General features: G+C 51.2%; 2 protein-coding genes and 1 long non-coding RNA gene across 4 annotated transcripts; 1 reads left to right on the plus strand and 2 right to left on the minus strand.

The window, feature by feature from the left end:
• Nucleotides 1-2,626: 2,626 nt before the first annotated feature.
• FGD1 (FYVE, RhoGEF and PH domain containing 1) lies at nt 2,627-107,589 on the plus strand. Of its 2 annotated transcripts, none has more exons than XM_029067889.2 (18): nt 2,627-3,398; nt 93,558-93,761; nt 95,522-95,705; nt 96,243-96,807; nt 98,850-98,939; nt 99,437-99,585; nt 101,005-101,161; nt 101,696-101,834; nt 102,968-103,026; nt 103,161-103,307; nt 103,446-103,538; nt 103,761-103,840; nt 104,040-104,070; nt 104,278-104,379; nt 105,909-106,034; nt 106,424-106,582; nt 106,760-106,903; nt 107,050-107,589. In XM_029067889.2, exons 1-18 carry the CDS (start codon nt 3,278-3,280, stop codon nt 107,320-107,322), a joined length of 2,823 nt encoding a protein of 940 aa, XP_028923722.1. In that variant the 5' UTR covers nt 2,627-3,277; the 3' UTR covers nt 107,323-107,589. The 2 variants fall into 2 exon arrangements, with proteins under 2 accessions (XP_028923722.1, XP_028923721.1); XM_029067888.2 differs by lacking the exon at nt 2,627-3,398 and adding an exon at nt 69,288-69,520.
• On the minus strand, nt 32,482-33,070 carry LOC114812917. Its single transcript, XR_003760530.2, has 2 exons — nt 32,847-33,070; nt 32,482-32,609 (listed from the first exon to the last, which is right to left on the minus strand). It is a non-coding gene; the product is annotated as an uncharacterized LOC114812917 (long non-coding RNA).
• On the minus strand, nt 107,511-114,573 carry TSR2 (TSR2 ribosome maturation factor). Its single transcript, XM_029067891.2, has 5 exons — nt 114,480-114,573; nt 111,402-111,492; nt 110,396-110,487; nt 109,043-109,210; nt 107,511-108,491 (listed from the first exon to the last, which is right to left on the minus strand). The coding sequence occupies exons 1-5, from the start codon at nt 114,558-114,560 to the stop codon at nt 108,354-108,356; spliced, it is 570 nt and encodes a 189-aa protein (XP_028923724.1). The 5' UTR covers nt 114,561-114,573; the 3' UTR covers nt 107,511-108,353.
• Nucleotides 114,574-127,734: the final 13,161 nt, after the last annotated feature.

Here is a 127,734-nt window from a genome sequence, read left to right on the forward strand (position 1 = left end):
GTCAGCAGAATCTTTTGCACTGGGGAGGCCATTCATCCAGTTTTGTATCAAACAGTCTGGCTTTCAGCCGGTCTGACCCCTGTCCAGTACGGATATGGCACTGGACACCTTTATGTCCGGTGTTTTTATTTTAAGCCCCTAGGCTTCTTCGGCCTCGGCTCCTGTCACCTGGTCCCAACAGCTCGGAAGAGGTGTCCATGCTCAGAGGGAGCTGGGTCATGAATACAAAAGATGTGGAGCAATTCACGGGGGACAGAGGCTAAGGGGTGTCCCCCCCAGCCAAGAGGAACACTGGAAGTTTGGTTTCCTTGGACGGACTTCTGCCAAATGGCACTTCTGATCTCACCATAAGCCTTGGTAATGCGTAATGCACATCGCATCACATATTTCTGTCTGTTCTTTGCTCACAAGTGTCATCAGTGACCCGACTTTGCAACAAGTCTCATAGGGATTTAGGGAAATTGCTGAAATGGGCTCTGCTGATATCCAGAGGAAAAATGTCAGTGAATTGGTGGCAGGGGGAGATAATAATAATAATAATAATAATGTTGGTATTTGTTAAGCGCTTACTAAGTGCAGAGCACTGTTCTTAGCGCTGGGGTAGACACAGAGGAATCAGGTTGTCCCACATGGGGCTCACAGTCTTAATCCCCATTTTACAGATGAGGTAACTGAGGCACAGAGAAGTTAAGTGACTTGCCCACAGTCACACAGCTGACAAGTGGCAGAGCCGGGATAGAAAAAGAGGGTGCACCTCATCTCCTGCCCAGGGCTAACTGATCTGCAAATTAATTGAGCAGTCCTCTCCCAGAGCTCCCTCTCTACAGAACACCCAAAGCCCAGCTCTCTCTCAGCCTTCTCTGATGACAAACTCTCCCAAAAGGAGCAACCGATGAGTCTCCTGATCCTGAGCCTTCAGAATCGAGAACTTGCACAAAGGGATTGAGTGGAACAAGTTTTCACTTTATTCTTGTTCTCCTTTAAACAGAGAGATAGACAGTGGGTAAAATACTAGCTGAAACCTGCACAGTACCCACAAGATGATTTCTTCTTCTTCCAACATTTGAGCAACCAGTGGGGTAAGAATCCTATAAGAGAGTCGAATGCAATCCACGAGTGTCTGGCCAGTAATTGTCCCTCAGAAGCAAACCTATCTCTCTGCTTCTCCATGATTCTCCTCTTGGAGTAAAAGGAGTATTCTCATTTCTCCATACCTCTTGAAGGTTTATTAAAAAACCCATTAGATTATGTATTTATTGGGGTGATGCCAGAACTTTGTATTTATAATCATCCTTTTGACTGCGAGCTCCTTGAAGACAGGAATCATGTCCATCATTTCTATTGTACTTACTCTCTCAAGTGCTGAGTTCACAGTTTTCATCCAAGTTGATCTGCTCCAGGCAGAGCCAGGACAAATAATGATAATGATGATATTTGTTAGGCGCTTACTATGTACCAGGCACTGTTTTAAGTGCTGGAGTAGATACAGGATAGTTGGGTTGGACACATTCCCCGTTCCGCAGAGGTTTCACAGTCTTAATCCCCATTTTACAGATGAGGGAACTGAAGCCCAGGAAAGTGAAGTGACTTGTCCAAGGTCACACAGCAGACAAGTGGCAGAGCTGGGTTTAGAACCCAGGTCCTTCTGACTCCCAGGCCCGTGCTCTATCCACTAGGCCATGCTGCTTCTAGAAACCAGGTATCCTGATTCCCAGAGCAGTACTCTTTCCTCTGGACCAACAACCGGGCTTCGCGTCTCACTGCTGTTTGTAGATCGCCACCCCTGCCCCCATTTAGAGGAGATCTGGGCCCAAGAGTGACCACCAGAGGATTCAAGAATGCTCGGGGGGCTGAGTGCGAGGCACACACATTCTCCTAACATCAGGCTGCCCAATCTTATGGGCGGGGGGTGGCTGAGGGGATTGTCTTGTTTTATGCCGTCGAGTTGTCTGACCCAGGGGACTGTAGGTGTGGGGAAACACCTCTGAGCCCAGAAAAAAAGAGAGAGAGAGAGAGCCCTGTATCTACCCCAGTGCTTAGAACAGTGCTCTGCACATAGTAAACGCTTAACAAATACCAACATTATTATTATTATAGAGGGTAATCAGGTTGTCCTTCGTGAGGCTCCCAGTTCATCCCCATTTTCCAGATGAGGTAACTGAGGCCCAGAGACGTGAAGCGACTCGGCCACCGTCACGCAGCTGACAAGCGGCTCCCAGTTCATCCCCACTTTCTAGATGAGGTAACTGAGGCCCAGAGAAGTGAAGGGACTCGCCCACCGTCACACAGCTGACAAGCGGCTCCCAGTTCATCCCCACTTTCCAGATGAGGTAACCGAGGCCCAGAGAAGTGAAGGGACTCGCCCACCGTCACACAGCTGACAAGCGGCTCCCAGTTCATCCCCACTTTCCAGATGAGGTAACCGGGGCCCAGAGAAGTGAAGCGGCTCGCCCACCGTCCCACAGCTGACAAGTGGCAGAGTCGGGATTCGAATCCATGACCTCTTTCCACTGAACCTCGCGGCTCCTCTTACACACTGGTTACACACAAGGGTACACACCGGAGGCCGGGCCGTTCTGCCGAGCAGGGGCTGCGCCTTTAAATCCTTGGGCTGGACGCCCCCCAGCTGTTGGGATCTGGAGGCAGACACACCGCATTCTCCGAGAGCGGCTGCCACCATGTGCACAACGAGCTGGGGGCTGCCGGAGCGGGCGGGGACGCCTCGACTCCGGCCCTGACGTGGAGGGGACCAGAAGGACCGGCCACCCGGGCCCACCGAGAGGCCACCCGGACCCTTCGGACCTGCTTTCAGTGGACGGAAACCGCCTTCGCCGAGCCGGCCCTTAAACTGGCCGTTGGAAAGGAGAAAAAAAAAACAACCCAAACCCCAAAACAACAACCCCCAAACAAAAGGGAATCCGTGGTTGGAGTTGTGCAACTTTTGGTAGGAAGCAACCTCTGCAAAGCCCGGCGAGGGAGGAGGCCGAAGCCGGGGCAGGGGGGAGCCTGGGACCGGTGGTCGGCTCCCTCCCGTCCTTCCTCCTCCTCCTCTGCCCCAGCCCCGCCGGGCTTGGGTTTGCCCGGGCCTCGGGGAGCGGGCCGCACCGCGCAGCACCGCACCGGCCCGATGGCCCCGGAGCCGATGCCCATCGCATGGAGCTTGTAGCCGGCCGCCCGGGGCTCCCGGGCTGGACACCGGAGAGACCTGGCCAGCGGAAAGGCGCCGGGCCTGCCGGGGCTTAGCCGCCCCGTGCCCCCCGTGCCCACCGGCGGGAACATGCAGAGGAGCCCCCTGCACGCCGCCGCCCCCGACCGATCCTACTCCCGCCAGTGCAAAGCCATGAGGTTCTCCTACCACATAGACGGGGTGCTGCCCCCTTCGCCGATGCACCGGCCCGGTAAGTGCCACCCCCTCCGGGCCCGTCCCCCCCCCGGCCGGAGCCCACCTGATGCCAACCTCGCCCCTGCCCCGGCTCGCCCCGAATCTGGGAAGCGGCGGCCCGCAGGAAAGACTGGCACTCGTGCATTCGTTCAGTCGTATTTAGTGAGCGCTTACTATGTGCGGAGCACTGGACTGAGCGCTTGGGATGGACAGTTCGGCAACAGAGATGACCCCTGCCCAATGACGGGCTGACAGTCTACACGGGGGCACGAAGCCGTAAGAGCTGAAAAGATAGTGACGTCTCCCCCACCGTCCCCAAGCCAGGCATAAATGTCTCTATATAAAAATAACAATGATCGGGCAATCCGTCCCCATTGTGCCGGGGCGATGAGCCCTGCCCTGCCTGAGGAAGGGTAATGAAAAGCCAGATGCCGATCAGGTATTTTGTCCGTCCGGGCTCTAACGTAGAAAGTGGTACTGTTTTAAGTTTTCATTTTCAAAAGCGTGGGCCACAGCCCCCACCAGCAGGGAGCCAAAAACAGCTCTTTGGATCCATATTGGCCGCATCTCAAGGACTGCAGGCTTTGGCATGCCTTTGGGTCTGTGTGTAGATTTTTTTTCCCCCCCTTTTGTCCTCCTTTGTTTTAAAATGCTCCTCCATCTTGTGACAGAGATTTGCAGAAACAGGAACGCGGTCCTGCTTCTATTGGACTTTTGCGGGGTGGAGTTGTGGCAAAAACGACCTCCTCCTCCCGCTCCCTCAACGGGGCCTTTACCTGTTAGTGAACCTCCCCAGTAAACACTGGCAGCGATCTCCAAACCGTCTCACCTTTCTGCCCAACTCGTAGCCACCCTGAGCTCTAGGAAGGCAATCAAAACCCATCTTATCTCTTGCTAGAGGAAATGAAGATTCAGATCTGGAGAAGGATATGTTGGGAGCCCAAAGGAAGCTGACTGAATACGTGTGTACACACCAAACTTGCCCAGGGCTTACAGTTTCTGTTCTCTGGGGTGTGTGCCGGCTCCTTTGTGGTTGCGTTGCTCTTTGGAAATATTCCCTACCGTGTATTGTGTTACCTGTAGAAGTTTTGCAGTTGGCTTGGCGATCGTGGGCTGGTGCCGGCGATCCAGGGAACTGAACTTGGTCCGTGACTTGTTCCCGTAACCATTTTGAAGTCCAAATTCCCGTCGGCCCCTCCGAAAAGGAAGAGTCTCATTGTGTCCGTTGGAGATCCGAATGTGTTCGGTCTCGTTGACCGATACCTGAATCAGTAACCCGGTTCAAGTACCTGCTGGTTCTCTTGAGTTTGCGAAGTCGGTGGGTTACCGTGAGATTCTTGGGTTACCGATGCCCAGGAAGAACAGCCTGGATCGGCAGTGTGGCAGGCTTTTCGAAATGGTATATAGTAATACTAATAATAATGGTATTTGTTAAGCGCTTACTATGTCAAATGCTCTATTAAGCACTGGGGTAGATGAAAGATAATCAGGTCCCATGTGGGGCTTACAGTCTTAAGTAGGAGGGAGAACAGACATTGAATCCCTGTTTTGAAGATGAGGGAACTGAGGCTCAGAGAGGTTAAGAGACTTGCCCAAGGTCACACAGCAGGGAGGTGGTGGAGCTGGGATTAGGACCCAGGTCCTCTGACTCCCAAGTCCATGTTCTCTCCACTAGGCCGTGCTGCTTCTCTGGTACTACGTAGTCAAGGGATTCATTGTCATCTAAGTAATTCTGTGATGTGTCCCCACCAGCATCTATTTCAGCTCCCTCCGGAACATCCCGACTGCAAAGTAATGTCGGCCTAGGTACCTGTGGCACCCGAGGATGTTTTCGAGAATGACGGAGAGGCTTCCCGAGTCTTTTCCTTGGTGCCGCCATCGATCGGGAGCCAGGGCTGCTTATCTGAATTAATGTTTATGGAGTCTTCTGAGTACCCCCAGCTTCTGTTAAGACCCATATTTTCGTTTCACAATTTGGATGGATGATGGGTGACTTAGGGAACGGTCTTCCCACAACATGAGTCTGCCTTGAATATACCATGCCTCGCGTTGGCATAAGTAGATTCAGTGTAGAAAGAAACGGTTGTACACAGTGCATGTGGCATTGGTTAAGTAAGGCATGATGCCTCTACACTTCACTGCCTCTGCCTCAGCCTTACTTTTCTGAACTGGAAAGTACATTGTGTTTTGGGTTTTTGCCACTTTTAAGTATTTACAGTACAATTGCAGTGAGTAGCAAGGGCGTAAAGCATTCTACTAGTAGTCGACGTAACAATACTACAGGAATTTGTATCAAAAAATAGTCGTGATCTTGTCTGAGAATAACCTTCCAACATTACCTAACCCATGAATTCCCACTGTTACCATGATTTCTATAATTCCATTTACCACCCCCATGATGTGGAACTCATTCATTCATTCAGTGGTATTTATTGAGTGCTTACTGTGTTCAGAGCACTGTTCTAAGCGCTTGAAAAGTACAATTCGGCAACAGAGACGACGGGCTCACAGTCTGAAATGAGTATAGTGCTTCACTTTGAATGGAGTGCTGAATAAATGTTATTAATTTTTTTTGTCCGTTGGGTGAGGCTGAATAAGGTGTTTTAACCTCTCTTTTGGTAACTATTTTTAATATTATTTTAAGCACTTCGTATGTGCCAGACACTTGTTCTAAGCGCTGGGATAGATATAAGGTAACCAGGTTGGACACAGTCCCGGTCCCTCATGGGGCTCACAGTCTTAATCCCCATTTTACAGCTGAGGTAACTGAGGCACAGCGAAATTAAGTGACTTGCCCAGCGTCACACGGTAGGCAAGTGGCAGAGCCCCGAATTAGAACCCAGGACCTGCGACTTAGGGGCCTGTTCTCTTTCCAATAGGCCAACCTTATGTGGTCTATACACCCACAGCCAAGATGACTAATTAATCACACTTTCTAGGGTGCTGTAGGTGCTGTTAAAATTTTTAGGGCACTTTGCTCTTCTGTATATCCTTGTTTTAAGGTTTTTTGGGTGTTGGATTGATTATAGGCACATGTGCACAAGAGCAAGGCACTGAAGGCCCAAGAGCTATAAAGAGAGGAATAGGACTCAATAATTTCTAACCTACCTTGTGAGTTTGACCAAAAATGTTAATATGTCAAGGAGATTCAAAGGTACTGTCCAATCACACCACAGTTGGTGACAGAATGAACTTCCAGGAGGAGTAACTGAAAAGAAAACTTGGTGGGGCAACAGTCGTCCAGTGTGGATACTTGGAAGCACATTGGGGTGATTAAGGGTGATTCAGAGTGATGTGGTTTGGTGTTTTTTTTGTGTGTGTATGTGTGCGTGTCTGTCTCTCTCTCTCCCCCCATACAGACTTCCAGCATTTTTTAAAATGCTGGGAATGCTGGGAATTTTTGAAAATGCCCCAGGACCTAGGGCAGAGCGGGGGACGACCAGTAATTTGATTTCCAGGGGAGGGAGAAAGATGATAGTTTTCCCCTTCACTTCTCATGCCATCAACTGCCTTTTTTCAAAAGGGCCTTAAGGGCCCTCTCTCTTCCTTTTAAGCTCTATTATGTACACCTCACCACTGTTTATTTGCTTACAAGTCAGTATGGAAAACATCTAATGTCATGCACACTGTTAGCTGGCTCCTTGAGCCCAGGGATCCAGTCTATTTATGTTATTCTACTCTCCCAAGTGTTTAGTGCAATGCTCAGCATACAGGAAGCACTCAATAAATTCCACTGATGATAAAGTGTTTGAGTTAGCACCTCTTTCTGCCTAGGCCCATCCAGAGGACATGGTATTAGTCTGGAATGTGATAGATATATATTCTTGACCTGCCTGAGTGCGGTTGTAGAAACCTATACTGCAGACTTTTACCATCATGGGTTGACTCCACTGGGGCTATATCTCCATACCCCCCCAATTTAGGACTTCTGCATCCTTCACGTACGTAGGTATTCCAACCCCCACCCTGTTCCCCCATAGCACTTATGGGGATATCTTATATACTCTGTTGCAGATAGGAGGAAGTAAATCTACCTTAGTGTCTGTCTTCCCAGCTAAATTGAAAGCTCCTTGAGGGCAGGGATCATGTCTACTAATTCTGTTATACTCTTCTTGGCACTATCTCACCACAAACCCCTCGCTCAAGTGCTGCCTGTAGCCTGGAATGCCCTCCCTCCTCAAATCCGACAGGCAGTTACTCTTCCCCCCGACCTTCAAAGTCTTATTGAAGGTACATCTTCTCCAGGTGGTCTTCCCTGACTAAGCCCTCCTTTCCTCTTCTCCCAGGCCTTTCTGCGACACTCTGACTTGCTCCTTTTATTCATCTCCCCCACCCTCCCGTCCCTGCCCCATAGCACTTATGTACATATCTGTAATGTCTGTCTCCCCCTCTGTATTGTAAGCTCATTGTGGGCAGGGAAAGTGTCGGTTTATTGTTATTTTGTACTCTCCCAAGCGTTTACTACAGTGCTCTGTACACAGTAAGCACTCAAAATATGATCGAATGAATGAATGAACTCCCCCCCCCCCACCCACCCCGCAGGAGATGCTCAGTAAATACTGTTCTTTAATTGGGTCCTCGTAGCAACTCAGAAGGCAGCGTTGGAGGGTCCAAGGGAGACAAGGAGAGGAGAGTGTGCGGTGGCTGGCAGGATGGCTAAAAGGAGAAGCCTTTAATGCATCCTTGACCATTGTGTGTGCACTTCACTTCAGGTTATGAACATGACTGGGGCAACTTTGCTGTCCTTAAAGCCTGGGATGCCTTGAAAGTTAGAGAAAGGAAAGGTTTGAAGATTATCTATTAGCACTTCCTACCTGCTCACTGCAGGATGCATCAGGGAAGGTGCAGGTTCGGCCATCTCCCAGACTTTGAGATTGGAAATGGATAGACGGGACCCTAACTAGGGAATTTCCCACTCGATATGTCGGGGAGCCCTATCCAGCGGCTTTTTAGGGTTCTTTGAACCTTTGAAGCCCTGATCAGAGGCTGGCCTGGCTGTGGCCCCGAGTGTCAGTAGGGTGAGCTCTGCAAGGGCCTGTCCTGTGGGGAAAGGGAACGCTGATGAAGTTCCTCCTCCCTCCTGCTGCGGCATTTACTGTCAACGCCAGCCCCTGCTCCGGCCGCCCTGGTTCTGGAGGGGTTGGATTTGCTGCCGTTGTCTGTGGTTTGGAGTCAGGATGTGGATTTGCTTTCATGTCGGGCAGCATTGGAGTCATGCAACGATCCAAAATTTAAACTGAGCGAGAAGGGGGAGGGCGTCGATGGGGGAAGGGAGGAGAGAGGTGGAGATTGCAAGTAGGAAAATCCAACTGCCTTCGCCCGCCGCACAGTGCTAAACAAGTTTGAACTGCATAGTGGTGCTGTGTTAAGCTGTTTTCACATCTGTCTGCAGGGCTTTGTGCTCCTCCTCCTTGGAGACTCTGTTTGGATGCGGCAGACGGAATTGTACGGCCAAGTCGAGATACATGATCCCTGAGGTTGCTCGTACCTTGTCCTACGTTGTGTTTAAGGCAGTGGTACTCAAACTTCCCCCTCGCCCCTCCTCCCCCTCCCCAGCGTAAGCCTGCCTGGGCACCCCGCCCAGCACCTTGAGTCTCTTACCCAACCATGCGTGTGTGTGCAGATTTGGGAGTGGGGACAGGGGGAGGCCCCAGGTGGAAGAAGATGGACTGGCTGGGTGGAGGAAAGGGGATGGCTAAGTAGAGCAATCTCCTCAGTTAAGGCAGCCTGAGGCTAAATGACTAGGGTCTCCACTAGCCTTGAAGCAAACAGTTTGAAAATCAGTCTCCTTGGCTCCCACCTCCTCCCTTCTCTCCAACTCAAAAGAAAAAAACGTACAGCCTTTGCACAATTTTCAGGGGACCATCATTGCTAGCATCCTCTTTCTCTCTTTCTCTCTCTCCTTGTTGCCCTTCTTGCTTTGGCTTTTCTTATTGGAGTAAGATTTGTTCTCTTGTAGATGGATATAGGTTGCAGCTTAGCTACTCTCATTGCTCATGCACATGATCTCTGTCCACACCTCCTCCCCATTCCGCCCTCTCCTGCCTTCCCTTCCCCACCCTATCCCTCCCTCCTTCATCATATCGATGGTATTCATTGTTTATTATGTGCAGAACATTGTACTAAGCACTTGGGAGAGTTTGACAGATGTGTTCCCCCTCAACCAGTTCCACCTCCCACTCCCAGAAGACTCCCAGTGCTGTTTTCTGGTTTTAAGAGGTAGGAGGGGCAATGAAAACGAGGGCTTCATGGTTCAACATCAACACCACCATCATTTCAGTAACATCACTATTGTTTTTCTTTCTTTGTGATTGCAGTGGTAGCATGAGGCTATAAGGGGCCGAGTGTTCAGGGATAAATTCAGGCAATAGCTTTTTTTAATTTGTATTCACATCTGCTACATCCTTGCATACTCCTATGTTCCTCTAACACCATTCTATTCTCTTTAACTCCATTGCATTTTTCTTGTCACTGACTCCATGCACACATTTTCTTCCTCGTGCCTGAAATTTGTTTCCACTTTCATGGAAAGGAGAAGCAGCGTAGCTCGGTGGAAAGAGCACGGGCTTGGGAGTCAGATGTTGTGGGTTCTAATCCCGACTCCACCACTTGTCAGCTGTGTGACCTTGGGCAAGTCACTTAACTTCTCTGTACCTCAGTGAAAAAGTACGTGAAAAAGTGAACGTAGATGCCAAAGGTAAACAAGAGTAAACAGTGAAAGAAAAATGTTAGTAAACAGCAAGGCACATGAGGGCCCAGGTGGCTGGCAGAGGTGTTATCAGGAAATGGGGGATTATTTACTTCCTCCTTGTTCCCCCTCTGAGAAGTCACTCTTGCAGACTGCTTTTCCCTTCCAATCAAGTGAGGCAGAAGAGCAGAGAGGCGGAGACTGGGACCACCATAAGCAGGACGTGGGAGACAGCTGTTACATTGTTTGAATGGTTGCTTGAAGGGGAAAGAGCCTCTCAGGCGAGTTGGTTGGGATGAGGTGTCTGGGACTGATCCTGGCCTGTGTCCTTGGGGAGAGAAGAAAAGGGGAGGGATTCTCCAGTCCGGTGGACGGTGGTGTCCGGGAGGTCTGTGAGACGCAGTGGTCGGCCACAGCCCTCGGTAAGCAGTACCCTGTCACCAGTCCCTCTTGTTAGGGCTGGAAAATTTTATCATCTGGCTCTGTGGAAAGACTAAAGCTTGGATGGTAACAGTTGGGGTGGGGGTATAGGTTAGAAATGAATTTTTCTCACCGCTCCATACATGTCACTCCTCTGGGCCCTTGAAATAAAACCGCTGTCTGGCCGGCAGCATTTTCCCATCGTCAGTCATTTCCCCCTCCCCATCCCGGGTTCCTTCTCCTCTTCCCCATCCCTCTTCCCCTGTTCATTTCCTCTTCCTCCCCCTCCTCCTCCCTGTCCTCCTTTTCTGCCCACTAGCTGTTAGCGGCTTCTGTGGGGCCGGGCGGTTTGCTCTGGGAGTGAGTGATCCCGACTCTCCCGGGCTGGGGGAAATGGAGGCAAGCCCAAGGCTGATGCTTTTTCCAGCCAGCAACGGAAGCAGGGCTGGCCTGGGAGGGCTGCTTCGTATTTTCCATCCCATTTCCCTGGGCCACGCGGGTGAGGGCTATCTTTAGAAAGGGGCTGAGTGAAGAATCTGGAACCAAAATCTACTGAGGCAGCAGCAGCAGCCACCGCTGCCGCCAGACTTGTAAGGATCTCATTTTGCTCTGGCTCACAGGGCCCTGGCTGTCTTAAGTTTTAATTAGTTTTAGAGGGGGCTGCTGGGCTCGGTAAAAGTAGTAATTGAGACCAGCATTGTGTTCCCCTGATGTGGCTATACCATCTTGGGATCGGGGGGAGGGGAACAAATAGCATTAAAAATTTAAAAAAAATTTAATTTTGGTATTTGTTAAGTGCTTACTATGTGCAAAGCACTGTTCTAAGCTCTGGGGGGATACAAGGCGATCGGGTTGTCCCATGTGGGACTCATGGTCTTAATCCCCATTTTACAGATGAGGTAACTGAGGCTCAGGGAAGTTAAGTAATTTGCCCAAAGTCACACAGCTGACAAGTGGCAGAGTCAGGTTTAGAACCCATGACCTCTGACTCCCAAGCCTGGGCTCTTTTCACTGAGCAACGTTGCTCACAGTGTGGCCTTGTGGAAAGAGCACCGGCCTGGGCGTCAGACCCTTAACTTGGCAAGTCACTTTACTTTTCTGTGCCTCATTTACCTCCTCTGTAAAATGGGGGTTAGCCCTATATGGGACATGGGCTGTGTTCAACCTGATTAGCTCTAATCTACCCCAGCACTTAGCTCCTGACACATAGTAAGCGCTTAACAAATACCACTGAAAGGAAAAGAAACAACTTGCAGGACCGATTCTTGAGGAAATGGGGGAAATGCCACTTCTCCTCTTGATGTGACTTATGGAATGAGGGTCTTTTGGAGTAGTGGGTTGAGGCTGAGCAAATGAAAGCATAAACTGAGTGGTGGGTTCTTTTCTTACAGAGAGTTTTGTTTCTCCGTGAGATAGGCTTCCCCGAGGAAGTTACGGCCTCTAAGAGAAACAAGCCCAGAGCTCCCTAGCGGGAGACCGCCCCGGATATGGGAAGAAGCGGAGAGATTTAAAGGTCTGCCAGGGCTTGGTTTGGTCTAGTTTCTGAAACGAAGTTAGACGTTTCTCCCCGATCGGCCATTCTCGCTAAGGAAATTGCTGTGGGTTCCTGCCCCTCCCTAACCCTCAGCCCCTTCATCATTAAGCCGACGCGGCATCTTTGATCAGAAGTGAGCGAGGACGAGTTACAGTCTTCAGCCGGATTCCCGAAGGCAGGGGGAAGTTGACTTGGGGTAATGGGACTGTTTGCAGTGATTTACTCAAGTCCCAGACAAGCGAGGAAGGAAAGCCAATTGATTTGTCGGTTGTTCTTGACTTGCAGTCTTTTTTTTAAAAAAAATAAAAGCTAATGAAGTGAGTTCAGCTGGGGTACTAAGAGGGCAACCCTTTATCCCCCAAACAGCTACACTGTAGACTTTCTTCCTCCCCTGTGTGCACATTAGCTCTCCAGGCAGTGCATTCTCTAATTCAGAGATGGGCACATCTAGGGGCAGAGGGCCGCTTCCGGGATTGATTGAAGTAGAACTGAGTTTTTCCTAAATTCTGGAGAATTCCAGAAAAGGTGAAAAGGAACAGAGCCATAAAGCAGGCCTGACACGGATGGTAAAAACTATACTTATCCCTTACCACTGCAATCCCTCTCCTCTGAACTTCCCGCAAACCAGATTATCGAGGGGGCATTCACTGTTGGGGGAAGGAGGTGGGCACCCATGGCAACAGGGCTACAGGTCCCTGCAGTTAACACACTTCCCCTTAACTTCTCTGTGTCTGTTTCCTCATCTGTAAAAGGAGATTCAGTGCTTTCTCACCCTACTACTTAGACTGTGTGCTTCACGTGAGGTGGGGACTGGGTCTGACCTGAGTGTCTTGTAAGTACCCCAGCTCTTAGTACAATGCTGGGCATATTGCACACATGTACCCTGATTATTAAAGAATATTATTGTAACTCATCTTACAGTCTCTCTTCTGGGCAGCTGCCTGCTCAACAGGGTTTGGGGACCATGCAGTGAAGGCTTAAGTTCTCCTTTCCTCCCTGTCTTCCTCCCAACTCTGCAGACTTGGCACTAAAAATATTGATCAATCGTATTTGTTGGGCATTTACTGTGTGCAGAACACTGTACTAAGAATTTTGGAGAGTACAATATAACAGATTCAATCCCTGCCCACAATGAGCTTACAATCTAGACAAGGAGACAGACGTTAATATAAATAAATTATGGATATCTGTGTAAGTGCTGTGGGACTGAGGGGGGGGGGGATGAATAAAGGGAACAAGTCAGGGTGATGCAGAAGAGAATGGAAGATAAGGAAAAGAGGGTTTAGTCAGAGAAGGCCTCTTGGAAGAGATGTGCCTCCAATAAGGCTTTGAAGACGGGGAGAATAATTGTCTGTCAGATATGAAGAAGGAGGGTGTTCCAGACCAGAGGCTGGATGTGGGTGAGAGGTCAGTGGCAAGATAGATGAGATCGAGGTACAGTAAGTAAATTGGCATTAGAGGAGTGAAGCATGTGGACCAGGCTGTAGTAGGAGACTAGTGAGGTGAGGTGAGGTAGGGGGCAAGGTGATTGAGTGCTTTAAAGCTGGTGGTAAAGAGTTTCTATTTGATGTGGAGATGGATGGGCAACCACTGGAGGTTCTTGAGGAGTGGGGAAACATGGACTGAATGTTTTTGTAGAAAAATGATCTGGGCAGCAGAGTAAAGTATGGACTAGAGTGGGGAGAGACAAGAGGCAGGGAGGTCAGCAATGAGGTGGAGGTCAGCAGGGAGTCTGATAGAGTAATTAAGGTGGGATAGGATAAGTTTTGGATTAACATGGTAGTTTGGATGGAGAGGAAAAGACAGATTTTAGCGATGTGGTGGTTGAACCAACAGGATTTAGTGATGGATTGAATATGTGGTTTGAATGAGAGAAAGGATTCAAGGGTAACACCAAGGTTATGGGCTTGTGAGGCAGAAAGGATGAAGCCAGAGAAAATAACACTGAGGAGAGATGATGCAGTCAGAGTTAGGCCACAGCACGGAAATACCTAGGCCTATGCTTAGAAAGGGGGGAGATGTGAGTGGTTATAGGAAGGGAAGGGGATAGCAAGGGAGAATTAGGAGAATTTAGGATTGTTCATTCATTCAATAGTATTTATTGAGCGCCTACTATGTGCAGAGCACTGTACTAAGCGCTTGGGATGAACAAGTCGGCAACAGATAGAGACAGTCCCTGCCGTTTGACGGGCTTACAGTCTAATCGGGGGAGACGGACAGACAAGAACAATGGCAATAAACAGCGTCAAGGGGAAGAACATCTCGTAAAAACAATGGCAACTAAATAGAATCGAGGCGATGTACAATTCATTAACAAAATAAATAGGGTAACGAAAATATATACAGTTGAGCGGATGGGTACAGTGCTGTGGGGATGGGAAGGGAGAGGTGGAGGAGCAGAGGGAAAAGGGGAAAATGAGGCTTTAGCTGCGGAGAGGTAAAGGGGGAATGGCAGAGGGAGTAGAGGGGGAAGAGGAGCTCAGTCTGGGAAGGCCTCTTGGAGGAGGTGATTTTTAAGTAAGGTTTTGAAGAGGGAAAGAGAATCAGTTTGGCGGAGGTGAGGAGGGAGGGCGTTCCAGGACCGCGGGAGGACGTGACCCAGGGGTCGACGGAGGCGAGAGGCGCGAGACCGAGGGACGGCGAGGAGGTGGGCGGCAGAGGAGCGGAGCGTGCGGGGTGGGCGGTAGAAAGAGAGAAGGGAGGAGAGGTAGGAAGGGGCAAGGTGATGGAGAGCCTTGAAGCCTAGAGTGAGGAGTTTTTGTTTGGAGCGGAGGTCGATAGGCAACCCCTGGAGTTGTTTAAGAAGGGGAGTGACATGCCCAGATCGTTTCTGCAGGAAGATGAGCCGGGCAGCGGAGTGAAGAATAGACCGGAGTGGGGCGAGAGAGGAGGAAGGGAGGTCAGAGAGAAGGCTGACACAGTAGTCTAGCCGGGATATAACGAGAGCCCGTAATAGTAAGGTAGCCGTTTGGGTGGAGAGGAAAGGGCGGATCTTGGCGATATTGTAGAGGTGAAACCGGCAGGTCTTGGTAACGGATAGGATGTGTGGGGTGAACGAGAGGGACGAGTCAAGGATGACACCGAGATTGCGGGCCTGCGGGACGGGAAGGATGGTCGTGCCATCCACGGTGATGGAGAAGTCTGGGAGCGGACCGGGCTTGGGAGGGAAGATGAGGAGCTCAGTCTTGCTCATGTTGAGTTTTAGGTGGCGGGCAGACATCCAGGTGGAGACGTCCCGGAGGCAGGAGGAGATGCGAGCCTGAAGGGAGGGGGAGAGGACAGGGGCGGAGATGTAGATCTGCGTGTCATCTGCGTAGAGATGGTAGTCAAAGCCGTGAGAGCGAATGAGTTCACCGAGGGAGTGAGTGTAAATGGAGATTGTGTAACTTGAAGAGAAGGGAGCCGAAAGGGCTTGATTCTGTTGGCTCGGGAGTGCAGCAGAGGAGTAGTGATGGAAACCTCTGAATTATCATCACTGCAGTTGCACCCTTGAAGTTTATGGAGGGGAGAGCTTAGAACACAAAACCTAGATTGACAGGAAACTGATAAACCAAACAAATGAAGCTCTGGTTAAGGTAACCAAACCTCTTTTTATCATCTTTGATGGATACTTGCCCGATTTTGTTTGCCCAATTTTGTTCATCTGAACTTCTTTCTCTTCTCCTTGACTCTCCAAACTAGCTGTGAGTCACATAACTAGTTATTTGAAAAACAGCTCTTTTATTATAGTGGAATGGCTCCTAAAAAAATAAGAGGGAGAGGGAAGCAAGGAACCCTCTAACAATTGTTACAAAACACTTTTCATCGTCAATGCCCTCTCCTCTCTTCGACTCAGCATGTCTCTTTTTATCTCTTTTGATCTCGTGGGTCCCATGTATGATGATAGGGTACCATGATATTTACCCAAGCCACCATCCAAGGGCCCAAAATCAGGCATTATTTTGGTTTAGATGTCTGGACAGGTTGTCGCTACCATCCTGAGAAGCAGGCCAATTGTCCCCTTTCCATTTTTAAATGGGGAAATGGAGGGTATGAATACGATTGAATGAGTGAAATGGGGTCTGGCCACCCTACTTTCCCAAATCCACACTTCTAGGCCAGTCCAGAGAATAAGAGCTTCTGCACCTCTGGGCTTTTTTTTTTTCTTTAAATGGTACTTGTTAAGCGCTTACTATATGCCAGGCACTGTTCTAAGCTCTGGGGTAGATACAAACTAATCAGGTTGGACACAGTCCATGTCCCACATAGGGTTCACAGTCGTAATCCCCATTTTACAGATGAGGTATCTGAGGCTCAGAGAAGTGAGGTGACTTACCCAAGGTCACACAGCAGACAAGTGGTGGAGCTGGCATTAGAACCCAGTTCTTTCTGACTCCCTGGCCAATGCTCTGTCCACTAGGCCATGCTGTTTTGTTAGTGCTTGGGAAGTACTGACATTTAAACTTACCCTGGGATGGCCAGGAACCTTGAACTAATAGAGTCTGTCTCCTCTCACTCATTCTCTGGGACATCCTGTGCTTGGTAGCTATTCTTTTTAAGATTAAGATCAGGGAAGAGGGGGAGGTTGCTGAGCTCCCCCAAATAAATTCCCTTGGTTTTCTTCCCACTTTTCAAACTGTTCCCTCCTAGATACTGTTGCTAGTCCCTGTTTCTCTTACCCTCTCGGGTTGGCTGCCTTCCAAGACATGTTCCGGTTCCTCTATCAATCAGCAACGCAATCATCAATCAGTGGCATTTGAGTGTGTACAGAACACTACTAAATGTTTGGGAGAATACAGGGTAACAGAGTTGATAGACCCATTCTAGTGTAGCCTAGTGAATAGAGCATGGGCTCGGGAGTCAGAAGGACCTGGGTCATAAACCACCTCCGCCACTTGTCTGCTGTGTGACCTCGGACGAGTCCCTTAACTTCTCTGGGCCTCAGTTCCCTCAGCTGTAAAATGTAAACTGTAAGACTGTGAGCCCCATGTGAGACAGGGACTGTGTTCAACCTGATTGGCTTGTATCTACCCCAGCGCTTAGAACAGTGCCTGACACATAGTAAGCGCTTACAAATTCCATCATTATTCGGGAGCTTACACAGTTACTTTACTCCTGTTGTGCAAAATTGTGAGAGTGCAGTCGAGTTAGTAGAACTGATCCCTGCCCTCAAAGAGCTTCCAGTGTGGTGGGGGAGATGAACATTTAAAAGAATTTACAGATGAGAGATTTTTATATAAATTAGTGCTAAAGTAGTGGGGTGTATCTGGTAAGAACTGAAGTGGAATTTAATGATTCTTCTCATGCCACACTTGCTCTCTCCTGGACCTCATCCCTTCTCATGACCTCAGCTACCATTTCTATTTGGGCGTCTCTCCCCAACCGGCCTCACCAATCCCAACCTTCTTCTTGCTTTATAATCTCACAATTTTTCCTGCATCGGGACCTTCCACATCGAAGACTCACCAACACCTTTAACTCAAAGTGACAGAGACTGAACTCATCTTTCTTCCTAAAACCTACTCCTCCCCTCTCTCCTATCACGATCAACATCTTTCATCCCTGCTCCTGAAGGGATGAACCTTGAGGTCATCTTTGACTCCACTCTGTCCCTTACCTCTCACATTGTTTGTCATTAAATTCTACTGAACCAGTGCTTCAGTTTCCTTTTGGGGCTCCCTACTTCCATCCTCTCTCCACGTCTGACAATTCTTCGCTCTCCTTCCCAGATCACTTTCAAAAAGCACTGCCCAGAATGCATTACCTCTCCCTCCATTAACTACCCATTACTCTCCACATCAAACAAACTTCTGACATTTGGAGTTCAGACTCTCCGTCAGCTGTTTCCTCCTTACTTGTCTGCTCTCTTCTCCTACTACACCCTAGCTTTCAGTCCTCCCAAGCCAAGCTCCTAACTGTACCTCACTACTGCCATTCCCGTCTGACTCATTTTGCATGCATTTCCCCCACTGCTTGGCACTCCCTCCTCAAATCTGCCCGAACATGTTTCTTCCCACCATCAAAGCCATCCTCAAAAGCCACCTCCTCCAGGAGGCTTTCACTGACTAATTCCCATGTCCCTAGTCACATCATCCCATCGGCCATTTTTAGCACTTTTTTGGATTGTGGTTTGTTTATTCATTTTTTGCTTACTTTGGTGATTACCAATTTGTTTATAAGCTCATTGTGGACAGGAAACATGTCTACCAACCTTGTTGTATTGTACTCTCCCAAGCAGTTGATACAACACTCTGCACCCAGTAAATGCTCAATACATACCACTGAGGACGATGATCTGCTGTTCCTCTTGCTCCCATTGTATTTGTACAGTCTGATCTACCTCTCTTCCCTATTAGATTATAAGCTCTTCAACCACAAGGACCATGTCTTTTGCCTTTATTGTAATCAATGAGTTGTATTTATTGAGCATTTATTATGTGCTGAGCACTGTACTAAGTGCTTGGGAGAGTACAATACAACAGAACTGTGTGCTCCCAAGCTCCCAGTATAGTGCTTTGCTCAGAGTAGGCTCAACAAATCCTGAAAACTGGTTGACTGTATTGCTCTTTCTTTTTCCCTCTATTGGGCTGCTGGGTGACTGGAAAATGATGAATGCTATCTGGTGTGAGAGATCCCAAGGCAGAGACTTTATTTTGGAGAAACCGTTGACCCTTCTCTAACCTTCCTGCTTTGCCTGGAAGAGCTTTAGGCTGTAAGTGCAGTGGGACTCTCAGTGTCTTTGCTCACATCCTCCCTCCAGCTTGGCGCTCCCACCCCCATCATTTCTGACAGACCACTACTCCCTCCATCTTCAAAGCCCTCTAAAATAATGTCTCCTCTACAACTAATACTAACTGTAGTATTTAAGTGCTTACTATATGCCAAGGACTGTACTAAGGTATGGGGTAGATACAAGATAATCAGGTCCCACTTGGGGTCCCCATTTTGCAGATGAGGAAACTGAGGCACAGAGAAGTTGTAACTGGCCCAAGGTAACTGGTGAAGCTGGGATTAGAACCTAGGGCCTCTGATTCCCAGGCCCGTGCTCTTACTTCTAGGCTTTCCCTGGCTAACCTCTCATTTTCTCATCTTTTTTGTCCTCCCTTCTGTGTTGCGTATCTACTTGGGTATGTACCCTTAAGCACTCTGATACTCATCCACCCACAGCACTGAAGTACATATACTTCTAATCTGCCACTTCCTTTATGGGTAATTTATTTTAATGCCTGTCTTCCCCCACTAGACTGTAATCTCCTTGAGGGCTGGGATAATGTCTGCCAGCTTGATCGTACTATAGTCATGGGTTCGAATCCCGGCTCTGCCACTTGTCAGTTGTGTGACTGTGGCCAGTCACTTAACTTCTCCGTGCTTCAGTTACCTCATCTGTAAAATGGGGATTAACTGTGAGCCTCACGTGGGACAACCTGATTACCCTGTATCTACCCCAGCGCTTAGTATAGTGCTCTGCACATAGTAAGCGCTTAAATACCAACATTATTATAGTCTCCCAAGAGTTTAGTACAGTGCTCTGCACACAGTACGCACTCAATAAATAATACTATTCCAACCCTGTCGCTGCAGAGCCGAGAAAGCCAACTTACTATTCACTGCTCTGGTTTGTAGTAGTGGTATTTGAGAAGTGCTTACTTTGTGCAGAGCACTGCACTGAGCGTTGGGAAAGAGTAGCCATTGGGAATGTATGTAGCTCTCCAGGGACCTGTCACTTGGTTGAGTTGTTCTGAAGGTATCAGATCGGCAGTCAATCAGTGGTAAGGTTAGTAGAATACAATATAAGTGAAGTTCTAGACATGTTCCTTGCCCATTAGGGGTTTTCAGTCTCGAGGAGGAAACAGACATTTAAGATAAATTATGGATACATACCTAAGTGCTGTGGGGCTGCAGGTGGGTTGAATAGGAGATGCTTAAAGGGTACAGATTCAAGCACGCTGGTGATGCAGAAGGGAGAGGGAGTAGAGGAAATGAGGGCTTAGCCAGGGAAGGCCTCTTGGAGGAGATGTGATTTTAGTAAGGCTTTGAAGGTGGGAAGCATGGTGGTTTATCATCTATGAAAGAGGAGGGAGTTCCAAGCCAGAGGAAGGATGCGGACAAGAGGTCAGTGGTGAGATTGAGGAGCAGTCAAGTACTTTGACATTTGAGGAGCGAAGTGCGTGGGCCGTGAGCAAGGTAAGCTGGGACGAGTTGACTTGATCCAGTGCTTTAAAGTCGATTGGTAAGGAGTTTTTCCTGGATGAGGGGGTGGATGGACAACCATTAGAGGTTTCTGAGGAGTGGGGAGACATGAACCGAACCTTTTTTTAGAAAAATGATCCAGGCAGCAGAGTGAAGTATGGACTGGAGGTGGGAAAGACAGGAGACAGAGAGGTGGGTCAGCAAGGAGACTGATGCAGTAATCAAGACAGGAAAGGATAAGTGCTTGGGTCAGCTTAGTCCTAGTTTGGGTGGAGAGGAAAGGGTGGATTTTAGTGATGTTGTGAAGGTAGGAACCAAGCGGATTTCGGGACGGATTGAATACGTGGGTCGAATGAGAGAGGTGAGTAGAGAATAATGCCGAGCAACTGGGTCAGGAATCCTTGCAATCAGCAGGAACTGTCTCTACTTCTGGAAGGACAGATGCAGAAGTCTCCTGCAAAGAAACCCTGGGCCTGAACTTCCTCTCCTTTGTTCATTCTTTTCCCTCTCCAGCCATGGACTTTGTCCGTTTCTCCTTAAGAAAAAGAAATGTAGTGCAGGAAACAAGGGAGCAGGCCAGGCTACACAGCAGTTCTTGGAAAGCTCCCCTCCTTGGGCTTAGCCAAATCCATCCTTATTTATCTAAATCACCTCCCTTTTCTTGTGAGGTCACTAGAAGTAATAACAATAATAACTGTGGTTTTTAAGTGCTTACTGTGGACCAAACATTGTACTAAGCACTGGGGTAAATAGTTACCAGATAATCAGATCAGTCACGGTCTGTGTCCCACATGGGGTTCGCAGTCTCCCTGCGTTCTCTCATAATTGTGCCTCTCCGTCCCCACTCTAGACTGTAAGGAATGAGCCTGTTTATCGTTATATTGTACTCTTCCAAGCGTTTAGTACAGTGTTCTGCACACAGCAAGCACTCAATAAATACAGTTGAATGAATGGATGAATGTAAGCTTGTTGCGGACAGGAAACATATCTATCAACTCTTTTATACTGTACTCTCCCAAGCACCAAGCTCAGTGATTTGTTCTCATTAAATTCTCGATAAATTCAAATCATTGATCATTTGCGTCATTCTAGTCATACCCTATTATTTCCTGTTTACATTTTATTCAGAGAGACTGATTATTCCGTTGAACTTTTTAGGATGTGGACTCTCAAAAGGAAACCCAAATCAAACATCTTTCCACTTGCAGCAGTCTTCCCACAGGATTACAGAAGCTCCTGAAGGTTGTTCGTAAAGGACCATAGTATCTGGAAACAGTTTTCAAACCATTATTTGACATAGTCCTTACTCTTAATACACCAAGTCCTACGGCAGGAGGAGAGACCTGGTATTAACCAAGTGCGGAAGAATGAATTCCTGTTCTCCCTCAGGGACTGTGTCCAACTTGATTAACTTGTATCTACCCTGGCGCTTAGAACAGGGCTTGACACATAGTAAGTGCTTAACAAAAATTAAGCTCTTCCTCTCCAGATTAGGTAGGCTTTTCCATCCAGTTCACCTTGTCACATGCTAATGAATAAACTCAGGAGTGCTCCGTCTTCATTCCTCCAACCTTCTCCATTGCAACAGGTGTGAAGTATGCGCAGTGAACATACCTGCTGGCTAACTCTGTTATACAGTACTCTTCCAAATGCTTGGTACAGTTTTTGCATATGATAAGCCCTCAAATACCTTTGATGATTTCTTATTGACTCTCTGTGCAGTGGTTTGCAGGCATTTTCAGGCCATCACTAGAGCAGTGCCCTTTTCTAGAAATAATTAGCCTGGGCATGCTGTCCAGTAAATCCTGGCAATTCTCATTTTTTCTACTCCTCAAATCCAATAATTCCATCCCCGGAGCTGGCAGGCTCATTGTACTTCTCGGCACAAATGTCTCTGTTCAGAGAGAGAGAGAGAGAGAGAATGAAAATATATGCAGTTTTGGGTTACCAAAATTCCACTACTAATACAAATTATACACCAGGATATTTAGAAGGGTCTTGTAAGGGATTATTCTGAATAATTAAAACTCAAGTATACTTTTCAAAGTCAGAGAACAAAGAATGCATTGTGAGAGCACAAACCCACCCTAATCTTTTGCCTCATAGGCTTTCTCATCATCTTCTTTCACCCATCTTCTAGTTGGAGTTACTTATTTAAGGATCTACTGTCCCTGATTTAAGGGAAACGATATATATCTACTTTCCAGGTGGTGTTTTCTGTACACTGGGCTTTTTGGACCCTTTGGCAGAATGGGAGGGTCTTAATCTTTTTGTTGACTGCTTCTGACCCAGTTACGGCTGACCATCCAGCCCCAGCAGCTGAGTTGGGTATGTCCCATCCTTGTGGGTCTTGGAGTTAAAAACAGTAAGTATTTCAGCTGATTTGAGATCTAGTGAGCAGTCAATTGTATTGAGTGCTAAGTTCCATGTCTGCACACAGTAAGTGCTCAATAAATATGATTGACTGCTTCCCCAAGGCACCCTGATGGCAGCGATTGCAGGAGCTGCTCTTTCATTCGTTCACTGCCTCGCCCGTCAACCTTATCTGCACCTCATTTGAACCGGCAACCTCCCACTAATTCAGTCAATCAGTGGTATTTATTGAGCGCTTATGTGTGCAGAGCACTGTAGTAAGTGCTCAGGGGAACACGGTACAATACAGAAGGTAGACATGATCCCACTTTTGCTCCCAGGCCTGCGGGCTGAGTTGTAAAGGGCAGAACCTGCAGGGTTCTGATCCCAGGGAAGCTATGACAGACTTACAGGAACCTCCAGTAACTATAGCTGAGGGTTTAAGAAGCGGTATTCAGGGAAAGAGCAATGAACTCCAGGCAATTCTGACAGTGAGCCAGCCTTTCCCACGTCCTGGCCTCTCTCCCTAGATAGTGTCTCTCCCAGTCTTTAGGTTCTGCTTCAGAGTAAGCAGGGAGACAGTACATGGGCTTTGTATGGGTGACCAGGAAGATCATGGAACAAAAAAGTGTGAGAATGACTACTCTAAAGCGGTGTCCAAGGCCTTTTGAGCAGGAAGATGTTTCACGCATCCATAGGTGAATTTCACAGCCCGTGGTGTGAAATATGAAAGATAATTAAACTGTGTGTTTTGAGACCACCACATGCAGTAGAGATTTGAGGTGAAATTGCAAAGAAAGAAGCATCCTCACTGCCCCAAGAAGCAGTGAAATGAGAGAGAAAAGGCAAGTATAATCGTTGAAAATTCACAGGAGACAAATTGCTCAGAGAAGTGTGTGGCATTATTGCTTGAGTGAGCAGGGGCAGGTTCTGGCCTGGGAAAACTTAGCAGAAGTGAGCTTTTAAGCATTTTGATGGAGGGCAGTGGGCATAGGTGATGAGGAGCGAGAAATCTGGATGGAGAGGTGACATACACAGGGACCCGGGGTGAAAAGATAATGTGTAAAGGATGGTCAGCAGGCTTTCCTGATGGGAACAGAGCCTCAGACAGGGTGAAGCAGAAAATGAAGGTTATTAAGCAAAGTAAAGTTAGCCAGATGGTGGACAGCCTTATAACCCACGGTTAGATGCTTTGATTTGATTGGAAGATCAATTGAAGACTTTTAGAGGACCCTGAAAAATTTGCGAGCAGGCCTATGACCAGAACGTCTCTGCCCTCTCTAGTACCACCTTATTCAATGGTCCCCGCACAACTGCTCATTGTCCCTGTATCTTTCTGCAAAAATGGAATCCCGATCCCAGAGCTTCAGAGACACGGGAATGTTCCAGAATACCCCTTCAAAACCTCATCTCCTCCAAGAGGCCTTTCCCAAGCCTTCTTTTCCCCAGTTCCCTTCCCTTCTGCGGTGTCTTCTGTGCACTTGGGCCTGTTCCCTTTGGGCATATGGTGTTCATCCTGCCCTCGTCCCCATAGCACTTATGTACCTATCTATAAATTATTTATGTTAATGTGTATTTCCCCTAGACTGTAAACTTGTTGTAGGATGGGGACATCTAATTAATGATGGTAGTTAACAGTGGCATTTAAGCATTTACTATTTGTCAAGCACTGTTCTAAGCACTGGGGAAGATCCAAGCTAATCAGGTGGGACATGGTCCCTGTCCCACAGTACACCCACATATCCCAATCCTCGTTTTATAGCTGAGGTAACTGAGGCACAGAGAAGTTCAGAGACTTGCCAGAGATCACACAACAGACAAGTGGCAGAGCTGGGATTAGAACCCAGATCCTTCTGACCCCCAAGCCCGTCCTCCTCTTTCAACTGCTTCTCACGGTATCTAAAAACCCTGCTGTGTATTGTACTCCCAAGCACCTAGTACAGTGCCTTGCACACAGAAAGCACTCAATAAATACCATTTATTGATTCACCCATCATAGCAACAAAGGGTCCCTCAAAGGGAGCCCTCTTCAGCAGCAGCCAAAGTCCTCAGTGGCTTCAAATCCTGAGGCCGTGTTCAGTTCAGACGGGGGCTTAGTAGTGATGTGGAGGGGAACTCAGGAAGTTCTAAAGATTCAAAGTTACAGCTTCTTGGACAGACCCACAGTTAAAAAGTGATGATGACGAGCATCTTGTCAGACTTTTTTTAGAGACCAAAGAGAAAACAAATGCCCCCAAAGTCTGACAAGATTTTATAGCGCTAATCACCTTAAAAGCTGAAATGGCATTTCTGGTTGTGCTTTTTTTAAGTTCACAGGCTGCACATTTGCTCCAACCCTCTCCCCTCCCCATCCTTCCCCCGTCTCTGAGCCATCTGGTTTTAATAAGGGAGCAGCCGTGGAAAGAAGTGTGTCAAAGAGCACACAGAGCCACCCTTGGTGGCTCCGAGCGGCCGTCTGCGTGCTCCCCCGGGGGCTCAGGGGGAAGGCCTGCCTCTCCTGGCACAGATCTTCATTGCGATTTCCCCTGGTTCGGGGCAGGCACCAGATGATGCTCCGATTCCCCGCTCGGTGTCCCCGGAAGTTGTCCTACTACTTAGCTGGACTCCGGGGAGGATGTCGGCATCTGGGCCGGAACCCCCGATTCTTCTGTTTTCCGGCCAAACATTGGTGTGACTGATTCAGATCTGGCGAGGCTGATTGGAGGCCACTTTGTTGGGTTCGGGCGGCCTCCAGAAGAAGTTGTACTGGATTTCCTCGTCCCCAAGATCATAATGTTCCTCTGAAGCCCAACCTGGCTCCGACAGGTGGCGCAGACCAGGGAGGTTGACTGGTTTGTGGTCATCGAGCAGAACTATTCAGGCAGCTGAATTAGGATGCCCTTTGCTATGTAGTTCCCTGACCCTGGCTGCCATCACTGAGTGGGAGAGAATTTTCTATGGAATGGAGTCAGAGAGGGAAAGGATATCCTTGATATAAATGGACACTACCTAAAAATGCCCCTGACAGAACAGGCTGTCATCAAGCAACTTGATTTCCCTATCCGCCTTTGCCTACAGCAACTTTTTTCTTTATCTTTTTTTTTTTTTGAGGGGAGTGGTGTGGGGGAAGCAGTTTTTCGGGGAGCATGAGGAGGAACCTAAAAATTTTGAGATTAATATCAGGAACCTCTATGTAACTTTCAGTTGAACTTTATGCCTACAAACTGAGCACATTATGACTCCATCATCAGTGTGGTGGGATTCCTCGTGTGACTTGAGAGGCTCAGAAGTATGCTCACCTCAGGGTTAGCAGTAAGCTTCGTGCCTCTGGGCATCAGAACGACCAATACTCTTCTCCAGCCAGTCAGATACCTTTCAGAGAGGCTTCGAAGAAGGTATGGATAGATGGGACCTGATTATATTGTGTCTACCATTCAGTTTAGTGCCTGGCACGGAGTAAGTGCTTACTGAATACCACTGTTATCAGTATTAATTAGGCAAGATGATCATAGCATCTGACAGGCCTGTGTGGAGCAACACATTTTTAAAGATAGCTATGAAGGGCATGAGAGGTGTAAACCTCCTCTCGAGACTATAAACTCCTTGTGGACAGGAAACGTGTTTATCAACTCTATTGTTTTGTACTCTCCCAAGCTCTTAATACATTGCTCTGCGCACAGTAAGCACTTAAATACCATTGGTTGAGCCAAAGTGTCCGCTCCTCTGTTCTCTAATGCAGCTTCAGGAGAGGAGAGGGAGGATGATGGGTTAATTCCCATTTGGATCTCCTCCACATGTAAGCACTGATTTGAAGCTAGGAAATGCCGGACAGAAAGCGGCAAAGCCCAGTTGTCTTGGAGTGACCCAGCAGTCTTGTACAGGGAATAAGAGGCCTCTGAAATACTCTTTCTGAGCCCAAACTTGTAAGATAAAAGTTCTATCCTTTTGTGATCAGGGTGCAGAGGCAGGGAGATCTGTTTTGTGGTGGGGGGGTTCCAGGCATAGCGGGCTGGAGTGTGGGGAAGGGCAGCATCCCCACCTCCTTCCTGGGGTGCTGTGAGCCTGACTCCCCGACACGCACACCTTCGGCTCCTGGCTATTACCTCCCGAGTTCACTGCAGCTTGGGGTTGGAGATCCCGCTGTGTGCTGGCAGTGGCCTCGGGCTGGAGACCGGCACAGCCCGCTGAGGTGTAGAGTCACCACCGCTGCCCACCGACCCTGGTTCTTCCCCTGGTTGGGGCTGTTTCCCAGCAGGCTTCCCGAACCCAGCACAGACTCCAGAAGTGACCGTGGTGGCCCGGAGCTAGCAACATCGGAGGCCTCCCATCATCCTGGGCTGGGGTTTCGTCCCCACTACCCTCTTTCCCCAGGGCGGTACTGCCATCTCAGCCAGAGTAGGCTGCTGGAGCTGCAGTGGCCCAGAGCCGGCGGCAGAAAGGCTTGGGGCGGGGAGGGGGTGGTCTGAGAGACCTCTGCGGGGCCTGTGTGTTGCAAGGCCCATGCCAGTGTCCTCGTGTCCCCCACCCACCTTCCTCCAGCCCGGCTTGCCAGGTTGCCTTTTGTAAGAACGTCCAGGAGCCAGTCCCAGAAATAGCCGGCTTCCCCGCAGAGCATCATTGTGGCAGTGTCCGGAGATCGGAGGCATGGGAAGACTGAAAGAGTGGCAGGCTCCTACCGGGCTGTGCCCCAGAGAGCGGGAGTCCCTCTGCGGCACGGAGCGATGCCCGCTTCTCTGCCTGGCATGGCAAAGGGCCCGATTGTTCTCCCACTCTGAATTGGGCTTTTGTCTGGCCGGGGCCGGAGGGCAGTGATCCTTCCACGATTTGCTGCCAGTCTCTCGGGAACCAGAACAAACTTTTGTTTAGATGCTTAATCATAGCCTTCTGGGACCATCCCAGTGGGAGCCAAGCGAGACTCCAAGCCTCGCGGCTCTCTGCGCTCCCAGCTGTGTCCAGATGGGTGACCTCTGGCCTAGAGCCGCCGTTCGGCCGTACAGCCCTTCAGGACCACTTCCCTCCTCACAAGTCAGGGTCCTTCCCAGTGTGGCCGGGTGGGGCAAGGGCTTTGAGTGAGATGTGTAACTGGGTCAGGCCTCTAGGTCAACTTTCCCTCACCATACCCTCCCCCCAAAAAAACTTTTCCTCTCATGCCACTCTGGTTTTTCCCTGGCAATTCTTGCAATTACTTCTATAATAATAATAATGGTATTTATCAAGTGCTTACTATGTGCCAAGCACTGTACTAAGCGCTGGGGTAGATACAAGGTAATCAGGTTGTCCCACGTGGGGCTCGCAGACTTAATCCCCATTTTTACAGATGAGGTAACTGAGGCACAGAAAAGTTAAGTAGCTTGCCCAAGGTCACACAGCAGAAAAGTGGCGGAGCCAGGATTAGAACCCATGATCTGTCTCCCAAGGCCTTACTCTTGCCACTAGGCTGTGCTGCCTCTGTCTCCCAACTGATTCCTCAGGGGCTCGGTGCATCTCTCTCGAAGTCCTTCAGCTACTCCAGGAAGAGGGCATTTGGCTCAGGGGAGCCAACTTTTCATGCAAGGATGGGGATAAATTTGGAATGGGGCATTAGGGGGGTGAGGAAGGTAAAGAGAGCCAAAAAATTGGGACAGAAGAAAAGAGAAGTTTAAAAAAAGGGGGGGGGGGAGAAGTGGTGGGTGAAGAAGAAAAGAGAGAGGAGGAGTAATGGACAAGGAAAAGAGATAGAGGAAGAGGAGGAATGGAAAATTGAGGGTGAGAGAGGGTGGTAACAGGATGTTTGAAATTGTTTCTGCTATAGTACTCTTCCAAGTAATAATTACGATAAAAATAACTGCATTTAGTGCTTACTTGGTGCCAAGCATCAGGTGAGAACAGTACCTTTCCCACACAAGGCTCACATTCAAGACCAGGTGTTTTATCACCATTATACAGATGAGGAAACTGAGGCACATGGAGGTTAAAAAATGACTTGCCTTGGGTCACACAGAAGGCCAGTGGCAGAGATGGGATGATATGACTCCTAAATCTATATACGTTTTACTAGGGCACGTGACTAGAACAGAGCTCTGTACATGTTAAGGGCTCAGTTAATCCATTTACTCTTCAGGCTGTGTTGTCACTGACTCCACCTCCTCCCAAGTGGCCGCTGCTGCTTAGATCGCATTTACTGGGCATCAAGGCCATGCTGGAAACTGTCCTTGCACTTGCCGGGGTGAGCTGCCCTGTGTTGCCAGTGCTCAGGGTGGGCTGGTTATGTTGGGGCTTGGCCTTGCAGTGCCCGGGGCGGGCTGCTTACACTGGGACTCGTGTTTGTCTACGACAGTGCTCTGGGCGGTCCAGTTACGTCAGAGCTCTTGTTTGCCTGCAGCAGTGCTCAGTCGGGAGCTGGGCACGTTGGAGCTCCCTCTTTGCCACGGTAGTGCTTGGGGCAGCCCGGTTACGTCAGAGCTCGTGCTTGGCCGCGGTAGTGCTCGGAGCGGGCCGGTGACGTCTAAGCTCGTGCTTGGCCACAGTAGTGCCGGGTCGGGCCGGTTACATCGGAGCTCATGCTTGACTGCGTCTCACATGTTGGCAGTGCCAGCACCCTCCACAGTGTGGGGGCGGCAGGCTGGGTTGGGAGGGCATTCGGCGGCCCTGGTTGGCCCACCTCACAGTTGCCAGGCCTGGGGATGAGGTGGCACTCTGGCCTGGCCCCACAACCAAGCGAGGATGACGGAAACCCCCACAGATCCTGGGACCAGGCTGGTGAGCCCTTCCTGTTGCCAGGGTCCAAGATGGGGAGCCGACATATTGATATCTGTGGCTGCCCAACATGGCCAATAACCTGCAGGAGTGAAGCTAGTGTCTCCATCCCTTCCATCCCAAGTCCGTGGGGACTATTGCCCAGTTGGCCCCCTTGGCTACCATGAAGGGGCTCCTATTAATCCCTGGGGTTTATTGAGTGTTTACTAAGTGCAGAGCACCGTACTAAGCTCTTGGGAGAGTATGGTACAAGGGAATTAGCATCTTATGAATTGGCTGTGCCAACTGGGTGATAAATGAGGCAGCGACAGCAGATGCCTACTTATTGAGAAGTAAAGCTCCTTATTTAAGGCTCCTACACTTCCTTCATTGAAAAGGTTAAATGCGTACAAGATGATATTGGGGTCATTGCCAATAACAGATCCCCCTCTTCTCCCAGTTGAGGCTACTGCAGAGAGAGACAGACAGACAGACACCATGGGTCTGGAGGCAAAAGTTGCAAAGTAATTTCTTCCATTGCCTCGACCTAAAAACCATCCGTTCCTGCACCTTTCCTCCAGCGTATGCTGCAGAATCAAAGGTACCCAGCAGGGAAGCCGAGCTCCAAACATTACCCCGGATGGGAAGGAAGTCTGCCTATCCCCACGGCCATGGAAGTATGCCTGGGCCTCATCATCGAACAGGGTTTTCTCTTTGTTAGATAACAGCTGCATTATCTCCAGATCTTGGCTTCTGCGCCCAGCCGAGGCCAGAGTGAAGTCAGCAGGCTCTCATAATCTTCTCGGTTCCCGTGTGAAGAGTTTTCACTGTCCCCCTGAATCCTTTCAACTTGACTGACCTCTCTGTTGCTCTTCCTTAAATATCTCCAAGGTGTCCAGACTGCGCTAGGTCCCGTTCCAAACAGACCCCTCTAAGGTTTCCTGCTCCCTAGAAGCTTGCACGTGGCTTATATCAGCATATGAAAACAGCATCAGCACAGGGAATATTGCTTAAGGTAGCCATACATTCCTGTTTGTTTTCTAGTTGTTAAAAGTTTGGCAGTCCTGCTGTGAACCCTGGGGAAAGGGCAGTTAAACAGATTTGTGAGAAATGAGCCCCCATTCCACCCATTTCATCTGGGGACTAAATCCTGCAGGAGTAGGCTCGTTATGGGTAGGGAATGTCTGCAAATTCTGTTGAATTGTACTCTTCCAAGCTCTTAGTACAATGTTCTGCACATAGTAAGCATGCAAAATACAATTGATTGATTTAAGAAACTTCTTCTGAGAGGTTCTTAGTGATCCTCTTTTTCTCCCATTAATTTTTCTTCCAAAAAAGTTACTGATCATGCCCCTTTCCCTGAGTTTGAAATACCTTATTTGTCCTCACAGGCTTTTTGATTGATTCGCTCCAGAAAAAAAGTAAGCAATCTTATTTCTTGAGCGCTTACTGTGTGCAGAGCACTATACTAAGCACTGGGGAGAATACAGTATAACAGAGTTGATAGGAATGTTTCCTGTCCACAAGGAGCTTACAGTTTAGAGGGGAATTCAACCTCATCAGTGATTAAGTGCTTCTGTACTTGTGGTTCTGTTGATTAGACTGTAAACTCCTCGAGGGCAGGAACCGTGTCTTTTTACTTCTATTGTACTCTCCCAGGTGCTTAGTACAGGGCCATGCCTGGTAGATGCTCAATAAATACTACTGATTGATTGATTCTAGGAGTTGTTCAAAGTGAGTTAAACATAATCCCTGTCCCAAGACTGGATCTAAGTGCTTAGTACAGTGCTCTGTACACAATAAATATGACTGACTGATCTAAAACAACTGAAAACACTTGTCCAAATACATAAAGAAGGATCATCTTTAATTCCATTTTGTGGGGTAGGGAGTGAAGCAGGGATGAGGTTTCACATTTAGACAAAAGGGGCTTGGGGACACTCACCATCTCTTTCAAAAATAGCCTGAGAAGACTTTCTGGATGAGGTGGATTTGCAAATATAAGAAATTCCTAAAAATAGTCCCAAATATTCAGAATATTCCTACATAGGTTCCTGAAATGTTCATAAGTATACAGAGGCTCGTTATGACATTTCTCTGCCATCAATGTTTAACATTTCCTTCTTACACCATCTCAGGCTGTTTATTCCCTTAAAAAATAAGCATCAGCTTGTGTCATAACAGAATAATTTGGCACCACATCTGTCTGAGAAGGGAAGGGGACAAGGGAGGTAAACAGTGTCGGAATGAATCCCGTGGTCTTTCCACCAGATGATGTGGCCTCATTTTGGAAATGAAGGCTTGCTTTCATCCGTTCTCCTTGTCCCAAGGTAGATTCCCTTCCCCCCCTTACACATTCCCAGTCCCCTTTCCAATCTGTTGTAGTGCTCAAGGCCTCTGGTGGACCTTCCATCTTGCCAGTTCTCTTCAGAGGGGAGGTGGGGTTGCCGGAGCTCTCTGTTAGTAGTTTGAAGAGGAAAAGGGGCAGGAGTAGCATGGGACCCAGCTTGGCTCTGCCAAGAAATGTAAATTGTTCTCTCAGGGAGGCTAGCTGGGGGTGTGCAGGGCTACCCCAAGACGATACTGGCCACTCGGCCCCAAATGTTCTCCGAGGGAAAACCGTAATTAACTCACATTTTCCTGGATCTGGGAACACTCCTGAACTCACACTTGCCCTTGCATGGTTTCTTATCTAGGAAGGTACTGTGCTGGTTTATCCTGCCCAGCTGTGCTAGCTCTTCACCCAGACTGCCAACTTCCCAGGTCATAGAAGGAGCTTGGAGTAGAACTCTCCTTCCTGGATTTGGAAATTGGACTAGACAGAGAAGCTTCCTTCCAGAATCTCCTCAGTGAGCAACTGGCCCAGAGGATGGAGATGGGAGAGGGGTTTTGGCTTTCAGGCAAAAGTAATCCTCCGGCAGGCAGCCTGCTGGAGAACTTTATTAATTTCAAATTTGGGGGTTCATTTTTGCCCCTGATGTCCCAGCAACCAATGGGAATTGATCACTAAGGAGGGGTGTTTGTGTTGGGTTGAAGGCGGTTGGGCAAACAGGCACCCATTTTGTATCAGTTCTTGAGCTGGGCTGGAGACTTTTTTACTGTATTTACTTACAGGATGTTTGTGTGATTGTGTCACTGTCTGGTAGAATAGGGGTCATATTCTCCCCCCACCCCCCTTCCTCCTCCTCCTCCCCCTATCCCCCACACAGTGCCCTTCTGGGGAAAAAACGAGCTTGCATCAACTTAGACTTCTCGCTCTCCGGGTTGTTCTGGAGGTTGCTGAATGTCTTTATTTCCAGGGCCTCGGGAAGCTTTCCGTTTGAGATTGATTCTTTTGCTTACTTTTCCATGCCCCTTTCTTGTGATTTCTCCTACAAAAAATAAACAACAAACCTGCCTTTCTCAGTTGACCTGGTTCTCTTGCTTAATCTCTGGCCAGACGTGAACTTTTCTGTAGAATCAGACACATGGTTTGTGAGTTATGGACCAGTAAACACCCAGTTTCATCCTTCCTCCTACACAATTTCTAAGAGCCATCCTTCCCTGCCCCAGCGACCTTGGAAAGCCCTGGTTTTCAGTTGGGTGGCTTTTGCCTTCTCAGAGATTACCTGACCTTCCCCCGTTCAAACTCCAGAAGGGGCCAGGTTGAGGTCCACACCGCCTGTTTTGGTTTTGAAACTTATTGTGGAGTCCAGCACCTCAGACCTTGTCCCTTCTCACTTGCGCCCACATTTTGGTGCCAGGTCGTAGGTGCAGACTGGCCACTATCCTTTGGCAGTTTGTGCCTTTTTGCCGGTTCTTCTAAGATGGCTGCCCAGTAGAGAGCTCTCAGGCAGTTAGAAGGGCAAGTGCTGCTGGGATTTTTAGGTTCTATTGGGTACAGATGGACTTCTGCTTGTAAGGGAGGCATCAGACAAGCATAAAGGTATAAAAGTGTCTGAGCCACTGCAGTCCCTAACCACTGGACTCTCTTTCAGGGGCCCCAGGGAGAGCTTCCTAGGAACCCTTGTTCAATCAGTGGTATTTTTTGAGTGCTTACTGTGTGCAGAGCACTGTACTAAGCACTTGGGAGACATGTTCAGTCTTCCCAGTCCTTAAACTCATGGCTTTCTATAGACCTGCTCTTCCCTACTGCTTCTTCAGAGGGTCCGATGGACCTGGCTTTGCAGTTTTCACTCACCCTGTCCACCTAACTTCAAAAGAGGTTACACACAGCTGTGTGACTGTGGGCAAGTCACTTAACTTCTCTGTGCCTCAGTTCCCTCATCTGTAAAATGGGGATTAAGACTGTGAGCCCCACGTGGGACAACCTGATTCCCCTATGTCTACCCCAGCGCTTAGAACAGTGCTCGGCACATAGTAAGCGCTTAACAAATACCAACATTAAAAGAGGTTTAGTGCCTAGAGCTCACTCCTCTTCAGGGAGGGACAGGATAATTTTCCCTGAGCAGAGAAGTAGAGCTCTGGGGAAAGAGGGCTGTACTCAGACCATTCTTCTCAGCGATTGACTTTCCTGACTGAAGATTTAATCGCGTCCTCCACAGGAAGCGACTGAGAGGGTGGAGGGAGCCGTTAAGAACTCCTTTCTGATGTCATGTCCCAGTTAGATTGGAAGTTCCTCGAGGACAGGGATGGTTGTCTGTTTTATTGAAATGTCCCATGGCCCCGGTGTCGTACCCTGCACATATAGACACTCAGTAAATACTGATGACCAGAGGAGAGCAGTTGATCACCACCCAGGGTTCTGCCGTAGCGCTGAAATTCAGTTTTATTTGGCTGCGGCCCAGTGAGCCTCTGTGTTTTGGGGTTTGGAGATAAGCTGGTGCTTCCTGAAGCCCCACAGACAGTATCACCAAGCTGTAGGCATCCCTGCCTCATGGAGCTGCCCAGAGGGTTGGGGTGGACTTGGCTTTTGCCACCCTGGTCTGGTAACAGCCATCTGTACTGAGCTCTTCCTGGTCTGAAGACCTCTTAAAGGGTTACTTATGGGACCAAAGAGACCTCAATGCTTGAAAGGGCCTCCTTAACCTTTCTTTCCTCTCTCACTGGAAGAATCAGGCTCTGGCTCTGACTCATCCTCCCCCTTTGGAAGGGAGCAGGTGGCAGAGGTCTGATGGAGCAGAGGCCCGATGAAGGGGTCATTGCCTTCCTTTCCGAGCAGACCTAGAAGGAGAACCCGGTCTTCCTGGCTGCTGACGCTCGGCTGCTGCCACGGCCGCCGCTCCCTATAGGTCAGACAGGTTTGGGCCCTTTCCCCGAGGATGGGGAGTGTTGGGAAACTTCTTTGGCTCTACATGTTTCTGCCTGGGAAAGGGCATCCTGGCAGTGAAGGGAAGGGCAGTGATTTACAACACTCGGGATTCCAGGCTGGGTTTGTATAAAAGCCTTTGCCTGCTGCCGGGTCTGGAGGCCCCGAACTTGTGTATGTCCCTCCCCCTTTTCGGCTAACTGATCTCCCCAACCCCATGGGACTAGGGACACGGGACCCGAGCCTGGAGTCAGAAAACAAGGCCTCAAACTCTTCCAGGGAGCTAATTGCAGGGGTGGAGGGAGCAGACAGTGTGGGAAGAGACTGTTAGGGAAAGTGGGAAATGGAGGACATTGGCAGTGTCTGCAGAAGGCTAAGGAGACTGTTTAGAGAGAGGCAAGACACTTTGACAGGCCAGACGGCTCCCCCTGCCTCCCTGCTCACCTCCCTCCTCTCCTCCATGTATAGAAACTCTGTGTGGTTAGCCGGGAATGCATTGTTCCAGCTCAACAGACACCAGTAGGAAATACCATTTGGGGTGGGAGGGCTGAAGAGGGAGGGAAGAAAGTGACTTAACTAAAACACTCCGAGGCAGGACGGAGTTTCTCCCCAGATACCCAAAGTAATTTTTTGTGTGTGTCTGTGTGCATGTGCGTGCGTTTAAAGCTGAAGCAACTAGTTTGGATTCTAGGAACCACCTTCCCCAAAAATGAATTATGAAAGCCTGAGGGTGAGGTGGAGTGAAGGGAGGGCAGTGATAGACATATATGGCACCCAAGAGAGTGGGATTGACTCTCACCAAAATTGGAAGCTGGAAATTTTGCCTTATGAAATGGGGAACTCCTCGAGGCCCAAGGTAAATAGGCAGCTTTTGGAGAAGTGCTGGTGCCATGAGCAATTAGTCAGGGTCTTACTTCACCAGAAGGTTAGCACAGTAAGCAGGGCTTTCCCTTGGCATAGTGCCATCATAATGACGAAACTTATTAAGCACCCACTATATGCCTCAGCACCGGGACAAGTACAAGAGGATCAGATCAAATACAGTTCTTTTCTCACAAAGGGGCTCGCTATCTAAGAGGAATGAAGAACTGGTATCTTAGCCCCATTTTACAGATGAGAAAATTGGAGTACAGTGAAATTAATTGACGTGCCCACGGTCACACACAGCAGGCTAGTGGCAGAGCTGAGCCTAGAAGCTGGCTCTCGTGATCCTTGGTTCCATATACTTATCCACAGGGCTGCCCTACCGTGGAAGCCTGTTCTTTTTCGATTTATACATCTTGACCCATCCAAACCCATTAAATCCATTGGATTTCCAGCCAACCCCCCAGGCGACAAACATCTCTGTTCTGAGACCTGCCTTCTGTCCCAGTTAGACGTTAGTAAACTGAGAAGCAGAAAGGGTTAAATCAAACCCATTCTGTCCAACCTTTACCCGGCAGAGAGGGAGGAGCTAGAAATGCCAGACTCTGTTTTTTGAGACACTTCTATGCATCGCCCACGCCTTGGGGTTTTTTTTTTCCTTTCCCCTCCTTTTTTCCCTTTTTTTCCTCCTGTGCTGTGGCCTCTCTCTGGTGCTTAATCCGTTCCATATGTCGCAGTATATACTCTCCCAACCTCCTCTGGGCCTGCTGAAAGAAACGTCCTTGGAGCAGCCAATGTAGTAGAACTATTTTTCTAATTTGAGCTGGCATCTGCCCAGTACCTGAGCTCCCCTAACACTGCCCTTTGACCCAGAGCCCACAGAATGCAGTTGAATCTACTGAAACCCCTCCCCACAGCCCAAAACGCCTCTTAACACAGTCAGAGACAAACTCTCCTCCTCAGGTTGTAAATGGCCTACCTTGCTGCAGCATCCTTTTCCAGTGGTAGGGATGGGAGTAGTCTGGACCTTTGAGATTTATGAAGGTAAGAACTGTGGTGTGAACACTTATCTGCACATAGTAAGCGCTTAACAAATACCAACATTATTATGATTGGCCAAACACTAGGGTTGATACAGGATAATCACATGGGACATAGTCCTCATTGCTCGTGGGACTCACAGGGGGAGATGGAACTCGTAGCTCGCCACATTTCACAGAACTTCTAGTCTGTAAATTCCTTGTGGGAAGGGATTGTCTATATCAACTGTGTAGTATTGTGCTCTCCCAAGCTAATAGTACAGTGCTCTGCGCATGGTAATCCCCACTGGTTGATTGATTGCACCTAGCAGGGCAGTGACAGAGCTGAAACTGGAATCTAGGTGGCCTGACTTGGAGTCCCCGGCTTTTCCCATGACTTGCTCACCTAAGAAGGGCCTTTCCCCTCTTTCATAGTACTGGTCAGCTCCCCAGAGTTGCCTGCTTTTCTCACTTTGTGCCAAAGGCACCATCAGGAAATGAGCAGCATGGCCTAGTGGAAAGAACACAGGCCTGGAAGTCAGAGGACCTGGGTTCTAATCCCAGATCTGCCACTAGCCTGCTGTGACTGTGGGAAAGTCACTGAACTTCTCTGTGCCTCAGTTTCTTCATCTTTAAAATGGAGATTCAATGCCTGTTCTCCCTCCTGTTTAGACTGTGACCCCTTGCGAGGCAGGGACTGTATCCGACTCGATTATCTTGTGTCTACCCCAGGGTTTAGTACAGTGCTTGGCACGTAGTGTGTGCTTAACTAATACTACTGCTGTAAATATGAATAATGATAGTGATAATAATAATCCATGGGGCCAGAAGGGAGGTGGCATCTCCAGGCCATTGCCCCCCTCTTCATTCTTTCCGTTATCAGCCACTCCAGGAAGGTGTCACATATTTCCCCCTGACCTTAGGTTGCCTCTGATGGCTTGGACAGGATCGGGCCCCTTATCTAATTTCTGACATGCATTCCTGGCCCGTCTGACTACATTGGTGTGAGGCAGGTCGTGTATCACTTCTCACTTCCCCGCCCCACCTGTGTCTTTCAGCTAAAGTACAAAAGGATGGGGGAGTGAGAAAGAAGAACCAAATAGAAGTGAAAGGTGTTTGCCAGATCTTTGCTAGGGAAAGAAATGTATTAATTCAGGTCACTCGGAAGGGAGATAAAACCACACCCACTGCCTGGACAACAGGCGGAGGTGTTGTTCACACGTTGTTAGTGAATAGCTTGTTTTGGGGTGGATAGATAAAATGGATGACTCAGGAGCCCAGGGATGTTATTGGGTGGATGAACGTAGGTCTGGCACTGGGTTTGGGACGTCATATGATAGATAGTCTAATTGGTATCGTGAGGGCTGTGAGTGATTGAACTGATGGTGCCACATTAGGCAGGGAGTTGGAGATCAGTCGTAGAATGTGGGCAGAGGGATGGGCCTGCAGTGACTTGCGCCCAGGTCTGGGAAGGGGTGTGAATGAGTGTATTCATCGGCTTGCCTGTCACTGAGCTTCAACCCTGACCTCCATTTAACCCTCTAGCCTTCTCTCCCCCTCGCCCCCATCCACCTGTAATTTTCCTTCCTATCTGTGATTTATTTTACAGTCTGTCTCTCCTGCTAGACTATAAGGTTCCTGAAGACAGGGATCATATCTACTGGCTCTAGTGGACCTTACCAAGCAGTTAGTACAGTGCTCTGTACACAGCAGGGGCTCAATATTTACCAGTGACAGATGGATTCTGGATGATGACTGGAAGCGATTGGCTGATCGGTCGAGACACCCTTCCCCTGCCGCTCCAGTTTTGACAGGATCCTGCCAGGCACCATCATATGGAGGTCCACTCCCACATGTGGGTACCATTGTCCACTTCTCCTAACATTAGAAGTGGTTGGATGTTAGGATGTCTAGCAGAAGGGAGACCAGAGGGAATAATTCCCTCTCCTAAAACTAATCTTCTAAGGGGTGGAGGGAGCTGGAACTTGCCTTACTCGAACCCAATTTACAGAAGCCGGTTGCAAAAGAAGTTAGGGGGCTGAATCAGTCAATCAGTTTTGACCTAATTTACTTGCATAATTGCATCTACCCCATAATTCTCCCCTACACATGGCTTTTGAGGAAGAAATTTCCTGTGTGATGATTTTGTATCTACCCCGGAGCTTAGTACAGTGCTTGGCACATAAAAAGTACTCGACAGATTCCACATTTATTATTATTATTATCATCAGTAAATAAATATTTTTTGTAAGCAGTGTGTACCGGGATAGGAAGGGGAAAGGGGGAAGAATGCACAAAAGCTACAAGAAAGCGGCTCGTGCCAGGGAATTTCGTCTTTGAAACATCAATCAGTTGATCAGTTGTATTTACTGAACACTTATTTTTTGCAGAGCACTGTACTAAGCACTTGGGAGAGTACAATATAACAGAGTTGGTTGACACATTCCCTGCCCACAAGGGCATACACGGTCTAGAAGGAGAGATAGACATTAATGTAAATTATGAATGGGTACAGAAGTGCTGTGGGGCTGAGGGAAGGGTGAATAAGGGGTGCAAATCCAAGTTCAAGGGCATAGCCGAAGGGAGTGGGAGAAGAGGAAATGAGAGCCTGGTCAAGGAAGCCTCTAAACATGCGCAAACATGTGCCCACATGCCAGAGTAGGAAGAAGGAAAGGGTCAGAAGGTGAGAGTTGCAGATACCAACTCAAGCAGGACAGTATCTTCACTGAGACATGAGAATTGAGGAGTAGGAAGAAGAGAAGGGAGGGGACATTAATTCATTGACTGCTTCTTGAATGCAGCACTTGGGAGAGCATAATAGAAGAGATGCAGTCTCAAGTGCCCTCTTACCTTTCTCTTCTTGTTTCCCTCCCTGTCAGCCTCCTTTTTTTTCCTCCTCCTTTTTATTTTGCTTCTTTTACTGCTAGATTTAATTCCACTTGAAATAGTCCCGCACCTGTTTGGAGATGCAAAAGCTGTGTAAAAAAGTGGTGGTATTTAAGTGCTTACAGGCACTGAAGTCAGGCACTGTTCTAAGAGCAAATCGGGTTGGACACAGCCCTTGTCCCATAAGGGGCTCACAGTTTTCCCCCCCATTTTACAGATGCACAGAGAAGCAACGTGACTTGCCCAAGGTCACACAACAGACAAGTGGCAGAACCGGGATTAGAAGTCAGTTCCTTTCGACTCCCAGGCCCGTGGTCCTAGGACCACTCTGGGGAATTATGAGAGTTAATATGGCATTCATTGAGCAACTACTGTGTGCTGGGAACACTTTAATAAGGGCTTGGACGAGCACGATAGAGTTAGGCACATTAGCTGCCCTCAGCGAGCTTCCAGCCTAGCGTGGGGAACAGACCCCAAGCACTTTATTAAATGTTATTTTTTGTGCACTTACTATGTGACCAAACACTGTACTAAGTGCTTGGGAGAGTGCAGTTTATAGAAGGAGAGGAAAAATGGGTTGAATTGAATGATGGTATTTGTTAAGCGCTTACCATGTGCCAAGCACTGTTCTAAATTCTGGGGTAAATATAAGGTAATCAGGTTGTCCCACACGGGTCTCACAGTCTTAATCCCCATTTTACAGATGAGGTAACTGAGGGACAGAGAAGTCAAGTGACTTGCCCAAGGTCACACAACTGACAAGTAGAGGAGCCGGGATTAGAACCCATGCCCTCTGACTCCCAAGCCCGTGCTCTTTCCACTAAGGCACGATGCTTCTCTATGTTTGGATGTGAAGACTAGTAAAGAATTTACTAAATACTAAATTCTTAAATATTAGGGTTTCAATTAATCAGTGGTATTTATTGAGTGCTTCCTGTGTGCAGAACATTATACTAAGCTCTGGGGAGAGTACAATACTTATGTACTTATACTTATGTACAGCACTTCTATATCTGTAATTTATTTATATTGATGTCTGTTTATTTGTATTGATGCCTATCTCCCCGCCTGCAGACTATGAGCTTGTTGTGGGCAGGGAGTGTCCCTCTTTGTTGCAATATTATGCTTATTACAGGGCTCTGCACACAGTAAGAGCTTAGTAAATATGATTGAATGAATGAGAGTTGGTAGACACAATCCCTGCCCACAAGGAATTTGCAATCAGGTATTCTAGGAAAAGGTATTCACTAATGATGTTCTTACTTCTCCTTCCTACTGTGTCTCCTACTCCACAACTGCCCTTCTGGTCCCCACCTGTTATCCAAAGCTTGAGATGAAGGCGCTGTTTGTCCACGTCAGGGGCAGCACGGGGACCCCAGGGTCACTTCGGTACAGGTGCCTCATGGAGTCGCAGAACTGCTGCCTTGTTGGGGCTGGATACCGCAGCTGTGCCAATGGGGCTGGGTTGGCACTGCAGCGCAGCAGCTCTAACCACGGCTCTAGCCCGAGAGTGGGCAGCTATAGCATTTGTCTAGTCTGGTGGGGTGCCCGTGCCCCCGCAGGTCTGGAGCCCCAACCTCTGTCCCGGGCCAGAGGACCTTTTAGTCTGCCAGGGCAGCCCAGGGAGGGCCAGGTGGGCAAATGGCTCTCACTCATGGGCTTTGGGACATGGGCAAGAGGAGCCACCCTTAGGCAGCCTGCTGCCCGCTGAAGTCCTAAAAAGTGAAGCCAAGTGATAGGGCAGAAGGCAATACCACCATATTGGCTTCACTTCTGGTCCTTCTCTGACTCCAAGGGACAGGGGTGGGCGGGACTAGCTACGCCTGCCCATCCTACCTTGCCCAGAGAACTCTGGGGGCAAAGTCCCCATCAGAGCAATGTCATTGGTGCCCAGCATCAGCCTGATCCTGGGGCATTTAAAATAGGCAGGCAGAAAACATCCTTCGCAGAACCTGTTGGCAGGAAGCAGACAATTCCCACCAACTCTCAGTCTCCTCTCCCAGATCTGCTCTTCACTTAGACCCTGGAGGGTGACCTGGACTTTGATAACTGCCACTCATTTGCATGCCCCAGATCAAGGGGCTCACTTGCTCTCTTTGCGCTGGCACTCTAGGGTGGCAGTTTGGGCCGTACAGCTCACACCAGGAAATGCCTGAAGCAGCTTCAGAGGAATCATCCACCTCAGAAGAGCCACCCTGTAATTTCCCAGCCAGCCCTCTAATTTGCCAAGTGCCAGCTCTTTGGGAAGGTGGAGGAAGGCTGAGCAGTGCCTAACAGAAGAATGGGACTGAAAAGAGAACTAGAAAGGAGGAACAGGGGAACAAAGGAAAGAAATAGTGCTGTAGGCTAAAGAAATGGATCCTAGAGCCTAACTTTGGCCTGCACATTGTCCAGAGTGATCCATCATTGAGAATCTCTTCAACTTGCCCAGGACCTGCTGCCAGGATCCAGCAGGGCATGAGCCAACGTCGGGAAGACCTCAGGTAGGCGAAAGGCTGGGGAAGTGACCCATTGCCTCTCCTTCCCTCAATCCCAAGACACAGATTTGGTTCTAGGGCTATCTCAGGTTCAGACCCCAGTCAGGTCCAAGTCCCCATTCCTCCTCTGGCCCGGGTACCGGTGGTCTGTTGGGGACCAGTAACCGGGGCTTTCCTAGGGTTTGCAGAAGGCTCTAGGGCCTCCCAGAGGGCCCCTGGGCTCTCCTAAGTCCCCCACAATGACTCTGGAACCATCCCGTCTTCTAGAAGTTCTTGGAAATGAGTTAACCCCCAGGGTCACTGCCTCTTTCTCCAGTGTGGACCTGCAGCCAAGAACCAAATGGACTCTGGGGATGGAGAGTGGTGAAGTCTACTTCACCTGCTTGCATTTTTGGCGATGCAAGAGCACTTCCACCTGGTGGGGGGACTCCAGTGTGTTACTCCCACCCGAGGGTCTGAAGCCCCAGAGAGCACTGACTTACTGAGACAGAAACCTGGCCAGTTCTGCAGAGCGATGCCTTCCTACTGGAGACACCAACTACTTGTACTACTGTGAGAGATTCTAGTCAGGAGAACTTGTGTTTTTTCAGTTTTGTTTTGTTTTCAATGGTATTTGTTAAGCACTTACTATGTGCTAGACACTGTCCTGAGCACTGGGATAGATACAGTTCAAATAGGTTGGGCACAGTCCATGTCCCACATGGGGCTCACAGTCTTAATCCCCATTTTGCGATTCAGGTAACTGAGGCACAGAGAAGTTAAGTGACTTACCCAGGGTCACACAGCAGACAAGTGGTAGAGTGGGGATTAGAACCCAGGTTCTGCGACTCCCAGGCCCATGCCCTTTCCATTAGGCTACACTGCTTCTCAACTTGTGGGCTTGATTCCAGTCCCCATCGCCTCCCTGTGGAACCTTGGAGCTAGTTGCTGTAGGGTTCTAGATAGGGCCAATAGTTACTGCCTCAAATCTCTTCGTTAAGACTGCTGGGAAAGTGGGAAATGCAATGTTTATAAAGTGCTTTGAGCTCTCCAGAGGAAACACCGGTTAGAAGTGTTATTGCTTTGTATTTCGTAGCCATGTGCTACTGCGTGTTGGTTGTAGGGTCGGAGGGGTGGGCGGGCAGGGGTTGGAAAGAATAGGAGAGGATGTGGAGGGGAGACGTTAGATGGTGCTTCTTCCCGTCTGACCTCGTGTCTGTTCTAAGAAGGATCTTTGAGCCACTCCCCTGCTCTTAGGGGGAAGGAAAGAGAGTGGATTCCTTTTTTTTTTTTGGTATGGTATTTGTTAAGCGCTAACTATGTGCCACTCACTGTATGCGGCACTAGGGTAGGTATTAAGATAATCAGTTTGGACATATAGTCCCTGTGTCCAATTACAGACAATTCCATTGATTGATAATGGTAATTACAATTACAATTCAAGTAATTACAGATGATTACTCTCCCCCCCTTTAAAGCCTTATTGAAAGCACATCTCCTTCAAGAAGCCTTCCCTGACTAAACCCTTCTTCCCTCTTCTCCCGCTCCCTCTGGGTCTCCCTGATATGCTCCCTTTATTCATCCCCTCCCAACCCCACAACACTTATGTACATATGTGTAGTTTATTTATGTTAATGTCTGTCTCCCCCACTAGACAGTAACTCATGTGGGCAGGGAATATGTCTGTTTATTGTAATGTTTTACTCTCCCAAGTGCTTAGTACAGTGCTCAGTACACAGTAAGCATTTAATAAATTAAAACAGTGCTTGACACATAGTAAGCGCTTAACAAATGCCATCATTATTATTAAATATGAATGCTTGAAATAATGAATGTCCCACAAAGGGCTTCCAGTCTTAATTCCCATTTTATGGTTAAGATAACTGAGGGAGGCACAGAGAAGTTAAGTGACTTGTCTGAGATCACAGAGCAGGCAAATGGCAAAGCAGGAATTAGAATGCATATACCTACTCTGTTATATTGTACTTAGACTACTTTTGTATACTACTTGTGTACACACTGCTTGCACTTGTGAAACACTTTGCCACTGATTTGATATGATCAAGGGATTTCTCCTCTCACAGAAAATTACCTTCTTAGCCCATCACAGGGCAAAAAAAAGAGGAATTTGCCATCCCGGGTCTTCCTGCCATCTCCTACGGAGATAACTGAGAGGGCTGGGGTTGGGAAATGACCCTCACTCCCAAAGTCATGGGATATCTTTTTGTGACCCCCTCCTTTTCCTCCACCATCATCATGAGTGCCCACTGGGGCTCTTCATATGCCAATATCTGCTGCTGGTGTCGTAAGGCTCAGCTACCCTAGAAACAGAGGTGGGAGTTAAAGGAGGCTTCTCAGTGTTGGGTTTAGAAGCAGGAAGTAGTTTGCTGTAGACTCCAGAAGGGGTTAGGCTTGACCAGATGCAGGCAGGCATCTCCTCCCTTTCAAGGGCTTCAGGCTGGTGGGGAGAGCGTGGATGGAAAGGAAAGAATGGCAGCTGAGTTGCTACTATTATTCCTTGACCAGCTAGGCTGCTTACTTCCCAGCAGCCTAGAAAAGTGTCTATATATGGTAGCACCACGTAAGTGGAAATTCAGGCTTGACCTAAGTTCAGTTCGATTCTGTTTGCTACTTACTGGGGAAGTGCTGGTCCTGGGTCGAGCTGGATGAGACTGAGACCAGGGTGGGATGGGCCTGGTCTGGGCCCCCCAGGCCCCCCGCCTCTGTAATCATCACCGCAACGTTCTCCCCTCCCAGATCTGGTCTCCCCTCCCAGATCTGGCGGTCACCTCGCTATAACTCCTCCTTCCTTGCCTCTCTCTTTTGAGGTGAGGTGTGGTCTCTTCTTTCCCTCTTCTCTTTAAACAAGGAAAGACTGTTCATCCTGGATTCTGGAAACTACCTATCTCCTAATTCCAGTTTTCTGAATCATCAGGATAAAAATGACTTAAACCCTTATTTTCCTTCAAGATTGGAGGCAGCAGCTGAGAAAACGTACAAGAATGCTTGCTTCAGTGGGACGGAGATGAGAAAGCGACCACCAGAGCTTGCTGCATTAAGCTCCCAGAAATCAATCAGTGGTATTTATTGAGTGCTTACTGTGTTGCAGAGCACTATTCTAAGTGCTTGGGAGAGGGCAATATAAGAGTAGACACATTCCCAGCCCCACCAAAATGGCAGATCCGTTCCCAGCTTCAGTGCTCATCTCTGTCCTGCCACTCTGAGAGGTAGGCACGATACCTAGTTACATTTCTATCCATTTGTCTCCTTTCCTATCATTCCTCCCAATAGAACTCAACTTGGTTCTTGAGGACCCTAGGAATGACAGTAGAGAGTGTAATCTTTGGGATGAAAATTCTTAGCTTCTGGATTGAAGATTGGATGACGACTCTAGTGTATGTCCCTGCTCATTTAACCCAAAGGAAAGACTTTTCCTGACAAGGTGGCAACCCAGAGCTTATATGTAATTACTGCCCCCGATCCACATCTGATTTCATGTCCTAGCAACAACCACCAGCCCTGCCAGCCCAGACGCTACTCCCGGCCACTGTTCTGGCACAAGAAGACCCGTCTGATCAAATAGCAGGGGCTGCTCCCTTCTCCCTTCCAGGAATCACCTTCTTTTTAGCAGTACTCAGGGCATTAGCATTGGGCGTGTTGAGCCCAAGGTCCAGTTGAAGACCCTACGGACCTTCAAATAAAAGTCCCCTTCCGGAATGGTGGAGAAAAATGGGAAAGATAGGTAAAATGCTGGGTGAGATTTCCTGATGTTCAATACGGGTGTGTGTCCCCTTCTTATTAGATGTGGGAACTGGGGCACTTGGTTGTTTCTTTCAACCCAAAGGAAAAGGCAGTGTCACCAGGGCACGCAGCAGGAGGAGGGTGGGAAACAGCTCAGGCCTCATTAGAAGTTCCAAGCATAATCGATGCTCAAAGCAAGAGGCACTGTTTGGCGGGCCTTGTCCTGGCATTGCACACAGGTGCATAAAACTGAGGAACAATGGGCAAGTTTTCTTTCCTCTTTAGTCTTTGACTTCTGTTCATTAGTTTTTTGGGTTTTTTTCCAGTTCTCTTTTTTGAGGCAAAGGAGCTCCTGGTCTGGGGAGGGCAGAGCTGCAGGCTGCATTACTCTGTGAAGTTGTGACTGAGAAGGGTGTTCATCTGCTAACCTAGCCAACTGACTGCTGCAGCCCACCCCTGCCCCAGCGCGTCCCCCCCAAAAGGCAGAAGTGCCTTTGGTTCCAGGACTCCTGGGCCCCACTCCAGAGGGACTTGCCTGCACCAACTTCCTAGAACTCTTTTAACCCACCCCTGACAGACATCTCCGCTGGCCCAGTATGCTAAAATCAACCAGTCAATTACTCATGGTATTTAATTGAGGCACTTACTAATGTGCAAAGCACTGTTCTAGCATTTGGGAGAGTACAATTTGAAAGAACTGGCAAAGGGCTCATCTCAGGAAGAGGGATGTGCTTGGGGTTGCCACCCATACTTAAATTCACAGGCAGCCCAAAAAAGCAGTCTGAAATCAATCATGTCCAGGAAGCCCAGAAAAGATTTTGGTGTCCATAAATTCAGCGTACCCTCCTTACCAGGATATTGGCAGGAGAAATCCCATTTGTTCCACATCGCAACCCAGAAGCTGGGCCTCTTGGACCCCTCTGCTGGCTTCTCTACCCCTGGGTTGCCCCGGTGGCTTGGTGGCTGGGTCTGTGGCAGAAAAGTAACAAGTTTCTTGGAAGAACTAAGGAGGAAGCCCCATTTCCTCCAGTCATCAGTTGGCAGCAGCAGCTCCGCCCCAGACTTGAGCACATGGACTCTTCCCCTCCCTGACTGAGCAGGGCAGAATTCATCTATGGCAATGGGTGGCCAATGGCTGCCTCCTCTTTTTCCTCTTCTTCCTCCTCCTCCTCCTGCCTCTACTCCTGTACCCTGGCCCAGCTGCCAGCTCCCATAGGCTGTGAGGTTCGCCCTCCCCCACTGTAATGGTCCTGACTTCCACCGACCCCACCCAGTTTTTTTGTGGGAGTTTTAAACGTATTATAGTGTTTTACTATGTACCAGGCACTGTACTAACCTCTGGGGTAGATACAAGATACTCGGATGGCACAGCCCTTAGCCACCTGGGGCTCACAGTCTTATTTCCCATTTTACAGGAGCAGGGAACTGGGGTACAGAGAAGTGAAATGATTTGCCCCAAAGGTCATACTACAGACAAGTGGAAAAGCTGGGATTGGGACCCAGGACCTCTGACTCCCAGGGCCTGTGCTCTTCCCCTAGGCCATACTGCTTCCAGTTTTCAAATGGTGCAACAGGGGCTTTATATTTGCACAGCTGCAAGGGTATAGTAATAATAATGATGGTATTTGTTAATCGCTTACTATGTGCCAAGCACTGTTCTAAGCACTGGGGTAGATACAAGGTAATCAGGTTGTCCCATGTGGGGCTCACAGTCTTAATCCCCATTTTACAGATGAGGTAACTGAGGCACAGAGAAGTTAAGTGACTTGCTCAGTCACACATCTGACAAGTGACGGAGCTGGGATTATCAACCCACGCCTCTGGCTCCCTAATCCGTGCTCGTTCCACTCAGCCACACTGCTTCTAAGTAGGGAGAGGAAGGAAAGGAAAGGGGAGAAGGAAAGCCTCGACATTCTATCTCTCCTAACCATTTAGTTGAGTGCTCTGCACACAGTAAAGCACTCCAATAAATACGACCGATTGATTCTTCCCTTCTTCTCATCTTTCCTCTCTTAAACTTGAACCCCTCTTTCTCACTTTTCTTTTTTCTTCATTTTCTTCCTTCTTCCTTCCCTCCTTCCTCTCCTCTTCCCTCCACCCTTTTCCCTTTTTCCTTCTTCCACTCTCCTCAGTACCTTTTCCTTCCATCCCTAGGACAGTTCACTTGGGGAGCAGGACCAGTGGCTGCAGTTTGAGAGGCCTGAGGCAGGAGGAGGCAGGCAGGGAACTGTGGCTTCTTGACAGTTTACTAGTTGCCCCCAGTGCTCCCCCACCCCTGGGTCTTTGTCTGCATGCCCCGCAGGTCTCCACCCCTGCTTGCTGGGTGCTTGGCAGCTCCTGGCTGAGGACCAAGTAAGAATGACAACTGGTGCCCGATCGCCAACTTACATTTTATAAAATCGTGTCAGGAGGAAAGCCAGAAAATTTCGACATAAGGTTGGTAAAATTCATCCTCAGCAGTTGGCAGTTGGGGATATGCTTATCTGTTCAGTCCTCCTTTTCTTCCTGGTTATGGGGGTGCTGGGGTTGAACCAGAGCCCCAGCACCTCTAGCGGGGAACCCACAGTGCTTCCTGGCCTAGTGGAACGAGGCCAGGGTGCTTCCTAATGGTCTTGGAAGTCAGAAGACCCGAGTTTCTCATCTGGGCTTCACCACTTGCCGGCTTTGTGAATATTGGGCAAGTCATTTTCTCTGTGCTTCAGTTTCCTCATCAGTAAAATGGAGTTCCTCAAGGGTCAGTTCTTGGCCCTCTTCTGTTCTCCATTTACACTCACTCCCTTGGTGAACTCATTCGCTCTCACGGCTTTGACTACCATCTCTACGCAGATGACACGCGGATCTACATCTCCACCCCGTCCTCTCCCCCTCCCTTCGGGCTCGCATCTCCTCCTGCCTCCGGGATGTCTCCACCTGGATGTCGGCCCACCACCTAAAACTCAACATGAGCAAGAGTGAGCTCCTCATCTTCCCTCCCAAGCCCGGTCCTCTCCCAGACTTCCCTATCACCGTGGATGGCACGACCATCCTTCCCGTCTCTCGGGCCCGCGATCTCGGTGTCATCCTTGACTCGTCTCTCTCGTTCACCCCACACATCCTATCCGTTACCGAGACCTGCCGGTCTCACCTCTACAATATCACCAAGATTCGCCCTTTCCTCTCCACCCAAACGGCTACCTTACTGCTACGGGCTCTCGTTATATCCCGGCTAGACTACTGGGTCAGCCTTCTCTCTGATCTCCCTTCCTCTTCTCTCACCCCGCTCCAGTCTATTCTTCACCCCGCTGCCCGGCTCATCTTCCCGCAGAAACGATCTGGGCATGTCACTCCCCTTCTTAAACACCTCCAGTGGTTGCCTATCAACCTCCGCTCCAAACAAAAACTCCTCACTCTAGGCTTCAAGGCTCTCCGTCACCTTGCCCCTTCCTACCTCTTCTCCCTTCTCTCTTTCTACCGCCCACCCCGCACGCTCCGCTCCTCCGCCGCCCACCTCCTCACCGTCCCTCGGTCTCGCCCATCCCGCCGTCGACCCCTGGGCCACGTCCTCCCGCGGTCTTGGAACGCCCTCCCTCCTCACCTCCGCCAAACTGATTCTCTTCCCCTCTTCAAAACCCTACTTAAAACTCACCTCCTCCAAGAGGCCTTCCCAGACTGAGCTCCCCTTCTCCCTCTACTCCCTACGCCCCCCTTCACCTCTCTGCAGCTTAACCCTCTTTTCCCCCCATTTCCCTCAGCTCCTCCCCTCTCCCTTCCCATCCCCTCAGCACTGTACTCGTCCGCTCAACTGTATATATTTTCATCACCCTATTTATTTTGTTAATGAAATGTACATCACCTCGATTCTATTTAGTTGCCATTGTTTTTACGAGATGTTCTTCCCCTCGACTCTATTTATTGCCATTGTTCTCGTCTGTCCGTCTCCCCCGATTAGACTGTAAGCCCGTCAAAGGGAAGGGACTGTCTCTATCTGTTGCCGACTTGTTCATTCCAAGCGCTTGGTACAGTGCTCTGCACATAGTAAGCGCTCAATAAATACTATTGAATGAATGAATGAATGAATGGAGGTAAAATACCCATTCGCCCTTACCTGTGAGCTTGAGCCCCATGTGGGACAACGACAGTGTCCAGTCTGATTATCTTGTATCTATCACAGCACTTGGGCCATAGTAAGCCCATAATGAATGCCATCCTTAAACATGCACCCTATGCACATAATGGATCACATCTACAGGTGAACCTCTCAGAGACCGATGGAGGAAAATAGAGCTTGTGAATCACCGTTTATCACTCAAGTTGGTATTTTGTTTTTCCTTTTCATTGGGAACCATTTCCCTTGTTTCTAGGGAAAGATAATTAAAGGTCAGAAGCCTGGGAGAGACCTCAAATGGGATTGGACTCCAGCCGCCCACTCCCATATTGACCGTTGAGCCGGGGGAGGGTCCCGAGGAGTGACCAGCCTTTGGAGAGGCTAGCTAAACTAAACTGGAAAACGGTTCCCACTGAAGCATGACCAGCTCCTGGTTTTTCTCTAGAGTAAAGCCCCTATCCCACAGCTCCATTCTGGGTCTGAGCCAAGGAAACAGTCAGGCATGAATGGTCCTGACTGAGTGTACTAGCGTTCTGTACCCTTTGGGCTTTTGGTATTCACCCCACCCTCAGCCCCGCAGCACTTAGGTAAATATCTATAAATTATTTTTATTAATGTCTGTCTCCCCTCTCGACTGTAAGCTCCACGTGGGCAGGGAATGTGTACCAACTCTGTTGTATTCTTTTGAGCACTTAATATAGTGCTCTGCACACAGTAAGTGCTCCACCGATACCATTGAGCAGAAATGGGCAGAAAAGCCCGGTAAGTAGAGGGGCTGCACATTCGCACTTTGTCCCCGCTTTGCCTGGTTCCAAAGAGATTTCTGATGCCCTCGTGGTCTCCTCTGTGCTTCTGGGCAGGGAAGAGCATAGGGAATACTTCAGATGTTGCAATGCACTTTGGATTGTTTGATCAGATTATTTAACTAGAACAGTCCGTAAACTTGGACTGATGTCAAGAGGAGGAAGTCCTCCTCTGCCCCCGACCCAACCTGAAGTGGGTCTACTCAACCCTGAACAACTTCCTAGCTGAAGGTTGCTGGTTTCCTTGAGGCTGGCTAACTGGGGCAAATTAAATCAATCTGGTATTTATTGAGTGCTTAATCCAGGCAGAGCCCTGCGCTACGCGTTTAGGAGACTCCAATAAAGGAGACACAATAAAGTCTGCCCTGAGGAAGCGTACAGTTTCATACTCCCACATTAGGAGGAACAATTCTTTCCAGTAGCCAGGGTCCCAGAATGTAGAGTCTGCCCGCCTCTCTCTAGAGTGTTGCAATAGGATCTACGTGGTGTGGGACATCATAGGTAAGACCATAAACAGGGCTCTAGAGGGGGAGGCCAATGACTCAGGATTCAGGCTCCCGCAGTAGCAACAAAGCAGCCTTGGAAAAGCAGTGTAATAGTTGTCCTCTTTGTTCACATTCATGGTTAGGCTATACCTCCTACCATCCCTCACTCTTCCATCTGAAAATCACACTAGTTGTTCATCTGTGAAATTATCCAAACCCTGTTTGAACCTTCTGCTGTTTTCTGCCCAGGCAACTTCCCGTGGTAATGGAGTTCCATGTTTTTAGATGACAGTGTGTGAAGGTTTTCTTTTTGTTAGTCTTGAACCTACTACCTTCCAAATTTGTTGGGCCATCCTAGTCCCGGTGAGGTGGAATTTTTGGTGTAGGACAACTTCCTCTTCTTTCTGTCCACATCCTTCCAGGCCCTGTAGACTGTGATCATTCCCACCCTCCCCCCAGTACGCTTTTTGCCTTTGCCTTAATAGAGGGGAGTATAGCCACCTCCCCACCAGGTGCCATCGTCCCAGCCTTTGGGAATTAGGTTTGGCAGTGAAGGAGTTAAATGGGGTTGGTATTTAAAAGGTAAGGGGAGGGGCCGGTCCTGTTTTAGGGCATATTTCTTTTGAGATGAAAAGTCCACCGGTTTGTAATGCTATTGTTTCGTCCAGTCCTAGCCACAACAGTCCTAGAGCTGCAATGTTCCACCTTCTGTGTTATCTTCACAGCCCAGAAGGACAAGAGGCTTGTGCTCATGCTCCGCTCTCTCTCTCTCTCTCTCTCCCCCTTCTCTTCCCTCTCCTCCCTCCTTCTGCCCTCCATTCCTCTCCTCACCCCCTCCTTCACCACCCGCCCTCTCCTCTCTTTCTTCCTTCTCTCTTACCATTCTCTCCTGCTTCCCTTCTCTCCTTTCCTTCTGTCCTTTCCTCCTCTCTCTTCCCTTCTCTCCCTTTCCTCCTCTCTCTTCTCCTCCTCTCTCTCTCTCTCTCTCTGTCTCTCTTCTTCCCCTCCCACCCGCACCCCCACCCATGTTAAAAGGAGAGCTTGGAACTCAAGTGCAAGCAGAGCTATGGAAAAGCTGGCCAAAGTTGAAGAGTTTTCACCACCTGCTGCTTCCATTTAAAAGGTGTTTTTTCTTTCTGTGGAGGTTTGAGCTGTCCCTGACCAAAATGAAGGCTATACCTAACTGAAGGCTAAAAGGATGTTGCTTTAAAAAAAATAAAGCAAATCACTTGTATTAGCTTGCATTTGCTCCCTTATTTTAGTATGTGACACCCCACCCCCACAACCTCCCCACCACTAGTGAGGGCTGTCACTGGGTCTTTTAATTGTACTCTTACAAGCACATAATACAGGGTTCAAATGAAGTGCTTAGCTCAAAAAATGCTACTGATTGATTGACTGGGGAAGCAGACTTGTTGGAAATAAAGGGTGGATTGCAGGAGTGGAAGCTGGCACAGTGTTTTTGGCCCCAGTAACATACCTGAATAGGGGAGGAGAATCTCCTCAAATACTGGTGGTACTGGGAGGTGTCTCCATCCCTGCAGCTGAGTATCCATTGCAATCAGTCAATGGTATTTATTGAGCACTTACTCTGTGCAGAGCACTGGATTAATTGCTTGGGAAAGCGCAATATAGTAGAGTTGGTAGGCACGATCCCTGTCCCCAAGGAGTTTATAGTCTAGAGGGCGTTAACAGGTTAGAGCAGCCTCAGGGCATGGAAGTAGGGGCAGGTCTCTGTACCCCCACCATGTTAGAGCACTCTCCAGTCCCCACCCACTCTGCCCTTCAGCCCCACATTGCAATCCCCTTTGACCCTCTCTGCTGCTAGGCTAGTTTCAACAGTCTCAGGCCAGTTCTGGCCTTGGACAACAATTGTGGGGGGAAAGAGGTTTGATTTTTCCAATTCAGCATCGCTGCCTGCCTTAAAATATCATCATCCCAAGGCCTTCAGCCCATCAATCAATTGACTGAAGCCCTGTACTAAATGCTTAGGAGAATACAGTCCAACAGAGTTGGTAGACATGTTCCCTCCCCACAGTGAGCTCACAGTCCAGGAGCAGTGGTGCAGCGTGCAGAGACGGAGGCTCCTGAAGTCACTCCCAGCCTACCTTCTGGGAGTTGGGGCTGTAAAATAAAACTGGCAGTTGGCACAGGATGGGGCTCCATGCCTCTGGCTGGGTTGGGCTGGTGGGAGCACTGCAGGAGCATGGCACGACAAGTGGTTGTTCTGGGTCCATCCTCCCCAATTCAAGCAGGGGACTCTTGGGACCCAAATGAAGGAAAAACATGCCAATGCAGAGGGCATGTAATAATAGTAAATTCATCCAGCTGCTTAAGTGGGTCCATTAATTGGGAGTCCCTGAAATCAGTACATCATGGAGGAGCAAATAATGATTTACTTAATTGTCTGGCCTAAGCAGGCTAGGGAGAAGGAAGGAAGGATGAATTGTAATTTCCCTGGATGTCCTTTGGGACTGGACTGACTGTCTTTAGTTGGTAAAGGGACCTTATTCACCCCTCTTATGTGGCTTCCCTCCCTTCTCCCCAGAAGTGTCCCACCTGATGAGTTCACACCCCCCCCCCCGGCATTCCTCTTTCAGATTTGGGACACATTAGGGATTTCCACTGTCTGGCTGCACGCTGAGGCTTTGGCAAAAATCAGTGACTATCAGTGGGGTGGGCTGGCAGGTGAGTTGCGAGACCTTGCTCATCTCCAGCACCGACTCTCTTTGGAAAGAGCACGAGGTAGCAGCTGGTGGGGGCAGAGGCACCCTGAGGTTCTAGTGCCTTGGGGAGTATTGGCAGAGTGAGCTGGTCAGCTGTGTATTCTCATAGCCCCTCCTTTCCCCCCAACCCCGTTTTTCAGTCGCGCTCCAACTCCCTGTCAGTCGGGTGCCTGCAGTTCCTATATTTATCTGCAGCTGTCTCGTAGGTCAGGTGGCAGCCAGGGAAGAGGGGGCCGTTGGGGGTGGTGGATAGCGGCAGCCTGTCTCTCCCGGCAGGGTCATGGAGGGGAAGGAGGAGAGTTTGTATATGCGCAGAAGAAGTGAGGTTCTTTCCGTTGGTCTGGTGCGTGGCCTCATGTTTAAGTGTCATCTGGTCTGTGGCAGGATGGTTGATTCTCCTTCCCCATGGCCTGGGGCCTCGGCAGAGGGAACGTTCGGAGTAGCAAGGACAGATAGCCATCCTGAGCGCTTAATCTTGCCCTTGGACTCCAGCCACTAGTGCCAGAAGAAGTTATTCCATCTGAAGCAGCACTGCAATCTTTTTTATAATAATAATTATGTTGTTTAAGTGCTTACGTTCAAGCACTGGGGTGTCACAGTACCCTCCTGCCTCACACAAGACTCAGAGTCAGGGGGAGAGGAAAGAGCGGGTATTTACTCCCCATTTTACAGCAGAAGAAACAGAGATCCCAGAGATGTGAAGCCACTTGGCCAAGATCACATAGCAAGTAAGTGGCTGAGCCGGGATTAGAACCCAGGTCTCCTGACTCCCACCCCTGTGTTCTTCCCGTTAGGCTGTACCCCAGCTCTCTTCTAACAGAAGAGTTCTACGGCTACTCTAATTTTGCATATTTGTTTGGTATGGTATTTCAGGGGGTGTCTGAGGGCCCTTTCTCTTTCTTTGATGCATAGCAAATTAGAAAGGAATTAATCAGTGCAAATTATAGCAACCCTCTAACCCAGTATGCAAAGTATGCCACATGTGAAATGCAGAACACATTTTACATCCAGTCCATCTTGTCACATCTTGGACCAGGACAGACACTAGATGGTGGGGAAGGGCCCGCCAGCCGACTGAGAATGTTCTGGGTGTTCCTTCACCCTCGGTCCAAAATAGACACGGGCACTTCACCCCAGGAAGGTGCTAGGCATTAAACCCTGGAGCCCCAACTAAAAATTGCTCTTTCTACATCCACCCCTGCAAGGGGTGGGGGGGTGCGATTGTCCTGGCCCGGCAGGACTGGGGGATTGACTGCTTATGTCGTGGGCAGGGAACATGTCTGAGTGGGAAAGGGCATGGCTTAGTGGAAGGAGCATGGACATGGGAGTCAGAGGAAGTGGGTTCTAATTCAGGCTTCGCCGCTTGCTTGCTGTGTGACTTTGGGCCAGCCACTTAAATTCTCTGTGCCTCAACTCCCTCACCTGCAAAATGAGGGTTAAGATTGTGAGCCCCACATGGGACAACCTGATTACCTTCTATCTATCCCAGCACTTAGAAGAGTGCTTAGCACATAGTAAGCACTTAACAAATACCATAATTATTATCAGGGCTTAATACGGTGCCTGGCAAACAGTAAGCGCTTAACAAATACTGCAGTTATTATTATTACCAACTCTGTTGTATTGTGCTCTCCCAAGCACTTGGCCCACAGTAACTCTCAATAAATATCATTGATTGATATGCCAACTTAGCCCTGGGATACCCCGAGAGACGATTCTAATCCACTGAAAAGGCTCCAGACCCAAGGCTCCCGGAGTGAGGAGGAGTTCCTTCTCTCTCTTGTTCCATGAGCAGAGCTCACATCCTGCTGGCCACAACAGCCTACAAAGTCCCCCCCGCTTCCCCGCTCAGATTCTGTGGCTGTAGTGGAGGCCGAGGGGGAAATGAAATTCCTTCCTCTTGAAACCCCGGTGGTTTAATTGTGTTGATGGTTTTTATTCCCTTTAGCAAAGTTCCCTGGGAAGTTAGCCCCCGCCTAAACTGCAGCTCTGCCCTGGGTGGGTCTCAGTGGGCCCCTGGACATAAAAACAAACTCTTTGGGGTGGCAAAGCAACACAAAAAGCGAAAGACTGATTGTTCCTCAAAGGTTAGAGGAACCTGCCTTTGATAGGAGGGTTTGTCTCTCTGTTTTCCTGAGCATTTTGATCAAAGGAACCTCTGCATCATGGGAAGTTTCCAGTCCGGAGTAGCCAAGCTAGCCCCACCCTCACACTCAGGAAGCTTGGATTTGGGGTTCCTAGGCTGGGGAGTGGGTTTGGGAGGTGGGGTTGGAGGAAATGAGAGTCTGTGGGCCCTGAAGCATAAGGAGGTCCGAAGACCCCATGGGGCGGCAAGCTAACTCTTCTGGTCTCTTGCTGAGCTCTCCTTGCCAGGCCTTCGTCTGCCACTGAGGTGTAAGGTATGAAGGACATATCTGAGCAGTATCCCTCGGGGGCACTCTGCAGTGTTTGGCTTTATATTTGCTAACTGGTGACCAATTACTGAAGGGTAGTGTATGTTTAAATAGCTTATTTTGAATTATTTATAATGGAAAAGAAGGGGTTGCACATTGGGTATATTTAATGGAAGCACAAGCAAACCTTTCCCTTTCTCCCTCTCTCCCTCCCCCTCCCTTTCTCCCTCTCTAGTTTGCTTGCTCTCTCCCTCTCTCCATCTCTCTCCCTCTCGCTCTTTCTTTCTCTTTCTCTCAAGTAACTGCATTAGTGGTGGAAATGGAAATGCTTTGCTCTGAGACACTTGACATTATTATTTGACAGCACAAAAATTAAGGGGTTCAGGACTGTAGGCCCCCCCCCACCTTCCCTTTGGCCAATTTTTAGCCAGTTACTTTCCCAAAGGAAGTGCCTAAACTCCTAGTGGGCAGGGATCACATCTACCAATTCTGTTATAGTATATGTTCCCAAGCACTTAGTACAGGGCTCTGTGAACAGTAAGCACTCAATAAAAACCTTAGTTGATCTCGTGACCGAAAAGGTGGCGAGAGGGAGAGAGAAGAGAGAGAGAGAGATCAGTTTGAACCCAGGAGTGAGGGTGGTGAGTAGTGCTGGAAGTAGTCTGGAAGTGTTCGAAACACTGCTCTGGGGTAAGAAAAGTTTTGGGGGCTGGGGGGCTGGGCAGGGCCAGGCCAGAGAGCGGCTGCGCCATCTTGCCTGGCCCCAGCCCTCGGGTCTGCAGCCTCCTTGGTCATCAGCAGCTGCCGCCCCAACCCTTCTAATGCATTCTACAGCCTCACCTCTCCCAGTTGACTCCTCCTCAAGGTCCTGGACCTTTGGGCCAAGCATCTTTTCCAGTGACTGGCCAGTTGGCCACCCCCAAACCTCCCCGAGCCCATTGGCTCACCACTGAGACCTTTGCTGACATCACCTTCTCCCTTGCCCCCAACACCCGTGCCTCTTGGAGCGGGATGGAGGGCAATGGGAACTGCCAGGGGTTGTGATGTATGTTAGGGGTTTTTTTTTGTTTGTTTTTTACTTTGAGCACTAGTGGTTAGGATACCATGCAGGTGAATCTGAGCTAGTCCGAGAATGGAAGGTGGGCGGGAAAGATGGGAGGAAAGGATTGGAGGAGGGATGGGGACTATCATGTGGGGGAAATAATTTATCCAGCCAAAGCTGAGAATTCAAGTAGGGTTTGGAGCAAGAGGCAGTGAGGTTAGGGTGGGTGAGGGCAAGAATTGTGACATATTTGTGTACTCTTGTAAAGGGAGATAGCAGAGTAAACGGGGGTTGGGTGGAACACCCGGATAGCCATCTGTCCAGAAGCGAACCTTTTACCCTGTTCTGGTCATGCAAATTTAATCATTTTTGGGATTTGGGCAGTTCAAGTCAGTATAACACTTCTTGGAATGCCCTCTCACCAAGTGGAAGGAAGGTTTGTAATTCAAAAGGTAGAGTCTGGCCCTTAAAGAGCATACCTTACCAATTGATCTAAGCAAGCTTCTTAACTCCTCCGTGACTTGGTTTCCCTAGCTGTAAGATGAACCAAATCACCTTTGCCCTTCCTGACTTCAAAGAGATGCTGAACTTGTTGTGTAGATTTTTTACATCATCATTATGTACTGATCAACAAGGCTGATCTAAACTCCAAACCCACGTGCCTAAAATAAGGAGTACCCTACTGTCCAAGAATGAGGGAGGAAAACAACCGGACCACCATCATTAGCGATATTCAGATATGAGAGTTTATCGTGTACAAAGCAAAGTTTTAGGAGCTCAGGGGACACTTAGCAGAAATATAGCCTCCTTATCCCTGAGAAGCTTATGTCTAATGGGAGAAGACAGGAAGATATAAGTTGATTAAAATATAGTAGTTAGGACACTGGGAGTAAGATAAATATGAGTACTTCAAGGTGGCTGGGGGAGTTATATGGCCGGAAGGTGGAGATCAGTTAGGAAATACCATTAATCCTTCCCGATCCAGGTGGATAGGGGAGAGAGGTTGGTTTTCTTTTACAGAAATCAGCAGAGTTTTGCAGTGAGAGTGCTCCTCTGAAGCTAAGGGAGAAAGAAAATGTCTCAAAGGAAACACAGACCTCTGGGTCTTGGCCCAACTTTTAGTTCAAGTTCTTTCCTTTCAGAAGAGCGAGGCCCGGTGGCCATGGCAGAGTCAGGGGATCGGCATAATGGCCAAACTGTGGGCAGTGGGTAGCTCTGCTCTGAATGAGAGCAGTGTCTCCCTGGTGCCGCCACAAGTTGAATTGGACTTAAGTTTTTTTAAGCTGAAGTGGCGTCTTTTTTGTTCCAACTGTATGCTGCGGAATTGGAGAACCTCTTGAATTCCTGCCAAGGACAACCGCCAATTTTCAGGATGTATCTTGCCTGAGTGATAGAAAGAGTAGCAAGAGCAGTATTCAAACAGATGGTTTTCCAGGGGGTTTGGTGAAGCCCCAACCTTTTCAAACTGGAAGCTTCTCAAAGAAAGGCTACTTGGCCCAAGAGAGACCAGTGAGAGAGAAAGCTGTACTGTAGAGATCGTCGGTGAGATGCCCACCAGTATCGGCGTCCTGGGAACAAAGTCGCAAACGTTAGGGTAGCTGGCAGGAACGGAGCTGGCTGAGAGCCAGGCATCGAGGGCAAATGCACAGCTGCCGCTGACCCCATGGGAACTTCCCCCGTCAAAGCCAAACCCGTCGGGAATGTGAATCCTCCTGGAACATTGGCCCTTTCTGATGGGTGTTTGGAGCTGTCTCCTGGGCCAGTGAGCTTCCCGTGAATTTGGTTCTCTCTAGCAGAATAAAAATCAGCCTCCCTAGAAAATTCCATTGGGTGATGGTTCATTTGGTTGCGTCGTGGACCATTTTGTCTCTTTTGCGCTAACCTGAACTGGAGATGAATTCATGGCAGATCAGGTATTCGACTTAGGCTCAGGTCTCTGTCATCCAGGAGCTGGAAGAGAAAAAGAACGGCTACCGACCTGTCCGGATTGACTTTCCTACCCCTCTATATTTCCCAGTTCTCAATCAATCAGTCATATTTATTGGGCTTTTACTACGTGTACTGAGTGCTTGGGAGAGTACAGTACAACAGAATTAGCAGACACATTCCCTGCCCTTTAGAGAGCATTCCCTGCCCTCTAGAGCTTTGAGTCTAGAGGACCTTTCTGCGCGGATTCTTGTCCGTTGCCCAGGAGGGCAACGGAAGCTAGCACCAGGAAAGGGACTGGCACTTGGGTGCCAGCGGGTGGGATAGAATTCTGAATCCTCCATTCAGGGCTCAGACCAGCTGACTTCTTTTTCTCTTGTTGGGAGAAGAAACATCCCTTGGAGGAAGATCCTCACATTTGACCCGAGGGATCTTTAGATTTTTCCAGTCATATTTTTCTTTCTTTTCTTTTTTTTTTTAATTTTGTTTGCTTTTATTTTGTTTTTGCTCTGGATGTGCACAGCTAATCTTCCCACGGTTTAATAAAACAAGGCCTCTGTTATCCTGTTAAAAAATCCTCCATTTCATATCCTGGTCTAATGGGAAAGGATCAGCTGAGTGAACAGATGTCTTAAAATTTGGAAACTCTATGTGCTGTGAAGCAGTAAAACAATGGGAAAGCTATTGGGGCAATTTTAGTGAAGATACTTTTTAAGCTGGAGCAAAGGGGACTGGGAGATGACTTAGTCACTGTCTTCACACATATAATGGATTTTTAGAAGGAAGAGGCTGACCAGTTGTTTTCTTCATACCCATGGAGGACCTGACAGGAGGAGAGAGGCTTCAATTAAGCCGAAGAGATTATGTTGGATGTAAGAGCTTTCCATCAGGGCAAAAAACGGAACTACCCAGAGGATGTGTTATTAAGCTCACTGGAGGTGGAGACTTTTAACAGCCTCCTTGAGTAGCTCAGTCCCGTGTTTTATCACTGTTTAATCATTGGAATGTAGTATCAAGGGAGTCTGCACCCCTGGAAGTCTTTTATAATAGACAACGGTGTCTCCCAGATGGCTTAATTTTTCTCATGCTTGGGGACAGGGGCTGGACTATGTGAATTGAATTCTCGAGGCATCTTCTAGCTCTCCTATTCCATGACTCTATGCCTGAGCCCCCCAGCAATTAAGCCTCAGTGCCTGGCGTATAGTAAACGCATAACAAGTACCATTAAAAAAAAGTATGAAGAGCTCACAGAAAAATTTTAAATAGGGCCTAGGATTTAAGTCATCTTTACCTAATGCTCCCAGGGAGAGCATTTTTTTTAATATGATTTGATGAATTAATATCCTCTCTTGGGTTTCAGCCAGGGAAAGGTGCTTAACAAAACCAGGGCCAAAACCAAGTCTTTGAAAGGTCAGAAATGACTTCCAGTCTTCACTGTCCAATACTGGCTAATACTGGCCAGTATTAAAAAAAAAAAAATTTCCGCCGCGGACAGGCTTTCGTAAATGCTGCCTGGGTGGGTTGCTGGGTTTTTGGCTTGTGTTATGATCTGTTTTGTTTAAAGACCACTGGATGATTTATGTTCCTACGTCTCTCAGTGACTTAGTGCATCATTTAATTTCTCAGCAGATCTAACTGCAAAATAGGGAGGAGACCCATGAGAGATCATTAATGACTAGTGAATGCTTTAAATATCTCAAGGAAAAAGGAAGTATCTGGGTACTCAGCAGTTTCAGCACCTTGCTAAGTTTTCAATTCTGTCAAGTGGCACTAGTGGAAAGTGCACAGGGTTGGGAGTCAGGGGACCTGGACTCTAAGCCTGCCTCTGCCGCTTGCCTGTTGTGTGACCTTGGGCAGGTCACTTAACTCTCGAGGCCTCAGTTTCCTCATTTGTAAAATGGAGAATAAATACCTGCTCTCCCTGTCCTTTAGGCTGTGAGTCTTATGTGAGAGAGGGTCTGTGTTTGATCCATTAGTAGTGCATTACCCCAGTTCTCAGCACTGTGCTGGGCACTTAAGTGCCTAACAGAAGAAGTGAGGCTCAGTGGAAAGAGCCCGGGCTTGGGAGTCAGAGGTCATGCGTTCTACTTCTGGCTCCGCCACTTGCCAGCTGTGTGACTTTGGGCAAGTCACTTAACTTCTCTGTGCCTCAGTTACCTCATCTGTAAAATGGGGATTAGAAATGTGAGCTCCACATGGGACAACCTGATCACCTTGTATCCTCCCAGCGCTAAGAACAGTGCTTTGCACGTAGTAAGCGCTTAACAAATACCACCAATATTATTATTATTATTATCATTAGGAACAATAAAGTTATCTCAGGGCAGTTGTAGACCTCCTATGGAATATTTATCAATTTTGTCTAGTAAGGGTTATCAGTAGAAATAATAATATTTATTGAGAGTTTCTGTGCCCAGAGCGTTAAACTAGGTGTTTGGGGAATATACAAATGAAATAAAAGACTCAATCTCTGCGTCATGGAACAGTCTTATGGGAGAGCATGAAGACCACTGAACTAAATGCTTAGAAGAGTATAAAATGGACATAATACTGTTACTCTGCCCCTCTCTCGTAGGGCTAGTGTGAAACCCCAAAAAGATAATTGATGTGAACTTGCCCTGATAAATGCCCTACAACAGTTCAAAATATTGTTATTCCATTGACTTCTCCCACAAACACTATCCAGCTCCAGTTTGCCACTCCTTAGCAATCTAAACCTGAGACTGTCTCCCTCCGGGGTGGGAGAGAAGCATGGAGCAGCCTTTGTAAATATTTAGACAGTAGAGGACTTTGCTGTTTCTACACTGGAGGCATAACAGGGAAGGGTTAGGGTTGGTTTTGATGTTGAAAAATTATTTTTGTGTGTTGTCTGCCCCTGCCCTCCTCCCCTCAGCCCCTAGATTGTAAACTCCTTGTGGTAGGCACTGTCTTCAGTTTGTATTTTGTGGCGTATATTCCCAAGCATCTCTTTGAATGTTAGGCCCAAAGTAGGCCTCGACCAGTAGTAATAGCAGTAATAATCAGAAAACAGAACTCCAGAACTTTCCAGCAACCCAAGTTTCTAGTCACCGGATGATTCTCTTCCCCAATTTTCCATTGAAGAAACCCAAGACCTGTTTTTGCCTCGTCACTGTCTCTGCCTCCTCCTCCAACCGTTACTCTCGTTTGCCCTTTTTTAATCCCACAGCCCTGCAGTTTTGTCTTCATTGTCCTCCCTGCCTATGGCATTACCTTCTTGCAATTAATTGTGTGTGTAACTATTAGTTAGCTGTCCCCCTTTAGAATTCCCCCTTCCCTAAATTCCTTACTCTCTGTCTGTAAGTCCCCCTCACTGGCAGGTCACCCTAGACTAGTCTGCAGTTCCAGTCTGCTCCAAGAGAAGAAACAGGCTTTCTTAGCAGAAAGAATCCAGGATTGAAAATCAGGAGAACTGTTAGACTGTATCCTCCCTGAGGGTAGAGATAGTGTATGGCGCTATCCCAAGCACTCAGTACAGCACTCTGCACAAAATTTATCCACTCTTAACTCTATCACTTACCTGTTGTATGACCTGGGGCAAGTCACTTAACTTCTCTGTTCCTCAGTTTCCTCATTTTAAAACTGTGGATCAGAGACCTATTTTTTCTTCCCCTTTTTACTGTGAGCTCCATGTTTGATACAGACCGCCTGATCTGATTATATCTACCCATGCTTGGCCTATAGACGGCACTTAACAAATGCCACGAATGATGATGTTATCATTATTCTCCAACTTCTGTTTCACCCCTGCCAAATCTGCGTGCTACTTCCTTCATTTAGTTCTCCCATTCCTTAATCCTTGTCTTTGGTACTTTGAAACGCTCCCTTGCACCCAGTTTTACCATGTGCTCCTTCAGGTTTTTGAAGAGCTCCCCTGACTCCCAACCCTGTTTACATTTTCAGTGTAATGGGGGAGACAGACATTGACAGGGGAGACAGGCATTGACAGGACTCATTAGACTGTGTGCTTTCTAAGAATAGGATCTGTGTAATTTCCCAATGCTCTTAATACAGTGATCCACAGTAGTGGGCAAGTTAGTTAACTATTAAGTTAGTTAATAAATATTGATGGATGAATGAATAAATGAATGTCACTACATAATTTAAATACAGACAACTCTACCATCTTCTGGGTTTTTGTGCCCTTTTACACATCTGTCCATATCAAACTTCCAGAGGACAACTTTAGAGGGTAAACTCTTTAAAAAGTAAATTTCTTTACTTCATTTCATACGTTACCCTGTGTATGTATGTACAGCACTCAGCAAATGTTGGCTTGGCTCACAAAGCAAACAAAATTTTCACTGTCAGAGGCTCTCTATCTCTGATAGATGTGTGTGTGTGATGTCCTTTGCAATATTTCTGCCTCTCTTCAGTGTTTGCTGATTGTCCCAAGGCTTGGTGGTCAAGCTTAATTTTTTCCACTCTTCACCGAGAGTAAAAAAAGTAGATTTTGAGCCTTGGGCACTTAGAGACCTAATAAGTGTTTGGATGATGGCTGGGCCAATGGGCAGATGCAGGTTACCAAATGAAAATTAAGCCAACAGATTTTCTTCTTGATGCACTGTAGACATACTACCTAGGGGGAAATTATCTTTTGTATATAGCATGGAAATGTTGCTTCTCCAGATTGGGGGAAAATGTTGGGGACTGGACAAAGAGGAGAAATTAAGGTCACCTGATTCTTGAGGAAGAAGCTGTTAAGCTTCCAGGATTTCTTCTGTCCTACCTCTGGGTAATTTCCACCCTGGTCCCTGTTCTCCCCCTCTCCTCCTCCTCCTCCCCCTCCTCCCAACAATCCCCAAGATCGGCTCTCTACCTTGAGAAGGGATAACCTTAGAGTCGGTGCTTGTTTTGAGGCATGCTGCATCAGTCTCCTTTCTGATCCCCCATCCTCCTGTCTCTCCCTGCTTCAGTCTATACTTCACTCTGCTGCCCGGATTATCTTTCTACAGAAATGCTCTGGGCATGTCACTTCCCCTCCTCCAAATCTCCAGTGGTTACCTATCAATTTTCACATCAAGCCCACACACTCCGCTCCTCTGCCGCTCACTTCCTCTACTGGACCTCGTTCTCGCCTGTCCCGCCGTCGACCCCTGGCCCACGTCCTACTTCAGGCCTGGAATACCCTTCCTCCTCACATCCGCCAAACCAGCCCTCTTCCCCTCTTCAAAGCCCTACTGAGAGCTCACCTCCTCCAGGAGGCCTTCCCAGAATGAGCCCCCCGCTCCTCCGCCCCTCCCCAAAGCACTTGTGTATATTTGTACATATTTATTACTCTTTTATTAATGATGTGCATATATCTATAATTCTATTTATCTATTTTGATGGTATTGATGCATGTCTACTTGTTTTGTTTTGTTGTCTGTCTACCTGTTCTAGACTGTGAGCCCGTTGTTGGGTAGGGATTATCTCTGTTGACGAAATGTACTTTCCAAGCACTTAGTACAATGCTCTGCACACAGTAAGTGCTCAATAAATAAGATGGAATGAACGAATGATTGCCTAAACAGGAATGGGCTGATGGTCTCCCAGAAAAGGGCTTTAGGTGGACCAGCATCTGTTCCTCCCCTCCCCTCTCGGTAACCGTATGGTCTGTGTGGCTAAAAGGAAGAAGAACGATCCCTCTTCCTCTGATCAGAGGGAGGTCCCTCCTCTCCAAGCCGGGCTGGGCGGCACGAGAGCAGCCGATAGAAAATCCAGCTGTTCTCTGCTGTGCTTTCGGGACCGGAGAAGATGGGAGGAGGTGTGGGGGGGTGGATGGAGGGGGGAGCGGGGACAGATGCACACATGATTATATGGTTGTGACCTGGACATCTCCACAGCTGAATTTTAATAAATTACAGGACGGAAAGAGGAGGCAGACAGCAGCAGTTGTAATCAGTCAAGCCCTCCCCTCCAATTTCAGCCAGTCCCTGGCAGGAGGAGAAAAGGAGCTGACAGGCTTCAGGGGAGGAGGGAGAAATGAGGATATTTAAGAGCGGGGAATGGAAGAGATCTGGGGGAGTGGGGACAGGAAGGCTATGGAGAAATTTTAATAGCGGAGAACGTGGAATTTTTTTTTCTCTCCTCCCTGCCCCCCTCCTTCCTTCCATGACTTCCAAGATCCAAAAGAAACAAGGAGTGGATCTGGCAAAGAGCATGACAAGGAGAGGGGGGTGGTTACAATGTCTCAAGCGGGTGATCATTTTCACCCTCTCTGAAATTACCAACACAAATCTAACAGGCAGTGAACCTTGTCTTCATTTTACATATGGGGAAAGGAAAGGCATAGAGGGGTGATGTGACAGTGGGAGGAGTTATGGGACTGTGGGGCTCCTAGAATTGTTGGAACTGGGACCCAGGAGTTTTCAAGCCCCTTGCCACTCTGATCAGAGGGAGCAGTTTGGATGCGTGTGAGGATCTCAAATGAATCTGTGTTCTTTCTGAAGAAGTTGTGCCTTCTCTCACCTTGTCTCCCGGACTTATTCGTGGAGAGCTCATAGAGGGTCATCCTGTGGAGCCCCTGCCACAGCTAGCAGGGCATTCTCGGTTTGAGGCCACATGACAATGGAGAAGAGACTATTGAGGCTAAGAATATGGAATGCAGGGGTGGAAGGGGACCTCTCTTCTTAGTTATCTACGTTAATGTCTGCCTCCCCCACCCCAGTAGGACCGTAAGCTCCTGTGGGCAGGGATTGAATCGCTGCTTTCCCAAGTGTTTAGTAAAGGCTCTGCCACACAGTCAGCCCTTAATAAATCCTACTGATCGATTGATTTGAGGCATTAGGAAAGGAAGGTCATCTTTAAAATCCCAAACCTCATAAAATAAGGATTCTGCCCACCTTAGGTGAGATGGGTTTAGGGCCAAAAAGTGGATATGTTTTGGGGGCGGAGGGTGGTAGAGAGGGGTGCAGAGAGAGGTGAAAGAGAAGACAGAGAGCACCACAGGGGAATGGATGTGGGTACTCGCTTCTTCCTCCCACCAGCCTCATCCTAACATTATGACCGCTCAAGCAGCACTAGCTTAGGGAGGGCTGGCCAGAGTCGGGTAGTTGAGCCATGGCAGCTGCTGTCAACTGCCATTTCCACCTGGATGGCCTAGGCATAGGTCCCAGTGTCCCCAGCCCAACTGTCTGACTTCGATTGGGAGCCCCATGTGGGACAGGGACTGTGTCCAGCCCAGATTATCTTGAATCTACCCCAGCGCTTAATAGGTACTTGACCAGTAATCACTTAAAGTACCATTATTATTATTATTTTAAATTATTAACTGACTAGCCCTTGCTGCTTTCTGAGGCCTGGTCCCTGGTCTGCAAGACGTCTTGTGCCCGGGCTCTGCTGGGGCTCTGTGTGAACTGCCAGGGCAGTCCCAAGAATCATGGTACCATAAAATGGATTGCTTCTCCTTTAGAGTTTAAAGTATTAGGATAAGGAGGAGGGGGCAACAGCCCTTTCCCTCAACTCTACTACACTTTTCTTTTGTTTCCATCAACTTTCACCAGGGCATTAGAGCCAGTGTTCAAGCTGGGATCGTTTCGTGTCTCAATTTTCAGCCCAAATAAAGGGTGCAGGCTGTATGGAGAGAGTTTTTTTAAAGCCGTTATGTGGGCTGCAAAATTATAGAAACGTTTTACATGATTTTGTTTAAACAAGAACAACTGAGGGAGATAATTAGAAGGAGAAAGGAAATGAGACTCTGGAGAGAAGAAAAGAGGAAATAAAAAGCTTCTGAAATGTATGTCTGATTGGCCTTGCCGAGTAGTGTTCCTGCCAGGTGGGATCCCTCTCCATTACGGCTGACTCCCCAGCTCTCAAATGGTATCACCTTCACCCTCCCCGCCTGCCACTTCTCTCTACACCTCCCTCGTCCCGTCTGGCAAAGAGGAACTCGGGTGTCGAAATCGTAGAGCCGTTTCCCGGCAGGCCCGTGAGACGAGAAGGCCTGAAAGCCAACTATGAGGGTACGAACCTGGGAGGGGAAGGAAAATTCAAGCTCAAGGATAAGCCTTTGGGCCGAGGCGAGGGGGAATAATGGTCTCTTTGCCCCAGTGGGAAAACTGTTTATTTGAGTCCCATGATACGGAACTTTTTTGGTTTGCAAAACTCCAGGAGAGGGAATACTGGGGTTCGCCCCACCCCAATTGCTGCTGGCAGTCTGAGCAAGGAAAGCCAGGAGAATTCTTCCATTTCTAGGTAGTGATCCGGAAGGGGACCGTGGTCTTCAGGAGGTGGTCCCCGCAGAGTCCAGCCAGTCATGTCCCCCCGGGGTCCAGTCCCCTTACTGTGATTCCTCCTCCCCGGTCGCCTTTGAAAGTCCAGCCAAGCCGGCCGTGAACCACCCTTGTGTCCCCCTCGGCCCCCTCCACGGGCGCCCATGCTTGCTCCAGAGTCACCTGCCACTGGCCCCGGCTTCCCTTGATGTTCCCCTCCCCTGGCAAACGCAATGACCAAACAATCAATGGTATGTATTGAGCACTTACTGTGTGCAGAGCACTGGTAGTAAGCACAATGGGAGACTACACTACAACAGAATTGGTAGGCCTGTTCCCTTGCCCTCAAAGAACTTACAATCTAGAAGGCAGATGGGTAGCAATGGCCCTGGGGAGCGGAACACTTGGCAGTTGAGCGGGTGGCCGCGATGGATGCAGCGGGAGCTCAGTAGAGCGGGCTGTTGGTCTTTGGGGGCGCCCCAGAAGTGAGGAGGGGGCCGGGCCCGCGGAGTGGGGTGCCGCAGGGGAGCACTTGCCCCGGGGCATCGTTCATCGCCTCTGTCCCACCTCCACCCCTTGCCCGCTGGCCATGGGCCTTTAAGGAGCAGAGGTCCGGCATTTGGATGGCCTTTAGAAAAGGCGTCACCATCCTAATTCCCTCCGACGGGGTTGGGGCTTTTATTAATAATAATAATGGTATGTGTTAAGCACTTACTAGGTGCCTGGCACTGTTCCAAGCGCTGGGGTAGATACTAGGTAAGCGGGTTGCCCACGTCCCAGTCTTAATGCCGAATTATACATTCCAACCGCTTAGTAGAGTGCTCTGCACACAGTAAGTTAGGGAAGCGTTGTGGCTTAGTGGAAAGAGCACGGGCTTGGGAGTCACAGGACGTGGGTTCTAATCCCGACTCCGCCATTTGTCTGCTGGGTGACCTGGATAAGTCACTTCACTGGGCCTCAGTTACCTCATCTGTAAAAATGGGGATAAAAAAATGTGAGCCCCACGTGTGACAATCTGATTACCCTGTATCCAGCCCAGCGCTTAGAACGGTGCTCTGCACATAGTAAGGGCTTAACAAATACCATAATAATTATTAGTAGTAGTAAGGGCTCAATAGGATTGAATGAATGAATCCCCATTTTAGGTAACCGAGGGCCCGAGAAGCGAAGCGACTTGCCCAGAGCCACCCAGCTGAGAAGCGGCGGGGGCGGGATTAGAACCCAAGAGCCCTTGACTCCGAACCGGCCTCTTTGCCAGTAAGCCACGATGCTTCTCAGAGGAGCACGGGGAGGGAGGGAGAGGAGGAGGGGACGGAGGGAGGAGAGAGGGAGGGAGCGGCTGCCGCTTCCCATTTGAAAGCGGAGCAGACTTGGGTTCGGCCCCCGTGGGTTGCCATGGAGACGCCTTCGGAGGGGCCGGGCGCCGGGGGGCTAAGATTAGGGGGGCAACCAAAATATGCAGCGTGCAGGCCGCCGCCGCCCCACCCACCTGCCCGGGCCACCGGGTGGGCCCGGATCGGGCCGGGGAGGGACCTTCTGCACCCAGCTTGCTGGGGCGCTGGACCCCGGGGCCGGAGCTCCTTCCTCCTCCCTTTCCCCTCCCCCCCTCCTCCTCCCTCTTCCTCCTCTTCTCTCCTCCTCCCCTCCACCTCTTTCCTCCTCCTGCTCTTCCCTTCTTCCTCTCCTTCTCTTCCTCCCTCCTCCTCCTCCCTCTTCCTCCGCCTCCCTCCTCCTTCCTCTCCTCCTCCTTCTCCCTTCCTCTTCCCTCCTCCTTCTCCCTTCCTCTTCCCTCCTCCTTCCTCTCCTCCCTCGTCCTCCTCCCTCCTTCTTCCTCCTTCCTCCTCCCTCCTTCTTCCTCCTCTTACTCTTCCCTCCTTCCTCTCCTCCTTCTCCTCCTCCCTCCTCCTCCGCCCCCCTCCGTCTTTCCTCCTCCTTCCTCCTCTTCCTCCTCCGGGCGGCCGGGCGCCTTCCCCCGCCGCCCTCCCCGGCCCCCTTTTCCTCCATGCTCCGCCGGAGGGCCGCGGGACCAGCCGTTGCCGAGCCGGCGGACGGACGCCCCTGGCCGGGAAGCCCACCCCATCATCCCCATCCCCGCCGCCTGCGCGGCGCCCTCCCGCCCTCCCGGATTCTGCCCTTCTCTTTGCGGCGGGGGCTCCGTTTGAAATGCCCGCACGGAGCCCCCCGGGGGGCGGGGGCCGGAGGCGGAGCCCCGGGGACCGCGCCTGAGCCGGCCCGGGGAGACACACGCAGAGACCCGCAGAGACACAGTGAGACCGAGACACAGAGAGGGGTGGGGGCGCCCGGGCCTGGCCCCCCGGGGGGGGGGAGCCGACAGCCGAGCCCCACCCCCCCGGCTGCACTGCGATCCCAGATGTACATGGACAAGAACGGCACTTGGGGTAAGGTCCCGGATCAGGGGAGACCCCCGGGGGCGACGGGGTGGGGGGGGCTCGGCCAGCTGCAGGTAGAGGAGGAGGAGGAGGAGGCCGCCTCTGCGGGGATATTGTTAGGCTTCCAAATTCCATTGTGCATGGGCCAACCCCGGCCTTATGCATCTGCAGGAATCCTTTTGGTGGGAGCCCCAGGGGTGTCAAGAGGGGCGACGGCAGACCCCATTTTCTCACTTGGGACACCGAGTGGGCCCGGGGCCGGTCACCCGTCTCTGACGGTGGGCAGCCCCTGGAGTGGAGCGGGGAGCCCAGGGTTGGGGGGCGGGAGGGATGCAAAAGCCGGAGAGGTGGGGAACCCTAAAAAGGGAGGGGGCCGTACTGGGGATTCGAGGGGGTACAGAAACCGAAGGGGATAGCTTAAGCCGTGAGAGGAGGGAAGGGGAGAAACGTGCAGAACTGATGTGTGGACCGTTCTGCCTAGTGGGAGTGATCGGGTCCTCCCTCCGGCCGGTCTGCAGCCCCGAGGAGCTGCCGTTGGGCTGTAGGGGAGCAGATGGACCAGCGAGTGGGTTGAGCTTCATCAGGATGTAGGAAGGACCTCCCTGATTGACAGTGCCCAGCCAGAGGTTGCTCAGATTTTGCCCTCGTTCAGAGTGGTCTGAGCCTGGGAGCATTGTAGCTTCTTTTATGCCTGATTCCGGCTCTGGTTTTTGGAGAGCTTCCCCATCTGAGGGCGAATGAATCAGTCTTTCGCCGCTGTGTCCACCCCCAGGGATGGTGTTGCAACACGAGGGAGCAGGCGGGGGTCTAGAACGGGGATGAGAAGATGACCTCCGGTGGAAGGGAGCCCCCACACTCTTCCCTTCCCTCACGGTCAAGGCCTCGGATGGGGAAGCGGGTTTCAGGTCTAACTCCTCAGCAGGAATCGCCGAAGGGCTTTCCTCCATACACACAGTACACCGTGCCTTTCTGAGCCACCAGCGGGGAGACGTCGGGGGCATCTCCCAGCAGAGGTTGGGTTTCGGGATGAGTGGATGCCCTCTGTGATCCTAAGGTTCCGGGCACCAAACTGGCCAAGGTCACCGAAAAGGCCCAGGAGACTGCACCTCAGTCCTTCATGAACTGTCCTCAGCCCGTAGCAGGGAAGGTGGGAAAACTGCTGCAGTCTAAGTGGGATATTGGCTTTGCCAGAGGATCAGGAGAAAGACTGTTGGCTAGGAAATCCTCTTCTTTTTCTTTCTTTTTTTTTTTGGTGGTGGTTTTAATGCTTTCCGTTTATAGCCTGAGAGATTCCTAGCTGGAGACTGTTCCCGCCCACTTAGGGAAAATTTTAAGGGACTGAGAAAGAAAAACGAGAGGGAGAGAAGTGAATGGCAGTAGACTCATCCTAGGCTGGAAGGGCATGAAAAACTTGTTTTCCTATAGGTGCCTGAAGTGGGGAACGTGGGGGGAAACGGCAATTCTGTTGAAGGAACAACGACCCCTGTTTGTAATGGCCAGGATAGAGGGCCATGGGGCTAAATTTATTAGTTGGGGAGAGGGGACCGTCTCTAGATAGCCCAGAGGTCAGCAAACCTGGTATCAGCATGTTGGCAGCCGAGGGGGAGTGCAAGGTTGGGGGCTGGGCCCCTTCCAAGGACTTACTCTTGGGTTGCAGAGTGTCAGCAGGGCTGCATGAGAGACTGTCCTGGAACCCCATCTGCTTCACACCCTGGGTTGGCAAGCTGGTCTGGAGCATCTTTGGGGCTGGTGCTTGGGGTTGGGGCATTTGCCACAGGCCAAGGCAGGACCCTGCTCCGTTAGAAATATGCTGCAGGCTCATTGTCCCTGTGGCCATCGTGTATTTCCCTCTTCCCTGCTCTGATGGCTAGCCGATTACCTTTCTTTTTCTTCTCATAAGTCATCCAGCCAACTGAATTTGGCCATCTGGCCCTCACTTGAATCAAACCTTGTTTATCTTGGCTTCTAAGTGGCTGCTTTGTTCTAGACACTTGGGTTTTCCCTCCGGTCCTTGCACACCTCAGTTGGGCACCAGCGTGGGGCAGAGGAGGAGAGAAAAGGCTGGGAAAGAGGGAGAACTGGATACCTGGTGGCAAGCGGCTCAGCCATAACATTCCAGTTTAGAGGAGCAGACTATTGGTGGGGACACCCCAAGGTCATCACGTTAACAAAGAGGAAACCACTTCTGTACCCTTGGGTCCGGTCCAGGGAACCTGGGAGCTGAACCAGCAGGATGTTGGGTTAGGCTGACCGTCATCCACCAACCTGGATGAAATAGGTTTTGTGACCTGGTGGGGAATCACCGGGTGTTGTTTGGCACAGGTTCCCAGGTGGGAGATGATGAAGAATTGGCATCACACGCCCTTTGTGTTAACAAACATACTAACACGTGAGCCTTTGTTTTCTAATTATCTTTTAAGTGCTTTCTGTGCACCAGACACTATACTAAGCACTGGGGTAGATCCAAGCGAATCAGGTCAGACCCAATCCATGTCCCACATGGGGCTCACAGTTCTAATCCCCATTCTGTAGATGAGGTAACTGAGGCACAGAGAAGTGACTTGCCCAAGGTCACACACAGCAGACAAGTGGCAGAGCTGGGATTAGAATTCAGTTACTTCTGACTCCTTTGAGCCCTGAGGAAACTGAGGGAGTCTTCAGGTATCCCTAGACTCATAAGGCCTTGGGGCAGTTGTGGAGGCCTCATTCTGAGCTGTAGGTGTTCTGGGGAGGTCTGGACTGGCTCACCCTGAGGTGAAGAGGTTATAATATAAATGTTTGTTTACCTCTCTAGACTGTAAGCTCCCTGTGGGCCAGGAATGTGTCTACCAACTCTGTACGCTTTCAAGTGCTTAGTACACTGCTCTGCAGATGGTAAGCGTTCAATAAAAACCATTGAGTGATTGACCCTCTTGGAGTTCGCTTGTTCTCCAGAAGTAAGTCCGAGAGAGAGGTCTTTGTTTGGCGGACCACTTTGGGGCGCCCCTCAAATCCACGCAAAGCCTGGTTTGGAGGGAGGGAGCCCCCAAACTGGGAGCTGGGCCCGGTGATGCATTACATGGTGCCTGCCGGACCTTGGTCCCGCTGAAGCCCAGGATAGGCCGCCAAGCCATCTAGGTTGGGGACCTGACTCTGGCTGAGCCAGAATTGGCAGAGAACAGTTGGCGCTTAGGGGAGGATCTCCCGGTGTGTCTCGTTGTACCAGAGTCTCAGCTGAGCACATCCCTGTGAGTGACCATCTCAGTGGTCCATCCGGCTCTGCCGTTGACCTAAGGTCGGGTCTTGGGCTAAATCCTCCTTCAGCTCACCCACCAGTTTCTTTCCATCCTTCCAACCCATTTCATTCCAATCCAGAGTGGAGTAGTTTGATAGCTGAGAAGGAGCATGGCCATATTGGATAGAGCACGGGCCAGCGATCAGAAGGACCTGGGCTCTAATCGGGGCTCTGCCACTTGTGTGCTCTGTGACCTTGGGCAGGTCACTTAACCTCTCTGGGCCTCAGTTAACTCATCTGTAAAATGGGGATTAAGAGCTTGAGCCCCTTGTGGGACATGGACTGTTTCAATCTGATAAACTTGTATCTACCCCGGTGCTTAGTCTAGTGCCTAGCACATAGTAAGCGCTCAACAAATGCCACTAAAAAAGATTGCTGAGCTGTGCCTGGAGCTCTGGGACACTGTTGCAGCCCTGAGGGTGGGCAAACGGCTGATTTAGAGGACTTGTTGAGGGTCCTTTGGTTATATGAAGAAGTCAGGAGCCACAAATAGGGTTTATTCCTCACAGGCTGCTACTCCAAAGCTGGGCGAGTTGCTGCCCCAGCGGGGGGACTCCCAAGGATATTTGGAGAGAGAGAGAGAGAGCAGAGTGTGACAGATGTTTTGAAACAAATTTTCCTCCTGGCAGAGGGGAATGGGACCCCCGGGGATTTCATCTTGTGTCTCCCCCGGCCCCTCCGCTGCCCCACGTGGGGGCCGGGTAAGTGCCAGTGACGAAGCGAGAGGATGCTGGATTTTCCGGGGGTAGGTTGAACCTTCCCTGAGGAATAAAGAGGCTCTGCCTTGATCTGTCAGCCATCAGCTCCTTTCCGGTCGTCAGTTCTCAGAGCTATTTTGGTCTTCCGCTGGGATCGACGGAGTCTGAATCAGCCTGAAAAGTAGCCAGTGGGAGAGCAGATGCTCTGGGACAACAGCGGCAGCAGCAGAAGGCCTCAAGGGGAAGACGTTAGAGGGTGTGACCCTGGGAGCCAGGGAGACCGTACTGAGGCCTGCCTGTTGTCCGTTGCATCCCGGGGGCTCAGGAAGTTTCGGGGGCCATCGTTTGCCTCGGCCCCTTCCCTCTTGTAGAGAAACACATAGAGAGTCAGTCAACCCAGTAAACGGCGACTCCGTGTGGGCACAGCACCTGTCCTCAGCGGTTCCTTGGGAATTACCGAAGTATATAGCGTGTGGTCCCTGCCCTTCAAGAGCTTACAGTTTACCGGAGCTATAGGTCTCCAAACACGAACGTGATCTTACCGAACCGATGACAGAGGACTGGAACAAAAAAAGATACAGCAGAATACAAATAGAAGCAAATCGACATAGATAGTAAAAGTTGACAGAAGTGCTCAGTGAAGCTGCTGTGAATGAGTGAGAAGAGGTTAATTAAAGAAAGCTTCATGGAGGAGGTCAGTTTCCTGTAGTTTGGGAGGAGAATAATAATAATGATGGCATTTGTTAAGCACAAATCACTGTTCTAAGCGCTGAGGGGATACAAGGTGACCAGGTCGTCCCACGTGGGGCTCACGGTTTTCAGCCCCATTTTCCAGATGAGGTAACTGAGGCACATGTAAGTGAAGTGACTTGCCCAAAGTCATACAGCTGACAAGCGGCGAGGCCAGGATTAGAACCCATGACCTCTGACTCCCAAGCCTAGGCTCTTGCCACTAGGCCACGCTGCTTCTCCCAAACCTGCTTCGGCAAACCAGAGGGAGAACAGTTTAAGCTAGGAATCCATCAATCAGTGGTATTTATTGAGCGCTTACTATGCGCCAAACACTGTATTAAGTGCTTGAGAGACTACAGTAGCCCAGATTTGGAAGATGTGTTCCCAGCCCACAAAGAAGGAGGAGATGCCTTTGTGAATTTCTGCAGCCACACCTCTGGGTTCTCAGCCCTCTCTGATGGTTAAGCAGGTGTTGAATGCACAATGTAATGTGACCCAGGTTAGGTGATGGGGTCCCCGGGGATTATGATAGGGAAAGAAATTCAGCTGTTTAATTCTCACCCCCTCAGATTTCTGACATGGTGCTTTAACTTACATAGAATCAATTCGTACATCTGTTCCTCAAAAAATAAACTCTGGAGTTAGAGGTTAGAAGGGTGATCAATTTTATTCATGTTCCTGGGGTACCTCTCATTAGCAGATCTGTTCAAGCATTTCTTAGTGGTCCAGCCTATTTTTATGTAGCCATACCAACGGGGACCAGGAATGGGAATGGATCGATGAAATCTCCCACAAAATCTTACTAGCCAAGCATTTCTTTCCCTTTCTCCACCAAATTATTTCCCAGAGCTACTGAAAAAGAATAGACAAGGGTGAGTTTTCCCCTTTCCTTTTCAGTCCTGCCCACCTGCCTGCATCTGCGGGTGATGCTAACTCACAAGCCGTGAAAGGAGTGGCGGAAAACAGGATGAAGAAAAAGAGAACTAAGGGTCTTGAAATAAGCCATAAACAACTCTATAATTAGCCCTAAATAGCCATGGGTCGACATTAGCTTTTCACCCCATTTTACAGAGTGAGAAACTGAGTCTCAGGGAGGGTTAGTGACTGGCTCTTAGTTCTCATCTCAAGTGTGTGGCAGTTGTAGATGGTATTGGCAAGAGCTTCAGGTGGCGTGTGGGAGGGATTTGGGTGTTCCATGCTATTCCCTTTCGCCACTCGGCTCCCTGAACCCGTTGAACCGCTCTCTCTAAAAGGGCCGGAAAAGGCCGAGAAGGGAATTAAAGCCTTGGGTCCTTTCCCTCAGCTTTCTATACCCTGCCTCTGCAGGGGTGTTGAGATTAGCAGATAAGTGGCCACTGCTTTAAGCTGCCTTCAGGCAGCTCATTCAGCCTCCATATTGTTTCTGGAGAGCTGGGTCCTCCTTCTTTGGCTTTTGGGGGAGCAGTAATCCTAAACCTCGTGGACTTTGGATCTAGGGAAAAACTTCCTCCTTGACCTCAAGTCCCCAGATACTTCCTTTTTCATCCTTCTCCTCCTTCTGGCTCCCCAGTGCTAGCAGAAGAAGCCCGAGATGCTGAAGGAGGGGGAAACTCCTATGGCCAGGATGGGGGCTGCCCCTGCAGTCCTCACTGCGTGGCCTGGTGGATAGAGCGCGGGTCTGGGAGTCAGACATGAGTGTGACCTTGGGCAAGTCGCTGTTATTTCATCTGTAAAATGGGGATTCATAATAATAATATAGGTATTTGTTAAGCACTTACTGTGTGCAGAGCACTGTTCTAAGCGCTGGGGTAGATACAGGATAATCAGGTTGTCCCACTTGAGGCTCACGGTCTTCATGCCCGTTTTACAGATGAGGGAACTGAGGCACAGAGCAGTTAAGTGACTTGCCCACTGTCACACAGCTGACAAGTGGCAGGGCCGGGATTTGAACCCATGACCTCTGACTCCCAAGCCCGGACTCTTTCCACCGAGCCACGGATTTAAGAGTTTGAGCCCCATGTGGGACAGGGACTATGTCGGACCTGAGTAACTTATATCTACACCAGTGTTTAGAAGAGTGCTTGGCGCATAGTAAGCGCTTAGCAAGTACCATTATTATTATCATCATCACTGAAACACTCTGTCGAAACAGGAGGAGCCGGCTGCTAGTTCTCCTTGGCCGATATCCCTGGTAGACTGTAAGTTTTTCAGTGAAGGGCAGGGACCGCGTGTTCAGGTTTTCCTTACGTGCTCTCCAACGCCTAGTACAGTATCCCGAGCACTGGAAGCACTCACCAAATACTGAGCACGAGGATGATGCTGGCGGCCCAGAGGGCTGGATCTCACCTTGGATGCTTCCCGGGACCAAAGACTTCCAGCAAAGCAGTGATCCCACTTCCCCTTCAAGACCGACGAAATCAGAACAGGCAGCACGCTCCAGAGCTGCAGGTGCATGGCTTGCGTTGTCGACTTTTGCTGCAGTCTCTTCAGCTCTGTGTGTGTGTGTGTATGTCAGAGAGAGAGAGAGTCTAATCTTTGCCTGGCTCCTTCTTCAGCATCCTGCTGACTAAGCTGTCTGCCACCCGCCCACCCGCTTCCCTGACGTTGGCCGGGCCTTATCGTTGAGCAGTCCTGGGGCCACGCCTCGCTCAAGGTGGCACCGGGACCTGGGAGAGGAGAGGGGGAGAGCGGAGCGGAGCCGGGATGACTCCTCTCTACTCCTATGGCAGGGCAGGGCAGGGCTTCCAGCGGGGGCCCGACCCGAATCAGGCTGTCTGTGAGCTCAGCAGGCAGTGGATGGAGACCCCTTGTCCCACGGAGGCTGAGCTCAGCACTCATAAGCCTGTTGTTGGGTAGGGATTTTCTCTATATGTTGCCGGATTGTATTTTCCAAGCGCTGAGCACAGTGCTCTGCACACAGTAAGCGCTCAGTAAATACGTTTGAATGAATGAATGAGTAAGCCAGAGCTGTCCATTTGGGTCTGCCTCATGCTCGGGTGTCGTAGCGAGGGGCTGAGGGAGGGGTGTGTGGTAAATGCCCCTCACAGGGACGACTTCTCCGCTGGCTCAGCAGCTCCCGGGTGGAAATCAGCCTGGCACACACACTCCCGGACTGCACCCGTCCCAGGCCGCCGTTTGGGAGGAGGATGCTTTGATGTGCCTGGGGTAGTGGGAGCCGTCAGCTTCTCGGGGCTGCCTGCCCCGGGCCTGCGGGAGCCTGGCCGCGGGGAGTCCCGAGGCATCACCCCTGGTCAAGAAGGGGCGGGAAGAGGCGGGTGCCGGGCCAGAGTCCGACCTCCACACCCAACTGACTTGCCCTCGTCGCTCTCCCCGAAGTTTTCATATTTGAGGCAAGGGTAGGAAGGGGAATGGGCAGTCTCTGACCACCTCGAGGATTAGCAGGAGAAGCCATCCCTCTTTCACCTCCCATAGGGTTTGCCTTTTCGGAAGAGGTGGTGTGGTCTAGTGGAAAGAACACCGGCTCTGTCACGAACCTGCTGGGTGGCCTCGGAGGAGTCACCTAGTCTCTCTGTGCCTCAGTTTTCTTGTCTATAAAATGGGTGTAAGGTACCCAGTCTCAATCAAGCAGTGGTATCTGAGTGCTTACCGTGTGCAGAGCACGGTACTGAAGGCTTGGGAAAGTACAATACAAATGAGTCGGTAGACCCGATCCCTTCCTCTTATTCATGATAGCCCTTCCTCTTATTCATTCATTCACTTGTATTTACTGAGCGCTTACTGCGTGCAGAGCGCTTCCTCTTACATTGTGAACCCACGTGGGACGGTCCGTGAAAATCTTGGGTCTCCCCCAGGGCCGAACGTGGTGCTTGGCACACAGGAAGCACTTACAGAATAGTAATAAGCAAATAAGACACAGGGTCAAGGAATCATAGCTCATGCCCTCTAGGCACAAAGCAAGTTGTCTGCCATGCTTTAATCCTTATTCTAGGCTCCCCCCCCTCCCCGCTATGAACCAAGCCCTTCTGATGCTGTAAGCCTCTAGACTGGTGAGCTCCATGTAAGTAGGGAACACGTCTGCCAACTCCATTGTATTGTGCTCTCCTAGTTTAATGCTCAGCACACAGTAGGCACTCATAACTACCTTTGATTTAGTGTGTTCTCTGCTCACCACAAGGAACTTTCACTTCTCCTCGATATGCTCAGGTCTCGTTCATTCAGGAGGGTTGGTTTGACGCCGTCCTGGCTTGAGAGGTGGGGTGAGGGATTCTTGAGCAAGGAGTGCGCTTGGTCTCAAGAGGTGACATGCAAGCTCGAATCCAACAGAGAAACAGTGTGGTGTAGTGGATAGAGCGTGGGCGTGGGAAGCAGAAGGTCATGGGTTCTAATCCTGGCTTCGCCACTTGTCTGCTGTGTGACCTTGGGCAAGTCACTTCACTTCCCTGGGCCTCAGGTACTTCATCTGTAAAATGGGGATTGAGACTGTGAGCTCCACATGGGACAGGGACAGTGTCCTACCTGATGTATCTACCCCAGTGCTTAGTACAGTGTCTGGCACATAGTAAGCATTTAACAAATACCATAATAATAATAATTATTGGAGGTAGCCAGTCGTCACTGTTTCCAGCATTTGGAGAGTTAACACGAGACCCCGCGGAGGGCCAGGAAGAATGATTAACCGTCCCTGGCTATTTCTGCCAAGCCAGGTTTTCCCTTCCACCCCAGTCCCACAGTTCTGCCTAGGCTACTGAGCAGGGGGGTCTGGCAGCTGTGTATGCCCCTCCCCCAAGTGGATGGATTTCAGCCATATATTACTGCCCGCTGCTGCCCAGTGAAGCATTTTCTGCTCCCGGTGATCCTGAAAGGTGGGAGATGACGGCAGGCAGAGAAGGTCGAGGGTTTTGCTGCTAGGGTTCAGAACAGAGGGCGGGAAGCCGAAATGGCCTCGAATCACACTCGGCCGTCCAGTCTCAGGGCCCAGGCCATTGCAGAGTGGGCGAGTGGGTACCTTCAGAGGTGCCAGTCTGAGACTGTGGGTTGAGTGGCCTAGGGCCAGGATCATGCCGTGAGATCAACTTGGGGAGTGGGGCCCAGTCTACTCAGGGGGCAATGTCTCCCTGCAAGGACCAGCTTTTTGGAGGACAGCTTTAGGGTTAGTAATCATCATATTTAAGCTCTTACTCTGTTCCAAGCACGGTACTAGGCGCTGGGGATGATACAAGTCAATCAGGTCAGACACTGTCCCACATGGGGATCACAGTCTAATAGGAACAACAAGTACTGAGCCCCCGTTTTACTGATGAGGAAACTGAGGCCCAGAGAAGTGAAGTGACTTGCCTGAGGTCATACAGCAGGCAAGTGGCAGAGCTGGGTTTAGTACCCAGATCCTCTGACTACCGGACCTGGGCTCTTCACTCTAGGGTGGGTTCTGGGACAAACAAATAGAACTGGGGGCAGGGGCATGGCCGAGGGGAGAGAGAATATGAATCCGTAGATTTAGTGGGAGAAGAAGCCTCAGGAAGTGGATGAATTTGAAAGAACTGTAGTAGCTGGTTAGGGGAGAATTAGGGGAAGGGTGAATTGGGGAGGGAAGAGGTGGAGTTAGTGAGGTTTGATGGACAAAAAGAAAGCTGAATGGGAAAGCTCTGACTCCTCCTAGAGGCGGTGATTTCCTGCCTAGTGACCGACAGAGTCACGGTGGATTCTTCCTGAGGGTTTTCTCTGTCATATAGGCAAACTAGGCTACTGCCTCCTACTTCCCCCATCGTCAATCAGTCCGTCGATTGTATTTTATTGAGCTCTTACTGTGTACAGAGTGCTGTACTAAGTGCTTGGGAGAGTACAGTGCCACAGATTTTATAAACACATTCCCTGCCCACAGCAAGCTTACAGTCTAGAGTGGGCTCCCAGCCATTCCTGAGAGCTGAGGGTAGGGTGCAGACCGGTTTGAAAACTTGAGATAGCAGTTGAAAGTGAGGGAAATCTCTCCCTGCCAAGTGAGCAGGTGTAGAGAGCCTGGAATTGCCCTCTGTTAGAGAATCGGAGAGCTCATCTGCCCTCTTCGTGCCCAGGCCTTCCCCGGTGACACACCCTATCCTCATCAGGGCTGCTGTACTGTTTGCTTGTCTCCCCCTCCACTCTACCAGCTCCTCCTCTCCCCTGTGGAGGAACTCGAGAGGATGGGTGGAAGACCCCTTCCCTCCAGTTTTGGTCATTTAGAGGGAGATGGCAGAGGGGGGAAAGGTGAGGGGCATCTTGAAATGGGATCCAGTGGGAGGGAAGTTTTGGCGGTAGTGTCGTCGTTAGGAACACCCTGGAATTATGTGGAGTGGCTGGGGAACAGCAAAGGGTCGCTTCTGCCCGTTGGCCACTGTGGAGCCAGATAAATGAGGAAGGAGCAAGATGAATGGGCCCAGCGGCTCTAGGATACCCAAAGAACCGGTGGGTTGTCCTCACTGTTCCTGCTCTGTCTCACATATGTGACCCTTTCCATCTGCACAGAAAGCAAGGAGTGTGCAAAAATATCCCCATTTTGCAGAAGGGGCAACTGAGGCAGGGGAAGCAATTTCTACAGAGGAGCAAAAAGAATGTATTCTGGCATCGCAAGGGGCAAACGGGAGTAGAAATTGAATATCTGAGAGGACACGCAGGTTCTTTTCTGGCTCTGGATCTGATAATAATAATAATAGTAGATTTTAGATTGGGCCTACTGAACCCCAAGATGTCCATGTTGGAGCCCTCCCCGTACACGCACTCTGCTGTATCCCCCTTTCCAGACATGTCACCTACCAGAACTTCCCCAGGAAAGGCAGAGGCTCTGACAGGGCACTCACCCAGCTCATTTTGCTGGTGGAAAGCTGAGAGGAAAAAACCCTCAGGGGAGAAGAATCAAATTCTAGAAAAAAGCTCGCACCCACCCCCCCCACCACACACCCACCCACCACATCCCCCCGCCTTCCCTCCCCGACAGCTGAGTGTGTGAGCTCCAGAACAGATGAATGAACTTGAGATTGAGTTCAGGCCGTGTGCCCGCTGCTCGGAGAGAAAAGCGTCAGGTGCCAGGCCTGCAGAGACTTCAGCCATGACTTCACCATTGAACCCATCCAGCTTCCTGGTGATTTTGTGGAATCCTGATGCCAGGCAACCCCCCAGGACGTCAGAGAGGGCTATGTGGCACGCCTGAAGGCAGACACACAATGGGTAGTGTCCTTGCTGGCTGGAGAAGAGCTATTAGTTTTGGGGTGGGTTTTTTTGGGTTGGGGGATTTGGTATTCTTTAAGCGCTTCCTATGTGTCAAACACTATTTAAGCGCTGGGATAGGTACAAGTTAATTAGATTGGGCACAGTTCCTGTTCCTCATGGGGCTCACAGTCTAAGTAGGAGAGGAATCAGGTATTAGTTTTCCTTAAGCCCTCTTTCTCAGCCTCCCAATGAGGCTCTTTGGGGACACAGAGAAGATTAAGCTTCAGTCTTTTTCAGTCAGTCAAGGGTATTTACTGTGGGCTTCTTATTTGGAGAGCACTGTACTATGTGCTTGGGAGAGTGCAATATCAACAGATTTGGTCAACAGGATCCCTGCCTGCCGGAGCTTACAGCCCAGTGAAGGAGACAAACAGTGGAGTAAACTACAGATGGATTTTTGCATAAGTGCAATGGGAGTAGGGTGAATATCGAGGTGCTTAAGGGGTCCAGACCCACGTGCTTAGGCAGAGCAGAAGGGAGGGTGAGAGGGGGAAATGAAGGCATAGTTGGGGAAGGCCTCTTGGAGGAGATGAGATTTGAAGAAGGCTTTGAAAGATGGGGGGGGGTGGTCTGTTGGATTGGAATGGGAGTTCCAGGCCAGAGGAAGGATGTGGCCAAGGCTTATTAGTCTGACTGGCAATTCCTGGGCCTCAGCACCCAAGCAGATGCCCTTAGCTGCCCCAGGAAGCAAAAGCCTGGGTTGGGGCAGTAAAATTGGGGTTAGGGAGCCGGGGTTGGGGGGGTGCTGCTGCTTCTCCAGCTCCCGGTGCTCCCCGGCCACTCCCCAGGCCCAGCCGTGACGGAGTCTGGCTCATCTGCTACTCACTGGGGCACTCCCTAACCCTCTGTGTGGGTCCGTCAATCTGTCGGTCCCCTGCAGAGGAGCTCCCAAAGGCGCTGTCAGTCAGAGCCCGGAGCCATCCTGGAGTTAAGGTGGAGTTGGGACGGCGGGCACTCTGGGTCTTAAAAACAGGTAACAGTCTGTGGGGTTTTGGAAGGCGGGTCAGATCTGGCATCTGCTGCTCTGTCTCTCTGCGTGGCCACTGCCTGAGTCGGCCGGGATGAGAGGAGGGAGACTGGACGCAGGGGGCGTGAGTGGAGTAAAGAAATGTCTCCCAGAAACGTTTAAAAATGGTACCTGGGGGCCCCCCTGGGAAAACTCAGGCAGAGTCCTGCCCTAGGGTGAGGAGGAGGGTGAGGGACTGATGGCCTGTCCAGGACAGTTGCTCTGGCCCACAGTAAGCGCTCAGTAAATAGCATCGATAGAGTGACTGATTGATCGTACTCTCCCTCTGCTTCTATCACCGAAGCACCTCCTGCCCTGTGTGTAGCTGATGTTCAGAGACTGTTGGCGATGAGAGGCTGGCCCAGGGGAGCACCACCCCAGCTCTGAGGTCTTGCAGTTGGGGGTTTGAACTTGGCAGGAAGATGGGGCAGGCAGCACCTCCCTGCCCTTCCCCCAGAGCGGGTTGCCACCCTGGCAGGAGCAGCACTCAGACCGTAGATGAAGGGGCAAGGCCAGGCCGGGCCGCCCAACTGCAAGGGGCTGGTGTTGGCATGTGTCTGCGGTTGAACAAAGCCGTTACAGCCCCCAGAGGACCTGGGGAACCAACACTTTGGAAATATCTGCATTTCTCTCAGTCAGGGGGCTGGCGTCACTCATTCTCCCCTCCCCTGTCTCTCTCTTTCTCTCATTCTTGTCTCTTTCTGTCTCTCTCTTTTCTCTCTCTCTCTTTCTCACTGACTTCCTCTATTGCACTCTGACACTTTTTCTGTCTGTCTCTTTGTCTCACTCTCTCTTTCTGTCTCTGACTCTTTCTGTCTCTCCCTGTCTCACTGTCTCTTTCCCTCTCTCTCTCTCCTCTCTCTCTCTCTCTCTCCGCTCTCGCTCTCTCTCAGACTCAGCTGTGATTCATCCACCTTAAGAGAACCGTGGCCTCATAGGTGTGTTCCTGCCTGCTTGCCCCCAGCCTGCTGTTCTGTTTGCAGTTGTTTGGAGGGAGGTTGCTAGCACGAGCCAGTGAGGGTGAGTTTTCTCTTCTTATTTAAAAAGCAGAGAGGAAAAAAAAAAATCCAAACCCCAACTAAACCCACAGGTCAGGAAGCTCGTAAACCAAATCTAGCTGAGCCTGGACAGATCCATTTGGGACCGGAGAGGAGCGCGTGTCTGCCTAAGCCGGGGACGCGGTAAGTGTTCCCCCTCAGGTTGGCGGGGGAGGGTCCTGGCCATCTGGGTAGCCATGGCAGGGGCTGGGCCCCAGTGGCAAGAAATGTGTCTAAACGGGGGGAGCGGAAGGAAGGAGTGAGAGTGTAAGTCATGGGGGGGAGCTCGGTCTCTGAGGGCTGGGACTTTCTCTGCCAGACCTCTCCCGTGGTTGCTGCGTTGAACGTGTAGGAGAAGCAGGGGAAGACTTGTGCTCTGATTGGGCTGCCAAGGAGGGATCTGCCTCTCGGTTTCATTCCTACATCTCCCCGTGGCCAGTTTCTTCAGTCAGACGGAGCTGGGGAGGGCCCGCGGGTCCAGCATACACAGGCTCTGAGCCGATTCTTTCCGGCTGGAAATCAGGCAAGAACAGACACCACATCTTGCCCTTAGCCGGAGGCAGTTGGCATCCTTTCCCAGGGGAGATGGAGCCTTGGCCTGGATAGAAGAGTGCGGGAACCATGACCAGGAAGTGAGGTCCTTTGGGGTTCCAGGAAGGTTTCAGTGCAGGTGTTGGAAGACTTAGTCAATCCTGATTCCTCATCCCCAGGCCCCTAGACTTTCCTGTCTTGGTGCTGGGCCCCTTCATGGACTCCAGGTGTATCCTGGGCTGCCAGAGAACAGCGGCAAATGGGCCTCTGAGAAACAGAAATAGGCTGCGAGTTTCTAGCAGGGGTAGGTTTATTCCTTTGGCTCGTTTCTCCCACTCCCAGTTTATTTTGCCTATTGATGGTCAGGTTCTGCATCACCCTGACTTGCTCCCTTTATTCATCCTTGCTCCCAGCCCCACATTTATGAATGTAACTCTGATTATTTATTTACATTCATATATGACTCTCCCTCTAGGCTGTATGCTTACTGTGGGCAGGAATGTGTCTGTTTTTGTTTATGGTAACAATAAGTTGCACACAGTAAGCACTCAAATATAATTGAATGAATATTAATAATGATGGTATTTGTTCAGCGCTTACTATGTGCCAAGCACTGTTCTAAGTGCTGAGAGAGATACAGGGTAATCAGGTTGTCCCACATGGGGCTCACAGTCTTAATTCCATTTTATAGATGAGGTAACTGAGGCCCAGAGAAGTTTAAGTGACTTGCCCAAAGTCACACAGAGACAAGTGGCGGAGCCGGGATCAGAACCCATGACTCCCAAGCCGTGCTCTTTCCACTGAGTCACGCTGCTTCTCACAGTGAATGGTATGCTTTGTGATATCCCATCTCCAAGCCTGGGCTGGAGGTCAGCACAAATGGGGAGCACTAAACACTTTCCAAAAAGTCTGTCTTTTTGTTTGTTTGTTTTGTGGTATTTAAGTGCTTACTATGTGCCAGTGCTAAGTGCTGGAGTAGATAAAAGGCTGGACACAGTCTTCATCCCCATTTTACCAATGAGGTAAGTGAGGCACAGAAAAGTTAAGTGACTTGGCCAAGGTCACATAGCAGACAAGTGGCGGATCTGGGAATATGACCCAGGTTCTCTGACTCCCAAGCCGTGGTCTTTCCACTGGGTCACGCGGCATCCCTTTCTGCCAACAGAGAACATATCTGCCATCTCTGTTGCATTGTACTCTCCCAAGAGCATAGTACAGTAGTGTGTATACGGTAAGTGTTCAACAAATACCATTCACTACTTTCTGGAATGAATCTTCTTAGGGTGCCCAAAGAGAGGGAAGAACCAGGGATTTGTTCACGCCGTGCTGTAGAGAGGGGAGCAAAAGCCCAGAGAGGGAGAGGGACAGGCCCCAGTCCAGAGAACAACCCAGAACCCAGGTGCTCTTGGACTCCGTCCTCTAGATCAGGCAGTCTCTCGGGCCTGGGAAAAGGCTCCACCCATGGCCTGGAATCTGTTTCATTTGTCGAAGGATTCGGCAGACACCACCTGGGCTTTGGGAGAAAGCTGCCGCCGACAGAGCGGTTTGAACGGCTTCCTGGTGCCTTCCCTTCCCCCCTCGCGGGCCCCAACAGCCATCTTTCCTGCGCCTTGGTTTGGGGAAGAGTTGCATGTCGAGAGTCTTGGGAGAGCCCTCCATTCCCGCAGCCGTGAGTCTCTTGAAGAATGCAGAGAGAGAGCTGTCGCACCGGGAGTAAGTCACATGGGGTTTTGGACCTTTTTGAACATGTTCGTGATCATGCCTCACTTCCTCACTCCACTGCTTCAACTCTTCAACTCCTGTAAGAGCCGTATGTGGGTCTGGGCTGGGTCTGTGCACTTGGAGCTGGCTGGTGAGCTCTCCCCAGAGCAGGGTGGTTTGCCCCCCTCAGCAAGAGTGGCAGCTATAAGGCTGTTTCACTCAAGCAAAAGTCCTGCTATAATGTTGGGGTTATGAGCCTCAGTAGCTCCCAGGGACGCTGGAGCAGCCAAAATGCCATGGGTCCTAAGCCCCCAGGGGCAGGTGTTTGTAAAGCCAGGATCGGGCCAGGCTTAGCCAGCCACTCCTATCCCCTGTTTGAGGAGGGGTTAGTGGGACGTGGGCGAGTTCCTGGGTGGGGAAGTGAGCCCAGCCCAAATGATTGTCCAGAAGCCTTCGGGCAACCGATGGGTATGATGGGGCAGCGCCTCCAGAGAAATGATTCCTTGGCCACTCCTGTTTCCTCCCAAACGCGTGTCCAGTCCAGCTTGGTGTCTGGTACGAGTTCAGAGTTGAGCCAGTAGAGGCAGGGATTGGGCTGGAACTCGGCCCTGGATTTCAGGTCTGTGTGTGTTTCTAGAAGGGAGGTTCAGTTTAGCCCCACATTCTTAAGACAGAGCTCTACTCTCCTGTTCCCTTTGTCCTCCAAAGCTTCCACCCCGGCCCCCAATCTTCTGTTCCCGAAGGAAAGGGGCAGTCCATGCCCTGGGAACTAACCGACTGGAGGTGTGGTAATGCTGGAGTATAGGGGAGGTGGGCTGAGAGAAAACAGATAGTGAAAGCTGAGCCTCATCCCCACCCTCAACTCCCCTCGGAACGAATTGCCACTCAGAAATGGTAACTTGAGCACCCCGGTCCCCGCGCTCCCCAGAGGCAGTAAATTTACTGACTTGTCCAAGTCGGGACAGGGAGAAAAAGCAGGCAGCCAAATCCCACCCTCCCATTGCCCCTGTCGGGAGGCAGGAGGGTCAGGAGAAGGGTAAAGGCCTTCAGGATGAGAGGGCCGTTAACGACGATTCTGGACACTTCTCTGGCAGTGTTTCACCGGCCACTTTAGGAGCAGAGAGCCGATTTCCCTGGGGAAGGAGCCCAGGCAGGCAGCTTGGGACTGGGGATGTCTTATGTGGCTGTTTACTATGTGCATAGCAATGTACTAAACGCTTGGGAAAGTACAGTACAGTAGAGGTGATGAGTTCAGTCTATGCCCCCAAGAAGCTTACAGTTTGGAGGGGGAGACGAGCATTGAAATGAACTCTCCCTTTTAACTCCCCTTAGAATCTCTTCCTCTAGACTGTATTTACTGAGGGCTTACTGTGTGCAGAGCACTATACTAAATACACTAGAGGCAGTAGGCCTGTTCTCTCCCCGCAGAGAGCCTATATTCTAGAGGGGACAGACATTAAAATAAATTACATATATATGTAATATATATACAGAAGTGCTCTGGGGCTGAGGGTGGATGAATATCAAGTGCTTAAAAGTGTAAAGATCCAAATTCATAGGTGACGAAGATGGGAGTAGTGGAAATCAGGGCTTAGTCTGGGAAGACCTTTTGCAGGAGATGTGAATTCAATAAGGCTTTGAAGGTAGGGAAAGTGGTGGCCTGTCCTATCGAAGGGGATGAAGTTTCAGGCAGGAGGGAGGATGTGGCCAAGGGGTCGGCAGTGAAATAGGTGAGATTGAGATATAGCAATTAAATTGATGTTAAAGGAATGAGGAGTGCAGGAGGAAATCAGTGAGATAAGATAGGAGGGGGTGAGCTGATCGAATGCTTTAAAGCCAACGGTAAGGAGTGTTTGTTTCATGCTGGAGGTTCTTGAAGAATGGGGAGATGAGGACTCAACATTTTTTTTGAAAAATGATCCAGGCAGCAGAGTGAAGTATGGACTGGATTGGGAAGAGACAGGAGGCAGGAAGGTCAGCGAGGAGATTGAAGCAGTAGTCGGGGGGGGGGGGGAGGGGGAATAGGATAAGTGCTTGGGTCAGCATAATAGCAATTTGAGTAGAGAGGAAAGGGCGAATCTAGTGGTATTGTAAAGGCAGAACTGACAGGATTTGGTGACGTTGAACATGTGGGTTGAATGAGAGAGATGAGTCAAGGATAATGCCACTGTTTCCGGGTTGGGGGCAGAGAGGACAGTGGTGTCATCTACACTGAGGGGGAAGGCAAGGGGAGGACAGGGTTTGGTTGGGAAGATAAGTTCTGTTTTGGACATGCGTAGTTTGAGGTAATGGCGGGACATCCGCCTAGAGATGCCCTGAAAGCAGGAGGGAATGTGAGACTGCAGAGAAGGAGCGGGATCGGGGCTGGAGAGAGAGAATCATCCACATAGGATAATCCAAGACTTGGGAGTGAATGAGTGCTCCATGGGAGTGGGTTTAAGTGGAAAATAGAAGGGGTCCCAGAACTGAGACTTGAGGGACTCCTACTGCTAGAGAGTGGGAGGCGGAGGAGGAGCCTGTGAAAAAGACTGTAAAGGAGCAGAGAGGAGGAGAACCAGGAGAGGACAATGTCAGCCCGAAGCCAAGGTTAGATAACGTTTCTGGGAGAAGGGGATAGTCCACAATATCAAAGGCAGCAGAGGGGGTGAGGAGGATTAGGGTGGAGTAGAGGCCATTGAATTTGGCAAGAAGATGGTCGTCGGTGACCTTAGAGAGGGCGGTTTCTATGGAGCAAAGTGGGAGGAAGCCCCATTCTGGGGGATCAAGGAGAGAATTGGAGGAGAGGAAGTGGAGGCAGCAGGTTAGACAACTTGCTCAAGGTGTTTGGAGAAGAATGGTAGGAAGAAGCAGGACTGCAAGGTATTGGGGTATTGAGGTGGAGATTTTCCCCTCCAAAGATATTGCTGGGATACGCCTGGGTCCTCCTTTTTCCCCCACCCACTTCTCAGTTATGCTTCCTCCTTTGTGACAATTATAATAATAATAATAATTGTGGTAGAAGTGCTTACTATGTGCCAAGCACTCTACTAAGCACTGCAGTAGAGAGAAAATGATCAGGTCGGACGCAGTCTCTGTCCCAAATGGGACTCCCGGTAAGACACTCCAAGTGACTGTGCTGACCGGCACCTCTGGCTTTACTCCTCCTCCTAGAAGAGAAGGCCCAAGTAAACCTGAACACAGTGAACACTGCTGCCTCCCAGGGTCCCCTCCCCCTGGAGATCTGCGTGGTCCCAGACCGGACCTGGGGGTGTAAGCCCCTGTTTAGACTCTGAGTCCATCACTGGGCGGGGATTGTCTCTATCTGTGGCTGAATTGTACATTCCCAGTGCTTAGTACAGTGCTCTGCACGTAGTAAGCGCTCAATAAATACTATTGATTGAATGAATGAAGCCTAAACTGGGCCAGACTGGCAGACTGCTTTGTTCTGATCCAGAGATACTCTGGGCCCACTCCAGAGAACTTGTGTGGTCTGAGAAAAGCTCACAGCTCCCCAGGAACACTGTGGGCTCCTGGGTGAGACATCTTTCTCCCTGACTCCCCGGGCTGGGCACCATACAACATCCCAGCTAAAGCCCGAGCACCCTCGACCTAACTCTCTGCCTCATTCAGTGCTACCGGTCTCCCACAGTTCTGTTTTCTCCAACATGAGCACTGCCTTCCCCAGACTCAGAAAATGTTTCCTATCCCCCAGTAAAGTTGGCTTTTGTCTTACAAGGAGAGGGGTCAACTGCTGTTCCCCAGAGTTACACAGAGGAAGCGCCTAGTATAACAGCAGCTTCCCTATCAAGTCACAAAGAAGGGAGGCTGTGTGTGAGAGAGAGAGAAAGGGTGAGAGAGAATTTCCAGATGTTGACATAAGATTTGGAAATGAAACAAATTGGACTAGAATGGCCAGGATTTGCAGTTCTGAGCTAAGATCTTATTTCCCCCAAGCCCACTGCCCTATTCCTGCTCCTGAGTCTCAGGGACAGATGAGCTATGCCTATCACCCCTGGCTACATCACTATTAGAGCAGGGCCTAGGACAGGGCAGGAGTCTCTGGTTGTCCCCGTCGACCTTCACCTTTCCAGAGTGAAGAGTCCCCATCTTGTTAATCGGTCCTCACCCAGTAGTGACCCAGCTCTCTCTGATCATTTGCCTTTCTTTCTACTTTCTTCACTTCTGCTATGTCCTCCTGAAGATGCAGCAGATCTGCCCACAATTTCCAGAAGTGGGGCATGTCATAGTTTAGTGGAAGGATGGAATATTGCTTTGTGTTTGGTTTTCGTTCCTCTTCCCCGAAGATGGGAACCAAGCATTGGTAGACGCTCGTTGATGATAGTTCCTCCATATTGTGTGGGCAGAGGAGTAGCTAGATTCAATACCAATGCACATCGGCTGGTGTGGAGCTCTCGGCGGCAGTGGGCGGGGCAGAGGGGGGCACTAATGTAAGGAGCTAAATGTAGACGGGCAACTCTTTAAGCCGCCTCCTCCCTATTCCAGGACCGGGTGCGTGAGTCACGGGTTATGGGAGCTGATTTGGTCCTGCCCCGGCCAATTTCTGCTGGACTCGGAGGCCCTGCCTCTTGTGTCTGGAGGAGAGGGGTAGGACTCCTGAAAGTGTGGGGCATGAAGCTATTATTATTATTAGCAATAATAATATAATATAATAATAGTATTTGTTAGGTGCTTACTATGGGCCAAGCACTGTTCTAAGCGCTGGGGTAGATATAAGGTAGTCAGGTTGTCCCACGTAGGGCTCACAGTCTTAATCCCCATTTTACAGATGAGGCACAGAGAACTTCAGTGACTTGCCCAAAGTCACACAGCAGATGAGTGGCTGAGCCGGGATCAGAACCCACGACCTCTGACTCCCAAGCCCTGCTCTTAATCAAATGATCCTTCAGTCAGTAGTACTTATTGAGAACTTTACTGTGTGTAGAGGTCTGTACTAAGCGCTTGGGAGGGTACAGAACAACAGAGTTGGTAGACAGGTCCCATGCCCACAAGGGGCTTACAGCCTAGAGGGGGAGACAGATATTCGTAAAAATCAATAAATTAGACCCTGATATGCATTTCCCTGGAGGCGGCCACACCTGGGGCTCACCAGCTGTTGGCAGAGCAAGGGTAGTCATGGAGTCTTGGGTGGAGTCCATCTCACCCAGTGGAATGGGAGGTGGCAAGTGGAGGACTGATGGGTGACAGATTCCCGCTGCAGGCCAGAAGGGAAAGGGGAAGGGGAGGACTCATCCAAGGTCTTGGCTTCAGTCTTGAAAGCATACAGTCTTTGCTGGAAAATTGGGAAGCAGAGAGCATTCCTAGAGGGATTTCTCCCATCTGTCTGTAGCAGCAGAGATTAGAGACCTGCAAGATCTGCATCTCCACCCCCCCCCCCCGCCCCAAAACTTTACCTGGTCAGCAAAGTGAAGGTCAAGTGGGATCGTCTGAGGCAAAGAGAGGATACCAGTCGGGTGTGGGTAAGGTGGGTCAGGATGAGTGTGCAAGCAAGCAGCCTCTGCCACCATCAAGAAGCCTTTGGCAAATTGTGGCCGAGATTGTGCCACAGCCTTTCCTGAGCCTGCCCCGCCTTGCCCCCTGCCATGTGCCCCCTGGGAAGACAGGCATCAGAAGGAACAGGTAGATGGGTGGTGACCCTGATGAGAGGGGCCTGACCCACTGGACTCACAGCAGAATTGTCAGCATTTTACGGCTTTAAGGCTTTAGGGGTGAGGCCAGAGCACTGTGTAGAAGGTTGTGAGGTGCTGCTTGAGCTTTATCTTTCCTCTCCGTTACACCTCATTCATTCGTTCAGTCGTATTTATTGAGTGCTTACTATGTGCAAAGTACTCTAGTAAGCCCTTGGGAGAGTACAAATGTAACAATAAATAGACACATTCCCCGCCCACAATGATCTTACAGTCTAGAGGGGAGATAGACATTAATATAAAGAAATTACAGATATATATATAGAAGTGCTGTGGGGCTGGAAGAGGGGATGAATAAATAATAGTCACAGACCTGACTAGCATCAGAGCTGATGGAACCTCCAGGCAACAGCCCTCAGTGGGAGCAGATTACAGACCCCCACAACCAAAACTACCAAATAGATGAGACCTCCAGTTTTCATCCCGATCCCAAAATATGATGACAGAATTCTCCCATTTGACCATTCCCTGGAGGTGGAGTGAAAAGAGAACTAGATCCTTGTTGTGCCCTGAAGAGGATTATTTTTTGGAAAGAGATTTTGTGTTTTGCCTTGTACTTAAATTGCTTGTGAAAGAAATTTTCCAACTTCTAGAAGTTAAAAACCAGGCTCACTGAAAAGTTTCCCGTTCAGTGACCTTGATTGTCACTCTTATGTTGGCATCGTTGAAGGCATCGCAGGAAGTCAGGAAGTGTCCATTATGATTTAGACCCTGGGTTATAGAACTGTGTTATTTCAAGTACAGTCTGTTCCACCCTAATGCGGGGGTTTGTGTACCTGCAGAAGCTTAAATTCACAAAAATGTGGAGAGTAGTACTCACTTTGAATTTCCTTAAAATTCTCATCTTGATTTGCCCTTGAGACCCAGGTTTTTCTGTCCTTCAGCTCAACCCTACATTTTTTGAACTCTGCCGGTGTTGTTTAATGTAACGTACCTGTAACATAGTGTAATGGCTTTCCAAACATCTCTGGGCCTGCAATCTAGCAGCGCGACTTGTCTGTGGGATTGAAGAAAGGGCACAGTGTGCAGATGGCTTGAAACCTACCCTGGGATTGTTTCAGTGTTCTAGCCTCAAAGGCGCTTTCTGAACCCATATCCCTGATGGAAAATATTCTGTTTGGTTTTAGCTATTGTGGATAGAAAATGAATTGGACAACTCAGTTTGGCCTCTGGGCCCCCCCCATCTTGTCTCTCCAGTTAGAGTATAAGGGGCAGGGTCCCCGAAAGTACAAGATTGCCCTGGTATGCTTAATATTCATATATACCTGCTTCTGGTCTGTCTCTGGACAACCCTAGAAGAACCCAATTCTGTGAAAAATTACGATGGCGAAGAGATCGTGTTCCGTCTTTATGTTGGAAATGCAGATTTCCCATTATCCTGGGGTGGAATAGGATTATATTTAAAGGCATGGAAAAGAGTCTTTTCCAGAACGTTCCTCGTGCCCAGAGGATTTTCACCTGATTTTAACTGGGCTACCTTTTCATTCACTTTCGGGCTGTCGCTTCTCGGGAGTTTTAAGGCCACATGAATGACTTGCAGGCGTATGGGATTTGGTGTTCCTGCTTCCTCTCAAGAGTGTGTTTCACTTGTATTAATACTGGGGACCGACAGCCTTGTGCTGGCCGACATGTCTTCAGTATCAGAAGTGTAATTGTCCTTTTTGGTTTCTCCACTTTACAGGGTGGCCTGACTTCCTTTCCCCACTCTCTGGCAGCTGATCTCTTCTTTGAAACCATTGTATGCCAGCCAGCAGTGCTCTTGCCCAGCCCCTTGGGCCACATGCCCGCATCCTCCGCCTTGCACACACCCTCCCGCCCCCACCACTGGGGTGGTGCTGCTAGGATCCAGTTGGCCCTTGCTCTGCCACTGGGTTTCTTTGGAGTTGGGATTGGGGGCGAGGTAATGGGCCTGGAGCTCAGGACCCCGGGCGTAGCAGCCCAGGTGCTGGGTTGCTCAATCCCCGGCCTGTGGTACCTATCTTGTCCTCCTGTCTGGCTGTCGGGGTGAGAAGAGTGGGCGTGGCTTGGGGGTGGCAAGGGCAGATGGTGGTCCTGCAGAATGGGACGTCCCTCCCCCCTTGGGACGAAGGTTGATATCTGGCCGCGATTGCCATATTACCTTCGTCTTGCCCTCCCCCCCGCTCCCGACCATATCTCTGTTGCCACCTCCCCCACCGTCACCCTCCTCTCCCTTTTCTCCACAGGGCCTCCCCAGGGACCCCGGCTACTGGTCAAGAGCCTCTCCCTGGAGCCGGGCCAGAGCTCCGAGTCCCACCCGGAGATCCCTCAGAGTCTGCGCTCGGACCCCGGGCCCCCAAGTAACCCTGACGGTGGCAACGGTGGTCTTGGGGAGCCCCCCGGTCTCAAGCCGTCGCCCCAGAAGCGGCTCCCGGGCCCCAAGCCTCAAGGTGACATATGTGGATGAGATCGGTGGGTGGGAAACTGAGATGGGGCTGGGGATTTTTACGCTTTCCCTCTCCTCATCGCCTCTAAGCATCGACTCTTTCCGTGTGATGAGGAGGGAGCTTAAGGCCTAGCTTCTGGCCAGTTGAGAGGATGAGGGAGAGCTTGGAGAGGGACTAGAAGGTGGGCTGTGGGAGGGGCAGGAGAGGGGTAGATGCCCAGGCTGAAACAACCAGTGTCCCACCTTGGCCTGGCCTGCCCCGGGCGTTCAGACCTGAATCCCCACCGGGCCAATGGAGCGTGACACACGTCAGACATCCGGGGTTGTCCCAGTGGACCGAGAGATCAGAGACTTTAGGCATGCTAGGCTGGGCAGTTCTGGCTCTTGCCGGGACTTGCTTCCCGCCTAGCCCCATCTCCCTAAAAGAGGCCCCTATCGGGGGGGAGAGTGTGGGTATGGGGCCTTGTTCTCTCTGCAAAGGAGCCTGCTCTGGCCTGTGCTCTAGTGCCAACGGTTACTGTGCTGGGCAGGGCCTGCGAGGCAGAGGCCTGGAATGCAGCTCGGAGCTGCCGTTAGCACCAGAAACCCAGATGTTGCCCCCGTGCATTGGGTCACATCCCCTCTCTTTGGGACCCGAGGTCTGGCAGTTCTCTTGTGCCCCCTCTGCCCGGGTGTGGCCTTCTCTCGGGAGGGGACATCTGTGCAGCTCCCCCAACAAACACCATCTCAGACATAGGCCCACAGCCTCCACGCTTGCAGAGACCACAGCTCTCCCCAACCCCCACGCTCCCTCCCCCCCCCCACGCCCCCGCATAGCCCCAACCCCCCCAAGCCTTCCCCAGGGCCTGGGCTCTGGTTCCCATAGCCCCCCGGGGCCATTCTGGGGACTACCACGTCTCTCCTCTAAGACCAGACAGGGCCTCCAGGCACTCCAGGGTCAGGAACGACAAAGGCGGCTCCGGCCCCGGGAGCAGGATGGCCCCACCCTGCGGGAGCTAAAGCGGGAGCCGCTGGGGGACTTGTGGCTTTTCTTTTTTAGACACTTTCCTTCCTTGGCTTTTTATCCTCTGTCACTGTCTTGGGAGGGTCAATCAGTGCAGCTCAGAGCCCAGGTTAGAACTGCTCGGAGCCCTGCGCTGGAAGGCTGGTGGGAAGCCTGTGGCAGAGGCTCACCGGAGGGAAGGAGGTAATCTGGGAAGGGATTGCGAGGGCCGCAAGCTGAGTCTCCTGGGCCAGGGGTCGAGGAATGGTGGCCGGCAAGGGGGAGAACTTGAGGCCAGGAGAGAGCAGTTCCGGAGGTGGTGGGGTGGTGGGGAGGGCTACTGAGGGACTGGAGGAGGCTGAGGCCATGTGGAGGGAAGCGGACCTGGTCACCCCTAGTGGGATGAACTAGGTTGGGTGGAACCCTTGGAGTGGGGCTGGATGGGAGTGGCTATTGTAATAGCAGTAGTAATTTTAGCAGTAATATTTATGAAGCCCTTACGATGTGCAGAGTCTTAAGCCCCGGGAAAGTATACCGAAGTGGGAATTAGTCTCCGGGGCAGGGATCTGTCCCGGGCTGGGGAGGAAACGTGCTCTCCGGGTGTTCTTTCCCTACCCCTGGAGGAAGCTGGGGCCGGTGGCAACTTGAAGGGCTCGGGATGCCACCCTTCAGTGCCCGGTCAGTCCTCCGTGCCACTAGTGAGCTGAGCTCCAGTCGATCCACGCTGCTGTCCTTTTCCTCTGTAACCACCCATCTCCCTCCCTCACTCCTGCCCCGTCCAGTGCCCCCGAAACCCGCCCATCTGCAGAGTGGCCGCCCGGCCCGGCTCCCCGAGTCGATCCCACCGCCACCTTCTCGTCCTCTTCCCGCGGACCCCCGGCTGGGCCGGAGCCCTCTCTCCCGCACCGACAGCAAGGATGGAGTAGGAGCCTCAGCTGTGTCTTCCCTCATTGAGAAGTTTGAGAGGTGAGGGGGAGTGGGCAGGCGTTCTGGGGCCACTTGGGCCGCCTCTGCTCGGGCTCCCTCCCCACGCTGCCGGGTCTGCCCGTCTGGGAGAGGAAGCCCCAGGCCTCTGCGGTGAACTACGGCGGGGGCAGAAGGGGGAAGCACGGTGGGGACGGAAGGGGGAAGCACGGTAGGGTTGGAAGGGTGTCCCCGGCACCGCGATTGGCAGGAGTGTCCGAGAGGGTGGGGAAAGGAGTGGCCAACGCCTCCAGAGCCGCATCCTGCCGAGGAGGGTGCATGGGGCCTGGGGGGGGGGCTAGGAGGTGGGACATGAGGAGGAGAAGACCCAGTGAATTGGCCTCCGTCTTCCCCTGTTCTAGCTGGGGCTTCTCCCTTGTTTGGGCCCAGGGGCCGCTTGGAGGTTTTGGGGTCTCCGTCCTCCATCGGGAATGGGGATGGGTGGGACTTCTGTCCTCTGGCCCCATTTACCGGACAGTGGACACGGAGAGACCAGGGGTGGCTTCACGCTTCTCTTTCTCTCCCGCCACCCCACGGCAGAGAACCCGTCATCCTGGCTCCAGACAGGAGCTCCCTGTGCCCCAGCCCGGGCCTGGACTCCACCCCGGACACGGGCTCGGCCAGCGACGTCTCCCAACCCGGCGGCCCCCCGGAGCAACGAGGCCCGCTGGAGTCGGGCTGCGGCATGGCCGAGCTGACCCACAAGCTGCTGGACATCTTGGACCTGCAGGACCGCGGGGGCGGGAGCGGCGGTGGAGGAGACCGTTCGGGCTACTCCACGGACAGCTCGGCAGAGAGCCGGCCCTGCCTGCGGGGGGAGGGCCCGCCCTGCCTGCTGGCCCACGACGGCAGCGGCAAGCTGGCCAACCGGGACAGCGGCATCGACAGCATCAGCTCGCCCTCCAACAGCGAGGAGATCTGTTTTGTCAGCGAGGAGCCCCCCGGGCCCGGCGGGGAGGCCGGGGAGCCGGTGGGACCCCCGCCCCTCCTGACCCGCAAGCGCCGCTCCACCCGGGACTCGGAGGTAGACAGCGACCTGGAGGAAGGAAGCGGGGACGAGGCGGAGTTGCCGCCCCCCAAACCCGAAAGGCAGGAGTCCGTGGAGGTAGGCCCTGCCGCCCTATCACGCCCGGCCCCCACGCACGTTTCCCCTCGGCTCCCCAAGCCCTTGGGATCCCGGGAAGGGTGGCTTCCTTGAAATGCAGCTCGCCCTGGGGAGGGGCCCAGCTTCGGGTTCCCCTCCCACAGCAGCAGGAACTAGGAGCGGTTTGGCAACAGGAGCTGAGCTGTGGTCTTGGAGCCGGCACCAGGCTGGCACCAAGCAGCCAGAGCAGCGAGCAGGCCGGGCTCCAGGCTTACCCAGGAGGAGGAGGAGGAGGAGGTTGGGCGCGGCCTTTTCTGCAGGAGGAGCTGAACCTGAGCTGCTACTCCGGGGCTCCCCAAGGGCGCTATTGGGACCGGGTGGGTCCCGAGGCAGGCATGGAGCGGGCACCAGGGTTGAGATCGGTCGCTATTGTGGACGGGGAGCTACCAGATGGTGTCTGGCCTCTCTAGAGTCAATTCCTTGAGCACACTGATCCTCTCCCTAAACGTTCATTCAGTCGTATTTATTGAGCGCTTACCTTGTGCTGAGCACCGTATTAAGTTCCTGGAAAGTACAATACAGCAAGGAGAGACAGTCCCTGTCCACAATGGGCTCGGGGCTGGAAGGAGCCAGAGCCTGGGTCCAGCAGCCTGGGCTTTTCCTGGCCCCAAATCCTGGGTCCTAGCCCCAGCTGAGCCTTTCAGGCTCAAGCTCACTTGTGGGATCGGGGTAAAGGGGGCAAATGCTGCTGGAACCACCGCGGAGCAAGGACAAAGTAGAGCTCTGTAGGATTTGAGTGAGGTTTGGGGGTGCGGGAGAGGAGTCCCAGTGGTCCCAAACCCTGAGGTCAGTGGTATCTGGGCTTCCTCCCTCTCTCTCTCCCTCCTCTGGAGCTTCTGACAAGTGGAGGGGTCTCTACGGCCTGCCAGTCGGGCGTGCGTGGCTGTTACTGAGAGCTCTTGGAATCACAAGTCCCGGTTGTCCACAGGCATGACCGTGGGCATGGCCGCAACCTCTAGAAGTGTGAGGTCCATGCCCCCTTCCAGGCCTGACCACAGGACCATCCTTAGGGTAAGGCCAGTCAGGGTAGTTGCCCCAAGCCCGGGCCCCACCACCCAGCGAGCCAGACTGCCTTGGCAAAGTCCCTAGAAGCCCAGTCGTTCATCCCTCCTCCTCCTCATCTTGGGAGAAAGTGCCAGACCTCCCGAGTGGGTGAGGTCCCCTCGGCTGGGGCACGGGGCTGTCAAAGGTGTCAGCCTTTGGGGCGGAGCAGGGGAACAGGGGAAGCCGAGGCAGGGGGTGCCCCGGAGCTTCAGGCTCAGGATGATCTGAAACTGCGGGATTCTGAGGGGCTTGGCAGGGCTGGTGACTACTGGGTGTGCAGCAGCGAGTCTTCTGACTCTGCCTCTCCATCACTGGGGAAGGTGAGAGAGGAGGAGCTGGAGTGGTGGAACTTTTGCCCTTCTGATGCCGCCTGTCCCTGACCACTCGGATTCCACTCTGGGCCGGTGGCCCCAGGCCCCGCACCCCACTGAGGTCGGCCCCGCCAGCCAGGCTCGGGCCCGTGAATCCAGAAGTCCGTTGGGCCCCGGCCAGGCTGGGTCACAGGATGGAGGTCTTTGGCCAGGAGAGAGCTCTACCGCACACAGGGTTTCTGCACGGGTGCTGGATACTATGGGGCTTCCATCCTAAAGAGGAAGGAACCTCAAAATGGTGGCAGGCAGCCGTGGGGCTGGCCCCAGCTTCAACCTGATCTCCACCGTTCTGTGGCCTGGCCTAGGTGGGTCCGGTCGAAGGTGCCAGAGGATGTGGGAATGGGCATCTGGCGAAACCTGCCCGGAGAGGGGCCTGGCCTCAGCCCCACGGCTCGTCTGTGCCACCAGTCAGGCATGGTATCGCCGCCCTGAGCAAGCTGTGGGAGGATCTCGAGATGGGACCGGGACGTTCGACAGCAAGCGCTCGGTGGGGAGCCTGGCGGCCGTGTGTTCGAGATAGAGACTTGGTGTCCTGACTTGCCTTTCGTCTCTCTCCTCCTGCGCCTGACCCCATCTACCCTCCACTAGCTGACCGTCCAACAGAAGGTATTCCACATCGCCAATGAACTCCTGCAGACCGAGAAGGCCTACGTGTCCCGGCTTCATCTGCTGGATCAGGTAACCGGCCTCGGTGACCGACGGAGGGGAAAGGGGGACGCTCTGAGCTGTGCCCTGGGGTGACCTACCCTGGTTCCCAATGGGGAGGTGGGCTCTGAGAAGACCTCAGCTGGGTAAGGTGAGGCTGGTCTGCTCACCACTGAGAGATCCTCACACCCGGCCTGGGCTGGCCAAAGTTCCCTCACCTGCCTCTCCGTGGACTTCTGCCGGTAAAGACCGCTTGGGCCCGGGGGGGCAGGGCCCAGAGGGAAGCCGGACCTGAGACAAACTGAAAGGGAAGGGCCCGGACCAGAGCCCCGCTCCTTGGCACCTGCGGAGACACCAACAGTTGCCAATGCTGCCTCGCCCCCAAGGCTAGTCCAACCCACCAAGGAGGTCGCTTTGGGGGAAGCCCGGGGGGAAATGCTAGTTGTGGGACAACGGCAGCGGTTAAGATCTCCCCTCCTCCCGTCTGCTTCCCTCTCCCCGACCCCCCCGTCTGGCTCTGCCTGCCCCAGGTGTTCTGTGCCCGGCTGCTAGAAGAGGCCCGCAGTCGGAGCTCCTTCCCTGCGGATGTCGTTATGGGCATCTTCTCCAACATCTGCTCCATCTACTGCTTCCATCAGCAGTTCCTGCTGCCCGAGCTGGAGAAGCGGATGCAGGAATGGTGAGGGCCGGGCAAGGCCTGGGGATGGGCGATGAGGGAGGGCAGTGGGCGGAGGGGCCGGAGAGGGCAGAGAAACCCCCAGCCGGGTTGGGCGGGGCGGGGCGATAGAGTCGTGGAGCCCGCTTCAAGATCTCTCCTGGCTCCCAGGCCCTGGGGCTGCTTTCTGTGCTCCTCCCCGGGCCGGCCCTCTGGGAGAAATGGGGCTGCCTCCCACTCGGCCTCCGCCTCCCCTCATCAGAAGAGCGAAGAAGGGGCCAAGCCGTAGCGGGGTAGGGCCCAGGAAGGCAATTCTCCGTTGTCCTTCCCTGCTTGGCTTTTACTGTGGCACCCCCGGGTTGCTCGCTGGCCGCCCGTGTGGGCGAGGGGCTCTCTCTCGGGCTCGGGGAAGAGAGGAGCGGTCCAATTTCAGTCTCGGGCCTCTGAGGAAGCCGCCGACTCTCAGTTCCCATCCACCGGTTCTTAACGTTCTCAGCCGACCGCCGCCTCTGAGTTTCAGCCACCGAATGTTTTTTTTTTTTCCTTTGGGGGCTCAGGCCGCACAGCAGCCGAGCCCCCTGGAGGCACCGGGAGCCCCCAACCCAAACAAGGGCGCTGTGTCTGAGAGATGGGTCCAGGCTGGTGGTGAATAGGTGGAGTGTGGGGATCAGAATGGAGGGTGGGAGGGAAGGAACCCAGCACAAGCCCTTATTGATACCCACCAACGTGCTCTTGAAACGGGAGCTTTCTTCCCGTCGGTCCGAGGCCCTCCGCGGGCCTGGCTCTTCACCCCAGCCCCCGTCGGGGACCTGGCCCAGAGCTCACCCCAGCCTGCCCCCAGCCAATGGGAACGGGCGCTCCCCGCCCAAGCCCAGACAGGACCTTACCCCCAGCCACTTCCTGTCTGTCCCGGGCCCCGCGAGCCCCATCAAGGCCCCAGGCGACTCGGGGAGAGGCTCGCACACTGGCTGCAGTGTGGACCTGGCGCCCGGAGTTGGGAGAGTCTGGAGGTTGGAAAGAGGAGGGGGCAAGGGGGGGCCTGTTTAGGATCAGGTCTACAGGCTGGCCCTGGCTGTTCATGGGTGCGTCATTCTAACCCCATTGGGTGCCTCACGGAGAACCGGACCCTTAGCCACCTGGGAAGGACGTTAGACCACATAGCTCCGAACGAAGTTCGTTGTACTTTCTGTCGGGCCAGACGGGTGCAACAGCCTGAGCCTGGGTCCCGCACTCTGCCTCTCCCTCCTGTCATGGGGGACTCCCGTGCCCCTCCAACTCAGAGAGAGGATCCCAGGGACACCCAGTGGAGCATCCCACTCCCTTCCCCCATCATCCCCAGCCACCCTATCCCCATTTGCCCTTTGCCAGGGATCGAGAGCACAGTCCCCCCGACCTCTGACTTAGTGGGCTCACCGAACCCCCATCCCAACCCTTTCTCCCCAGGGACCAGCACCCCCGCATCGGAGACATCCTGCAGAAGCTGGCCCCCTTCCTCAAGATGTACGGGGAGTACGTCAAGAACTTTGACCGGGCCATGGAGCTGGTCAACACCTGGATGGAGCGCTCGGCCCAGTTCAAGGTTATCGTCCATGACGTGCAGGCGAGTGTTCTCCCTCTTCTGTGGATTTTGAGCCCCATGTGGGGCAGAGACTGGGTCCAACCTAATTGACTTCATTCAGTCCTATTTACTAAGAGCTTACTGTGGGCAGCACATTGTACTGGGTGCTTGGGAAAGTACGATGCGGCATTAAAAGTGACGACCTCTGCCCACAACGAGCTCGTAGTCTGGAGTGGAGACAGACATACAGGCATCGATATAAATATCTATCCCGGCACTTGGCCTAGTGTTTGGCGTATAGTAAGTGCCTAACATACTATTAAAAAAGGAACCGGTGGGGGCTTAGGCGGAGTAGGAAACAGACCCCTGAGCCTGGGTCAGACTTAGGACGGCCGAAGTGATGGTGGGTGTGCGTCTGGGGGTTGCGGTGTCAGGTCTGTGGGTGGGCAGAGCTGAAACTACAGGCCTCTGGAGGGACTCTGCGGGCTGGACAAGGCCCAGGATCCCCTCCCAGGAGCGGCAGCGGGCAGGAGGGGGGACCGCGCGGCTACCCTCCTCCCCCCCGGCCGTTTGCAGAAGGAGGAGGTGTGTGGAAACCTGACGCTGCAGCACCACATGCTGGAGCCGGTTCAGCGCATCCCTCGCTACGAGCTGCTGCTCAAGGACTATCTCCTGAAGCTGCCCCAGGACTCACCGGACAGCAAGGACGCCGAGAGTGAGTGGGCGTTCTCGGGGCGATCAGGTCTCTGCCCATCTTGCCCCAGCCCGGGGTGGAGACAGGCCTAGTGGCCGTGGGTGCGGTGGTTGTGCTTTTCCTCTCCCCCTTTGTACCCAACCCTTGCCCATTCAGCTCCTCTTCATCCCGACTCTGCCCCTTGTCAGCTGTGTGACTGTGGGCAAGTCACTTCACTTCTCTGGGCCTCAGTTCCCTCTTCTGTAAAATGGGGATGAAGACTGTGAGCCTCACGTGGGACAACCTGGTCACCCTGTATAATGTTGGTATTTAAGTGCTTACTATGTGCAGAGCACTGTTCTAAGCACTGGGGTAGACACAGGGGAATCAGGTTGTCCCACGTGGGGCTGACAGTCTTCATCCCCATTTTCCAGATGAGGGAACTGAGGCACAGAGAAGTGAAGTGACTTGCCCACAGTCACACAGCTGACAAGTGGCAGAGCCGGGATTTGAACCCATGACCTCTGACTCCAAAGCCCGTGCGCTTTCCACTGAGCCACGCTGCTCTACCCCAGCGCTTAGAACAGTGCTCTGCACGAAGTAAGCGCTTAACAAATACCAATATTATTATTATTAGCTTCCTCCTCCTCCTTCTCCTCCTCCTCCATGGTACTGCTGCCCCCTACTGACCAAAGTGTTACCCTACCCCCATCCACTACCGTTACCCCCGAACCACAGCGGCCCGGCTTCCTCATTAATAATAATAATATTGGTATTTGTTAAGCGCTTACTATGTGCAGAGCACTGTTCTAAGCGCTGGGGTAGCTACAGGGTAATCAGGTGGTCCCACGTGAGGCTCACAGTCTTCATCCCCATTTTACAGATGAGGGAACTGAGGCCCAGAGAAGTGAAGTGACTTGCCCACAGTCACACAGCTGACAAGTGGCAGAGGCGGGATTCGAACCCATTAATCACGGGTATTTACCGAGCACTTACTATGTGCAGAGCACTGTACAGAGCGAGAGAACAGTACAGGAGAATCAGTTGCCACGTTGCCTGCCCTTAAGGAGTTTCCAGCATCATTCCAGTAAAGGCCCAAAGCCGGAGGGAGGGCAGGGCCGACGGGTGGGAGGTGTCGTCGGCCCTGATCCTCCCTCCCTCCCTCTTTCCTCCAGAGTCACTGGAGCTGATCGCCACAGCGGCCGAGCACTCCAACGCCGCCATCCGCAAGATGGTAAGCGCCGTGGGGCCGGAGGCTTTGTACTGCCTCCCTGACTTCAGGCTTGGCCCCGGGCCCAGTTGTGACTGCGTGAGCTCGGTTTCGTCGCCTGCCGCAGCCCCAGCTCCCTCTTCTTCTCCCCTCCCCAGGAGAGGATGCATAAACTGCTCAAGGTGTACGAGTTGCTGGGTGGAGAGGAGGACATCGTCAGCCCCACTAACGAGCTCATCAAGGAAGGCCACATCCTCAAGCTCTCTGCCAAGAATGGGACCACTCAGGATCGATACCTCATACTGGTGCGGTTCCTCGGGGTGGGGCCGGAGGGGGCGGGAGGGAAAGGGCTGCCCGGGACGGGGGGGGGGGGGGGGGGGGGGGGGGGGCGGAGGGCCAAGGAGAGGGTCCGGGTCCTGACGCTTCTTACCTTTCCCGCCTAGTTTAACGACCGCTTGCTGTACTGTGTGCCCAAACTGCGGCTCCTCGGTCAGAAGTTCAGCGTGCGGGCCCGCATCGACGTGGACGGCATGGAGGTGGGTGCCGGGCTCTCGAGCGTCGCTGGCCCGTGCCAGGCGTGGGGGGTGGCCCAACTGGGGGCTGGCAGAGCGGGCCCATTGCCCCAGTTGACAACCGCCCCTGAGTAGGGGTGTGTATCTATGTATGTGAGGGTTGGGGGACGGGATGGCGTGTCCCGGGGCACCTCAGCACCCTGGAAAGGTCTGGCTCAGGTGGGATGACCTCCTGCCTCTCTCCAGCTTAAGGAAAGCAGCAACCTGAACCTGCCCCGGACCTTCCTGGTGTCGGGGAAGCAGCGCTCCCTGGAGCTGCAGGCCAGGTATGTCTGATGCCTAGAGCCCCAGGGCTACTCGGGCGATCTTAGTCCGGGCCAGGGGAGACAGCCGGCCCCAGGAGCACCAGCAGGACACCTGCTGGAGTCAGCACTGTCATCCTGGGCCCCCAGAGCCCCCGAGGCACGACAGAGGGGTTGCCCCGGCCCAGTGGAATCACCTGGACCCTTCCCTCTGATTTTTCAGGACCGAGGAAGAGAAGAAAGACTGGATCCAGGTAATACTGGAGATTTTCTGTTTGGGCAGCCTGCGGAGCAAGGCTCTAAGCGGGAGGAGGGGGCCCCCGTAGAGGGGACCAACCAGCCAGAGCCTGAACTTGAGCTCTCAGACCGCCCAGCTGGGGCCCTCCCCGGAGCGGGCCGAGGGGCCGGGGGTGGCGATAGTTCAGACAGGAGCTGACCCTGCTGCTGCCGCCCACCCCCAGGCCATCCACGCCACCCTCCTGAAGCACGAACAGACGCTGGAGACCTTCAAACTGTTGAACTCATCGCATAGAGATGATGACGAAACGCCCCCCAATTCCCCGGTAAGCAGCAGAGGAGTCGGTGCTCCTCCTCTCCCAGGCCGAGGGTCGTGTAAATCAAGGCTGCCCCCACCCCTGATTTTAGCCTGTAGTTACACTATCCTCCCCACCGGATTTATAGTGAGAGGTGTAAACAGGTTAGAATTTCACCTTCCGTTTCCCTCGCTTTCCACTCCAGAAGATGTAAGAAGCAGAAAAATATGCAAAATCAGTAGTGTGCATTGAGTCCTTACTCTGTACAAAACTCTGTAATGAAGCTGCCAGAGTAGGTGGGATTTCAGAAAGGTTCTGAAGATGGGAAGGCTGTGGTCTGGTGGATTTGAAGTGGGAAGGAATTTCAGACAGGAGGGAGGGTATGAGCCAAGAATGAAGCTCAGTGAGGTGATCTTGAGAGGAATGGACTATATGAGCCACTGGAAATAGGAGAGTGGATAAGTAAGAGGGAGAGAGGTGCTGGAGTGAGAAGCAGCGTGGCTCAGTGGACAGAGCCCAGACTTGGGAGTCAGAGGTCATGGGTTCGAATCCCAGCTCTGCCACTTGGCAGCTGTGGGACTGTGGGCAAGTCACTTCTCTGTTCCTCGGTTCCCTCATCTGTAAAATGGGGATTGACTGTGAGCCTCACATGGGACAACCTGATTACCCTGTATCTACCCATCGCTTAGAACAGTGCTCTGCACATAGTAAGCTCTTAACAAATACCAACATTATTACATTATTATTAGAGCTGATGGTCAGAGCTGGCTGCCTGAAGTGAAGATTAATGGGTGACCTTTGGAGGTTTTTGAGGAGCAAGGAGAGATGATCAGAATGTTTTAGAAAGATGGTACCCGCAACAGACTGTAGTATGGACTGAAGAGGATGGTGATAGGGTGTGGTCAGTGCCTGGACCAGGCTGGTGAGTTTGGATGGAGCCCGGAAATACAGCAGATTGGATATGAGAGTTGAAAATGTATGGTTGTGCCTTTGGAAACGGGGAAAATGGGAGTGTTCCCAACTGTGATGGGAAAGTTTAGGGCAGGAGAGCATTCAGGAGGGGAGATGGAGAGTTCCGTCTCTTTACTATATCGAACTTGAGGTTGGTGACGCAGATTAGAGAAAGGAGTGGTCCCCGGTTGTGAAGGTGGCCAACGGGCCAAGCTGTATTAGAGTGGAATAGACACCACTCAGATTGACTGAATGAGGTCACGGGAGAGTGAAGGGGGAGGAAACCAGATTGTAGCTGTTGTGGAGGCATGGGTGTTTCCAGCCAGTTTGGACAGGAATGGGAGTGGGGGAGATGGGATTGAGAGGCTTTTTAGTAGAAGAAGAGCGTTGAGCACAAATAAGAGCCATCAGAGGAAATGGTTGAAAGTGGCGGTTGGGAGAAAAAGGTGCAAGCATTTTTTAGAAAGAGGAGGGGGGAGGCAGCAGCTCCAGGCCTCAATAAGCAACAAACAGGTGACACATCTGTGTTCCCCAGTTCCCAGGTGATGCGCACTCTTTGCCACCCAGCCTGCCTCCCCTAACCCTGGCCTGTTCCGTTCCCCTTGTAGAACACAGACCTGGGCAGGCGGGCACCCACGCCCATCCGGGAGAAGGAAGTCACCATGTGCATGAGGTGCCAAGAGCCGTTCAACTCCATCACCAAGAGACGGCATCACTGCAAGGCCTGCGGCCACGTGAGTGTGACTGCGCTGGCTCCCCCAGCCGCCGGAGGGTGATCAGGCCACAGCGGGATTGGTTCTGCAGGCGGGGAACTTCTTCCCCAGCCCCCTGACGTGGGCTTCGACGGTCATCCTCTCTGGCGGGGCGGGCTCCTCTCCCAGGGGCTCTAGTCTCAAGTGCGGCTTCCGTGATAAAGGGAGGTGTGACTGGGCTTCAGCAGCGGTCCGCGCCCTGCCTGACCGTGCAGGAGTACAAAGGCGGTCGGACCTGGTTTTGGGCGAGTCCCGGGAAAGGCCCTAGAGGGAGAAGAGATAGACACCGAACCCTGGGACTTCTCACTCGGGCCCCAGGCCGGACCGGGAGCCGGCGGCCGGGGCTCAGCCGTGCCTCTCTCCCCGGCCAGGTGGTGTGCGGGAAATGCTCGGAGTTCCGAGCGCGGCTCCTCTACGACAACAATCGCCCGAACCGCGTCTGCCTCGACTGCTACACCACCCTGCACGGCGCCCCCGCCAGCCCCGCCTACAACCAGCACACACCCCAGAGGAGGAAATCCATTCTGGAGGTGAGGACCCAAGACCCCGGGCTCTCGAGAAGTCCCCAGAGGTTCCGGCCGTTCCTCCTCCCGGAGGGAGGCGGTGGCACCCCCTCCGGGAACCTCCTCTCTCCTGCCACCCAAGATGGTAGAGGATAATCTTAAGGGTTGGGCCCAGCCCCAACAGCCTCCTTTCTCTCAATACAGAAACAGGCCTCCGTGGTGGCAGAAAACAGTGTGATCTGCAGCTTTATGCATTACATGGAGAAGGGCGGCAAGAACTGGCACAAGGCCTGGTTCGTGGTTCCCGAGAACGAGCCCCTCGTCCTGTACATCTACGGTGCCCCGCAGGTAAGCTCGTCGGAGCCGGGGATGACCGTCTCCCCTCCGGCGTCCTCGGGCCCGAGGGGGGCAGATCGCCGCCCTCCCCCACCCCCAACCTCACCTCCGAGCGGGGCGTGCCCCCCTGACCGTGCTTCCTTCGCCGGTGTCCCCAGGACGTGAAGGCCCAGCGCAGCCTTCCCCTCATAGGCTTTGAGGTGGGGCCACCGGAGGCAGGGGAGCGGGTGGAGCGACGCCACGTCTTCAAGATCAGTCAGAGTCACCTGAGCTGGTACTTCAGCCCCGAGACGGAGGAGCTGCAGCGACGCTGGATGGAGGTGCTGGGGCGGGCCGGGCGGGGAGAGGAGTTCCGCCCCAGCCGCTCCATCCTGGAGGACCAGGAGGAGGAGGGGGACCCACCGGCCCCCAGGGCGCCGGACGATACCTAGAGCTGGAGCTCGGGGAGGGGCAGCCTTTCCCCCCAGGGCTCACGTCGGACACAACCTGCCAGGACTGGGGACCTACCTCCCCTCTCTCCAACGCATTACTTGAACTCCAATCGGGCACTTTGGATCCTCTCTTGTATTGTTATTATTTGTCTTGATTTTTTTTATTAATATTTAGCAAAATGTTTGGGTTTTTTTTTACATTCTTGTTTAATTTTGTGTGTGTGTATAAAGGAAAAACATCTGTCTCTGGAAGAGGCCACATCCCTACTCTCCCGTCCCCGTCTCTGTCACTTTATTGAGGCTGTGCCGGTCCATGCTGCCTCTCCGCTCTCCCGCCGTGAGTGCCCCACTCAATAAATGGAATCGCCTTCCCCCCCAATTGGTTGGTGCTGCTGGGGGGGGGAGGGGCTTTCACAACCCTTGAAGGGCCAGAGCAAGACAGGGGCCCTGCCCCCTCCGTTCCTATAGCTCCCCGCCCTAACCCCGGCCTGAGGTGGAGTATTCTTGGGAAGACGGAGCCGGGCTACTTTAAGTGCTTCGGCACGGCCGCCCTCTGCTTAGCCGGCGAAAGAGCAGGTGATTCGCTAAGAAGTACTGGGCCTTAAGGAAAACCCAGCCCGCAGGGCTCGGGCTTGGGTCAGTCGTGGAGCAGGGACAAGCTCCCACATGAGCAGGAAAGAGGAGAAGAGAAGGGTTTAGAGCGTCTGTGTGCCCGGCCCCAGGCCTGAGGCCCCTCGTGCACTTAACCTCCTTGGGAGGGAAACAGTAGTGCAGCAGGGCTGGGGGGACGGGGGATTTGATCCTCGCTTGGGGAAAGGGAGGGGTCGGGGGCCACAGCAGAACAGATTGGGGAGAAGGGCGGGGAGGGGACTGCCACTGTCAGCTTTGGGAAGCAGCTGTCTCTCCCTCCCCAAGGCCCAGCAAAGCGCACACACCACACCGGACAAGTTGCTTCGATCCCTCCCCCAGCACGGGCCGGCTCCGGGGGGCAGAGTCCAGGCCCCAGGCTTCCACCGTTGCCCCAGACCCGCTCACTTCTTTTTTCTCCGCACCACAGTCCAACCGTCCTCTGTCCTCTCCCCGCCTGAAGCGGCGTCCGGGCCGGGCGGGGGTCCCGAGGGACCCGGGGGCGGGCAGGCTGAGCTCCCTGAAGCCGTGTCATCTGTGACCTAGGGAAGAGCCAGGAGAGCGGAGCTGTGAGCGAGGCGAGGCCGAGGCACGGGGGCCCTTGATGGGATCGGGGGAAAGGCTGCCCTAGCGAAGCCGGGTGGGAGGGCAGCAGGACACGGGCCCAGCCTGCTTGCAGGGTCGTGAATCTGTGGCATGGGAGTTAGTGCACAAGGGTGCCACTGCTTCATTGACTGGCCCAGGCCAAGATTTTGGCTGGGGGGGGGGGGGAGGGGGCCGCGGCACGCACCCCTCCCCACCCCCACCTGGAGGAGAGGGTCATCACTTTACCTCTCTCCAGCAGCCAAGAGCTCTGTCTGCAACAACATTTTGGCGAGCAGACGACTGCTCCCGTAGAACAGGCCCCACACGCAACTCTCAATGAAATCTAATCTCATGCCAACTTCGCCTCCATTTTCCCACCCGCATAGAATTTCCAGCCCTCCACCGTCCCCCTAAGGAGGCCAGACAAGGCCAGTGATGTCACTCTGGTCCCCTGAAAATAGCAGGGGATTGGCCTCCGGGGACAGTTTCTCACCCCCTTCCCCCTTACCTCCATCTCCTCCTCATCTTCATCGTCCTCCTCTTCACTCTCCCTGGCTGCCCGGACCGCTGTGGCTTTGACCTGTGACTTCTGGGCCATTTGGGTGATCATCTCCTGCAAGGTGGCCCCGTCACCCCTCTGGCAGTGACCAAATACCGTCTGTAGTTGCTGACTCACCTGGGGGGGACAGACACGTGACTTAGCCCCCAGCGCCGACGCCGTGGGCAATGTCACCCTGTTCCACGGAGAGGCCGTCAGAGAAAACTAATGGAAAAAGCACAGGCCCTTCCCCACTTCGGGGAGGGAAATGAGCATGGCAATTAGGTGGCAAAAAGGCTAGCGTCAGGGCCTGAAAGGCAAAGAGGAACAGAGGAGTAATAATACTATTAAGAACAGTGGATGGTTGTTAAGCATCTACTCTGTGCCGAGCACTGTAGCAGGTGCTGGGTAGGTAGAAAATAAGCATGTCGGGGACAGTTTTCTGCCCCTCGTTGGGGCTCTCGGTCTAGGTAGGAGGGAGAACGGGTATTTTGCAGGTGAAGAAACCCAGGCGCCGAGACATTACGTGACTTGCCGAGATCCCGGAGCAGAGCTGGGATTAGGCTCCAGGGCCCTTGACTCCCAGCCCCCAGGCTCTTTCCATTAGGCCACCCTGCTTCTCAGAGTACCCAAAGCCTTGAGCCTGCACTGAGGAGGGGGCAAGGACGAACCCCTGCCTGTCAGCCCTAGCCCGGTCCACCTCAGGACAGGCTCGCATTCTAATGCAAAAATCCCAGATGGCAACGATTTAGCTGGAGCAGAATTTGGAAGCAGCAATAGCAGGATTTGTAGTCCTCCAGTGATGCCGCAGAGAATGCCAAGACACCCAGTCCCAGGGACAAGCAACTACTCACGATGACTGGGGACCTCTTACAAACCCTCAGGCCGGTAGCAGGTTTATTTTTTTCTAAACGTTGGGGTCCTGCTCCAGTCTAAACTACACTGTGGAGGCCCCCAGGTTAACCTGGGAGTTTTGGGGCGTTTTATTTTAGGGTGGAGGACAGCTCTGTTGGGTGGAACTCTCCCAAGTGCTCCGTAGAGTGCTCTGCGCAGGAAGCGCTTAATAAATACCGTTGACTAGTACAGTACAATAATCTCAGCCTCTAAACAGTCAAGATTAACTGACAGGGCTGGGTGGAGCGGCACATTTCTAAAGGTAGCTCTGTAGGGCATGAGAGCTGTAAACTTCCTTTAGACTGTAAGCTCCTTGTGCTCAGGGAATGTGTCCATCCACTCCCAAACGCTTAGTACGTAGTTAGGGCTCAGTAAATTCCACTGACGTGTAAGGGGTGATCTATGGAAAGTGGGGCAGTAGGGACTTACCTGGGGCAGGCTCCCATCCTCCACCACCGTGTCAAATTCATTGGTCATGAGCTCGGAGAGGAAGTCTTCCACCTCATCCTGCTCCAGGTCGGCTGTGAACGGACACACGAGCTCATGGCAACCTGCCGCCCCGCCCGCCCGCACCCCAGCCCCTGGCCCAGCAAGCAGGAGAGTCTTGCGGGAGGAGGCTGGCCAAGCGATCAGGCTACAAGGCCAAGGGAGATGATTCGCCCCGGGGAATCGGGGCAGACAGCACCGTGTACTACACTTCCTCTGCTCTTCCAATTGCTCAGGGCTGGTGCTAACTCTGCCCTGGGGGAACTCCCTTATCCACCTGTCTACCAACTGTCTACCAACTCTGTTATACTGTACTCTCCCGAGTGCTTAGTACAGTGTTCTGCACACCGTAAGTGCTCAATAAATACCATTGACTGATTGCTTGATTGCTTTTCATTACCCCCGACGTCGGGCAACATTTACTGGGGTTCTCATGTACCTAACTCGGTACACACGAGTATTCAAATGCTGCTGCTGCTGATGGGTGGGTGCAAACCGCTCTAGGAATCACTCTGGGAAAGCACAGAAAGAGAAAAGCCGGGGAGCTTATTTATACTCCATAATTTAAATATACACACATATATATCTGAATGAAACACTTCAGATCCTCATCCCCTACCTTCTGCTGCTGGCTTTGCTGGAAACACCGAAGGGCGGACAAGTACGTCTGCCGAGCTCTCTAAACTGCAGTGTTCATAGATGGGCAGATATCTTTGTGAACACTTTGCAATCGAAAGCTCGAGTGGAGGGACTCATTCTATTTATGTGTATTTAGTGTTGGCTAATTCTTTCTTCAGTGACCATCTACGTTCTTTTATATTGGGTCCGATCACAAGTCCTTTGTCCAGACAAAACCAGGCTCGAGATAATAAGCCCCCATTCACCGTGGCTGGGCTGCCAGGCTCTCTCTCATTCTCTCCCATCTCAAAAGGCCGTAACTTCTACTTACCATTATTGAAGAAATACTCCTCTACAACTCCCATCAGCCATTCAGCCTTCTCCTGGCTGTGGATGCCGCCGAAGCCATTCTCCACTGCAATCTGAGAAGAAACAGTAAGTCCGTTAGCACGGATGTTTCGACATGGTCATGCTAATGTTATCGATGAATCGATCTTATGTACCGAATGCCTCGTACGTGCAGAGCACTGTACTGAGCGCTTGGGAAAGTACGGTAGCAGTAGAAGACACTATCCCTGGTTTCAAGGAGTTTATAATCTAACAGCAATATTAAGGGGGAATTACGTACAAAATTAAATCCAAAACGGTACTTATCTTCCCATTCAAACCCTGTCACCCTCTAATAATAATAATAGTATTTGTTAAGCATTTATTTTACCAAGGACTGTTCTAAGTGCTCAGTTCCCTCATCTGTAAAATGGGGATTAAGACTGTGAGCCCCATGTGGGACAACCTAATTAGTTTGTATCCACTCTAGTGTTTAGTACTGTGCCTGGCACATATCAAGCGCTTAATGCCATTAAAAAAAATAAACCAGAAAACACTCCGGTAGATACAAGATAATTTGGTTAGAGAGAAACCCTGTCCCACATGGGGCTCACAGTCTAATTATGAAGGAGTGCAATTTAATACCCACTTTACAGATGAAGAAATGGAGGCACAGAGAAGTAAAGTGATTTACCCAAGGTCACCCAACAGGCAGAGCTGGGATTAGAACTCTGACTCCCGTGCCTGCTTTCTGCTAGGACACACTGCCTGTCTAGCATTCCACTTCTCTACATGGGTTATCCTACCTCCAGTGTCTTTAACTAAACACCTTATCTTTCCTCCCAAATCCTCAACTCCACCTAAATTTTCCATCACAGTTGACTCCACCACCATCCTCCCCATCCCTCCAGCCTGTAATCTTGACCACAAACTCCCTCCTCTCTTTCAACCCCCATATTTAGTCTGTCACCAAATCCCGTCAATTCGAGAAGCAGCAAGGCCTAGTGGAAAGTGCACGGGCTTGGGAACTGGGTTCTAATTCTGCTTTGCCACTTATCTGCTGTTTGACTGTGGGCAAGTTACTTCCCTGCCCACAAGCTTAAACACATTGATATTCACCCCACTCGCCAATCAATCTGTGGCATTTCGCTTAGAACAGTGCTCTGCACATAGTAAGCGCTTAACAAATACATTATTATTATTTATTGAGCAGTTATTGTGCACAGAGCACTGTACTAAGCAGTTAGGAGAGGACAAAAGAACAGAATGGGTAGACACATTCCCTGCCCACTGAGTTGACAGGTTAGAGGGGGAGCCCCACAGCACTTAGGTAAATATTCTTCTGTAAATTATTTTAATGCCTGTCTCCCCCCTTTAGTCTGCAAGCGCCTTGTGGGCAAGGTTGGTAAACGCTCAAGTACAACTGATGGATTACTACTGCTTCACTAGATTTACTTCCTCGCCGTTGGTGCGGCCAACTGTTCTCCATCAGCCCCGTGAGCTGGATTCTACTATATCCCCTGGTCCTGTCTCTCCCCACTGCAGTTCGTACTTCACTCTGCTGCCCGTTTTTCCACAGAAATGTTTGGGCCGTGCTTCCCCACTCCTCCGGAACCTGCCGTCCACCTCCACATTGAACAGCAAGTCCTCACCATTGGCTTTAAAGCACTCCATCACCTTACCCTCTCCTACTTCACCTCACTGCTGTCCTACCGCAACTCAGTCGGCACACTCTGCTCCCCTAATGCTAATCTTCTCACTGTACCTCCATCTCCTCTATTGCGCTGCAGATCTCTCACCCACATCCTGCCTCTGGCCTGGAAAGCCCTCCCTCCTCATATCCGACATTGCCTCTCCCCCCTTTCAAAGCCTTGTTGAAGGCACATCTCCTCCAAGAGGCCTTCCCAGACTAAGCCCCACTTTCCCCTTTATCCACTCCCTCCTGTGTCGCCCTGACTTGCTCCCTTTATTCGTCCCCCCCACCCCCGACATCACTTATTCATTCAGTCGTATTTATTGAGCGCTTACTGTGTGCACAGCACTGTACTAAGCGCTTGGAATGTACAATTCGGCCACAGATAGAGACAATCCCTGCCCAACAACGGGCTCACAGTCTAAACGGGGGAGACAGACGACAAAACAAGTAGTCTGGCGTCAATATCATCAAGATATATACACATCATTAACAAAATAGAGTAATAAATAATATACACATATAGGCACAAGTGCTGTGGCAGCGGGGCTCAGTGGCAAGAGCCCGGGCTTGGGAGTCAGAGGTCGTGGGTTCTAATCCCCCACTTGTCAGCTGCGTGACCTCGGGCAAGTCACTTCACTTCTCTGGGCCTCAGTTCCCTCATCTGTAAAATGGGGATGAAGACTGTGAACCTCACGTGGGACAACCCGATGACCCTGGATCTCCCCCAGCGCTTAGAACAGTGCTTTGCACAGAGTAAGCGCTCAATCAATACTATTGAATGAACGAGGCCATGCCCTCTGCCTCCTAAGTCTGTGCTCTTTCTGTGCTTCTGTGCTTCTCAGCGCTTAGAACAGTGCTTGGCACATAATAATAATGTTAATAATGTTGGTATTTTTTAAGCGCTTACTATGTGCAGAGGGTAGACGCAAGGGAATCAGGTTGTCCCACGTGGGGCTCACAGTCTTCATCCCCATTTTCCAGATGAGGGAACTGAGGCACAGAGAAGCGAATAATAATGTTGATATTTGTTAAAGCGCCTACTCTGTGCAGAGCACTGTGCTAAGCGCTGCGGTACACACAAGGGAATGAGGTTGTCCCCCGTGAGGCTCACGGTCTTCATCCCCATTTGACAGCTGAGGTCACCGAGGCCCAGAGAAGTGAAGTGACTGGCCCCCAGTCCCCCAGCTGCCAAGGGGCAGGGGCGGGATTCGAACCCATGACCTCTGACTCCCAAGCGCGGGCTCTTGCCACTGAGCCCCGCGGCTTCTCCAACATAGGAAGGGGTCACCAAGCACTATTACTATTAATAATAATCTAATAAGGATAATAGTAACGCCGAAAGCTGCGCCCCCGGTCCCCCGTCCCCCGTCCCCCGTCCGGGCTCACCTGTAAGACGGGCCAAGCCCCGAGGACCGCCCGCACCCCGGCGCCGAACAGGCCACGTGGGTCCTGCCGGGCCCCCGCCATCCTCGCCCGCCGCCGCCGCCCCCACGTGACCCGCCCGGCCAATCGCAGCCAAGCGCCGCTCCGCCCGACCCATCGCGGCCGGGCGCGGTCGCGCGCCGCCCCCCCCGCCCGGCCAATCGCGGCCAAGCACCCCTCCGCTCCACCAATCGCGGCTAAACGCCCCTCCGCTCGACCAATCGCGGCCAAGCGCCCTTCCGCCCGGCCCATCGCGGCCGGGCGCGGTCGCGCGCCACCCCCCCGCCCGGCCAATCGCGGCCAAGCGCCCCTCCTCCCGGCCAATCGCGGCCAAGCGCCCCTCCGCTCGACCAATCGCGGCCAAGCGCCCTTCCGCCCGGCCCATCGCGGCCAGGCGCGGTCGCGCGCCACCCTCCCCCCCTCCCCCGCCAATCGCGGCCGCGCGCCTCCCCCACCCAGCCCATACCAATCCACCGCCGAACCCGCAGCCCCGCCGCCGGACAGGCCGGACTAATCGAGGCGCGGCAAGCTGATGGGGCCGGTCCCTCGCCCCTGGGGAGGCCCCGCGAACCCACCGTCATCATCGTAATGGAAGAATCATCTTCATCATCATCATGGCATTTGTTAAGCGCTCCCTCTGTGCAGAGCACTGTTCTAAGCGCTGGGGGAGATACAGAGGCATCAGGTGGGCCCCCGTGGGGCTCCCACTCTCAATCCCCATTTTACAGCTGAGGTCACTGAGGCCCAGGGAAGGTAAGGGACTTGCCCGAGGTCACACAGCAGACAAGTGGCGGAGGCGGGATTAGAACCCACGGCCTCTGACTCCCCAGCCCGGGCTCTTGCCACTAGGCCGTGCTGCTCCCTGAGAAGGATGGTATCTGTTAAGCGCTTACTATGTGCACAGCACTGTTCTAAGCGCTGGGGTAGATACGGGGTCATCAGATTGTCCCACGTGGGACGCACATTTTTTTTTCATCCCCATTTCTACAGATGAGGCCACTGAGGCACAGAGAAGTGAAGGGACTTGCCCAAGCTCACACAGCAGACCAGTGGTGGAGCCGGGATTAGAACCCATGACCTCTGACTCCCAAGCCCATTGCCCTTTCCACTGAGCCACGCTGCTTCTCAATAATAATATTCATTCAGTCGTATTTATTGAGCTTCCACTATGTGCAGAGCACTGTACTAAGCATTTGCTATCAACGATAATTGTGGTTTCTGTTAAGTGCTTACCATGTGCCAGGCACTGCACTAAGCGCTGGGGGATTACAAGCAAATTGGGCTGGACAATTTAGCCCACGTGGGGCTAAGAGTCTCAGTCCCCCTTTGCAGATGAAGTAACTGAGGCCCAGAGAAGTGAAGTGACTTGCCTAAGGTCACACAAGCAGACAGCAGACAAGTGGCAGAGCTGAGATTAATAATAATAATGTTGGTATTTGTTAAGCACTTACTATGGGCAGAGCACTGTTCTAAGCACTGGGGGAGATACAGGGTCATCAGGTTGTCCCACGTGAGGCTCACCGTCTTCATCCCCATTTTCCAGATGAGGTCACTGAGGCACAGAGAAGTGAAGTGACTTGCCTACAGTCACACAGCTGACAAGTGGCTGAGCAGGGATTAGAACCCATGACCTCTGACTCCCAAGACCAGGCTCTTGCCACTGAGCCCCGCTGCTTCTCTATTAGATTAGAACCCAGGTCCTTCTGACTCCCAGGCCCGGGCTCTATTCACTAGGTCATGCCGCTTCTCCGATTTCTCAATCAACTTGCCCTCCACCATCCCACCTTCCCAATAGAGTAGTCTGAATTCCCATTTGTCTTTCAGGTCTAGGTGGCCTGGCTCCTCAACATTTACACCGACTCCAACTATCGAGACTTTGGAACAACTGAAATTAGACATTCCTGATGTCACTGCCTCTCTCTACCTCAAAATCTTCCCCCACCCCCAGACATAATAACGTTGGTATTTGTTAAGCGCTTACTATGTGCAGAGCACTGTTCTAAGCGCTGGGGTAGATACAGGTAATCAGGTTGCCCCACGTGAGGCTCACAGTTAATCCCCATTTTACAGATGAGGGAACTGAGGCACAGAGAAGTGAAGTGACTTGCCCACAGTCACACAGCTGACAAGTGGCAGAGTCGGAATTCGAACCCACAACCGCTGACTCTCGAGCCCGGGCTCTTTGCGCTGAGCCACGCTGCTTGGATACAGGCATTCCTGGGAGTGATGTGGCGCACTGGTAGGGCAAATTTTAGGGAGGTGTTCATCCTAGAGACACCACGTAGAGATACCAATGAGTCACCTGATAATGAGCCAAAAGGCCAGTGAATAATCCAGGGCCGGGAAGAAAAAAAGTTTTTTCCCCACCGTGGTCACTAAACTGTTCTCCGCCTGCCCAAAATAATAATAATAATAATGATGGTATTTGTTAAGCACTTACTATGTGCAGAGCACTGTTCTAAGTGCTGGGGGAGATATAGGGTCATCAGGTTGTCCCTCGTGGGGCTCACAGTCTTAATCCCCATTTTACAGATGAGGTCACTGAGGCACAGAGAAGTTAAGTGACTTGCCCAAAGTCACTCAGCTGACAAGCGGTGGAGCTGGGATTAGAACCCATGACTCTGACTTAATGATGCCATTAGGACTGACAAAGTGAAAAAAAGATTTACGGTCAGCGAGGGGGATTTTGGTGAGGTAAATACCGGAATTGATTCTGAGAGAGTGTGGGCTGCGCTTTCGAAAAAGTTAGATTCACGATGGAAAACGATCAAATCCGTGAGACAGTCACAGCATTTTGAAATGAAATTGCCAGCAATCTTTTCTCTCCCCCTCCTGGGTGCATGGGACGAGTCTGCGCATGTGAGAGAAATACTACTGCTAACAAAAATAATTGTGATATTTGTGAAATACCTATCTGCCGAGCTCTATACTAAATATTGGGGTTGGACACAATCTCCCATTCGGGTCTGGCTCACAGCCAAAGTAGGAAGGCGAACAAGTAGCTAATCCCCATTTCACAGATGAGGAAACAGAGGCACAGAAAAGCTAAGTGATTTGCCCAAGGTCACGCAGCAGGTAAGTGGCAGAGGCAGGATTAGAACCCAAGTCTTCTGGTTCCCAGGCCTGTGCTCTTTCCACTGGGCAACACTGCTTTTCTCATTAGAAGCAATCACTCCTATATGGGCTAAATGACCACAGGTAGGGTGGCCAGAAGTCCCACTCTAATCATTCAGTAATATTTAGAGAGCGCTTAGCCTGTGAAGTGCACAGAACTAAGCATTGGGAAGAGAACAGATAGAAGAGCAGAGTGGCTTAGTGGATTGAGCCTGAGTTTGGGAGTATGAAGGACCTGGGTTCTAATTCCGGCTCTGCCACTTGACTGCTGTGTGACCTTGGACAAGCCATTTCACTTCTCTGTGCCTCAGTTGTCTGTAAAAAGGGGAATAGGACTGTGAGCCCCACATGGGACATGGACTGCGTTTAACCTGATTACCTTGAATCTATCCCAGCGCTTAGAATAGTGTCTGGTTATTATTATCAAGTGCCGTCAAGTCATTTCCCAATTCATAGCCACTCTGTGGATCCGGTTTCTCCAGAACGTCCTGTCTTCTGCCATAATCCGTAACCTTGCTAACGGTTCTTCCATTATCACTGTTATGGTTTCTATCCATCTAGCTGCTGGTCTGTCTCTTCCATGTTTTCCATGGACTTCTAAGCGCTTATCAAATACCATAAAAAATACGAGACATATAGTTATTGCCCTCAATAGGCTCCCAATCTAACAGGGGATTCGGATTGTAAGCCCGTCAAAGGGCAGGGACTGTCTCTATCTGTTACCGATTTGTACATTCCAAGCGCTTAGTACAGTGCTCTGCACATAGTAAGCGCTCAATAAATACTATTGAATGAATTAATTAATTTTTCTTTACCCCAACCACTCCCTCAGCCCTTTTATGTCTCCTCCCCACTTCTGCACTCACAACCGCCATAGTACATGTAGACCACCATTCTGTCCTATTTAAGCAGGTATCTACATCGCCATTTTTCCATTGTCTTTTTCCTCCTATCTTTAATTACTTTGGGTCTGCACCCCCACCACCCCAATATTGTAAATTCCTTGAGGGCAAGGCCTGGGTCTTCTAGCTGTTGTATTCTCCCAAGTGTTTAGTACAGTGCTAGGCACACAGTAAGAGCTCAGGAAATACTATTGATTGGCTGACCTAGTTTTTTCCAAGCTGGTGAGGACATTCCTTCTCGGTTGGAAAAACATCATCCTACTACACCAAAAGGGCTAGTTCTGAGGCTCTTAGATGAGGGGCTGTTCTTGCTGTCCGAATGGGACAGAGATTGTGTCCAACCCCAACGTTTAGTAAAGTGCTTGGCAGATAGTAGGTACTTAAATATCACAATTATTTTTATTAGTAGTAGTATTTCTCTCATGCGTTCAGACTCGTCCCATGCACCCAGAAGGGGAAAGAAGAGATTGCTCCCCCGGTGCCCTGAGTTGGAGGGAGGTTCCCCCAAGGCCAGAAATCCCCCGGAAACAGCCCCAGCAGCAGCAGGAGCGAAACTATCGGGGGGAAAAACAGGTTTACTGCCTTGCTAAGCAGCCTGGGCTTCCCGGTGAGTAATGTGTCTTTTGTTTTAGGTATGTATGTGTGTGCAAGTCATGGAACTTCTCCACCCTCAGTTTCCTCATCTGGAAAATGAAGATATCCATTCCCCTTGCCTCAGACTGTGAGCCCTAGGTACCACAGGGATTGTGTCAGAGCTGATTATTTCACACCTACCCTAGTGTTTAGCACATAGTACAGGATTTTAAAAAAATACTAACCTAGGTGATGGAATGAGATAACTGAGGCAAAAACCTTTTGCTGCCCTCTGTTTCCTCTTTCCATGAAGGAAAAGAAGCTGTTCTGCTGCCACTATTTCCCCCCTGAACCAATCTTTATTTGCGGGAATTTAGCCAATTTTTAGGTACAGAGCCAATGTTCAGTGGGCGGGGGGAGCTCCCCTCTCAGATGACCTGCTGTCCAGGGGCCCGTCAAGCCCCTGTTCAGATTGATTTCTTCTTCAGTCGTTCTCTGCCCCTTTACAAAGAGAGAAAGGTGGAGAAGGAAAAGGGAGAGGAGGAGAACAAGGGGAGGGGGTCTGGGATTTTTAAAAATTCTGGTAGATGGTAGTCCAGTGACAGCCCAACTTTAAATAATTATTGTGGTAGTTAAGTGCTTACTGTGTGCCAGGCATTTTACCAAGCGCTGGGGTGGATATAAGCAAATCGGGTTGGACACTATCCCTGTCCCATGTGGGGCTCACATTCTCAATCCCCATTTTACAGATGAGGTAACTGAGGCACAGAGAAGTGAAGTTCATTCATTCAATAGTATTTATTGAGCGCTTTCTATGTGCAGAGCATTGTACTAAGCGCTTGGAATGTGCAGTTTGGCAACAGATAGAGACAATCCCTGCCCAACGATGGGCTCACAGTCTAAATGGGGGAGAAGTGATTTGCTCAAGGCCACAGAGCAGACAAGTGGCAGAGTTGGGATTAAAACCCCTGACCTTTTGACTCCCAAGCCCGTACTCTATCCCCCTTTGCAATTCTGCTAGATTTCAGTTCAAACACGAGGAGCACAGGGACATCCTGCCATAGGCCTGGGTCAAACTGAGCTCTGCCAGTGCTGAAATAATAATAATAATAATGTTGGTATTTGTTAAGCGCTTACTATGTGCCGAGCACTGTTCTAAGCGCTGGGGTAGACACAGGGGAATCAGGATGTCCCACGTGGGGCTCACAGTCTTAATCCCCATTTTACAGATAAGGTAACTGAGGCACAGAGAAGTTAAGTCAATTCCTGAGGCAGATCTAGATCAGAACCGACCCAATTCCCATAGACCCATCAGGCAGGGGATGCCTTGAACCTGGCCCAATTCAGCTCTGCCTGTCCAGAGCAGGAACAGAACCAGTTTCTGGGGGTGGGGAATTAGTAAACACGGCTGCTACTTTGTCTGTTATTAAATCCTGCCGTTTCTCCGATCCACCCATTTCTCTCCATCCAAAAGGCCATCCCCGTGACCCAGTGCTAGACCACGGCATCAGTTGGCTAGGCTACTACTGAGTTATCACCTCACCGGTCTCTGTCTCCAGCCTCTCTCCCCTCTCCAGCCTATCGTTCACTCTGCAGCCCAGATCAATTTCCTGAAAAAAAAAATTCAGTTTCTATCTCCCCACTCCTCAAAAATCTCCAACGATTGACCATCCACCTCCACAACAAACAGAAACTCCTACCGTCAAGCTTTACGACACTTGGTCAGCTCTCCCGCTCCTACTTAGCCTTGCTGATCTCCTACTTCAACCCAACTCACACACTCCATTGCTCTAACACCAGCCTACTCTCTGTACCTCAATCTCGTCTATCTTGCCACCGACCCCTTGCTCACAGCCTACCTCGGGCCTGGAACTCCCTCCTCCTTCATATCCGACAGTCCACCATTCTGCCCCACTTTCCAAACCCTCCTAAAATCACAACTCCTCCAGGAGGTCTTCCCAGTCTAAACCCTCATTTCCCCTACCTGCCTTCCCATTTATGTCAACTATATACTTGTCTGTGTATCCCTTGAGCACTTCGATACCCACCCTCACCTGTTGGCACTACTGTAAATGTTCTGTATATATTGTAAATATACTGTACATATTTCACATTCATATCCCATTTTACAGATGAGGCAACTGAGGCCCAGAGAAGTCAAGTAACTCACTCAAGGTCAAACAGCACAGATGTAGTACAGTGTTCCTGCACCCAGTGAGCACTCAGTCAACAGCATTGATTGATTTTGTCGACACAGTCTTCTCCTGGTTCTCTTCTTACCTCTAACGCCTCGGGTTCTTTTGCCAGCTTTTCCTCTGCCTCCCATCCCTTAACTTTGGGTGTCGCTTCAAGGCTCTGTTTGGGATCTGCTTCTCTTTTCACTTTACACTCACTCTCCGGGGCCCCTCATCTGCTCCCACGGTTCCAACTACCACCTATTTCGACTCTGTCGACCACCTCCTTCTGGAAACATTCTCCGACCTCGGCTTCATGGACACTGTCCTCTCCTGGATCTCGTCCCTCTGGCCGCTTATTTTCAACCTCCTTCACAGGCTTCTCCTCTGCCTCCAACCTCCTAACTGTGGGGGTGTCCCTCAAGGTTCAGTTCTATTCTCCCCTTCTATTCTCCATCTACACCCACTCCCTTGGAAAACTCATTCATTCCCATGGCTTCAATTACCACCTCTGTGCAGATGACACCCAAATCTACATCTCCAGCGCTGATCTCTCTCCGTCTCTACAGTCTCGCATTTCCTCTTGCCTTCAAGATGTCTCTACTTGGATGTCCTCCAGTCATCTCAAGCCTAACATGTTCGGAGCAGAACTCCTTATCTGCCCCCCCAAATCCCGCCGCCCATCACTGTAGATGGCACCACTATCCTTCCTGTCTCACCAACCCATAACCTTGGCATTATCCTTGTCCCCTCTCTCCCATTCAACCCACGTATTCAATCCATCACTAAATCCTGTCGGTTCCACCTTCATGGCCTCGCTAAAATCTGCCCTCTTCCCTCCATCCAAACTACCACCATGTTAATGTCATCACTTATCCTGTCCCGCCTGGATTACTGCATCAGCCTCTTTGCTGACTTTCCAACCTCCTGTCTCACCCCACTCCAGCCCCTACTTCACTCTGGTGCTTGGATCATTTTTCTACAAAAATGTTCAGGTCGTGTTTCCCCACTTCTCAAGAACCTCCCAGGGTTGCCTAGCCACCTCCACATCAAACAAAAACGCCTCACCATTGGCTTTAAAACACTCAATCACCTTACCCACTCCTACCTCACTTTGCTACTCTCCTAGTACAATCCAGCCTGCATACTTTGCCCCTCTAATGCTGACTTTCTCACTTTGCCATGACCTCGACTATCTCACCGCCGCCGACCCCTTGCCCACATCCTGCCTCTGGCCTGGAACGCCCTCCCTCCTCAGATGTGACAGACAATCACGCTCACCCACTTCAAAGCCTTATTGAAGGCACGTCTCCTCCGAGAGGCCTTCCCTAAGCCCCCTTTTCCACTCCTTTCTGCGTCACCCTGACTTACTCCCTTTGTCATTCCCCCTCCCAGCCTCAGAGTACTTATGAACATATCTGCAATTTATTTATATTAATGTCTGTCTCCCCCACTCTAGGCCGTAAGCTGGTTGTGGGCAGGGAAGGTGTCTGTTTACTGTCGCATTGTACTCTCCCAAGCACTTAGAACAGTGCTTTACACACAGTAAGCACTCAGTCAATGCGATTGAATGATTTAATAATTTTCTAATTTACCTCTCCTACCTTATCTTGCTGATCTCCTACTACAACCCTAACTGCACACTTTGCTCCTCTAATGCCACCCTACTCACTGTACCTCAATCTCTTCTATCTCACCACCAACCTCTTGCCCACATCCTCCTTCTGGCCAGAAACTTCCTCCTCTTTCAGAGCTGACAGACCACTATTCTTCCCACCTTCAAAGCCCTACTAAAATCTCATCTTCTTCAATAGGCCTTCCCAGACTAAGTCCTCATTTCCCATAATCATCCTCCCTTCTGCGTGGCCCACGAACTTGGATCTGTACTCCTTAGGTACTTGATATTCACCCCAGCACTTATCTACATATCTGTATATTCTGCCACTTCCCCTATCTGAAGTTTATTTTAATGTCTGCTGTTTTTCCCTCTAGACTGCAAGCTCATTGTGGGCAGGGACCGTGTCTGCCAACTTTATTGTACTGAACCCTTACTACAGTGTTCTGCACAGAGTAAGCATCAGTAAATGCCATTAATTGATTGATTGCTAGATGCCACCTCTCATCTCCACTGCAGTCAACATTTTCCTCTTGCCTCCTTGACATCTATTTCTTCATGGGTGCCTGGACTACACCTCAAGCTTAATATATCCACAATTGAACATCTCATCTTCCTTCCCAAATCAGGTTCTTCCACCTAATTTCTCATCACACTTGACAAGACCAAATCCTCCCCATTTCTGAAGCCTACAACCTTGGCATAATCCTTGACTCCTTCTCTTTCAACTCCCACATTTAGTCTCTTGCTAAGCCCTGACAGTTTTTCCTCTCTAACACTTTGAGGATCTTCCCTTTTTTTTCATTCCACTACCCACCGTGATATCATGTCGGTCACATTGTGGGTAGGCCAGACTTCTCACTGGTCTCCCTGCCTTGAGTCTCTCCTCTCTTCAGTCCGTACACTGCACTCTGCTTCCCAGATCATTTTTCTAAAATGTCATTCTGCACATTTCTCTCTCCTCACGTGTACCCACTTCTCCCTGCATTAAGCAGAAACTCCTGAATGGTCGCCTTTAAGCACTCCATCAACTCTCTCCCTCGTACTTATCCACCTCTTCTCCTCCTACATCCCAGCTTGCCATTCCTTGCTTCTCTCTGGCTAACTTATTCAGTGTGCCTCATTCTTGCTCTGATCTATGCCCCTCATCTTCCCCCTGCCCTGCTTTCCGCTTCACATTCCATAAAGCCCTATTTTCACGATATGATTCCAGCTCCACCTTTGTGACTCGGGGAAAATCCCTTGACTTCTCTGTGCCCTCAGTTTCCTCTTCTGTAAAATCAGGATTTTACCTCTTCTCCCTCCTACTTAGGCCGTCAGCCATATGCGGGGCATGGGCTTTGTCCACCTCGAATATCTTGTATCTATCCTAGTGCTTACTTCAGTGCATGACATGTAATGAATGCTTAAACACCGCAATTATTGTCTGCAAAATACTACTGAAATCACACTTCCTCCAGGTTATACCTTCTCCCCAGGTTATAGTCACCATCTACCACCTCTGCAGTTTTGCACCAGCTACGCACTTGTGTATTAAAAACCACCTGAAGCTCTTCCTTACGTGTGGACATACCTAACACGTTACTTTAGCACTCGCTTATCTACGTCATCTTCCTCCTATTTGCAAATTATTATAGAGTCTGCATATATGAAATTGTAAGCTTACCGAAAACATGGATCATGTCCTCTGACTCTAGTACTCTTCCGGTCAGTCTATTTATGGAGCACTTACTGCATTCTAAGCACTTGGGAGAGTACAGTACAACAGACACCTTCCCTACCCATTAGTATGGTGCTCTTCAAACAGTAGGCATTCAATAAATACTGTTGACTGATAGTAGGTCTTTGTTTCAGATTTTTAATAGCAACATTTGTTGTTCAACAGAATCTGATCCTAGACCCAGGCTCTCAGTGTCCTGGCCCTTGTTCTCAATAAAAGCATTTGTTAAGCACACTGTGTCAAGCACTGTTCTAAGCACTATGGTAGATACAAGGTAATCAAGTTGGAGACAGTCCCTGTCCCACATGGGGCTCACAGTCTTAATCCCCATTTTACAGCTGAGGGAACTGAGGCACAGAGAAGTTAGGTGACAGGCCCAAGGCCACACAGCAGACAAGTGTTAGCGGCGGCATTAGAACCCATGTCCTTCTGACTCCCAGGACCGTACTCTATCCACTAGGCCATGCTGCTTTCCTTGTCTGTTCCCTTCAGATGCCTAATATAGCCTCTGCTTCTCACATCCATTCCCTTTGGATGACTAACATTCATTCAATAGCATTTATTGAGCGCTTACTATGTGCAGAGCACTGTACTAAGCGCTTGGAATGTACAATTCAAGGATGGTCAATGACCGCCCTTCCGAATACAAGATAAGACAGCTTTGAAGTCACCGGCATTACACTGGGCCTGAAGCCTGAAGTTGTACTAGTCGCCATTTTGCAGAATGCTGATTTTATGAGCTTCTCAGGAGGGATCCCTTAACTCTTCCCTTGTTGGAAGTCTTTCTTTGTGTTTCCCTCCCAGCTCCATAGGTATGCATTCTGACACCACGTCTGAGACATGGAACTCGGCAGCAAGAGTGGGGGACTGAAAACCTAAAAAATAGGACCTAAAATCATCCGATACCACATCAGACTGGACAGCCGGCCCAAAACCGGACTATCCTCTGGAAGTCCGGAAGAATGGCTTAGCCACCCTACACCCAGCCCGGAGTCTATTTCCCCTCATGACTCGGGAGTTCCTCTCCACTTTTCTGGCTCTGTTTGCCTTGTCCAAGAAGCGGCACGGCCTGGTGGATAGAGCATGGGCCTGGGAGTCAAAAGGTCGCGGGTTCCAGTCCTGGCTCGAGACCTTTCATTCAAATTTATTGAGCGCTTACTATATGCAGAGCACTGGACTAAGTGCTTGGAATGGACAGTACGGCAATGGATAGAGACCATCCCTGCCCAGTGATGGGCTCCCAGTCTAAACGGGGGAGACAGTAGTGTGGCTCTTGTCTGCTGTGTGACCTGGGGCACATCACTTCACTTCTCTGGGCCTCAATGACCTCACCTCTAAAATGGGGATTGAGACTGTGAGCCCCAGGTGAGACAGGCGGTGTCCAACCCGATCTGCACGTACTCAGATCAAAGCAGCGTGGCTCACGCTGTAAGAGAAGCAGCGTGGCTCAGTGGAAAGAGCCCGGGCTTGGGAGTCAGAGGTCATAGATTCGAATCCCGCCTCCGCTGCTTGTCAGCTGTGTGACTGTGGGCAAGTCACTTCACTTCTCTGTGCTTCAGTTCCCTCGTCTGTAAAATGGGGGTGAAGACTGTGAGCCTCACGTGGGACAACCTGATGACCCTGCATCTCCTCCAGCGCTTAGAACAGTGCTCTGCACATAGGAAGCGCTCAACCAATACCAACGTTATTATGACTCACCCCAGTGCTCAGTACAGTTCCTGGCACACAGTAAGGGCTTATAATAATAATAATAATGTTGGTATTGGTTAAGCGCTTACTACGTGCAGAGCACTGTTCTAAGCACTGGGGTAGATACAGGCAAATGAGGTGGTCCCACGTGAGGGTCACAGTCTTCACCCCCATTTTACAGATGAGGGAACTGAGGCACAGAGAAGTAACTTGCCCACAGTCACACAGCTGACTGCAGTTACGATTGTTTACAATACAATTGTATTGTGCAATTGTACAGTAACTATTACCTCATCTGTCAAATGGGGATGAAGACTGTGAGCCTCATGGGGGACAACCTGATGACCCTGAATCTACCCCAGCGCTTAGAACAGTGCTCTGCACCTAGTAAGCGCTTAACAAATACCAACATGATTATAGTATTGACAACCCTGTCATTGGTTGTGCCCTATCCGGTGCAAAAGGCTTGGGTTGAGAGGAGGGAGCAGACTCCCTTTTCTAGAAATCTCTGGAGCTTCTCCCTCCTTTTTGTGTAGGCTCATTACGGATGGGGAACGCGTCTAATAATAATAATAATGTTGGTATTTGTTAAGCGCTTACTATGTGCCAAGCACTGTTCTAAGCGTTGGGGTAGACACGGGAATCAGGTTGTCCCACGTGGGGCTCACAGTCTTAATCCCCATTTTATTCATTCAATAGTATTTATTGAGCGCTTACTATGTGCAGAGCACTGTACTAAGCGCTTGGAATGAACAAGTCGGCAACAGATAGAGACAGTCCCTGCCGTTTGACGGGCTTACAGTCTAATCATTTTACAGATGAGGGAACTGAGGCACCGAGAAGTGAAGCGACTTGCCCCAAGTCACCCAGCTGACAAGCGGCGGAGGCGGGGTTCGAACCCACGCCCTCCGACTCCCAAGCCCGGGCTCTTTCCACCGAGCCCCGCTGCTTGGATCTGAGTACGTGCAGATAATCCTAATCATCTCATAATTCTAATCATCCTGTCGTATTGCACTCTCTCAGGGGCTTCGTCCAGGGCTGAGCACAGAGTAGGAGCCCCAAATGAGCACGGACTAGGAGGGCCTTCACACCCCCTCAGGCTTGTTGGAGGGGAGAAGCTCCCTTTCTCCAAAATGGAGAGCGGCCTTCTCCACCAGGTGTCGCCCCTCCCCCCCCCCCGGGTAGGCGGGACGGAGACTACAACTCCCAGGAGGCACCGCGTCACAGTCAACGGGCCCGCACGTGCCGGGGACGCGGCACTAACGACGACCGCAGCTGTCAAATCCCCCCCCTCCCTCCCTCCCTCCCTCCTCCGGTCCGTCCGGCCTCGTTCGTTGGGACCTTTGCCGTCGTCAGGAGCGGCGAAATCGGTGGCGGCGGCGGCGGCGGGGGGGATGGGTCGTTTCGGATTTTGAAGCCGGCGGGTGCGATC

The sequence above is a fragment of the Ornithorhynchus anatinus genome, chromosome 6 (genome assembly GCF_004115215.2).
Source record: "Ornithorhynchus anatinus isolate Pmale09 chromosome 6, mOrnAna1.pri.v4, whole genome shotgun sequence".
Taxonomy (NCBI): Eukaryota; Metazoa; Chordata; class Mammalia; order Monotremata; family Ornithorhynchidae; genus Ornithorhynchus; species Ornithorhynchus anatinus.

What these genes read in the sequence shown, in the direction of transcription:
- FGD1 (XM_029067889.2), top strand. Translation starts at nt 3,278, where the DNA reads ATGCAGAGGAGCCCCCTGCACGCCGCCGCCCCCGACCGATCCTACTCC. An exon ending in CCCGGGCCCCAAGCCTCAAG is followed by an intron (nt 93,762 to 95,521) that starts GTGACATATGTG and finishes TGCCCCGTCCAG; the next exon opens with TGCCCCCGAAACCCGCCCAT. An exon ending in ACGCCGCCATCCGCAAGATG is followed by an intron (nt 103,027 to 103,160) that starts GTAAGCGCCGTG and finishes TCCCCTCCCCAG; the next exon opens with GAGAGGATGCATAAACTGCT.
- TSR2 (XM_029067891.2), bottom strand. Translation starts at nt 114,560, where the DNA reads ATGGCGGGGGCCCGGCAGGACCCACGTGGCCTGTTCGGCGCCGGGGTG. An exon ending in AGGATGGGAGCCTGCCCCAG is followed by an intron (nt 109,211 to 110,395) that starts GTAAGTCCCTAC and finishes TGTCCCCCCCAG; the next exon opens with GTGAGTCAGCAACTACAGAC. An exon ending in AAGATGAGGAGGAGATGGAG is followed by an intron (nt 108,492 to 109,042) that starts GTAAGGGGGAAG and finishes GCTCTTCCCTAG; the next exon opens with GTCACAGATGACACGGCTTC.